Source organism: Tyto alba, unplaced genomic scaffold, assembly GCF_018691265.1.
Source record: "Tyto alba isolate M040663 unplaced genomic scaffold, T.alba_DEE_v4.0 Super-Scaffold_38, whole genome shotgun sequence".
Lineage (NCBI taxonomy): Eukaryota > Metazoa > Chordata > Aves > Strigiformes > Tytonidae > Tyto > Tyto alba.
In genome coordinates this window covers 24,637,193-24,766,053 of record NW_024881313.1, presented here as the reverse complement: position 1 = coordinate 24,766,053, position 128,861 = coordinate 24,637,193, and the positions used below count along the sequence as shown (strand labels likewise).

At 43.6% G+C, this 128,861-nt stretch overlaps 2 protein-coding genes across 3 annotated transcripts; one reads left to right on the top strand and one right to left on the bottom strand.

The window, feature by feature from the left end:
- Positions 1 to 7,194: 7,194 nt before the first annotated feature.
- On the bottom strand, positions 7,195 to 23,312 carry LOC104367976 (mitochondrial poly(A) polymerase). Its single transcript, XM_042801730.1, has 9 exons — positions 23,132 to 23,312; positions 20,615 to 20,787; positions 19,848 to 20,081; positions 19,292 to 19,516; positions 14,759 to 14,970; positions 12,539 to 12,765; positions 11,266 to 11,358; positions 11,084 to 11,157; positions 7,195 to 9,368 (listed from the first exon to the last, which is right to left on the bottom strand). The coding sequence occupies exons 1-9, from the start codon at positions 23,289 to 23,291 to the stop codon at positions 9,030 to 9,032; spliced, it is 1,737 nt and encodes a 578-aa protein (XP_042657664.1). The 5' UTR covers positions 23,292 to 23,312; the 3' UTR covers positions 7,195 to 9,029.
- A 53-nt stretch (positions 23,313 to 23,365) lies between these two features.
- On the top strand, positions 23,366 to 45,184 carry MAP3K8 (mitogen-activated protein kinase kinase kinase 8). 2 transcript variants are annotated; one of them, XM_032982589.2, is made up of 10 exons: positions 23,366 to 23,593; positions 24,304 to 24,504; positions 28,343 to 28,467; positions 29,382 to 29,742; positions 32,422 to 32,586; positions 34,089 to 34,350; positions 36,930 to 37,036; positions 41,236 to 41,388; positions 42,016 to 42,262; positions 43,786 to 45,184. In XM_032982589.2, exons 3-10 carry the CDS (start codon positions 28,433 to 28,435, stop codon positions 43,917 to 43,919), a joined length of 1,464 nt encoding a protein of 487 aa, XP_032838480.1. In that variant the 5' UTR covers positions 23,366 to 23,593; positions 24,304 to 24,504; positions 28,343 to 28,432; the 3' UTR covers positions 43,920 to 45,184. The 2 variants fall into 2 exon arrangements, with proteins under 2 accessions (XP_032838480.1, XP_042657665.1); XM_042801731.1 differs by lacking the exons at positions 23,366 to 23,593; positions 24,304 to 24,504 and adding an exon at positions 25,398 to 25,454.
- Positions 45,185 to 128,861: the final 83,677 nt, after the last annotated feature.

The following is a 128,861-nucleotide window of genomic DNA, read 5'->3' as shown; positions in this document are numbered from 1 at the left end:
CTCCAAAATAGGAAGGCACAGTATGTGCCTCAACTTCTTCTAGCTATAGAGCAGTATTAGCTGTAGTGCTGCTGCTCATGTAGATAATGGTAATGGAGGAGTGGAGGGACAAACCTGGAAACTAGAGCCTGAGGTGCTTGCATAGGCACATGCAGAGACATGCCATACTCTAAAGAGTGCATGACACCATCCAAACCTAACAAAAAATGCAGTCCCACATCCCTCCCTTGGAGCACTCACATAGGGAAAGGGTTAAAATCTTGGTTTTATTTCTTCAATAACCAGAGGTCTTGGAAGGAAGAGACATCAGAGGAGACCTGGTAGACTCCCACAAGAAGACATGTCATGATGTGCAATGGGGTGTCCAATAAAAAGTTGTAATGCATTACAGAAAATTATGTCCCCAACAACTTCATGTCCTGCCAATTTGCAAAGCCTGTGGTGACTGAGCAGGCAAAACACAAACTGACAGATGATCAAGTTTCTGGTGCACTATTACAGACATTAACAGGCACACAGCTGCAAGAAAAGTCCTGAGCTAACCAAGTTATCTGCAAACCTCCCCTGACTCTTCAGTACATTAAATATCTGCATGAACATAAACTGCTGTCAGGAATTCAGTCTGGAACAGCATGACTGAGTATTTCTAAGAGCTTTCTCCTTGACACAGACATAGACTTTAATCACAGACATTAGGTAAAGAGTAAATGAACTGTTTAATCTGAAAAATTAAACCTCCTCATACATAGAGAGTGTCCAGCTATGCCAGCTAGACAGTGAAGTGTTTATAGACCACCTCTGCCAGGGGAACAACTTAAGTAGTATCAGAATAGGGTTTTTCCTGCCATGCTTCCCATTCCCAGACTTCTCTGTAAAGTCTGAAAACAGAGATGCCAACATACCCCAGTCTGACCTACATAGCAAATAATTGGACTTGTATTCCTGCTGTGTTATCATTGAAATGAATCATTGTCGCATCTCCTCAACAGCCTGGCAACATGGAGTTTTCTGCTGGAAATTGTCAGTTGAATCCCGCACCTACTTCTCTCCTGACACCAACTGCATATTTTGTGTTTATCGCAGAAAAGAACAACACCCAGCAATAAAAGGCTCAGCTTTACATTTTGCTGTTTGCCAGGACAAACATAGGAGCAAGTGAGGGACAGCTCTGAAAGCTGTAGCTTATTAAACTCCAGGGAAGAAAAAAAAAAAAAAAAAAAAAAAGGTACATCAGTCTTTTTTAAAAAACAGAGTAAAGATGCTAGATAAAAAATGTGTCCCGTCCCGCCAAACAACATAAATTGCACAAATCTGAGAAATAGAAATGGCCATGCTATAACATCATTGTCCACTTTTTCTGTATCTGAGAAGAATTTGTAGTGCTGTGTCCTGCTGTTATTGTGGTCAGGAAGAAAAATACTTGCTGAGAATGGGGCATGGGGGATGACAAACTGTTCTTTGCCTTCTCAGGCTTCACAAGTCCCTGAATCAGCTTGGCAATGAAAGGTCCCCAGTGAATCTGAAACATTAACTCCAGGGGAAGGCAGCCCTACTGGGAGTGAGCAACTGGCAGTAGTTAATATTTATAGTCTTCTGCTGCAATGGTGGGTGGGGTCTAAAAAAGCGTAGGAGATTCAGACTAAGTGTCTTTGAATGAAGTGTACATTAACCTATGTGATCTGAAGCTTCTCTCTTACTAGCATTTGGAGCATAAAATCCTATCACTTATGCCTAACTGCCACACACTTGTAACCCTATACATGTGGGATAAAATTAAATCAAGATGAACTGAGATGCCCATGTTCTCCCTTTATAATTTGTAAGGATAAAAGGCAAGTTTGTGCCAGGGCAGGGTTCAGGAACTTTAGATATTCTGCTAGAAAAAAATTCTTCTCTCTCCTTTAAGAGATATCTTCCAGAGTTTGTCAGACATCCAAAATATTATTTCTGCTCTCTTCATTATAAACCATGATTTGTAAGCGACAGAGATGTACTTTTCACAGACCACTATTTACTTAAACAAATTGTTAATCATAAAGTGATGTTGGAATGCAAGAAATGCTACATCTCCAACCATGACTCAACAGCACTTCGTTTGACCTTTGTTTTGTTTGGAAAATCCCCAAAGTGTAAAACCTCTGTTGGGTGAATTGAATCTGGCTGACAATCAGGTTGGCTTTCTCATGTTTTTTTTTCCTTGCTTTTTTTGTTGAGCTCTTTAGACATAGTTCCCTGGACACCGAGGGGTTCAGAGATCAACAGTTCAAAACCATTGCTCTACAAAATGCATCCTTGTTTCAGTATGCAACAAACCTCTGCCCACACCTGAGGAAGGAAAGCACCAGATATTTTATTCTTTATCTCATCAATTACTTGAATGACACAATGGAACAGTGATGTACTGAACAAATACAGAGGAGATCTTTTACTTTATTACTTATCTTCTAGAATAAATATAAAATTAATTGCTGCAAAACATTTCAAAGATGGAAAATATGGTCTACGGTAAAAAGCAGAACTAAAATCATACAGTCTAAGTGGGAGAAGTGTGAAAGTCTGTTGCTATCTGTAAGCATTTGCATTTTTTGGAAAACTGAAAATGATAATATTCCATATTCCTAAGCCAACTGCAATGCAAACCCTCTTAAACATGGATTTTAGTGCAGAACTGTAACAGTTAAGGTCTTTAGTGTTTCAGCAAAACAGATCATGGTCATTTCAAAATGAGACCTTACTTTGCAAGCTCAGATATCAAGCAATTATAGCAATCCCTCTTGTGATATGTGTCCAAAGATACCTTTCAAAAGGAAGGAGTATGAATCACCTAAAGATCCACAGAACAATTCTCTATATTGTATTTTTGGAGTCACAAAATTGCTGAATCTCATTTCATGATGGAGTCAGTAATGCTTCTTTTTTATTTACTGCAGTAGCTAAATACTCACTCTCCCATGTATTGGATATTATAATTTCTATTCAGTATGCTCTCCCAAATCCCATCCTTTTATAAAAGGAGTGCACCACTTGGGAGGACCACAGAACATTAAGAGAGGAAATTTGGTTCAAAGAGACAAGGCAGTGCTCCTTGCTATGACTGGGTTGTTACATGTGTTACTTTCCACTGTATAATTATTTCTGATAATTAATCTAATAGTAATTACCATTTATCTAATTACTTGAAATATGAAGCCTTTATGTATTCTCGCAGTTTTTTCCCTCATCCTGAAAATCTCTAGCAACAGCTCCTAGAGAAGGACTTTAAAAAATCAAACTTAGCATATAAATATTCAGAAAGAATTTAAATAATACTGCTTTTGAACCTTACAATCCAACTTCTAACATATGTACCTTTTCTCTTCAGGAAAGCAGAGTTTTGCCTGTGTCCAACGTGAGAAAAAGCAATACAGAATTACGGGAATTGTTCCACCCCGTGGAGTCAGCAACACAAATGGGAGGCTATGCTTTAGTAATTCATGGGGCTTTTACCTCCCCCATCGGTCTGTGAGGATAATACCTAGAAGACATATTCTGGGAGTTGTTCCATGCAAGATTCCTGTACAGGGCTGCACTGTTTACATTGACTACAAATCTGTATGCATAAGAGAGCTCAGCATGGGAACAAAAACCTATCTCTGAAGTCTTTCTGTGAAACAAATTGAACATAGTTTTCCCCATAACAACAGGGAAAAACAGAAATCATTTTGAAGGGTAAATCATCTCAAAAAATTTGTAGGGAAGTACTACTTTCTAATACTACACACTGTGTTAAACAAGCCTCTTAAATGAACAAACTTCCTAAAAACACTTGCTCAGTGTAAGAGGGGCCCATCAAGTCCAGCTAAGTGATCCCTCTATGGGCCACAGAAAAGGCAGCATGGAGACTCAATCTACACAAGAAATTAAGATGTTGAAAAAGCTTACATTGCAGTGCAAGAGTCATGTTTCAAACCCTATCTGTTTCTTGAATGCAGCTGTATTCACTATTACTCCACAAAATACTCTGGGTCAGATGAAATACTATTTTTTACAGATCAGGTGGGGAGAGGGAAAAGAAGCAGGAAGATCCTACAGAAGAAAGCAAAACAACCCTCTACTTAAAGAAAGTATGAGAAACAGGTCTGCAAAAGCAGACTTTCAACTAAGAGGATTTATGGAGGAAGAGGTTTTATCTCCAGGCCCAGGTTAGCCTTGTATAAATCCTAACCCTTCTTTTAAACAAACTGTCCCCAAATTACCTATGACATTTAGAAGAATTTTGTACTAAAAAGAGAACCTTGGTGGTAATTTTGCCATAAGCAAAACAAAGCATTTGGAAGAGAGAGCTTTCCGGTGAACAGGATGATCTAGCTTTGAAAACCTTCCTAATTGTTGATTCATCATATCCCCAAAGCAGTTGAGGCTGGAAATCCTAAACTTGCTTTGGTTGAACTTGGCATGGGCCTTTAACTAGTTTGTTGGCAAAATTATTTAAATAAACGTTCTTTGTCTATCTCTCCTTTTTCCAAAGGCACAAAATTGCATCAAGTAAAAAGATAGCCCGTACCTCCTGGAGAGTATAAACTAAATTGAACTCAGAAATACATTTGCAAGAACGAAGACGTGCTGTTGTAAGAACATGTTTCCTCAATGACCACAGACCCAGCACGAGCACGGAGTACAGCTACGCTGCAGCTGAGAGCCCGACAGCTCTGGGCCCAGATGTAACTGAGCATCAGCAACACGCCAAATCCAAGCTGATGAGCTCTGCTGGGCGGCAGAGTCCAAGGGGCACAGTGCTGCATCTCCAGGCTTTTGTTGCTTCGATACCTGCACAAGTGTCTCTACGGGGTGTTACATGCTCCTTTGCAGATGCAGCAGCACAGCTGAGGTTGGCCCAGATGTTTCCACCACACTCCCCTGCAGTGGCACAAAGGTGTTTTCTGTTGCTTTTCTGCAATTCCAATCTGGTATTCGCAACCTCTTATTTTCCTGCAGATCCTTTTAGAAACTATTTTTTAGGCAGAATTTGAATGTCACGGGGACTTGGCAAGCTGGGCAAAAGCAGTGGCCATATCATGGCTTTCAGCTAGGAACAGTAAGGGAGGACAATTATAACGCACAGTTACATGAGGCAGCAGTGGAAACAGGTTGAGAGCAAAGGATACAAGGTGATGGGAACAAGAGGGACCTCAAGAACAGTAAAAAAGGATGAACAGGCACCCACCCCAAACATACAGATGCAAATCTGTGGCAGCCTGAGGAACAAGCAGGAGGAACTAGAGCTTCTTGTGCTGTTACTACAGCACTGTTGGAATAACAGATATAACAGCTTGCATGTGGTGGGTGCACTGTAGTGGATGGATACAAGTTCCTCGGGACAGAGGAGGAAGACTGGGGGGACTCTACATGAAAGAGCAGCTTGAACATTTGTGATGGATGGCAGTCTGATTGTGAGTATGAGTCAGGATCAGAAAAGAAGCCAGCAAGAGTGACAAGGATGTGGCAGTGTACTACAGACCAGCCCATCGGGGTGACGAGGACAGTCATGCACTGAAACAGGTTGTCTGGAGAGACTGTGTAGTCTCCATCCTTGGAGATTTTCAAGGCCTGACTAGATAAAGCCTTGAGGAACCTGCTCTAATCTCACAGCTGATCCTGCTTCAGGAGGAAGCAGGACTAGGTCCAGAGGTCTCTCCCAACCTGAATTATACTGTGAACCAAAGTCTAAAGAACAGAATCCCAGGCAGAAACTGTAGTTTTGAAATTGAGGCAGAATAGAGCATCTTATTACCAGCCAAGAAGTCTGTTTTGTGACTGTCTTAGCCATAAGCATCACACACAGATGCTCAACAGGCAGCCAACTGTAGACCAAGGCTGCAGATTCCCAGGAAGCTACAGAGGAGTGATGGAGCAGCGGCAGCTGCAGCAGAGCCCATTCCTGAAACTCTTGTGAGCATCAAACACCTAGGGGGGAAAAAAAAAAAATCCTTGGCAACAAAAGTTAACTTGAAGTTAGTGTCCCAGAGAACATTTTCTCAGGGCAAGGAACTTTTAAATGTTTCCAGTGTCCCTAATCAGTTAAGAGGGAATGTGAGACTGCACTAAAAGTATTACCACTGAGGGGAAGGGGCAGAGGAGCAAAAATGTGTCTAATTCACTGATGTTCCTTACACGTCTTCCCCTACAATTCTACCCTACAACATAGCATATTGGTGCCAAGTTTGAGAAGTAACTAAAACTTACTGCCTCACTCTTGCCGAGACATTGTTTACATGTTTTTGGATGATAAGAACAAGCTCTCAAGTCCAGACCATCACCACAGTCCTTTCTTGACAAATAGCCAATGTTTGTTTTTACTGGCAGAACCATATTGATTGTGCCTAACCATCTTCAATGTGATAAGGCTGCTGCCCTCAGGAAACTATAATCACACCATTTCTCTTCATTTGCTAAATACACCCCCTCAAATCTTGGTCCTCCTCTTCTCTCTCTGGTTCTCTTCCCACAGGTGGCTTCAGTTCCACCAGCGTCACGCAGCTCTTCCCCCAGACACAGCTCATGCTCCAGGGAAGCTTACGGCCAGGTCTCCAGCTAGCAGCATCTATGAAAGCTTCCAGTAGGGCTTATTTATACCATCAATGATAGCTGCTCCTCAAAGTCTCTAGGCTTCACTCAGCAGCTGGCCTCCAGCTCTCTGAACTTGCAGACATCTGAAGCAATCACCTGCGCATTTCCATTGCTACAACATTGCTTTTGGCTTCTCTCTTTTCAGAAACTGGCCTGCAGCCATGACAAGGGTTCAGAACTATCCCCGAAAAGGACAGGCAGTCTAAACAGAAAAGTGATGCTGAAAGGCTCAGTATGGACAGTAACCATGTTCTGCCCTGCCTTTTAAGGAATACTAAGCAGCTTGAACGCCTATACACATGTATAAATGAAGTGTCTGCTTCAGCGTGGCTCAACTAACCGTACAACCAAATTAAAAAGTTTACTGATATTTGACCACAAGTGTTCTGTGTGTATGTGTCAAAATTCTCATAAAATCTTTCTCATCTATGTCAGGGTGAACCACTGTGAATATAACACAAGTAGGTGTATACTGCCACAGTTCTGCTGTATGCTTCTGTCTCTGATAAGACATTTTCTTATTGTTGCTCTACAGTATTACCCATGTTGTATAGCCAGAAAAAAGAAAACTCACAAGTACTCGAATACTGCCCGAATCTCCAAAAACCTTCAGTCTTATTGGTGGTGAAACAGCAGAAAATGTATCTCCAGGTTCTGTAAAGATTAAGGTAGCAACAGACTCCTTACCACATCAGTGCCAACCTTGTTTTCAAAGGCTTTGGGTTAGCACCAGTAACAAGTTACAACAAACTTCATACCAGCCTCCAAAAAAAAGTTCATAGACTAGCACCAGGATTTAGGTATAAAATTAAATTTGAAATTCAAGGTTCAATCTCAAATAAGTTAATATGAGAATTAATTCTTGTGACCAAGATAATGACTATGTGAGTCACTATTTGAGAAAACATTTATGAATTGGAAATGGACACATATGAATATTATTTAAAATTCCAAATACACTAATATGGAATTGATCTGTAAGAGGGTCTTCCTGCCACTCAAGGTCCAACCCTTTAGTCTGCCAACTGCTGGAAAGTACTTTGGAAGTATGCATTACTGCCCACAGTATTTCCTCACGGAAAGGAGAAAACACATTTTAAATGTTCAGGCTACCCCATTAAAAACCAAGCCTACACAAAATCATACACCACTGCAACACTGAAGAATCTAAAAATACTGAAAATGAAACAGTAATCATCATCAATGTTGCACCTGTATGATAAAGAGTTACTGTAATTTCCTGTATGGCATTTCTGTTAAGAATAAACAGTCTGTAGAGTTGTTATCACCGTTGCCATTTAGTTTTAATGCACAGGTGGATCTCCCTTTCTGACTTCTTCCTTCCCTCTCTTCTCCCCCTTCCTCTGAAACCACTCTCTTTTGTGGCAGATAGACACAGAACTCAATGATTTAAGTCAAGGAGAAGCATTGACTCCCGCTGGCCCACCTGATCTGGAAGGGGGACAGTCAACTGTTCTGCTGAATACCTGAAAAACAAAGTAAGACTGGGAACAGGCCTCCAGCACAATACATGATTCCCTATGGATCTCTGGAAGGGATGGATCTTTCTGCCAGAGGAAGGCTTTGGTGTTGCCTAGTAGGCAGCAACTCTGAGGAGACTGATGAGGCAAGAAGGGCATGCAAAAGTCCCTGCCTGAACCTGAAATACAGGTTTAAAGTGAAGGAGAAGGCAAAATGAGAAACGAGTGTATACACAAGTGTGGGTGGGAACCAGTCCTATGGGTACAGAAAACAAAAGAGCGTTGACTGAAAAAATTTGAGATCAGGTGGTAAACACAAGAGCAAAACCACCAGTTGTACTACCCTTGAAGAGCAGTGCTTTATGAAATGGCAAACCTTACTATCTAATTCCATTCTCTTTATTTTGTCTTGGCACCATCTATGTGAATAGAAATCAATTGCAAAAGTAGATACATGCACTTTGGTTTTACTGGCTTCCAGAACATGGCTGGAATGGAAGCAATGGTTCTAACATTCATCTTCTTTCAAACTGTGGTTTCACTGAAAGGAGGTTGTTTCTTGAACTTTTACTTAGCATATCATTTGTATGTTAGCCAACAGAATTCCCAAGGGCTTTTTCCCATGCTGCTCCTGTCAGTCTTTTTCATTTTTTTTATTCTTTTTTTTTTTTTTTTTAGCATGCCCAGCTGAAAGCTACTTCCAAAATGTATCTGTAAAACTTGCATTTGAATGCTCTTCATTCACAAACCAGATGGAAACGTGAAGAGTAAGGAGAAAAATGTACAGAAAGAAAACAGACCTGTACAAAAAGCATCACAACGGAAAACAGAGGTCATTTAACTCTCTCTTTCACCATAACAGAAATATTAAAAGTACTGTTTTTTGGACTGTGTGTCACATTCAATTCCTAAAACAGAATATCAGCTACTGTATGCTGAAAGTCACTTTTCCACTGCTTTTTGTAGACTGCTTGCATTATTTAACTTTAAAGAGTCCAAGAGGCTTCTGATTGTTTCACTTCCTATGCCTTTTATCCTGTTCTTCATCTTGCTGTGATCACTTTTTCCAAATGGTATCAGTAGGGCTGCCAGTCCCCAAGGCTCTTTATTGATCATTCGCTGATTATTATCTTCCTTCTGTAAAATCCAGGCGCTTTCCCTGGCCATAGCTACAAATTTCTCCAGCTGTGGCTGATTAACATTCTTGCTGATATTAAGGTCTTGTTCAAAGGGATTCCAGATATAAAGAGGAGACGACTCAGGTTTATTTACTTCCTTTCCCTGCAGACAGTGTAAAGAAAAAGCCAACATTGCATATGTGCATCATAGGCTGAGCAAATAACAAATCACTTCAGATATTACATGAGAAGTATTTTGACCTAGTAGAGAACTTTTTCCAAAACCCCCAGTCATTATTAATCAAGTTAATTTTCCTGTCAACCTGACTGTATGACTCCTATTCTCTGTATCCTCTTAGTGGTGTTTTTTCTTGCCACAGTCAGCTTAGATTTCCTTCAAGGCAAAGAGCACATAACTATAGTTTAGCCTGTCTTTTGGCCATTCTCCCATTGACTTTTCCACAACCCTCAGACCTCACTCATTGCAATCTCCTACTCCTATCTCCATTTGTGTATGGGCAACATAAGTGTGTCGTATTAACCTGCACAGCCCAGTTTGTTAAAGTACTACAAGCATTACAACTGTTCAAACCATTTGTCTCACAGTGCTCATTAAGAGTCAGTATAACAAAACAAGATTACTGTCTTGGCTTAAATTCCTCCCAGTTCAATCCGTCTTTTAAGTACAGAGCTATTCAGGTCATGGTCCACTTTGGGGCACATGGTATAGTACAATGCAATTTGTGGACAACTATGTAGTTTGTTATTTAATAAATGCACTTCCATCTGAGTGCTTATCAGTGATACTTACCTGACCTGCTCTGTATTGCAGAACCTCTGCAAGCCTTCTGTGCAAGCTCTAGCAGGAACCTACCAGCTACTGTTAGTCCAGGAAGTGTCCACGTACATGCTACATACTCTTGTGCCAGGGCCAAGAGGACTGACCAGTTAAACAGAAAAACATCAGCAGCACAGGCATTTCCCCTGACTAGCTCAGGCCCCAACACGTGTATGTTTTTGCTTGCCTTTTTTAAGGCTTAATGGCAAACAAAAGTCCTCCAGCTTAATCAATCAGTTTCTATGATCAAACTGCAGCAACAAAAAGAGGGAAACAGGACACAAACAAGAGTGTCCACACAGCAATATGGCACTGAACCCCCCCATCCTGTAAGCAGCCTAGAATGAGCATGTGTGAGTTAAGGTAGTTACATTTATATATATTTCTATAATACTTGCAAGCACACGCACATGTATCAATAAATAGCATGACTTAAACATATGAAGTAAACCCAAGTGATAGTGCAGACCTCTTGGCAAGCACAAATAATCACGTTATCCATCACGCTTACTGACTTGTAAGTACACTTACTGTAGGCTGATGCAAACTGCAGTAGGAAACTCAAGTGCCAAAAGCAAATTTCAGAACTCAGTTGTAAGTTTTAATGCAGGCACTGTTTGGATCTGGACTCTCACTTTAAATGCAAAGCCTGTTGGTCTACAGGTTTTATCACAGACTTCTGCTGTGACGTACATCATGACATTTTAAAAGTTTCCCTCTTACAGAAAATAGTTTCTACTTCTTAAACCACCACTTTTATCAGAGGGTTGCCATGAAAAATTATAGAGGCTTAGCATCAGTTTCTGGTTTTTAGTATCTCCAAGTAATGACACTGTAATGTTCTTAATGGTGCTGTAAATGATTAGGCTCTGAGAGGAAAAATCCCTTCACAGAAAGGACTCAGCTTCTGGATACAACCAATTTAAAAGTATTTTGTATATACAATTAAAAATTACAGAAATTGTTATTTAGTGTATGTAGTTTGTCAAAGAGCAGACAAAGAAATTCAGCTGATAATGATGAGATTAAAATTCACTTACCTTTCGAAGATTTATGGAATTCCTTCTGAAATCAAAGTTTCCAAAATATTCAAAAAACTCACTCAATAATACATCTAAGGGAAATAAAATCAATAGCCATCAGTAACATTAACAAAAAGTTTATTTTTAACATGCTCATAAAAATTTAAAAAAAAAAAAAAAGTTGATAAAGATTTACCTACCTGGTGTTTCTGTATTTTTTGTAGGTTTAATCTTGCTTAAATCACTAACAAATGAGCAATCGTATCCTCCAATCACATGCTTGTCTTTGTCATCTGAAACAAAAATCGCAGTCATATTTTGAAGTGATAAACAATAAAATGCCATAGTATTTAATAAAATTCAGATAACAGACATGACTGAATTCAATGAATGCTATCACATTAGGTAAATCAAATCAGGAGTTCACAAGTGAACTTTCAGGTTAAGATCCAATTTAAGTGGTTAAAGATTTAAAAGAAAAAAAAAAAAATCTATGGACAGGCAAAGGAAGAGTGAGTAAATGGCATATTTTCAAAAGCCTACAGGAATAAGGTATATGGCATCTTTGTGTCCCTGAAGTTACTTAAGTAACAAACCTGATATCTCTGCATACAGAGCTTTATCATATACTATGCAGCACAAATCTCTGAAGTCAATACCTACATGAGGATTTCAAAAAAGTCAGAACCAAAGTGTCCACCATATTTTTTTGAAAAATTTAAGAGAATTAGGAATATTCTTGTAAAATTTCAGGACAGGTGTTTTGGTTTATGTTTAAAAATTCTATAGAATTCTGATGGAAATGCTTAAACTGATTTTAAAGCACCTGAACACAGACCTTTTTCTCCACTGAACGCTTCCAAGGAAAAATGTTAATAAGCAGAAGGCATGAGTGAAGAATTGAGAATTTGGGGTGTCATCCTCTATGCTTTCATTAGATTTACTGAAGATAATATACCCTAAAAGCTATGCATGGAACAGCCAGAACAGCTTGTTTGCAAAGATATAAGAATTATTTGCAGATGGCCTGAACAGACTCAAGGATATTACAAATTGTGAGGGAAAAATATAGCCTTTCTTTTAAACATTTGGTTTCTATAAAACAATACACATCACATCAATCTGCACAAAATCCTTAACAACTGCAGAGACATTGGAGACCTTATGAGTCTTCTAAAAACCAAAACACAAAATAAACAAAACCAGACAGCATGGAGGCATTGAGCAAATGAATGACTCTTAATTATCTCTACGTAGAACTTAGTATTGTATTGAAAAATCGATTTGCCTTTAAAAATGCATTATTTTCACAAAAAAACCCCAAAGCAAAACTTTCATATTCTCTCAAACTTAAGGCATACATAATATACATTAGTATTTGAGAGCATAAAGAAATTGCTTGGGTTTATTCATCACTTTAGACAAAACAAATGTGAAAGTCACTTCAATAAACACAGGAACAACTGTCCTTACCTGCCAGTTCTTTAAGTTGGTCTAGTGTTGGAATGATAGGTGGTGACCTCTTTTGCAGAAAAAACATGACCATCATGGTCAGAGAAAAGTTTGTAATCCAGGTACCAGGGACACTATTTGTAAGTCCATGAATACGGGCCCAACATCGTACACTGAATACTAGTGCTCTTACACGGGAGTCAAGACAGCCATAGATATACAAGAGTTCTGAACTTTTTATAGCAATGCTGAAGAAGAAATGAAAAGTAAAAGACATGTAAATAATGAGAAAATTGTCAAGTACCAGATGCAGCGCTCGTTGTTCAGCCTTAGAGCACCAGTTATAAGGGAAGAGGGTATCCTTAAAAAAAAAAAAAAAAACAACAAAACACTTAGCTTCTATCTATGCATTTAAAAAAACAGAAGAGAATGCCTAAAATTGTCCAGGATGAAATACCTGGTAGTTCTCCATAGTAAGAAGGATACAGTTATGGGTAAATAATAATGCTGCATTTGCACTGTCTCCTGTTTCCTTGTCGTACATCACAGTGGGAGAAAAAAAAAAAAAAAAAAAACAAACCAAACCAAAAAACCACCATCAAGTACTCACAAGTAAAAATATGCAGAATCAAGGCTTTAGCTACAATTGCCTTTGAGGTACATTAGATAATCCCTCTATCCTAATATATAACAAAATACAACTAGAACTTCTTTTACAACTTAAATCTAAAAAGTAATAAAATGATGCACTGAAAAATACAGGAAGTGCAGAGACACAATAAAATCTGCAAAACAAGTCAATTTGTTAATTTTTAAATTGCTAATGTTTGGTTCTGCTGAAAAAACAACTAATCTGGAAGGATAAAGGTTTTTAGTTGGATCACATTTTTATATGCTTCATCATATGGTCATACAAATATTCATGTAGTGTACAAATGGGAGGGCAAGAAAAAGCAGAAAAAAAAAAATGGAAGAGCAGTTTGGCAGTGAAACTTACTTTGGCATCAGTTTTAGTCTAACTGTTTGCTGAACTACAGTTGCAGGAGTTTTTACTCCCAGTCTTGCACTGAATTCTTCTAAAAATCCACCATGGCATTTTGGGGAATTTTACCATGTCAAAGTTTGGTAACACCCGGGCTTCTAAAATTTCAACTGTGAAGTGCTTCCTTGTGCCCACAGAGGTTTGTTATTACTCCAAATGATAACAAGACAACACACAGAGTTCCAACCAGCTGAACTGTTAGCAGAGAACTACAAGGAAGTTTGCACAGAACTGCATACTGACTTTCACTGTGGCTACTTATACAAAAGTAATTTTATTGTAAGACATTTGCTCAGTACTACCTTAACCACTCCTCCATATTCTGAAACAGAACTTTGGGTAATTCAGAAAATTCAATCTAGGATTTGACTGTATCTAATGTAGACAAGTCACAAAATCTGCACCGAAAGTCACATCAAAAGTATTCTGAAAGATAATCACTCATATTTTACTATTCCCTAACAATGAAAAGGGTTAGTAATTCATTTTGGATTATGTACCTTTATGCAAGGCCTACAGATGTATAGATTAAGGTGGATATTTCTTAATAAAATAAGTGACAGCAAAACAAATTATATGCTTTACTATCAACCAAATGAGAGCAAGCTAGAAGAGGAAAAATAGATGCCAAGAGAGGTATTTTTAAGAAGCCTGCTCCCTCTATTGGACACTTCTGTGAAAGGTCCTAAATGACAGTAAACTCTTTAGGACTCAGTTTTCTGATGCAGTGAGTTAATTTAGCATTCAGGATACCTTGACAGCAAACAGGTGGATGCAGGCCCTTAAATTAATAAAAAAAAAAGGACATAAAAATAAATAGAAGCCCAATCACTGAAAATTAACACAATGTAGCTGCTTAATCTGAAAAGCAATCAAAAGAAGGCTGTTTATATACCCACATGGGAAGTAATGTCTAATGAACACTGCCTTCTTTCAATTCCGTATAAGCCAACCTTATTGTATAGCATGGTTTTCAAGTCTTCAGTTTCAGCTAGCAAGTACTTCCTATGCTGGAGAGAGATATCTTAAGCACATTAAAACCTAGGCTCTAGAAGTCAAAAATATCCTTTATGCTTTTAGAGCCAACATTCACATTTGTTAAGAACACAGAAAGGAGCAGACTAAACAGTTTTCATTACAGGTTTTCAGAACATAAGTACATTAGTATTCTTCATAAACTTTCTAAGACCAGGTCTCACCTGTTGCTCACTGACAGATCACACTGGAATCCTGTTGGTTGATGGGAGAATTTCACCAGTGGGCAGCGAGCATTGAGTATCTTCTGTATGCTCACACATCCAGGACCAAAATTATCAAGGCAATCACCAATCACAGAAAGAATTTTCTGATTTGCTAATCTCTCAGATGGTAATCTTTTCATCTGATACTCCATTTCGAAAGGACCTTTTTTCTAACACAAAATTTTAAAAGTAAAATGTTAGTTCTGGAACGAAAGTGACATTTAAGAATACTTCTGAAAGACTACACCAGTTTGCATAGGAGTCTGTACAACAAGAAATCGAAAACCAAGAATTATTCAAAGCAGCCTACAGTACTTTAAAAAGGTAAAAGCATACTGCTTCCTCTTTTACATTATTTTCCCAGGTTAACAGTGATCAATTTACTGTAAAGTTACTTGTTCAGGTGACAGTATAATACTACTACAGCTCACTATTGCCTAAAACAAGTAATTCTGGAATTCCCAACAGAATATATCCTCTGACTGAAAAATACAATTAAATTAAAAAGATGAGCAAAACACAATCAAACCACTGTTAATCTCAAACCACCAGTAATTCCATTTCAAACCCTCAAAGACCCATGTGCTATAAGTGAATCAAGCAGCACTGTAAAGGAAAATGTCGTTTTCATTTTTAAGAAATTTAAAATTTTAGCATGCAAATTATTTCATCAAGAGTATGTGATTCAAATCAAAAAGTAACTTCATTTCTAAATTAAGGCAAATTTCTATAAGACTTAAAATAATCACATCAGACAGTTTTTTCTCACAAATAAAAAAAAACACCACATGGAGATGTATTTTGATATTAGACATGAATTTTCCAGTAGATCTTTTCATTCTGTATTATCATATTTGTAGTTTATACCTCAATAAAATAACTTCATATGTATGAAATCTCTGTTCTATTTATGGTCTATGTTTTTAAACCTCAGCTAATTTTGCTTCTTAATCCAATACCTGACACTGACTTGTCCAACCCCTTGGAACATGTCATGAGTGAATGCATACTATACAAACAGCATTATGCAGTGACCTAACTAGTCCTCTGAGAAACCGAGGAGGTTACTTTTGTTGTCATCAGGTTAGTGCGAAGAAAACATCCACTCACAGACAGGTGAAACAATTCAGAAGTCCTGGACCTTGCAACCTTTCCCTCAAACTTCACTTCAGGTGCTGAATTTCTGAGTCGCTCTGGCAATCCCTGGGGCTCTCCTTGCCAACAGCTGTCCAGCCAGCATGCGTGTTTCAACACACTAGGACAGAGGTCCCTAATCCCGTTTGGCTGTGTAACTGCTTGCTACAGCAGGGCTGGCTCAAAGGAAAAGGAGTCTGTAACTCTCAGCACTGAGGTAGGTAGCAGGAAAGAAAAAGACGGGGATTCAGCGGACACGTGGGGGTAGTGGTGTTCAGACCCCTGTGTTTGTGACAAAAATCACAATGTACCTTCCCAGACAGCAGCTCAGTATCTGTCAAAAGCTGAATGAAAACTTTTTTGTAATGATAAAACAGACACTCTTAATAACGGATATGACCTTCACATATAGCTTTGGTGCCAGCTGCGTGGGATGAAGTACTGATACACTTGCCTCAACACTGTGGTTCTCCCCCTATTCTTGCCACATTGCTCAGAACAGCAAATGTAGATAAACCATTACTTTGGGGTAAATTGATATAATACCCTCAGCAAGAAGCATAACTGTTTTAACGCAAAAACTGTTACTCTCAAAATATCACAGAACTCAAAACAGAGTCACTCTCTGATCTCCCAAACTCCTCACGTGTTAAAAATGCCGTATCTGTGGTCAAACACTGTACTGATAATGCACTCTTCATAAAGAATGCCCCCACTTTTGCTGTTTTTTAAATTCACAATTAGCAATCACTTTGCCAGTAGGCTTAAAAAATACTACTTCATGTAAATAGGTGCTGAAATGCCTGGTCCTTCTCCACTGCTGGTACCTCCTGAAAGACTGCAATAATGCAGAAATCAGAAGACATCCTTTCCACTGCTGCTGTATCATCTTATGACTATACCTACTTCCCCTTGTCTTCACTTGTTCTAAGACAGTCAGCTTATGTACCACAGTTTGCCAGGGAGAATATCATTATCCCTATAAATCACACTGCCAACTATATAAGACTTTTGCCTTCCTCCAAAGTATTGTCTATTGCCTACCACAGGAGATACAGCCAACACCTTGTTTTCCTACTGTATTGGGTTTCCATGGCAAGGTTTTGGTAGTGGGGTGGCTGCAGGGGTGGCTTCTGTTAGAAGATACCAGAAGCTGCTCCTCATGATGGACAGAGACAGTTCCAGCCTGCTCTAAGACGGACCAGCCACTGGCCAAAGCTGAGCCCATCAGCAATGCTGGTGGCACCTCTGTGACAACATATTTAAGAAAGTGTAAAAAATGCTGCACAGTAGCTGGGAGAGTGATACAAATGTGAGAGAAACAACCCTGCAGACATCCAGGTCAGTGAAGGAGGAGTATGAGGAGGTGTTCCAGGCACCAGCGCAGAGATTCCCTAGAAAGACATGGTGATGCAGGTTGTCCACCTGTAGCTGGTTTTTGCTGCAGCATCCCCAGAGTAATAGTCTGTCAACTGTCCACAAGTAATCACAATGGCTAGTAACCCCGTCCATCACTGAGTAACTCTGAAGTTCATAACAGAACTTTTATTTCTACAGAGGATGAATACTAAACAGCTAGTTACAAAACATGCTTTGAAAATAGATATGTTATACTTGAAAGCTTTTTCCTTCAAAATTTAAGAGGCAACTTTACTGTTTAAATGTAAAGGGTTCCTAGATTTTAACACTTCCCACACATGCAAGATGTTCCTGAAGTTCAGCCAACATACTTGCTTTCATTGTGTTTGATCACTGCAATAATACTAAAAACTACATAAATTTGAAGGGATATTTCTTTAAAAGTAACTTACATGGCAATATACAAACTGTATAGAAAAGCTGAGTGAATTTTCAATCTCCAAAAGCTTAAGCCATTGTCTTTTTTTTTTATTTTTTCTTAAGGAAACAAAGCTAGTTTTTCCCAAACTATCTGTCACCATACAAATAAAAAGAAAAGTTTTCAAAATGCCAGAATCACTTAATTACTCATTCAGAATCCCAGTTTCTCCACAGGATATTTCTGATGCAACTCTTCCTTCTTCCTATCCTGATTCTCATCTCTCTCTTTCATATTTTATTCTCCAATACAAAAGGATATTTACACTGTCCAGTCAAAATATAGCAGCAAGGGGTAAGATCCTTCCAAAAATGCCTTATCTAGTCCTGTCCTATTTTTCATGTCTACATGCATGAGGACTGAGACAGAACCTACTCTAAACAACCATTAGGATTTGAAGCTGCCCAAATACCAACACCAAACACGTGAACTTAGTTACATGATGCAGATTTCTGAATCGTAGTATGGTTAAAAGACATGATTAAGATGAAATTTAGTAATGTGCATTGAAAAAGGCAATACTGTTGACTGAGTATTGTTTACTGGCAGTCTTGTAACCCTCCAGCTTCTTGAGGAAGCGATGCAAACTCTGTACTTCAGTCAGCAAATTCAAGTGTTATTTCAGTTTCAATTGTCTTGGTGCTTACCACTGTTTTACCAATGAGGCATCTGAATAATTATGAAGTATCTTATGGAAAGTCTGGCAACTGAAAGTAGCTCCATTATGGAGCTGGCTCAGTTCCTGTTTTGCTCCTGGGTCCTGGTCCCCAAAACACCTACAGTTCACATATACCAGTTTAATCTGAGGTTCCTTTTAGGAGTAAGCTAATTCCCTTCACAATGAAAATCAGGTGCTGTTAACACTGTAATTTTCTCTGGACAGACAACACAAATATGAACACGTGTGCCGCCTGCAACTATTCACCAATACTATCCTGGGTCTTAAATTTTCACACCTCCACCCACTCTTATGTGTATATATGTGTGTATATATATGCACCCCATTATTCAATTCAATAACTTTTCTGTAGCATGAACAGCATCAACTCTTTAAACTAAGAACCTGACAACCCTCCCAAAATCCACATGCACACACAGGCATAAAATTGTTATGCTTTAGAACATGGAGGACCCTAAAAATAAAAGCCAAGCTTTAAAACAACATGGATGAAGCCCAGCAGCTCCAGAGAAGAAAACACAACAGTAAGATGGGAAGATCTGACATTGCTGACATCAATTTTTGAGGATGAATGGCTTTTTCACAGTGAAATTCACCCTAACAGTACAAAGTCTACATAAACACCAAATCATTTTCTTCCTATTGCAAGGAAGATCTCTTTCAGGACACATCGTTTTTGAAAGTCTTCAAATCCAAACATTCAAATAAACTTGTTCACAGTCTATAGTGTGAAGTCATGTAAAACCTAAGTACGAATAAACTGATTGCTATGTGTGAAACAGCAGATGAGCTGCACTGTTGAAGAAATCCAACAGACTGAAGATGCACAGAATAATCTTACCATTTTTGTAGCATGCTTTTGTGTGTCATGGAAGTCCAGAAACATGTCCACATCACATCCCAGTTTGCCAAAGGTGTTGACTGAAGAGCCAAATGGCTTTACCACGCTGTCTGGAAAATACGCACGTGTGAAATCCCGAACCAGAGAACAGGCCAGAAATCGGAGCTTGGTATTTTCTTCTGTAAGCTGATACTCATTCAGTAGAATGTACATCTGACTGCTTATCTAGTTAAGAAAATAAACACTGTAAAAATACAATGACCCGTATTCTATCTATTAACATATATTTTCATCTACTTAATATCATTGCAATTAGAAGATTTTTTTCTTAATCTCAAACTTGTTTATTTCATACAGAAAAAACTATTTTGTCAATTACAATGACTAATTTAATCTGTTAGTTTCAATGTAGGAAAACCATTCACATAGAATTCTAACTGATTATTTTTTTTTTTAATAGAAATAAACTGCTTTACAATTTGCACACAACCACTTGCAAATCTGAAACGGACACGGTTCGTTTTTAATTGAGAGTGATGTAGAAACCTCTACTTACACTGTCTGCACAGCAAAGCTTTTGAATAAGATCTTTCACTGGAATATGAGACTGAGGAGAGAGGTGAATTGATGTCTCTTCAGCAGCTTGACTCAGTGGGTTTTTCAGTGTGAAAGTAAAAAGTCTAGATTTAAATGGAACAACATGATGCTCTACAGCACTTGGGATTCCAACAGCATCCTGCAATGATGCTACACTGTTCTTTTCCGAAAATTCTATTAAAGCGTGGATACCCTAAAACATTAAGAATGGAAATAGACAGGGTTAGATAAATACATACAAGCCTTGAACTGGTTGTACTGATATTATTCAGATGTTCCTGGGAGTACTGAGACAGTTTAATACAACAGTCCTGAAGCTGAATGTTAGGTTCTGTACCTCAATGCTTTTTAGATACTTTTTCACAAGAGATCAAAAATATTTAAGACATGCTATTCTTGGCAGTAAGCACTAAACATAAAAGTCATAAAATCTATTCATCTTCACAACTGCAATGCTCAAGAAACACATAAAAAAGTTAGCTCTAAAAGTTTACAAGATCTAGTGCAAAACAGGTTGCTAGCTATCCCTTTGAAGAGTTACTGCTTAGTTGACTGATGAATAAAAATCTGCTGCTCAGCAACCTGCACACATTAACAAAGATAAAAAGCAATTTAATATACTAATTATTTATATATCATTCGCTTAACTTGCATGTATGAGACCTTGACCAAATGCTGGTATTTCTTTCTAAGTCTAGATTTTAGTCTACACTGTTAGTTACTTACACGATTTTCAAACAAGAAATGACTCTTAATGTTTCCATGACTAGATAAATACTGCAATAATTTTTTTTCATTAAGTTTTGGTGGGCACTTAATTAAAACAGTCCGTTCTGCTTGCTCCAGTCGTTCTGTTTGGACCTCAATGAATGTCTTCTTTCTGCTATTGACTTCAGCATCTGTGAGAAGAAATGAGCATCAAGGCTTTTCTATACAAACAGAAAGATTTAAAACTGATTTTAGTATACTTAATCTCTTACTCTGGATTGAGCAAATGAACAAAGGTTTGTCCTGGCTCTCTAAGATGGTTACAGCAGCAGAGAAAACAATCAAGGATGAATGAAAGACACAAACATAAGCGTAATTTTCTTACAAATGCACATATTTCTAATAACAAGGAATAGGAAATGTAGGAAGAAAACAATACTGACTTCCCTTGATGCCACAGGAAACTTGATGATACAAGGAATCTTTGTTCCTTGATTTCCTGTTCACCATCAAAAAACTCAGTACACACAGTCAGACTCTACAGATGAGTCTGGAAATACCAGCTAGGGTATGAGGCAGAGCTAGACCTCTGGCAAACTGCACTGAAAAGATAATCTCTTTCAACTACCACAAAACTAGCACTTTCACCGTCGGAAGAATTCAACACTTGCTTATTTTCACAACTCATCACCTTCTTTTACAGTAAACTCCTACTCAGAATTTTTGTTTAATACTATACTTTCATCTACTTTACTACAATAAACCGACAGATCAGTCATATCTCGCCACACTACCGGCAATCTATACTGTTGCTGACAGCCTACAGAATTAACATGGAAATGAGCCATGCTGGAACATCCAGAAACACAGAAACTTTTTTTTTTTTTTCATTGTATACGGGCAAAGGGGCCACATCCCAAATCTGAGTTCATAATTACCTCCCTGCATAACTCTCAAACTAATCCACTGACCACTTCACATTACCAAAGCCTGTGAAGTTGCTACCTGTTAATGCTGCCATTTGTTACTCAGAGTGGGAAGCTGGAGGACATGCAGTTTTTTCCCTGCAGCTACTATCTGCTACAGAAAGATTCAAGAGAGCTCTTTGTTCTCTGGTTTTGATTTTGAGGAGCCCATGGGATATTGTGACCTCAAGAAAATCTTGACTATCATCTAATGACACCTGTCAGCATTATTTAAAGAAAAAAATATTTTATTTTACAAGTTTACTGAACTCTCACACAGGCTTGTAAATAATGGCCAAAGTAGGTTTTACAATAGCTTAGTTTTATATAGCGTTTTTAATTGGAAGACCAAATAAGCACTTTATGAAGATGATAAATATCCTATTTTCTGTAGGGGCAAAGTAGTGTGAAGTGACTGAGATGCAGAAAGGACAAGTCCCATGGATGAGTGACACAATCAGTAAATACACCCAGATCGTCTCTCTCCTGTAGCTCTCTGCATTAGGCCTGAGTGGCTATGTGCTTCTTGCCTGACTTACTACCTGTAGATGCTTAGTTACTAATTGCAGAAGACATGCTCTGACACGTCTTCCTGGCTCTGCTGTCATTTGCACAGTCTAAGCATAGCACAGATGCAGATAATCACATCCAAATGGTGGCTATAAGCATTTTAAATCTGTGAGAGGCAATCCACTTTGCTTTCTTTCCCTGTTCCATAGAACATTTCCAGTCAGTGACAGAGTTTCACAATTATTTTAGGCAGGTATACACCAGCACTGTTTTTGGAAGAAACAGCCCCCTCCTCCACATGATGCTCTTACATACTCCAATGCTGTCATAGCTGCATGCGGTTGCTAATGCAAGTATTCACACAGTCATGCAGCAAACCAGGTGAAACTAATGATCAAATTTATATACCAAAACAAGAATGATTAACTGAAATCTGCAACACTTCCTTAATCCAAATTGCTGCATATTTGTTGGTACTGGGATACGAACAGCAAAAGACCCTTGGTTTCGTGAAAGTGGTAGGACAGCCCGATCGTCTCTCTTCAAAAAAACGTTGCCACCGAATGCTTTTCGAGCTCTGAAACATGAACGTAAGTGCACTCGCAGGCCTCCGGCTCACAAATGCCAGTGTACCAGCTACAGAGCACACCGCCGTTACAGCACATCAGCAACGAACAGTCCTCGCTGGTTTTTGGCGTGCCCTAAAGACACGGCAACAATCAAACGTTCCCTGTGTCTTTTTAGGGGGGTTTCTCGGGAGTTTATCGCTGTCACTTTACATCTACCTGATTACCTACGCTTAATACACCAAGTCTAGACAAGGATGGCGGATTCTGGCGCGGCGGCCGGCGAAGCACGGGACGGCCCCGGCCGCGGCTGCCCGGGCCCCGAGGGGCACACGTAATGTCCGGGCGCCTCTGCCGGAGCCGAACCGCCCGGCGCAAACACGCCGGGAGGCGAAGCCGCTCCGCTCCCCGGCCCGACCTCGGCGCTCGCCGGGGCAAAAACAGCCGCGCCCGGCGGCCAGGCCCCGAGAGGAACGCGGCGCGGCGGCCCCTACCTTCACCCGCCTCCTCGGCGCCAGTTGCCTGCGGCGCTCTCCGCGCCGCGACGCCGGAGGAGCCGAGGCGGGCCAGCCGGCCGCCAGCCGCCGCCGGGCCGGGCAGGTGCAGGCGGCCCCGCAGCAGCGACAGCGCCCGCCTGCCCGCGCGGTGCGCCATTACCAGGCCGCGCCGCGCCGGCCACGGCCTCTGCGCAGGCGCCGACCGCCGTGCTGCGACGACGACGGCGGCCGGCAAGGCTGAAACTTCCTCCGCCCGGCGCGGAGGGTAGGTCTTGGCAGGCTGGCTGTTTAAGAAGCGGGAAATAAAACGTTTGTCTGGTCCCACGCCAGGGATGCGAAAGCGGAGCCGATGTGGGGGAGGCGGGATGCGCGTCCTGCGGGATCAGAAGTGCGGTGGTTGGGGCAGGGAGCTGCAGGACACCTGGGAAGTAGTCACTGGCCTACAGCACGGTTCCCCAGGTGTGGACTGAAGAGAACATCGTTTTCTTTAGTATTTAAAAAAAGTCGTTTATGTAGAACTTGCAGGTGCATCTGTAGTGTATGTTGGGGGCCATGTGGCTGCAACTCATCTATGAGCAGGTCTTCACTGCAGAGCTCTTGGTAGCTTCCTAGTATGTCAGGGTCTGTAATTGTTGTGCCCTGATTATCTTGGGTTTGTATCCCAGAATGATCCTGAAGATAGAGAGTAGATTGCTTTTAAAATACTATATTTCAATCTATATCCTACATATGCATGTCACAGAGCAGAAACTTGCGTTTCCTCCATCTCTCCATGGTGAGTTTCCTCTGGAATCCTATGACTTGTCCTCCCTAAATTCATTGATGTGGAGAGAGAAAAGCTCCTCCTCTTTCCCCCTTTGAAGCTAGTCTAAAAAACGAAAATGGTTTCATTAAAATTAATTGTGGGTTTAGGAAAATTAATAACCCAAGCAAATTCCTGAAAGAGAATACCTGAGGTATCCTAGGGTGAGAGCTGCTACAGGTTAAGGATGTGTTACTCAGCCGTAACCTCACACTTTCAAGGTGCTGCCAATTCTACCCTCTCCTAAGCCTGGCTTCTCTCCCTCTTACCTGTCCTGTGGCTTACCAACTTCCTCAATCCCATTAATTTCCTTCTTCTGTTTTTCCTTCCTTTAATCATCTTCAACTTTCTTGCATTTTTTTTGCAGATGTTTCTTAGCAAATGCACTGAGCAGTGCTATTGAACAAGGTCAAACTCAACAAAGAAGACACGTACTTCTTTATGGAGGTTTGCCAGTATATTTATCATCTGTGTATTTTGGAGAAGAAACCATGTGTGAACAGAGGTTCATCCTGTGAGCAGTGTACCACGTACTAAGTTATGATGCTAAGGAAAACAAAATTGAGTGGTGAGTCAGTCTGAATCCCTGCATATTTCAGAATGTCATCTGTGCCATACTTTGAACAGTTTTGAACAATGTAAAAGAGGTAGCACACTTATAACCTTTAAACAGGGGAGTCAGTGTGTCTGGATAATATAAACAGAAAATGAGTTGTATGTAATAATAATAAACACTGAAGCCTAAGGTGATTGTCCTGAAACTTTATCATGAAAGTTTTGCCACTGACTTCAGTAAGCAAATCGTCATTATAGTGCAGATAACAGAAAACACAGGTCGTGTCTCATGAGACCTTGAGACAAGTTCAGCTCATCAGCTCCTAGTGCTGTGGCAACGGGTTTTGGTGAGCGAGAGGTGCCACTTCTCTCCTTAAAAACTAATTCGCTGAAGAGGAGCTACTGGGCAGCACAGTCCTGCGGGAGTTACTGCCTTTTGGATGAGAAATGAAACGTAGTCCTACCCTATTTTAGTAATTAATAAACTCATGCTACAGTTTCCCCAAGTATTTTAATCCTACTGCCACTAACAAATCCCTCACATCGCTGTCCTAAGTTCCCCCCTGAGTTTCAGCTGAAGTTTTATCCAGATAACGCTTAAACTGAGCGTGTGCAGGAAGCTGGTAGGAACACGAGGGGCCGTGGGAAGGGGTTCGCCGACGCCTCCAGCCCGTGACACGCAGTTGTCGCCAGGAAAGGCCACCGCCAACGACATGTCGGGACATCGACGAGAGCGTTCGGCAGAGCCGGGGGGGGGGAGGGCGGCGGCGCTCGCTCCCGCCTTCCAGGAAACCGAAATAGAAACCTTGGCCGGAGCCGCCCCGAGCCCCCGCCCCCGGCCAGGGGCGGGCGGTGCTACCTGCGCCCTTCCCCGCCCCCGGGAGTCTCCCGCGGGGCCCGGGCGAGCGGCCGCGGTGGTGGCTGAGGCGGGCGGGCGGCGCGGCGGCTCTCGGCGCTCCGCGGGTAAGCGACGACCGGGGGAGCGGGGCTGGGGGCGGCGCTGGGCTGAGCCTCTCGGGCAGCCCCGATGGGACGGGACGGGACGGGACGGGACGGGACGGCGGGGGCTCGGGGGCGCCGGGGCTCGGGGGCTCCGGCTGGGCCGCAGCCCGCCTGCCCGCCGCCTCCGGACCGGCCTCGGCTTTGCCGCCGGAGTCGCTTCATCTCCGGCACCTGCGCTGCGCCCCGGGAGGCGGCGGGGCGGGGAGGGGAGGGGGCACCGAGCCGCCTCCCGGCTGGAGGTGAACTTCTGGCCTTTCTCAGATCTTAGGAGATTTTTTGTTTTTTTTTTTTTTTTTTTTTTCGTGTGTCTTTTTCCCAAGTGGAAATCTGAAATGATGCAGAAAATGGAATTGTTGATATTTCGTGTCCCTTAACAGCAGAACTTTTTTTTTCAAAGGGATTGTGTTTTTCAAGGTCTGTCAACAACTTTTCTTAAAAGCAAATAAGGACTTTTTTTCATCAGAGGTGGACAATTACTTGCCACTTAGACCAAAAACTTACTCCGTAGAACCAACACAAGATATCTTTATTAAGGATGTATGATTGTGTTGAGCCAGTCTGTGCGGGTTTTGGTTAGGTTTGGGCTTTGGATTTGGTTTTCTTAAATTTTTTCTTGTAAGTTTTGTTCATTTTCTGTTTTGTTGATCCTTGACACAAAAAAATCCCTCAGAAGCTCAGAAGTCTGGTATCCAGTTACTCTTATTTTAATATGGTAGATACAAGGATGCTTTCAAGCCACACGCTTCTCAGAAAAAGGGGTTTGAGGAAAAGCTACTCGTGATAAATAGAGAAATAGACTCTTGGCAAGCTAGTTACTCATGTGACTATGTTGAAATTATGGTAGAACTGGAGGAGTCTTGTGCTTTAGCAACTGACATAAGTGCTCACATTTAGTTTTATTTTTCCACTGTAGATAAAAAACAGTTGTTTTAATTGAGAATTTAAATAGTGATATAATTTTTTCACATACCTGGATTGTATAGAATGATTTAAAACATTACTTGAGTGCCCACCACAGATTCTAGTATAGGATTTTAGGGATAAAAAGGAAGAATGAATTCCCTGTTGGCAAATACACACCTTTTTTTACCAGTGGTGGAAATGTAATGCATAAATTGCTGCTTAATTTAAAAAATCAGCTTTACACAGTCTAGACACTGTTCTTATTATATAAAAATTTAGTGTTTAGAATTTGGTAGATACAGGGAAGAATGAAGGGTCTGCACCTTTTCTCAAGCACTAAAGGCACAGAACTGAGAATATGCAGGTTGTAGTTACTTTTTCTTGTTATTCACAGCTTTTTGGGTAGTAGTGAAACTGCTGAGGGTATTACTCGTATTGTGCTGTAGTTTGGGAACATTCTGAAGAACAGAGCAGAGCTGGGGCTTATGGAAAGCTGCATTTCATCTAAACTGTACAGATGCCTTATGCATGAAAACGTTATCAGTGAGTGAATTAGTTTAATCCTGGTACATACTTGTCTTTAACCACAGAAGACTAGAGCATCTAGAGGCTCATGTTTTTCTTCAGAAAGTCCCTCAGGACTAGTTTCTAATTTTACCTGACTTTACACATGCAGTCTCTCAGTTCCTTTTATGACTGGACTGTTTCTCTTCTCTCCACCCCCAATAATTCAGCACCAAAAAAAAAAAAAAAAAAAAAAAGTAATGAATAAAAGTCCTGCTGTGGGAAAAATAGAAATCTCATTTATAATAAAAAGTAAACACCTTCAGGTGTTGTTAACCGCCTCTAGCTTGAGCATAGAGCGGGAAGATGGGATGCTAGGGGTTAGAAAACGTGCCTTAGCATCTTTTACTACTTGTGTAGGTTGGAAAAACCTAACCTCTCTCAGCACCCTGGATACAAAGCCTGGGTGCCCCCACTTGAGTGGTGCTAGCGACCACAAGGTTTCCTGCCTGGCTGCCCTAATGCTAGGGATGCTGTCAGGTTGACTTGAGGCTGGGTGAACTGGTATAGAATGCTGGTGAAAGTCGCTGTGTCCATCTTGGAGGCGGTGGGGGGGGGGGGGGGGGGGGGGGCACGATGCTGCTACACCACGGTCGCCTCAGGGGTTTGCACAGGAGTGCGTTGCATCGCAGGCATTCCCCCGCCTTTTCCTATGCTGCATCTGCTGAGCTGTCCTCTCCTGCCTTTCAAACAGGCAACATGTGGCCTGAGTTTCTCTGCCAAGTCAGCCGCGTCATTTTAGTTGGTTTTCTTCAACGTTAGAGCTGACGTAAATACTCTAACCTATGAGAAATATGTGCCACAGAGCTTCCACGTCCTTGCGGGGAGGGTAAGAAAGATAATGATCATAACCAGAAACTGTACCTGGGTAAATGGCATTGCTTTGTGGCCTCAGGGGACCGACTGTGCTGCTTGACCATGAGATAAATAGGTTGTGCTTGCTGCTTTTCTTTTCTTTTTTTTTTTTTTGTTAAGTATCTTTTTGTCTGGTTGTTATCTTTTGCCCGAAATAGATGATTGCAGTGGATTATGAAAAAGGGAAATGTGAGGTCTCTAAGTAGGGCGTGCTTTACTTAGCTCTGCTAGAGGAAAAGGAAATCCTTCTCTTCTTTGCTATTAGCAAGCATGAGGCAGGGAGTATAAAACTCAGGACCTAACTATGGAAAAACTGTTTTTCATTACTACTTGGAAATCTGGATGATCATACAGTAGCTTGATTCTTTTTTGAGATGTCATCTTTTTCTGCAGAAAAATCCCCTGTTATCTCAGCCTTGTGATTACTAGTTTTTCTTTCCGTGAAGCAAATGATCATACGAGTATAAACCAGTCCTTCTGCTTGAGCTGGGATGCCATGGCTTTATTTGTTTTTCTTTTTTTAATAGACTGCTACAGAACGCTGTGAAATTATCATTGGTGGTAAATACGGGTTCAAGAAACATGACGACTTTAGGGATTATATTGAGACGTTTTTGATGGTTTTGTGTGATGTAACCAGGATAAATACAAGGTAAGTGCTCTAGACATTTACACGTTGAAAGCTATTTGTGTATTTTAATGACTGACCATGCATGTTTATAACTTGAATATTCAACTTTAACTCTCTCTGGCTTAAAGCAGGAACCAGGGATGGGAAGGGACTTTTGGGGATGTTGAACCCAATTTCTTGTAGTGAAAGTCCACTTCAGCAAAATGGTCAAGATTCATCTTAAAAAGTTATTGTTAGGACTAATGAGGTCAGAACAAACTGCTGGAAACTGCTTCAAAAGCCTATTGTTTTATGATAACTCAATTTCTGACTGTCTTCTGAAACTGGTGAAAAATTCAGTTCAACTTTAGCTCTGATCAGTTATTTGCCAAAAAAAAAGATGGGTTGTGTATCTCAGGTGGTGACTTGTGCTTTATGCAGTGATGCTAACAGATGCTTATTACTAGTGGAATGATCTTGTTCCATGACCTTCTCCTCTTTCTGGACACATCACATAAATTTCTCATAAAAACTTGGGGATAAACTAATTGAGTATGTTTATATCTCCCTTTGTCATTCATTTCCAAATAATTAATTCCTTCATTTCTATTGAGGGTGCTTCTTCATTTTTGCGTATCCAGCAAACTGTAACTAGTTCATGCTTCCTCACTGTACTAGTTCCTCTGATAAAAAGCTTTATCAAAGTAAACTCCAAGAATGAGTGACAGGGGAGGTTCAATAACTTCTAAATAAAATTTCACTAGCAAAGACTTTTTCTCCATTTCTTCTTCGCCCAGTCTACTAATTATGATTTTCTTCATAATACAAATTAATAATTTTAAATCTAACTGTATAATGATGAGCTGTCTGTAACCCTGGTCACTTTTCATTCTTACTCTGCTAAAACAAATTTAGGTGAGAAGTGTTTTCAGGTTTGTTTGTTTCTTTTTTTTCAGGAGTGGTTTTGCAAAGTGGACAGTAATGGAGTATATGAGCACGGGTAGCGATAGCAAAGAGGAGATTGACTTGTTGCTAACTAATTTAAATATGTCTGAGGTGATAGACATCATGGAAAACCTTTATCCAGGTGGAGACCTTGCAGTCTATGAAGACAGCTTAATTACAATGTGTGAAGAGGCAAATCAAAATGAAGAACGTGCGGAATCCTTACTGTTTTGTGAAAGGGAGGTTTCTTTGATGTCATCTGTCAAATATGGGACTGTGGAAGACCTGCTTGCTTTTGCAAATCAGGTGTCTAACACGGCAAAACAATTTAAAGGATGCAGACAGCAAGAATCTGGAATCCTCTTGAATATGGTATGTCTTGTCTCTTTTTACTTGAAAATTAGTAGACCTTAGGAGTTAGGAGCTTTTAATGAATCTAAATAAAGATCACCCCCAGTCTCAGGGGTAACAGTCAGGCTGTAGTTCCATGTTCAAACCTGGGACTGGAGGGGATCTCTGAGGTCATCAAGTCTAGTCCCTGTGGTCTCAGGCAGCTATGGAGAAACTCTTATGTTACCTCTTGGTATCCCTGGAGATTAGAAAAAATTTCGCACATTGAATACAAACTTGAGACATGCAGTAAAAAAGCAAAAGCTACAACTGTGATGGTTTACAGGTTACCCTTGCAGGTAAGTTTTTACTGCATGAACACAAGGCACTAGAAAACAGAGTTCATTATGCAAAAGTCCCAAATAAAGGTCTAGGATCTGTTTTGGTATACTGAATTCACTCTGTCTGCCCAAAATGTAAAAAGTAGTAGTGTAAGGAGAAAAAGCATATAGTATCAACTGTGACTTTCAGAATTACAATATTTTGTAATATCACACACTGCTAAATTTCAAGTATAGATGTGTTGTTTTGAGTTATGTTAATTTTTTTCTTAAAATTATTTGTGTTCTACATAAATTAGTGTCACTGGACTTCTATTTAAATTCAGTTGCTCTGGAAATAATCAATTATGAAATGGAAGTTTATTCATGTATGTTTGTGTTCTATGTCTATCATCTTAACTATCTTGCATGTAATATGCTTATGTGTGAAATAGCACAGGGTATTGCTTTATTCTGATTTGGAGGGAGCATTGCAGTATTGCAAAACAGTCACTTTTAAACTGTAACATTGAAGTGACACTTACTAATATTAAATGTTTCCTATACTTAGGATAGACAGCGTTCTACATACTCGTGGCTGTTTTGCTTTCATATTGTTTCTACAGATGCATGCAATTGGTATGAACCAAGTGCTATTAGGTGCACGTGGTTGGAAGGCAGGGCGTTACCTGCACATGCATTTCAGCAGGTACATCTATGTTGTAAATAACTACAGCATTTTAGTTAGGATCAGGAACGTTTGTGATTGCCTGGTGACCCCTATGGACTGCACTGTGGGTCACGTCACGAAGGGTCTAGGAGCGACAAGCTGGATTTCTTTCAGTGGAAACTAAACTGGAGAATGCGTTACAGCCACAAGTAAGCATTCACTCCACAGGACCAGGCTAGGATCTAGTCCCGAAAGCCTCCTGAGAATGTGAATAGTGTGGTGGTCGTTGCTCTCTTGCTCTGCAAATCCATTCCACCTGGTCTGTCTTACTTCCCAGGACAGGAGTAACCCATGTGGATTAGCAAATCTCAAACCCCTGAAATGCAGAAGTGAGCAGGCAAGATGAATGGATTGCTAGAGTCTTTACCTTGGTTCTATTAAGTAGAGGGCAGGCTCATTCTGCATAACCTACGCAAAATACTTTTTAGTAAAAGACACACACCCCTCAACAGTTAAGAATTTATCCTCCCCAAAATTAAGGACTTTGAAGAATTAACTTATTTCTTGTGGATATGAGTCACAAATGACAGTTTGAGCAGTCAAGAAGTTACTTTTCTAATCGAAAACCATGAAGGTAGTTAAAGCACAGAAGGATTACGTGCATAACATCTTAAAAAGAAATCTACACCCATTAATCTTCCTAATATGCTGTTACCTTAAAAAGGGTAGCTGAATTGCTCAGTGCATGAGGCCACGTGACAGACATAAAGTGATAACTGTCCTTGGTCTGCTTTTACTTATCTTCAAGAAGCTCGATAAAGGAGCAGTAAACAGGTTAATGATATTCTAGATGCTGACAATACTGTACATCCCTAAATTAATTAGGAGCATATTCACAGAAAACATTACTAATTCTTTAGCTGAGAGAATATTAAGAGACTGAAGAAATAACATCAAACCTCAGGCAGTACTCACATGGCTGTAGTTAAGAGTTCGGTCTCTCTCTATCACGTGTAGAGGGAGGGACCTGTTTCGGAGGAAGATTTAGAGCAAGATACTGACTTAGACACTCTGAATTGCTTCCTGGAGGAGCCCTCCTCAATTTGTTGATAGTATATAGAACCAAAGCTCCCAGCATTACCCACCTAAAGCAGACAGTGTGACTCCTGCTCTTTTTTTTTAACTACGGTATAAAACTAGAAGAGGGTGGCCGGCAAAATCGTGGCAGACTTTGACCTTTTACTAGGCAGCAGAAACTCTGATACAAGATGGAAAATTAAAATGTGTTCCCCTAGCAGTACATGTGATATTAGGAAATGCTGAAACTCTTGCTCACATCATGTAAGATAGTCTGTGAGTAACAGGTATGTGGCATAACCAGTTAGCAGATTACAGGAAGGACAAACATGTGCAGGTGAATCTAATAACAAGAGGTGGATAATTTCATTAACCCAGCTGCTGTTGTTGTTGTTTCAAGACAATTAATCACAACTTACACTTTGTAAGTTAGTCACTGGAGAGAAATGTGGATGCCTGAGCTGTGAATGAATGCCACACCTCACATGCTGTTCCCATTTGGTGTTTCTAAATAAAGACTGCTGAACAGATTGCATACATCATGTACATATATGTTCTGTATTTTTTTTTCCCACTACATGTATAAAATCAATTAGGCTTGAAGTAGTTTTAACTTAATTGTGGTGTTTTGGTTTTTTTTTTTTGACTCCACAGATCACACCCAAGAATGGGCGCTATCAAATCGACTCGGATGTGCTTCTGTTTCCATGGAAGCTGACCTACAGGAACATTGGCTCTGATTTTATTCCTCGGGGGGCTTTTGGGAAGGTGTACTTAGCCCAAGATAGAGAAACCAAGAAACGAATGGCATGCAAACTGGTATGTTAGTTTAGTAGTTTTATCTCTAAGCAAATATTGTATGACATAGTACATACAATATATATTCAGGTATGTCTGCATCAAATTCCACTGTTAGGCTGATGATCATCTTGGTTTTGTTGGTCTACACAAGGTAAGAAAAATGCATGTTTGTAACTTTTAACTTGTTTTATTTTTTTAGCTCTGAGACTGCAAAAATTTCAGTATTTTGAAAGTATCTGAAAGTATGTGTAACTGTCACACGGGCAGGCCTGCTGCAGTGTGGGAGTGGAAGAATTTCTACTTGTATTGCTGTACTCACAGTGGTAAAATACCAGCATGAGATCATGTCCCCGCTGAAGGTGATAGCAAAACCCTGTTGCTGCAGATGGTTTTAGGATCTTGTCCTTTAGCTGAGGTCTTCAGACATAAGTTTTCTTTACTCCAGTGCTATTAATGTCCCTGAGCACTCACCTTACGTGCAACTCTCATTGTCTTGTGGGCATTGAGCATACAGTTGTGAGATGCGTCAAGAAAACTGCTGAGCACACTCCTGTTTTGATCCAAGTCAGCATTTTCTTTCAACATACTGTTCTGAATTGAACAGTAAATATTTAGGGCCAGTAAAAGATCAGCTGGGCCACTGCTCTATATCCCCCCACTTGTGACTAAGAACCTGTATTACTTCTGTGTGTGAAAGAGTTGGGAAGGCTGTTGTATATCCTTCTTTTGCAGCCAGTGTATCCACATTGGGTCAGGTTTAGTTTGCCATTCCTGCATAACCCACTGCAGAATTAAAGCTTCCTAATGTTTCTGAAAATACAAACAGTATTTCTTACTGCAGTAAAAATATTAGCCTCTTGTTTGGTTCACTGCTGCAAGTTTGAGGGAAGGAGAATAAAAGAGCGGTAGTAGCCTTTCCATGTGTAAGCAAACACTGCTTTTTATTGTCTTGGCAACCTGCCGTCAGTACTTTTTAAAGAAATACAGTGCTGCCGGGTGCTCACTTTAAAGCAGGTTTCATTTCTTGTAAGCCATAAAACAGTGCTGATAAGGGTTGAATCAAGGTCAGTAATGGTCCTGATCATGGTTAGTCTGTAGACTGTGCTGAGTGCTATGAGCACTGATCCACATGTCAGATGGGTGTGTAGTTCTGGTAGAACAGATGAGACTGCACAAAGCTGATGGAAAAAGCAGTGGGATTTTATCTCCTTCACCAGGAAGTTTGCATAGAGCTTTTGCGTAACCACAGGATTTTGACGGGAATAACTCTTGCTACATTGCTTTTTCTGGAAGATTGCACTTTTTATTTGGGCATGATTCCAAAAACTTTCTCAACTTTAAACAGGATGTATCTCAACTGGAAAGGAAGGACAAGTCACAGGACCAAAATAAAGCTCCGTGTCTTAGCAAGTGGATAGGAGTGCTTTACTTCCTTCTTCGATTTTAATCTATAGGATAACTATTGTTAGTATGTATAACTTTTTTGAGCTGTTTTCTGTGGTTTTGTTTCAATGTCCTAGGTGCCAGTGGAACAGTTCAAACCGTCAGATGTTGAAATACAGGCATGTTTCCGTCACGAAAACATTGCTGAATTATATGGTGCTATTTTGTGGGATGAGACGATCCATCTTTTTATGGAAGCCGGAGAGGGAGGATCTGTCATGGAAAAGCTGGAGAGTTGTGGTCCCATGAGAGAATTTGAAATCATTTGGGTGACAAAGCATATTCTGAAAGGACTTGACTTTCTCCACTCCAAGAGGATTATCCACCACGATATCAAACGTATGTGTGTCTGATTCTTTGGGGTGCTTTCTGTTCCAGGCTGGGCTGGGGCTCTGGTGGAGAGCCTGGGACTGAGCTGGGGTGCGTAGCCTCACGTCTCTGGGAGGGAGGGACGGATAATGCTCAACAAATGGCAAGGTCAGGTTCTGGAGATAATCGTTATTTACACTGTTCATTAATTCAGTGCAGAGAATGATTCAAAAGTCATATTTCCTTTGCCTTTCTTGAGAAATTCAATTTGAAATAAAACCCTAAAGAAAATGAGCGAAATTATCTGTCTGTGTTAAGCCAGAAGTTTCCCTCTTTCACTGTAAATACATCCTGAGTGCTCCCATGCCCACATTCCACTTGCACCTTTTTTTAGGTTTTACGTTTCTGCATGGCTGTTCCTCAGTTTGAGATACTTTGGGACTAAATACATAATTTGTACTGCTTTTTTTTCTTTCAACAATTACTGCAAATTTTAGCATAGATTTGATTTTAAAAAGCTCTGGGTATTAACATGTATAAATAACCAAAATGTATTCATATTAACTGAAATTAAATATATTAATATTAAATTACTTTAAAATTTAATTTTAATGTGTTACATGTAATTTAATATTAAATACTGTTTCTCCCAGCACCACCCCTCCCCGCAGACAAATAAATTCTGCTTTCTAGTAACAGTGCTTCTAATGAAGACGTATCTCTTCTGCGAATTGATTTTTGCTGAACCTGAGGGTTCAAAATAGAAATATTCAAACTGAAGTGCTTCAATAAATAGTTGACAGAAGACGATTATCAGGAATTGCTAAATTTTTATCTTGGCTTTGAATTTTTTTTTGGTTGATGTGGGTCGGTACTTTAGATGTAAGCCTTTGAGATTCTGACAACTATAAAACTGCTTAATTTTTCTTTTAGTTACACTTTCTTGCTTGTAGTAAGAGTCTTTCCTGTGGGTTTATTGTAATTGGCAACAACAATGACATTAATTAAAAAGTTTAAAAAACAAACCAGCCAAAACTCAACCTATTACATCCAGATAGTGGGAAGGAGACGAGCCTGTTGTGGATGTGAGCGCGTTTTGCTTTTTGCAGCCTTTTTCTGCGTTACTGGGTGCAGGGCAGGAGCTGAGGTGGAGGCTGCCCGGGGCTGATGGCCACCGGGCCTGGAGACGCCTGGGTGCAAACCCGGTCCAAGGGGGTGAGCTGGGTAACCCGGCCCTTAGTGGCAGCCGTGCCCTCTGCCTGGCAAGGTGGCCTCTGCTCAAGTGAGCCGAAGTGTGTGTTTTCCCTCGCCGGGCAGAATCAATAGAAAAGGCTGTTTCCCAAGCACCTCTGATGGGGATTTTACTGAAAGAAAAACTGCCATGAGCCAGGAAGGGGAGGAGGACCTTCTGTTGGCTCTTGGGAGCAGCTCAGTGCTGGCACTCATTTTAACCCTTGGTTGGAAAGCAGTTAAATATGAGGTTATTTGGTGGGGGGAATTTAGTCCAAAACTAGCTGAAGCTGGGGGCTGGGTACAGTCCCAAAAAAGCATCAGAGCCTGCTGTGCTGTGGTAGTGTGGCACTCTGCACCATCCTTTGTTTGGTGTTTAAAATCCATATCTTCACATGTATCCTTAAAATTACAAATTTATTTACAAAATTTCATAGCACTGGTAAGGAGTCAAATGTGTGAAGGATTGCTCCAGGAACCAGTACTGCTGAAATCAAACCTGTGTCTTTTCACTGGATGGTCATGGTGGTCACTGTCAAGATAGAAAATGACCCACGGTTTGCTCTGGGAGAAAATGTGTTTCTGTTGTGTAACTTGGAGATTTCATTTGTCCACATCTTTTGAAACAACAAACAAGAATTTTTCAAGGATTACACAGAGCGCTGCCTTCATAAATTTTTGATCAGAAATACAACTGCAGAGAAAGCCACTGAGAACAAAGTTGTGCCTTAGGCAGAGTTCTATGAATGAAAGTGAATTAAGCTCCTAGATATTGCTGCAATTTGGTGGGAGTATTGGAACTCACTGTCCTTTTTTACTTTAGCAGCCACGGTCTGTCCTCTGTTACGCTGAGCCACTCTCACTGATGGGTGCGTGAGACTGGTGTGGCCGCTGTGGAGGCGCCTCAGTTCCTCTCTACGTTTGACTTCATTGAAATGATTAGTGTAGAGAAACCTTTCAGTGACCAACGGTTAATGTTGTTTCTAGCCAGACCTGCACAGCAGGCTCTCCACCTTGGAGACTATTAAACATCTTCAGAGCAAGCCTCACTGTGCTGAACTGCCTACCAGTCTTCCACATTTCTCCCTCACCCTTAGCTTTTTTTTTTTTTTTTTTTTTTTTTTTTAAGCTAGGAAAATGCCCAAATGTTGATTCTTCTCTTACGTAAACTAGTCCAGTTTGATTTTTAAGACATGATTTAAAATTAGACCAAATCACTGCCAGACCCATTTTGTCTAGGAGGAGGACTGTGTTGGCTATAGAGACTGCTTGTGCAGATCTCCCTTTTCAGGCTAACATCCAAATGAAACAGGCATGTTGTAGAATAAATGCCCAGTGTGCTAGGAACTTAAATGTTATCCTTTTTGTTTTTCTTTTAGCAAGCAACATTGTCTTTATGTCAACTAAGGCTGTTTTGGTGGACTTTGGCCTAAGTGTTCAAATGACTGAAGACATTTACTATCCCAAAGACCTTAGAGGAACAGAGGTAAGAAGCTCGAGAGACAAAAGCCCGTATGTTGTAATACTCCCATGGTTGTGATACTTAAGCTCAAATTTAGAGCTTGAGGGTAGAAGCTTGGGCAAAAGTTTCATCATAACATGAAAAAGTTACAAACAAACATTAATAAAATCTCAATTATATTTTTATTTTCAACTTGCTGAATGGAGAATCAGATATCACACTTTGAAAGCCATGTCACTTTCTCTGCAGTCCCATTTGTTAGTGATTATTAAATCTGAAGTCAAAGATAAATTGGAAACTGAAGTCAAACAAAAGAACAGTACTCTGAGGAGGGTTGTTTGCAGTGGATCAGCTGCTAGTCAGAGACACTTCAAACAGGAATTTGTTCTTTGCTCTGGTAAAGATTTCTTCCGAGATACCAGCTATGGACTGGGGTGACCTGCTCCACATGGTAGTTTGACTCCTCCTTTGAAACCGCAGAAATTACAGACCTTTGGGTTTCATCCCTTAACATTTCTAACCTCTGTTCCCCAACTACATGTAACCCTTTTTCCCTTTGGGGGTTTATGTATAGCATGATTTATGATTATCTGGTAAACTTACCTGGGCATTACAGTGATGGAGGTGGGGCCCTTTTAAATGGTGTCAGTGACTTTGACTTTGAATATGCACAGAGGTCCCGCATGCCATTTGAGCTACACTGATGCTGAGGTGTTTCCAGGACTGGAGCTTTAGCGAATAACCAAGCAGCAACAATTAGCTTGGATAGCTGCTGCAGAGGTGGCTTTGCATGCTCTCTGTTACCGGAGGAGGTTGTTTACAGGAAACGCTTCAGCTGAAATGTTGGCACTTACCATTTTGATAGTCTTCCACAGCATAGGCCTGTGTTTATAGGAGATACTTGTGTAACTGACAAAGAGCATCTCACTCATTGGAAGTATAGGATAAACCAAGATTTCACAGAATGTCAGGCTTGTTTGTTTACTTTTTTTTCAAGATATTTAGGAAAATAATTGAACATTTGTTTTAACTGTCTTTCTAGTCAGGGGAGTTAAGAGTTTAAAATGTTTACTGTATTGGAAGCAACATGCTTTCTGGCATTTAATGTATGTGCTTTGTGGGTTTTTTTTTTTGTTTTTTTTTTTTTTGCTTTGGTTTGGGGTTTTTTTGTTTGTTTTTTTAAGGGGGTTTTGTGTGCTCTTCATGAGAATAAGAAAAATGGTGGAAATTAGTTGGAAGCCCGGGTAGGGTATTTTCCAAGGATGGACATGTGTGTAAACAGGAAATTTCCAGGTTTGTGGAGTGGACTGGTGGTGATCCACTCCTGGCTGTTGGAGGACAGGCCACGTTCATGTTGGTAAGAACAACTGTGAAAAACAGTTCTTCATTTAGTAGGAAGAAAATTATTCCTCACTGTTCAGCACCTGCAGTCGTGTTCTCAGCAGATAATCCTCACAACCCTGAAACATGGTGGTGCTTGGTGTTTGCTGTCTCAGGGGAGAGGTAGCCAGTCCTCAGGACCAGCAATCCTGCTGTTTGCCACAGTATTGCAGGCCAGAAGCAAGATTGCAGAGAGCACTGTGAAGGGAGATTTTCAGATACCAGTCAAAGACTTATAGTAACATCATGAATGCTAGTTTATAGGTTTTTCTGCTCAGCCTTCCTCCTAGGCATCTTCCTTTCCACAGTGCCTGTGTTCAGCCTTGTGGGGTGTGTAGTCCAGTCACCCACAAACGCCCTCTGTAGTCTTTGATAGCACTGGCTTTCTTGTTTTTTTTTTTTTCAAAGTAAGATCTTGACTTTCCAAAGTCCTCCTGAGTTTTGCACCCTCTATTATTCAGCCTTAAGAAGTAGTGTAGTTGTCCAGGAGTGCTGTTTCTGCACGTAGTTGTGCAACCCTTTGTTCAGGGCTCTATCACTGCCATGCAGCATTGTGCCTGTGAACCAGGAGGTTTCTCTTATGTCTGGTGTTGGCAGGGGTTCATGTCCATGAAGTAACTGACAGTTGAAGTTATCTTTCTCTTGTGCACGTTCTCCTCTGGGGGTTTAGAATTTTTACTTACTTCTATAGCACAGAAACTGTGAATTATGTGAATCTTCTTTGTGTTTATGAAAATCAATAGTTGCAATTCTGGGCAGAATGATTGAAAGATGGTTAAGTTTTGTTTAGTTGGTGTAGCATGAAAAATCTGGGTTTTCTGAACAGTGTGTGTACAAGGCATGCAGCACCAATATACCATGGTTGTGATGAAACTGCTCTGCAGGAAATACTTTTTCTAGCCATTTGCTACGCTTTCTGTTATGCTTGTGTCACTTTATCAAAATATGTAAGCTTCAGTTACAACCATTTGAGGGGAGGAAAAAGTTGTTTGCTAAGGTTTGTTGTATGTGGAAGGTGTGATTAATTTTCAGGAATGCTAAAGTAAAACTAGCACAGTGTGCTAAGAAAAGGACTGTTTTTTAGCTGGCTCGTGTCTCTGGTCTGACTGGCAGACAAGTGCCAGCCCAGCAGTAGAAAGGAGTGGGAATGTATCCGGGGCTTGGCTGCCTTCTTTGGTGACAACAGAGTCAGGCCAATCTAAATCAGTCTGAAATCACAGCTTTGGTGCACATCTCATTTTTGCTGTTTGTCCCTGGAGAATCAAGGTGCATCTTGACCATTTTTACACTTTGAGTATAACTACAGACAGGTTCTTGTGCCAGTATCCTTTTTCCCTCAAGGTGACAGCTGCTTTTTGTTTATATGGGTTTCACTCAAGTTGCACTGTATTTGCTAATGACTGTTTCTTACAAAAGTAGAACTTCTGTTCTTTGCTTCTTATGAGACTTAAAGGTGGTGGGTGCAGATGCACTTATTCTGTCTTAGCCCTGAGGAAAGCAATGGATAGAAGTAGCAGCTGCAGACACTGGCTGAACCGCAACAGATCTGAAGCTCTGTTTGCTGATACAGTGTATGATTTACTGAGAAATATTCCTTGGAATTTGCATGAGCCCTACAGCAGTTCTCAATCTGTGGTAATAAGTAGTCAAACCATGCTGTGATGACTTAACTTCCTGTTCTTGTGTCAGTTAATGGCTTTTAATGTGATTCTTTGTGGCAGGATGACTTGAACTAGTTAAAGTTCTGTTTGGCTTCTTTAGAGGGAAATTGGGTGAAGGAAAAGTAGAAACCAGAAGCAAATAGAGCGGCTTGCTAACTTAGCGTGTTTTGGGGCTGCACCCACGTTGTGTTGAAACCAGCTCCTTTGGCCAGTGGCAGTGGCCGAGCTGTGGAGGCAGCTCCTGCCACCCGTGGGGTGTGCCTCCTGCATCTTACCTGTCAGGTTCTCCACCAGCTGCTCTCCCAGCTGCCTTGAGCTTCCCACTGAATCCTTCTGCAGGGTCTTGGCAAATCCAAACGTTTCAGTGAAATGTTTGGACGGAAACTGTATTTTGGTTTAGACAAGATTAGAATTTTTGGTTTAAAAAAAGGATGGAAGAGGGATGCTTGCCTTAATAGCTGCTCTGGGGTAATCTGATGGAAGAGGCACACAGCAGGATTTGAGAACCTGGCTTTTAATTTATGCCTTGCCTTAGACCTGGCTTGTTTTTCACCATCCCATTTATTAGGATAATGCCCCATCATGCAGGTTATTGGATAAAGTGGGGGAGGAGAAGAGTAAGGAAGACAGTAGGGTGTGTATCTGTCAGTTCTGTCCAGAAGAGCTGTATACTATCCCATGTAACAGTGATTTGAGGAGTGGACTCCTACCCCAAGCTGGGTGGCTAACAGTGTGGTTACCCTCTCTTTTGCCTAGTACATGCCCAAGTTGTTCAAGCAGAATGGAGCAGTCCCAGCAGTGCCCCACAAAACAGGCTGGCAATTCAGGCACTTCCTTTTGCTGTGGAGGAATGAGGTTCCTACTATCCAGCTAAATGAAGCGGAGCTGTGGCTCGAATCTCAGCCTTTCACAGCTCAGCTAAGTCCCATAGCGACTGAGTTGTGGCCTGTCTGGGGAGGGCAAACCTGGAATATGAGTTTGTCTAGGTGCCAGAGCAGAAAATCTCTGTGATTGTGGTAATGTGCAGAGCAGAAAAATCTTATTCCCCAGATGGTGCTTGGTGTCTAGGGTGAAGGTATGCATCCCTTCAGAGGGGGGTTTCCCGGGTGACGAAATGTCACGATTCATCTTTGCTTGTTGTTTTCCCCTATTGATTAATCTTTTTTTGGCTATTCTTCACAGATTTACATGAGCCCTGAAGTTATTCTCTGCAGAGGCCACACAACAAAAGCAGACATCTACAGCATGGGAGCTACTATTATTCATATGCAAACTGGCATCCCACCCTGGGTGAACAGATATCCTCGTTCTGCATATCCATCCTACCTCTATATTGTAAGTGTCCTTAGCAAAACCGTAGCTCAGTTTCAGTTGAAGAGTTTCTTGTACTCTTGTTGGGAAAGCTCCAGTCATATAAAAACTATGAAAATAATTGTCAGAGAGATGACATCATCCCTTTTGCTTCAGGGGAGGGAAGAAAGAAATAGGTTTTGGTCATTTAGGGGAAGACACAGGCTGAGCTGGAGTCATCTCTGGTTTGTGTTACAGTGTACAGGCCTTGGGTTTACTGCAAGGACAGGGTTAGAACAGTGTGAAACTTGATTGAAACAAGCCCATCCGTGTTCTACTTGTCTGTTTTGCTTAGAGGTTGCAGATAAATGCTGGAGACTGGCAAATTTGATTCTCTGGTTCTTCCAGTGTGGTACAGAGACCTGGTGAATTTGCATTACGCTGGATCTTGGGCTTGCTTGGAATTGCTTTGAGTTTTTAAGTTTATGATAAAATCTGATTTTAAAAAGGTAGATTTTGTGCAGTTGCATGTTCTGTTCTAATTGGCCAGCCCAGCTTAGGGAGGTGATGAATTTTAAGTGGGGAATTCCCAGACCACTCGTGGTCATCTGTGACTTCCTCTTCCATTGGTTTTGGAATAACTGTTTCAATGGTCTTTTGTTATTTCAACAGATACACAAGCAAGCTCCCCCCTTAGAGGACATTGCTGAAGACTGCAGCACTTCCATGAGAGAGTTGCTAGAAGCAGCTCTAGAAAGAAATCCTAATCACAGACTGTCTGCAGCAGACTTACTGAAACACGAAGCCTTACACCCACCCCCAGAAGAGCAGCCACGGTGCCAGAGTTTGGACTCAGCATTGTTTGAAAGGAAAAGACTACTTGCAAGGAAGGAGCTGCAGTTGCCAGAAAACATAACAGGTAATGATATCAGGCTTACTTACCTTGCACTTTGTAGATTTTAGTTTGTGTTAAAACTTGATTTGAGTGTTTAGAAACAAATGAAACTCAAAAAGCTTTTGGAAAGAAACCAGTAAAAATCCCAATCAGATGAGATCAGACCCAGAGCTCATCAAGTGTTACGTAAAATGCCCATTGACTTCAACAGGGGAAGAACTCAGCCTGCATTCTGCAATTCCAGAAGGGCTGGCTCATGAAAAAGCTCTGGCAGTCATTCAGAGCACTTGAACCACGGGTTGCTGTCCCAGATTGCCTTAATTTGCCACAGTACTAGAGATGTTTTATTGATACTAAGGGTTTGGTTAACAGCAACAACAGAAGTCCAACAACAACCACCACCAAATCTAATACTTTCTGACTTCTTAAACAAGAAGACGCACACAAAACCATAACTGCAATGTTTCTGAGTGTCAGCAGTACAAGCCCTGTGTTGAAAACCAAAAATGACTGTAGGATAGAACACAGTTCCTCTTGTGCATTAATAAGTGCTTTATGAAGGATAATACATGAACCAGTTAGGAAACTCAGTGCATCCCCAGATAATACCAAGCCCAAGGGAGATGTAGTGCCAGCAATCTGCTAACAGGCTTCAAAATTACTTTCTTCTAAAATATGTTAGAAGGGTCATGACAAAATGCATTTAAAAACTGACTCCAGACAAGTGGTTCATTTGATTGTGGTAAGCATTTGAAAAGATATCTATGCAAAGTTTTGGGTGCTGTAATGCATAATGGTTGCAACAAATCCGCTTAACATTTAAATGAATCACAGCCTTTGCACCTAGAATGGCATTGCTCCTTCTGGATTTTGCCTTGTGGGTGCATAATCCTTTGACTGGCTCAGGCCATCTGAATCAATTCTTTTGAAGATTCAAAAATATTTGACCATTAAACTGCAACTTCAGTTTAGGTGCTTGAGATTCCAGGATGCTCATTGTACAAGTATTCAGAGGAGTTCTGCCATTGCAAACCAGGTCTGGTTTATTCAGACCTGATTTAAAAGAAAAAAAAAGTATCTGAGACTGATGGTCCCGTATTTGTTTGGTATTGTCACACCCAGCAACACTAAGAGGATGTCATCTGTTTAGATAAAAATTTCCCTGTAATGAAGGGAAATTCTCAGCTGACAGAAAGCAGGTTTTGTTTCTTGCACCAATCTCCTTTAGCACTATGGCTCAGAGGATGAGGAAGCTCTGCATAGCTGTCCCAACTGATGGAGATTTTTTTCTTAAGTAGTTGAACACACTTGCTCTTTTCAGTAGCGAACTGCTTATGTTTCTTTGTTCTAGAGTTGTGGGTTGATTTGTTACCTTTTATTATATTTTGAGGTTTAAGTTATATTGTCCTTAAAAATTAAATTTTCTAAAACACAGGCTAATAAAGGCAAATATCACACCAATTATTCCAGTAATGTCTACAACCATGAAACTGAACTAACGCAGCTATTTGTGCAATAATGACATGCTTCATCTCTTTCCTTTTTAGATTCCTCATTGTGTACTGGGAGCATGGAAGAGTCAGACCTGCTAAAGAGGCAAAGATCACTCTACATAGATCTTGGAGCTCTAGCTGGTTACTTCAATATTGTTAGAGGGCCACCAGCCTTAGAATATGACTGACTTAGTAACATTTTGCGTTGGCAAGTCAGAAATGGACCTCTACCTCTTAAAACTCGATTTTAAGACTTGATTTTCAAATTTGTACATAAAAATATTGCCACTGTAGGCTGTCAAATGTGAATCATGTTTAATTGCACAGATGACTAAGCTAAACCCTTAGGGGCTCTGATAAGCTGATCCCAAGCAATGATATTTGCGCATCTGCTGATTGACCAACAAGATGATGGCAAAAGATCACTGCTGGGAATGTCTTAATCCAGGATATCTTCCTGTGCTGGGCCTTGCACTTTTATAAAACTTATAATATATGCTTGCAAATACTGCCATGGGGTTAAAAAAAAAAAAAATAAAAAGGAGAATGTGGGCTTTAAGATTCAGTCTCTCTGAGCTGTCCTTAGAGAAAAACTTCTAAAAAAAAAAAAAAAAAAAAAAAAAAGTCCTTGATTTAACCAAAGAATGGTTCAGTCTTCTTCTGTCTTTGAGACTTAGCCAGTCTCTGCTCATTCTTAATGGAAATCAGGGCCTCCCTTAAGATGAGCTAATTTCTGTCAGCCCTTTCTGGAGTCAAAGCATCACTTGGTTACAGATGCATTTTAACTTTGCATCTTCCCTGTGCTGTCAGAACTAAGCAGGGCGCTGTCCCCCTTCTCTGTGGGTGGAGGGAGTTCTTCAGGGGCTATATTGGTTTGGGAATACCACAGCAAGCTGGCCCTGACAGTTACTCTACCTGCTTCCTATGTTACAGCTACTACAAGGATATCTTGGGTAGTTTTCAAGGGTAGATCAAATGTTATTGCCTACTGGTAACAGTGAGCAGGCTCCAGACTCCTGCTTTTTAATACTTTAAGATTGTACACGTGTATAATTGTTGTGAGTGCTATGGTTTGGAAAGCGTGTCATTAGTGACAAGCTGTGTTTATGTTCCTATGGAAATGGAATTATATTGGTCTTGCTGTGCCTCATACATTTGAAACATGATGTTTTGGATGATAGTAAAACTATGTAAACTGCATAGTTCTGTACATCCCATGGGATGAGAACGTAAACTTTTATAAAACTCTTTGATGCTTAGGTCGACTCTTTATAAGCATTTGTGTTAAAATGGCATACTGTGTATGTTGTACACTCAATCTTTTCTGAAGCACAGTCTCTTTTTCATATGTCTGTTATTTAATGCTGCTCCTGTGTAACACATGATCTTAAACAGATGATTTCTAGTTTGATACTGATACGGTCAAATGAATAAATCCAGCTCAGTGCCTTGAGACGTGGTTGCTCTGCTCTTTCATCTTGAAAACAGCGTGGGAATGTGACCGTATTTGGGCCAACCTCCTCTACCACGGCCCAGGTACACTGCATGCGTCGTTCCACTTATTGGGGAGTTGGGTGAGGGTCATTGATGGATTTTGGACTCTGGTAACAGACAGTGCGCATTTCTGACAAAATCTCATTCTCAGACCCCAATACTCCTTCTGGACTGCCTGGATATTGCACAGCAGTTGTGTACAACATGCAGCGCTTCAGTCCTGATGTTGATTGCTACAAAAAACCCTGCTGGGAATAACCCACCTGCTCTTGTACTCTGTGCAAAATCTCCAGATAACCAGCTGCTTTGAGGAGAGCTGTGTAGGGGAGCCCTCTTCATATTAATCCTGTCTGTAGTGATCAGGGTATTTGGGAATCAGACTTCCAGTGTAGCTGACTTGAAGAAAGCACAACCTAATGGTTTGGATGCTCACCTTCACCTTGAGAGACCTGGGTTCAATTTTCTGATCTTTTGCTGACGGCTTTTGATCTTTAATGAGATTCATAGAATTAGTAGGGAGCAGCTTTTCAGGTAACTGGAGATGGGTTTAAAATCTCTTCCCCAGTTTTCCTTCTATAAAATCAAGGTGTTTATCCCCACCAAATAGGGGCTAGTTGTTATGCAAATGCTTATCAAGTGCCTAGATACTTCAACAATGAGGTCCATGTCAGAATTATATGAATTATGTTGCATTAGGGGGCTTTTACCGTTGCCTGAAAAATGCTACACTGATGTTTTTCTTTAATACCATCCTCCTCTCCCCCACCCAGTTAAATGATTTGTCATGGAAATCTGCATATGGGGACAGGCTCACTATTTAATATTCGTTCTTAGTATACAGCTCTTACATATCTTCACATTATGCAAGTAGTAAGTGACCAGGTTATTCAAAGTAATTACAGTTTATGTACTGCCAGATATAGGTGATAAGGTTTGGCTGAGTGAACCAGTAGATCTTTATAGGCACATCTACAGCTCTAAACAATATGAGGCTTCATGATAAATATCACTTCAGAGGACTGGTACACAATCAACAAGTAGCTGTTCAGGTACACTGAACACCACGCATTGATACCGGCTCTGTGAGCTTTCTAATAGCTGAGGACTATTTTTCAGGTGAGGCTCAGGATGCAGCTAAGCAGGGATTTCTCTCTGGAGGAAAACATCATATGCTAAGCATGTCACATCACTTGAGTGTATCCCACAGTGGTTGATCCCTGCGTTGTGTAGGTTCACCTGTTTGTGCCACCACCTGGGGAACAAGGTCAGGGAAATGAACTGAGTTAGAAATAACCTGGGAGGGGGAAGGTTGTTTCTCTAATCTGGTTGTCTGAGCACCTGTGTACTTGGAGCAATCAAGACTGGAGGTGAGGGGGAGGAAATTAAAAGGGATGGTGGGAAAACCCCGCCAACACAAGCCCCAGGGGAATGGCTGGTCTGCACTGAGCTGTGGGATTTTGCAAATTGTTTGCCTCTGTGTTGATTTCTGGTGTGTAGTTTCATTTTCTCTTGGGGGAATACCGTGACTCGTGCTTACAACAAAAAATACAAGTGTGTGGAGAAACCTACAGTAACTGCTGAAACTAGGGAGCCAGAGGTGCCTTTTCTCCTGGGTTTAGCAGGTTTCTTGTCCTTGGATCAGCCTGTGACCCTGAGACTGAGCCCACCACTGTGCTCCTTCACCAGGTTTCCTAGTGTGAGCAGCATACAGCGGGTTTGGAGATCCTTTGAAGACATTCTGAGCTCCCCACTCTGTAAAGGAATATTGGGTTTAGGTCATGGCTTTGAAAAAACATGGGGGGAGAGAGAGAAGTCAAAGTACCTTTTTTTCCTGTTTTCATGTAACTGCTGCTTCTTTGCATCCCCCGCCACCCCTCCTATCTCCCACGCCTCCTGCAAGGGAGAGGGTTTCACTCACTCCCTGTTTTCTGGAGGTTTCTGAACTCCCAAATTCAGGCCCTTGTTTTCCTAACCCTGCAAAAATGTCAGTGGACAGAAGACACTGAGAGGAGCAATTGGAAGAAGTAGAAATCAGGGTTTTCTTGGCAGGAGTTTAAATGAGCTTCCCCATTAACCCAAATAGAGGTTTGAGAGAAGCTCCAGTAGAAGTGCAGAGCAGTTTGCCAGGCCCTCCCCGTGTGCGGTGCTGGTGGGGGATGGCGGGGGAGGCCCTCAGCCAAGTGCTAGTCCCTTTGTTGGGACCTTGGGGAAAATGGTGTGTTGCTCTTCTGACTAAATGGCAGAAGCAAAGAAGCAGCTGGGGAAGGGACACCGGAGGTGTTAGCCCTGCAGCAGCTGGGAAGACCAAACAGGTTGGTTGGAAAGAGCTGGGGCATAGGGAGCTGCATGCTGCTGTGCGTGGGTGGCTGGAAACAGCTTCCCGTGGGGCTGTACAAGCTGCTTCCAAGGCAGGCTCACTGTGGGTGAGAACTCTGCTTCCTGCACGTGGCCTTGCATCCTCTGCCCAGGGAGGAAGGACTTTGCAAATTCCCAGTAAACGAGCACCAAAGCACTCTTTGGAGCCCAAGCATCCTTATCTTTTCCTTACAGGAAAGGCCCAGCAAGGACCATTTCTAAAACTGTCACCATTTGAAGCTAATCATTTGGGCAGAGGGAAAACAAATCCTTTATAAATGCTGTGTGCTGGCCAGACTCGGCAACACCCAAAAAAATACAGCCGGCCCTTGGGAGTGGCTCATAGTCCCATGGGCACACTCGTGCTGCTTCAGGCTGGCCACCAGAAATAGCCCTGCCGACTGATACTGGGACACAGTGACTCACCGGGGAGGAGGCGAGCTGCTGCAACAGCCGGGAGCCTTTGCTCACCTGCACCCACACCTCCCGTGCGAGGCAGCACCACGTGCCACCGGAGCAGCAGGGTGGCACAGCCGTGGGGTCGGTCTGAGCGTGACCAGGAGAAGGTGGGTTTGTCCGAGGCTGCCGGAGGGAGGAGAGCCAGGGATGCTCCAGGTGTGCAAGAGGAAACCGCTGTGCATAGCTGATCCTCAAAGCTACATGCGGTAATAGCAGCACACTTACCCATAAATCTAGTCTCAAGTGTGAACCCTGTTCCAGCAGAAACCAGTTTTAGAGAAAGGATGTTACCATAGTGTTCATGAATAGAGGGACAGTGCCCCACTTGCAGGCTATGACACCAAGCGTAGCTTCGCCAATATGAAAAAGTCAAATAAATGGTGATGCTTGAAAAGTTTAAAATTCCTTCTAGTGCTGATAGCAAGCCATACGCTGAAGCACCATGCAGCCACAGAAGGGCGAGAGATGAAATTGAGAGGCAGGCGGGGAGGGACTTGGTGAGGTGTCTGCAGAGCCCTAGAGGCGGGGGCAGCAGGAAGGCGTCCATCAAACCTCCGGAGTGGAAGTGCCACAGGGCCAGTGAGCAGCCTGGGGGCTTTTTGAGGCTGCTGGCAGTGTGAAGGGTTGTTTTCTTCTGTAACTCTCACAGTAAGCCAAGGTCAACTTTTCTTCTTGCCCTGCCCCCTCCAAAAAAGAAAAGAAAAGAAAAACATGGTTTGCCCAAAGAGGAAGTCTTCAAAACCAGTGTGTGAATTCCCAGTGTAGGTCTTTTCCCTTTGTCAGCTCATCTCTCACCTGTCTAAACTGCAAGATGAGCGGGAGCTGCTGCATATGGTCCTGATACACATAAGCTCATGGTAGAGCCTGTGCCTGTATCATACTGTCACTGCAGATGCTGCTTCAGAAGCCTTTATCCACCACTGGTATAAAGAACCCCTCCAACCACTGAGCTGTTATGCCTTATTTCTGTACATAATAGTAATTTCCAAGCCAAACTTGGTGTCCCCATCACCTGTGACAGTTTCTCTCCCATCCCACAGCATTTGTTCTTCCTCTGCAACTCCGTCTGGTCCCTGTGAGTCACCATCTGCACAGCACATCCTGCAGTGCCACCCAGCTTGGTGACCCTCTGGCACAGGCACAGAGGGATGCTGGGCAAGGCTGACACCATGGCTCTTCCTCTACGCTGGGTCACCAACCTCTTGGAGGTGGCTTGACTGTCACTAGTGGCACAGGTGGAGCTGTTTGGGGACCCCTGGCTGCTTCACCCACTGAGCTCCTGCTGCAGTGCCTGGAAGTGGTAAGTTTTGACTGCGGCCCTGGGCAGGGCAAGGAGTATGGCCATACCCCTGGGGTGACAGCAGCCCAGTGGCACTGTGCTCCTACCACCCAGGTGCCAGTGGTCCAGGGACAACTTGAACCCCTGGGAGTATCCAGCAGGTGATCCCCTGCCAGGGCACTGGGGCCGGGCACTGCGAGGACCATGGCTGTGCTTTCTGGCATACAGAGCTGGCAACACCAGGGCACCAGGGATGCCAGCAAAGATTCCCACTAAAGTATGTGCTTGAAAAGTGGATAGAAAACCCCGTGTAATAATGCCTGGTCTAACTGGCTCTCTACTTATCCTGCAGACCTGCTGCAGCGGGACATGTATGCTGCATCCATGTGGGTTTGAGTGTAGGTGGTTTTTAAAGAATAGAAACTCAGGTTTCACTGTCTCAGACAGTTAGTGAAATGCTGTTTTCATCTATGCACTGGGATATTTTCAGGGGAAGCAACAATTTTCTGTGTAAGAAAAAGTATTTTCAAGCAAGCAAGGAGTACCCTTTGAAGTTGGCTCTCTCCCAGAAATATGAAAACGTCTTTGGCTGCAACACATTAATAACTCATCTTGCCAAAAGAGCAACATTTCAGGGAAAGGAAATTACCCAAATAATATTAAAAATATTCAGGAACATTTTTACGTCTGGCTCCCTTTCTGCACTGTTTTATGCAACTACTACCCCAGTTAGGTTGCATTTTCCAGCCTTGCAGCAAGACTCCAGTATTAACTGCAGCATCTTCTCTTAGCCTTCCCTGTAGTGTGCGTGAATAAGTGTAGATTTGATAAGAAGTCAGAAATGACCTGGAATGAGGAGGCCTTGAGGTATCTTAAAGAGAGGCGTGGTATTTCCTCCTGCATCCCATGAAACTTGTAAACGGGGCCAGAAGCATTCCTTCTTCCATGATGAAGGCAGGAGGTGGCTTCCAGCACTGATTTATCAGGCAGATGCTTAAGCAGTGCTGCACATTCAGGCACCTGAAGCCAGAATCAGCACACATGCCTGTCAGCCCCTGTCAGCCTGCATGTCTCGTGTCCTGGCATGCCAAAGGACATCAGGGACCACCCAGGAAACCCCCCCATAAGCAGGTCTTGGGAAAGATCCACTTTTTGTGCACACCTCCAGACTACTTGTTAGGACACATGGGAGATGAAACCAGTGCAGTAAGAAGGCCAGCTGGAGATTTTCAGCAATAGAGACCTTTCATCTCTCAGATGCCTGGGGAAAGGAGGAAAATTCTGCATTTAGGTAAGGACATGTGGTGCTCCTTGCAAACTTCAGTCAGATCCAGCTGTTGGAAGCTGGAATTTGCCTTCTCTTAGACTTTAATGTCTTTCATGCCCAGCCTTTGTATTAGATACTATTCTTCTAGATTTTGCAATAGTGATGATTACAGTACTTCATTGTGCCTGTTTAATCAGAAAAGGTCTTAAATATATTTAGGAAGTGGCTTTAGTGAACTGGATAGAGCTGCTATGTGAAAATTCATCACAACAGTGTTAAGCTTCTCACAGAAGCAATTAATACCAGAAGTCATGAAGACAGATCTTTTCCAAAATTATGTTGTTGGTGTTGTATTTTCAGATGTTGTCTCAGGCAACATCACCTCTGCCCCTGAAAGATTATGAAATGAGGCAGAGGCTAGACACCAAGGAAACATGTCCAGCCATTAAATATCGTCCTGTTGAGGATGACTCATCTTTGTAACACTCCCTGCTGGGTGCCCCTCTCCCAAGTCCTGTGAGACTGTGATTATTCAGCTGAAGTCACGCTCTTGCAGCGACATAACAGTTTCAGACCAGAGTTCTGAAAATACGAACAACCAACTGAGTGCATAATATTGTTTGCACAATTTCAATTCTAATTTATAAGGTCAGTTGCCTTAACTTTGCAAATTGGTATTTTTACAGATACAGGGACATGTTTTCAAAGCTTGAATGGGACAACCTAAATAACCAAGAGTGGAGCAGGGGTTGGACTAGAGATATCTCCTGCTCCATGTGGACCTGAACCTTGAGGGGTGGCAGGCAGCAGGAGAAAGATGAGCCACCCTGCATGGAAAGCAGAGGCTGATGCACAAAAAGGCAGTCACGAAAAGAAAAACTTTGTCTCCCTTCAGTGTCTGCCTGCACCCTCACCTCCATCTGGTGTCCCAGAGCAATTGGAACCTTCCTCTTTCTCTGCTTGCTTACCTAACCTCCATTCCTGGTCTTGCAAGGTCTCGGGAATGGTTTTTGTAATTTCCACCTCCTCATGACACAGTGTCTTTTACTCCCTGTCCCTGAAGCTATCCCAGGTTATTCCTCATGCCTGGGAGAAACTACAGAAGGAAGCCTTGTTTCCCCCATTCAGGCAACCTTTGACGTGCTGCAGGGCACTGCCCCCCTCATGCTCCCCCCCGTCTGACTCGGTCATCTTCTGTCCCCTCTCCTCTAATGTCACGAGGAGAGGGACTACCAGTACCTCAGTGTCCTTCTGAGCAGAAAAGTCCACCTAAGCACTAGCACTGTGATAGGAGGGTACTCTCCTCTCTCCTGCCAGACCCTGTGAGGGAAGGTTTTACTGGGAGAGGAACTAGGCAGAAAGCCTGGAAGCGTACAAGCCTTTAGAAGAGGACAATACTTGGCATAGCTGCACTGTCACTGAAACGTGCTGAAGAGCAGAGGTGGCATGTACACTGTGCTTGTCCTGACCCAGGGCACTGGCAGTGCAGGGCTGGCTCAGGTGTCAGGTACTTTGGGAAGCTGCTTGCTGTGGGAATGGGTCCTGCGCTACCCATCAGCTGGTGCTGAGCACGGCACCCAGCGTATCTCCAGCCGGAGCACTGGTATATTGCTGTAATACAGACTGGAAAGATTAAAGATTATTTCCACTTTCCCAGCAATGTTAGTGCCTCCACCTCCTCTCCTCTCAGGACACGAGACAGTAAATCCAAAGCTGTTCCAGTGCCAACTCATGAGTCAAAGCCACAGGGCGATGCATGCACCAAAAGGGCACCGGGGATGCAGAAAGTGACCAGAGACATGGGATGTACCCTGACCCTATTAATTTGCCTAGTGCATTTATCCATAACATGCACACAGGTTTCTCTTTTATTTGAAATAAGTTTCTTTTAGGCTTTTATCTAGCAGATGCCTGCCTATTTTGTGGGACACGAGGTAGCAGCTCTCTCTGCACCTTGCTGAGCAAGCTGGTGTTTCTGAGTTTAAATTCCTCCTCTCCTCTAAGTAAAGGAACAGTCTGATTTGTGCCACCCTGCCCTCAGATACCCTAAGATACTTACAGCTTTGCTAGGCTGATGCTTTCACGCACCTTGCCTTTTATCTGCCCAGGTCCCATGCAGTCTATATGGAGCTATCTAGCCAGCAAAACAAGAAAGCTGCCTCCATTCTCCTGCCCCAGCCCCAGCAATGGCAGCTGAGCTGACTCCTGTCACTCAGACACTTGAGCTCTGAGTTGCTTGTTTACAGCAGGGTCCTTATAATTATCTCCACCTCCTCCTCAGCAGCCGGTAGAGTAGTCCCAGGCATGCACTTCAGAAACCCCATATGGAGCACGTCTGTCTTGCATCTGCTGGAACAACAGGCAGTCACATATATTTAAGGAGCTATGTTGCTGCTAGCGATGAGCTTCACATAGCTTTCCATCTCAGGGTGGAGCACGTGGGATTATTCACAATGTCCACAACTCCCACAGACTCACTCCTGGTGCGTAGCTGACTCCCAGTGTCACGCCACTGACTGTACGGGCGTGCTGCCAGGGACAGAATATCTTCCTGCATTTGTCCTGGTTGGTAAATGGTTTCTCAGCCATGTGAGCTGAAGCCCTCAGCTTACTTCCTTGCTGTTGAGAGCCAAGCATGGCATAATGTTTATTTACTTGTGCCTGAAGCTTGTCTCACCTTTCGCAGGGTGTGAGAAGGAAAGGTTCATGTCCGGAGAGCAGAGTGTCCACACGCCCCACGCGAGGCAGAGCTCGCAGCCTGCCTCACTCCCAGAGGGAAAAGCTGTGGCCCGCAGGACTGCAGGATGGAATGTGACTCCCCCTGGTTCAGGCTGGGTATTTTGTCAACGACATGCTCTCTGTCTTGTGCCTTCCTCCTCTGTGATTCTCTGGCTTTTGGGGTGCTTTCCACGGCGAGGTTTTGTGGAATCCCTGGTGGAGATCAGATCTTGCTGCAGACCAGTTTGGGCAGAGGGGAAAGCTCGAGTGTGGGGCAAAATGAACAGAGCAGACGTGAGATAGAGAGAGGAAATGGCTCAGAAGCCTTAAAACTGAAAGGGATAATTATAATCTAACTTTTTGCATAACAGAATCTAAAGGACTCCTTGCAGAAACTCCCTCAGCTCCTCTGCCCTGTCCTGTTCCCTGGAGCAGGAGGGATGGAGACCGGTGGATGAAGTACTTCAGAAATATGAGAAGACCTAAATGCCACAGCTGAGTGATACCAGCTGCAAAAACCGGCCTCACGGACCTGAGCTACGTGGATTTGTGCTGCAAGAGGAGGAGTGCAGCAGGACTGCTGAGCAGGGCGGGACAGTGTGGGCACCCTGAGCACCTTGGACACCTCCAGAAGAGGGTCCCCTCCCTTCTCTGCTGGTGGCAGTGGGAAGTGCTACGTAGGAAGGACACAGGACCAGGCTACTGCCTCTGGTCCAGCCCATGCCCCTAGCATGGTGATAACCACCCTAGGAGCCACATCCTTGCGTATACCTTCATCTGCCTCATCCAGTGTCTTCACATCTTTGCAATCCCTGACCCGCTCGGCTCTCATCCTTCTCCTGTGCAGATCAATGAGCCCCAGGCTTTATTCCCTTCCCTCCCCAGCTGCCACTTGGTGCCCCAATGCTGGCAGCCGGAGGGTGCTGTGTGTGCATGGTGATGGGTGAGTCATCCTGGGATCACTGGTGGGCACCAAGGAGTTGGTTTTCCCCTGCCCACCTTCCCCATGACTCACCCGCCCTGTCCTCCAACCATCCTCGGGCACCACAAGCCTGCATGAAGGCAGAGCAAGGGAGGTGCTTCCATTTTGCTCGCCCTTGACAACTTTATTGGAAAAGTCTGTCTCAGGCTGCTGTTTCCTTATGCATTAAATTAGTTCAGAAATGAGCTTGCAGGGGTGAAAGTTTACTTTAAAAAACACTTTCAGATTTTACCTGAATGCAGAGAAAAGCTCCTTCTCTGTTACATTTTCAGGTGTCTTTCTGTACTCTGGTAAGTTTAAGCTAGTTTTATTTTCAGCCCTTCTAGCTTGGGGATTTCCTGAGAGCTTAAAGGAGGAAGGTGTCTGGAGGCAGATCCTAAAAAGGACATAGGAACTGAAGTCTAACACCTGATCAGCTGATGCCAGCCCTTGATCATGTCTAAAGGCTCTCTATTTATATTTAATTTATGCCCAGACTTCCCTAGAAACTAGAGGAAAACTAGAACTAAGGAGAAACTAAGAGGATGTAGTAAAAATACTGTCAGGGAAAATGTCTGTACAATTGTGCTGGTTTTTGCAACACCCCCAGGCACTGCTGCATCATGCAGCAGACCTTGCACAAAAGCGGAAGGTTCCTGTGGTGAGTTATTTCTCCACTTCATTTAACCCGTACTTTGCTTTTTGTTTTGCTGCCCTTTGACTGATTCGGCTTGCCTCATTACATCTCTCACTTTCCCCTTGTGCTCTCAGATGTCCAAGGCATGACCTTGGCTGCTCAGTCCCTTTTCCCCGGCTCTGTAGGCTCCTTCTTACACCTGAAACCCTTACTCAGCTACTAACTCATCCCATTAGGGATGGAGCCTTTCCACACCTTCTTTCTCTTGGGCGATGTTTCTCCAAACAGCTTCTGCATCTTCTGCTTGGTGGAGATTTCGATAATATATAGCCCATAAGCTTGTCAACACTTATACCTGGACAGGGAATTGCCCTGCCAGCCCACAGCCCATTCCCTGCCACTCTGGCTACCAAGAGCTCTGGGTTTTTTCTCTCTTATGTGACCTCTGTGCATCTATCTTGCAACCAAATAGAGACCTCTCAGGCGTATGGCAGCTGCCCATCCATACACCCAGAAGATGAGGGTAAGTGTGCCACAGTGGCATGGCAGGCACATGTCTGGTTCTGCAGCGGGGAGGGACATCACACGCTGACCCTGCACCTTGGCACATCAAGTCCATGAGGAAAAAAACCTGCTGGCCTCCAAAACTGTCATTGTTACCCGCTATCTGGAGAGTGTTATCAAAATACAAATTTGACCTTAAGGAATTTATAACAGATTCCTAACACTGCCCTCCTAGCACTTCTTTATCACCAGTTCAACAAGTTGACTTTTACACAGATCAAAATTGTTTCCTTTCCCATTACCAAAGTGAGGAAAGCTTTCCATCCCCTACCCTGGTACTATTCTCTTTCCTGCTTGCTATTGACTCTACAGCCCTGGGTGATCTTCCTGCTGCTGTTATCTGTACTAGCTGATTTCATGTCTTTCACTGGAAGATCAAGATAGTGCTCCATTTTATTATCGTGGCTGCCTGCATTTATGTATGATCCTCTTGATATCCTGTTTTTTTTTGTTCTTTCTTTCTGCTTGACATCACCATATTTCTTAGAGGAAACAGGCACAGTTCTCTCATTTACTGTAATGTTTCCTTAATAATTGTCCTTATCAGCATGACTACTTCCTTTCTCCTTGATGCGCATTCCCCTGCCTGCTAGATTTCTTGTATCTCCTACTCTATCTCACTTTTCTCTTCCTGTCTAGTAAGACTAGGCATAGCAAACAAAGTTTTTTCAACAGTTGAAATTTGGAGCTGAATGGGAAGTTGCTCCGATGATAGGTTGTGGGTTGCAAGAACAATTCCCTGCACAGATCTAAGTTGCAAAAGTATCTTTTTTTTTTTTTTTTCTTCACTTGAAGTATCAGCTAGGATCAGCTGGTTCAGATGCAACACCTGAAGATTAGTCTTTCAGCAACACAGATTTCATTCTGTGAATGTCTCTCTAAGGTCTCATATCCTCAAATTGTCCTTCTAGCATATCTTGAAACATCTCTTTGTTTTCACTGTGCAGTCAGGATTTCACACTCCTTTCCTGTGGTCAGAAAACTCCACTGGACATCACCTAGAACTTCTTCACTTTAAGCATTTTCCAATGCCTGCTGTAGCTGTTCTGACCTATTCCAGTATGAATTTGGCACAGTCATTTGATCTAACAAAAAAAAAACCCATAGGCTCTCACTGCTCCCAGATGAGCTTTGCAGTTTCAAATCTTCACTCGGTGTCATTGCTCTTGGCAAACATATTTGTTCTCCAGAGAAACCTGTCATCCTCCCATGTAAGAATTGTACAGGTAGATAAACAGATCTGGATTTCATCTCTCCATCCTGAGCAGTCAGCTGTGTTGCTGACTCCCTGAGTAGCTAACACAAATCTGTACAAAAGAGTGACTACCAAAAAGAGACAGTCACTACCTATATCAAAATATGTCCACCCGCTGAAGGAAAATGTGAACAAATATTACATAATCAAAGAAACAAGATAGTTGGGCTTCATCGCAGAAACAGAGCATAAGCTTGGGCAAGTAAGGTAAAGCCCCTTGTTCAGAAAATCTGTTGTTTATCAGCTCTTACTTTGGCAAAATTAAAATTTTGCAGTTATTTTGAGAGCTTCAGACAGGAATTCTGACTGAACAGCAAAACATGATTACTCATAAACATTTTCTGCTAGGCAAAAATGGAACTGAGCTGTGGATGATGAGACCAAGTAGATATTTCAAAGAGAGGAGAAAGTATGTGTCTGGTTCACAAGGATAGGTAAAAGTCAAAATTTGGTGTTCCTTTAGCTAAGCACAAACCAAATTATCTCATAATGTGTCTGTTTTGTTTCCAAAACCTCCTGACTTTGTTTGAACTTAAAATACCCTGAGAACAGCTTTTTTTTGCTACTTTTCATTTCTGCTTTTGGTGGTAACTGGAAACCAGAAGCTCCAGCACACACGAAAACAGTGGTGACGAGAAAGAATTACATGTACTCCTTTGAACTACCAGCAACAACAACAACAAAAAGCTAAAACTTCCAAGATTGGTCTGACTTTTTGGTGGAGCCTAAAGGGAAGAGGCTGGTGGCACTGCAGTTACTTCTGCCAGGGCATGAGGTGAGAACCAGGTTATTTGCCTCCAGCCTGGCTGGGTGTTGCCCATCCAGATGCAGGGATTAAATATGAATTGCTGACATTGACTACAAATGCCCAAAACATAGCTTTGGAGCTTGTGGGAATTTCCTTTTCCCTTTTTTCCAGGTACACACATCCTTCAGGGAGCAATTCCCAGGAAAATCCCCAAACCAGGACCTTGCCTTAGTGCAGAGAGAGGGACACTAGATCCCAAGATGCTTGTTTTGGCAGAAAACTGCTTGCTGGCTCAGCCTGAGTCCTGTCAGGGTAAGCAGGGGTTTGTGAGGAGTTTCCACTGGTGTGAAAAGCAAGTGGTACAATCTCGAACTTCCCTCAGACAACTCTCTAGAACCATGGGGAGTTCCCAGCAGCATTCCTGGCCCTGACAGGCACCCATCCCTGTCAGTGAGTGAATTTTTGGTGCACCATCCCCTGCCTTTCAAGGTAGTTCTCTGCCCTTGCAGCCACACCAGATGTGCCCCAAGGGCTTTGTCCTCTGTCTCCTCGATGCTCCCCCCCTTCCCAATGGCTCCTCTCCCCGACCCAGCCCTCACGCCACCAGGCTGAGCCTCTTCCCGCTCCTCTCTCAGGTTGGTCCTGCCTTTCGGCTCCCATTCCCAGTTTAAGCAGCATGTTGGGAAGGACGCAATGTGGTTTCACCCTCTTTCCATAACACCACTTTAGAAGCACAGAAATGTACTTTAAACGGCTTCTGTGATATTCTAGGATTTCCAACACTTAACCACGTCATGGTTAGATGCTTGGTGGGTGCTAACACACTTGAATTGCCAAGAGAAATGAGAAATGGTACCAGAAAAAAAAACATAAAATTCTCTCAAACAGTCCAAGAGCATGGTTTCTGAAAGACACCTGACTTATGAACAGCAGCAGAGGGTAGAGGGGGTATGTGGTTGGGTTTTTCTAGGAAAAAACCAAGCAACTACTGGTGCTGTCACCTGTGAGTACCAGCCTTGCCCAAAGCCGTGCTGATAGCAACTCAGTAATAACGGCAGATGCCGGGTTGTCTGCCCCAGCACAGCAGATGCTCACCAGTGCATTTCCCCTGGGTGCTGCAGGGCAGTGTCCCACCCACTGAGCCTTGCAGTGGTTGAGCAGTGCTTGCAGGAGGCAATGAACCTTCTCTGCTCTCAGCTCTACTGAGAGACTCTTTTTCCTGAAAATGACCCAACCATGACTGAAAGGGTGGTTCAGCGACTGGGTTGGGGGTGCAGCCCTGGTGTAACTCCCTCCTCTGTTGCAGGCTCCCAGAACACTGGTAGGTCACTCCTCCTCTTGATGCCTCGGTGCCCATCTGCGCTTTCCTGCTCACAAAGCCATTGAGAAGATGAAAACTTGGAAGGTTGTGCAGATAGACCCTCTGGCTGAGAGTAGTCAGAAACCAAAAGACTGTTATCTAGACCATGACCTCTCTGTCTATCTCACAGGGTCAAATATCATCCAGACCTTCACTGTGTGATGTGGGGCTGCATGGTATATAAACAAGACATGGCATTTAGAGGGTAGTATGAGAATGTGAAGTCCATGGCAAAGTGCTTTTGCCCTTAGTTTCACCCTGGCACTGGGAGGACTCATTTTCATGCTTAAGAGAGTCCACCAGACCTTGCCCATGCCTACATTTATCCTTGATTCCCAGGAGGACACAACCTGTTCTTAGCGAGATGTGTTGTTTCCTGAGTAACTGAGGAAATCTGGGGCATGGGCACATGTAAAAGCTGCCAAAATACGTCCCTGCAATCCCATGAAGATGATATTGAAGATGATGTGCTAAGGGGACTGGAGGAGCAGGGAACAAGTTTCATGTCCCAGCAGGTCCTGCTGTCGCTGCTGTGAGGCAGAGGGATGCCATCACTTTTGGGATGCCATCTCTGCTCCCCTAACAGAGCACAGCAAGCAGCAGGAGAGCAGAGAGTAAAAAGAAACACATGAGAAACAGACATTCATGGCCTTGGAAACTCCAAAGTAGTTTCAATAATTAACCCTTTTGTGACTTTACCATTTTGTATCATGGGCTAGAAAACACCTACAATTTGCTCAACCCCTTTTTGATATTCACCTGGAACTGAAATTGTGCAGGTTGTCTGGCAACAGTGAATCATCGGGGTTATTTATACAGAAAGACAAGTTAATCATGTTTGCAGCATATAATAAGGAGATATGCCTCCCACAGCTTGCCCAGGGAGTAGCTTAACACCCAGAATGGCAAGCAACTTCCTTGCAGAAGACTTTTATTTTAAATAAAGTTAAATCTAATTTTTTGTGGCCGCACCTTTTTTGACCTCATTTTTTTTTTTTTTTCTTTCTTTTGTGCCCCCTTTTTGCATAGAATCAAATTAAACCTAAGCCTGAGCACAGGATTGAGATGTGCCAGGGCAGTGCCATGGGCATGACTGACTGGTGAGAAGGCAGCGTGCTGCAGCCTGGGAGTGAGCCCAAACACTTTTATTCCTGAATGACGTGGCAAATGCCACTCTGAGCACCTCAGTGTTATTATTCTGGGCCATCGACCGAACTCAGGTTACTCAGCCACGCTCAGGAGCTGCAGCAGGTGCAGTGGGACGTGATTATTTGCACTGGCCCGTTGGCAGACAGAGGTCCTCCAGCTGTGTGACTGCCTCTGTATCTCCAGCCCAGCATGCTGGGTTCTTGCCTTGAAGCAAAGGTAAGTCTAGAATAATGTGGCTTATTTCCTCTCTAGGAGGGAAAGGGGGTGATGGTTGGAGCTTAAGAGGCCCATCAGGAGCCCACGCTATAGTTTCTGACCCATAGGGTCACGTATAGGCGGGGGAAGTTACACCGTCATCCTGGCACTGTGCAGGGCAGTACTAACACAATATTTAAGCTCTTTCCTGCTCTCTCTGACTGACGTTTTTGCAGATCAGGTGGACTCCAGGAGCAGTGCTACCAAAGCCAGCCTCATTCCTCCTGGTGCCAAAAGCGGTTTTGGGGAGATAAAGCCTGAACCGCATCCCTCAGCCTTGTGCAAACCCGAGGTAGACTCCAGCTCGGTTTGAAAACTTCTATCGCCATCTAGTGATCTCCCTGCGAGAGCCACATATTCCGGAGCTCCACGGCTGGGACCTGCGAGTCTCGTCCCCTGGAGCCCAGAAGGGGATAGGGGAAAAAAAGAAAGACCAGCTGAAAGCAAGGCGATTGCAACCGCTTTCCTCTCGGTGGTCTGGCAGTTTGGTTTTTCATTGCACCAGCTCCCTGCTTTCCTCCGGGGATGCAGTGTGTCCAAAATGTGGCTGAACCAGCACAGGGGGCTGGAAGGTCACAGGGCTCACATGCTACCAGTGGGTACAGTGCCTGGGCCCCACAGACAGCGCCTGCCACCGTGTCCCTCTTTGCTCTGCTGGCAGCCACCAGCTGCCCTCCCCACTCAGCAGCCACGGAACCTTAGCCAGCGTCCACCTACAAAGGGACAGGGTTTCAGCAATGCTCAGTTTAAATCCCCAAGCGCAGTGTGATGTCCCTTGTGTTTCACAGGTTAAATAAGGAATATAGATGTCCTGGCAATTTGGTGTTACAAGCCTTTTATTTCACTGCCACAAAATATAGGACAAACTTTTAAAGTCATCAGATGCAAGAATTAATGTGACACACAGAGAAGAAACATGAACCATAGAGCACCTAAATGTCCTCTACGCAAAAATAAACTCATTAAGCTGTTCATTAGAAAATGGCAAGCAGTTGTCAATTCACCAGTGACGTAAATACAACCCACTGTAGCTGAATTTTCTTAATCAGAAAACTTTTAAGAGATGACCTGAGATATTTGTGCAGTAGGAGCAGGAGGAACCAAATTCACAAGATGAAAAATAAAATACATACACAAAAAAAGTTAAATAACAGCATTGCTAGCTCATTGGGTCTGTCCTTCCACACAGCCATGCAGCTGGCCCAGGCTGCCACCTCCCCCGCTGCAAAGCTGAAACAAAAATGCTCCCTGCGCAGAGCTAGTCTCCCTCTCACTCCTGCCTGGGACTAGATCTGACTTAAAAACGAGCTCACAGTAAAATTGAATAAATTTGGTAGTGAGCAGGCAGGGATGAGGAATTGGAGAGCTTTCTGCTGCACTGCTGCTGGGCCTCTGATCCCAACCCTGCAGTCTCAGAGTGCTGTGGAAAGACAACCCGACAGCTGTGTCTTACTTTCTCTTCCATTTTAAAGCCCACTTCCATTTTCTTTCAATCCCACTCTTCTTGCATTCCAGTCTCTTCCTTCTTCTACCTCCCCATAGGGTACCCAAGTGCAGCTGTGGGCACTCGCTCGTGCTGGTGGCCAAGTGGCACCAAGAGGTCTCCAGGCACGCTGGGCACATCCATGTCGCTAATTCACCACGCTGCTGTGCAAATGCCACCGGCACTTTCTTCTCTCTGCGCCTCTGTTGATACGCAGCATTTCTACTTCTCCTTTCGGTTCTTGGTCTTACTCTCATTCAAACGGCTTTTCCCCTTCAATAGCACCACCCAGAATTTCACCAGGCGTGACTCAGCCCCGGTTGGGCTTGGTTCCCACTCTGCACAGCACAGGGGGAAGCAGGTATTTGCTCTTGCAGGCTGAGACCAGACCGGCCACTCCTGGGGTCCCTCAGGACTGAACACGCTTCACATCGACGGCCTCAGTGATCTGGATGGAGAGGTCCAGGCTAGCCGTTCTGCTCTGCCTTGGACTTGACCTGCTTTTGCCCGCTTTCCAGCTCTCCAGACTACGTCCAGCCTGTTTGCCTGTGTGTCTGCCCTCTCCCCAGCCCACCTCACCTCGGGGGGTTCCCACCTCCTCTGACCTTACACCACATCCATACTTGGGCGGTTTCTCCTCCACAGCAGGGGCCTGGATTTCTCCTCCACAGTCACAGCGCCGGATGCAGTTCACGCAATACTTTTTGCTCTGAGAAGCCTTCTCGTATTACCTAAGGATTTTGTGATTTTACCGAGGTTATTTCCCAGACACCTGACTGCCTCACAGTTTCTGGTGCACAGAGACAGACCTAATCAGCATGCATCCATAAAACCACCCAAGGAAGAGAGGATTTACATTTGCTAGGTTTGTTTAATGACTTTTTTAAAGAAAAGTGCATGTGTTTTTCTAAGAGGGGACAAAGTTGGTAAAGCAGGGCAATGAATGAAGCACATAAAACTCTGGGAGGGAGGAAATATAAAATACAATCAACATTTTGTTTAATAGCTGAGGCTCGGAGGATTTTTACTGGCACTTTACCCCAGAGCTGGAGCTGCTCTTTCCTAATAGTATCAGCACTGGAAAGAACATTTATGGAACCACATTTTATAACCAAATGGGAAGTAATGGGGTTTTTTCCTTGCCTTGGGAGAATTTGCTACTTTATGTTGAGTTTTTCTTGGACTTTCCAGTGAGGTCATTTGTGGTGGAAGGCAAGGGTCAAAGACATAAAAGCTGGGATAAAAATCGATAAACTGAGGGAAGCAACATTTGAAAACAATAGAGATACAAAAAGATATAAAATTGGAAAAACAAAAAACAAAAAACAAACGTTTATTTAGCATTACCAGTGCTGAATTGGTTTTATTTATTTATGTTTTAATCTTGGTCAGAATTTTAAAACAAAATCTTTTGGATTGTTCTTAGCTTGTGCATCACTTTTAAGTAGTATTTCAGAAAATTAGTTCATGGCCCAAAAATGTCCAATAGATGCAGAGGATTCTCAGTGCACTTCAAGCCAGCAGTGCAGAAGGGTTGTAAGAAGCCCACAACATATTTACCACCAAAATCTCTTTCTGAGACCTCTCAAAACACAAATGTTGACCATCACTGTTCTGCACAAAGAGATCAAAGGCTTGGATATGGTGTATTCATTCTGAAATACACTGGAAAAAAACCTACAGATGAAAAATTATTCAGGATCCCTCCTGCAACATCTGCAAATAACTTCAAGATATGCAAAAATTCCCTTCCCCCACCAATTAGCTGCTTCTGAAGAATTTGTGATCAGAAAAAAATAAATTTCTGAGTACTTCTTGAGTATTGATTCAGTTCTTGTTGGCAAGGAGACAAGCGGGCTGTCCCTTGCTCTTCCTCTCCTGGCACTGAGACATAGTCTCATTATTCCTTGTGCTTGCAGAAGGCCTGAGCTCTGTGCAGGCATCTCACAGGGTTGCAGTACTTTCTTGTGCTGTGATATAACCGGTTTTTAGAGCTCATGCCTCAGGAGAGGATGGAAAGGCCAAAAAATAGCATAGGAAATAAGTCTGGTCTCTTTCTCTAATGGCCCGCACCGCAGCTGCCGTTCTGCACCCATCCTGCAGTTGGGCCATGATGTGCCGCGTGGACCACCCGCTCCGCACGTGGGGGCCGGGAGGGTGAGCAGCACCCGGGGACCCTTCCTGGAGGCCCCCCACCAAAACCCTGCTGCAGCCAAGAAGCTCTTTGCAGGCAGAGAACAAGAGGGAATATGTTGCATCGTTTGGGACTTCAGAGTTTTCAAAGACTTCTCCAGCATTTAGTAAGGAGATGATTTTAAACAGAGTGCTTGTTCTCAAAGTCAAAATACGTTATGAAGGAAAAGTAGTGTACTGTGGGTTTTGAGCAAACATAAAGATGTACAAACTCCTATAAGTGGAATTTGCTGAATGGGTGTTCCGTAAGGAATTTGTTGAATGAATTGGTGTCAGTAAGGATAAATTAAGTCAATACCTGTGCTTATGGATCAGATGGAAAGATAATGTGCCCAGAAGGAATCAGAACTTATCCCATCCGGTCATTATTATCACTACCCAGCCATATAAACATCACCTTGCTTGCACAGCCAGATACCGTCCATACAACACCGTTAACCTGTTGACATATTAAAGAGGAACTATGGATTTCCCAGAAGCTCATATCACTTCCTTGACAACGATGCAAGGACTTAAATATATATGCAACATATCCTGCTATCTCCCCCCTTCATCTCCAGACAGGATCATGAAGGCTGTGCAAAGTCGTTTTCTGCCGCCAGCTTTGCTTTTGTTGGCAAAGGATTCCTGTTCCAGGTGAAAAGAAATCATGCAGTAAGGAGATTAGCCTCATTCTCTCAAAAACTTTATTAGTTTATAAAAAAATGGCCAGGAAGTTCCTCCCTGCCTGGCTATAATACAGTTTCCTTCAGCCTGCAAATTAAAAACTGCCTTTGGCTGCTCTGCTCTGTATACACTACAGTCCTTATTAAATAACATTTGACTGAAAAGGATCTGGAAAATCAAACAGAGTTTACAACTAGTTGATAGAGATAGAAGAAACTACATAAAGATAAGCGCTTTCATGTTTCATAGCAACAACAAGATGTATAAAAATAATCATCAGTATACAATGTCATTTCCTTGAAGTATAAACCGCCGGTTCTGTCTTCTACAGGCCTGGAACTTGTATCTCAATAAAAGTCATACACAAACCATTTACTTACCACTAGCACCTTAACGAAACCTTTAGCTCACAGTGGTTTCTGATGAAAAGAGCCCTCAGTCACTTGCAGTTTTCTGAATTTTTTTCACTAGTTTTTGTAACTATGTTTGGTTGAAGGCCTCTAAGTCTGTCATTAGTAGCTGATTTTAGAAGCAGCTCTTAAATTCATATAAGTTTTTACAAACTTTACCTTGCTGATTCTTTCAGACTGACATTTCCTGGCGTTTGGGGGAAAGTGGTCAGTTTTCTTCTTAATTTGAGCAAAAGTGGTTTACTTCTATATATGACCAAGTGAAAATCATACGTTTCCCATTAAGATTTTTGTTTGCAATTGAGGTGGGGATGAGCTCAAGTTGGGAGGACGGAAGGCTGTCTGGTGGTTTTCATGCTGGATCTTGTTGGAACAGCATATTGACTTTTTCTGCATAGGTGACCTCACTATCTGGGCAATCTAGCTTTGAGAATTGGTTTTGAAAGGATGCGCATGTGTCACTTCTATATACAACCATTTACAAAACCAAACACTGCTAATGTTTTCAATAAAAACCCTTACAAATCTCTAACTCAAATTAATTTGCTTTGGAGCTAAAATAAAACAGTGTCTGCTGATATAATACCTACCAGCAAAAAACCTTCTGTCTTGTGTGACTACAGAGTGAAAGTCCTCAGACAGGGAAATTAGTTATTATATTTAAAAACATTTAAAACCTCCCCTAAACCACTTTATATAACTTTCCTTCCTCTTTAAATAACAGTACTTCTCTATTTATGTTGTAGCAATGCTAAAGTTGCAAATTACCCCAAGTTCTGCAATAGTTTGGGTTTTTTACACTCCTGAACTCTTGGAGTCAGCAAATATTTATGAAAATTTTGCTTTTCATTAAAAATAGCCTAGTCCCGATGGCTAGAAGATGTGTCCACTGCTGTGAAGTCTGCGTGCTTTAAGCTGTCAGAGGCTGGGAAATAACCCCCTAATCCCCACACCTGCAGTAGGAAACTTTGTGGTCTCCAAGCTGGTGCCAGGCTCCGGCAGGCCTGACTCCTGGGTTTGCAGCACCTCAGCCCAGGCCAGGCCGATTTGCCCATGCCCAGATCCCTGCTTCCACCTGCAATTTGTGAATGCCACCACATTTTCCATATATTAGGGGTTGGCCTCCTCTTCTCATTCTGCTTGGGGATTTCTGACCAATGCTTTGCTCTCGCCTGGGCACCATCTCCCTCCCCTTCCCTGTTGCTTTTCCAAGTGATGGTTTTGGAGGGCAGGAGAGCCTTTCCCTTCTGACTCTCAGGTTTGGCTGGGGGGTCTCGTGCTGGGGTGAGCTTGGGCCAGGCATACGGTCCCAGCAATGGTGCCAGGCTGTGGCGGTCACAGCAGCCCCGGAGGCCGTTCATGTCGTGGGAGGCACAGCAGTAAAGGAGAAATAGGTTTTACAGAGACACTGGGGGGCTTTGTTCCCTTATGCTGGGGGTGTTTTACATCATCTGGACTGAGCTGGGCATCGAGCCACAGCAGTGGCTAACCAGCTGCCGAGGCAAGCTGCCCGCCCGCCCTGCACAGCCGGCCTCGGCACACCGTAAGGGGCTGCAAGCGCTGCAGCAGCCCGGCCAGCCGTGCCCCCCCCCGGCCCCCAGCTCCGAGCCCCCCGCCCCGGCCGGCCGTGCCCCCCAGCCCCAGCCCCCCGCCCCGGCCGGCCGTGCCCCCCCCCGGCCCCCAGCCCCAGCCCCCCGCCCCGGCCGGCCGTGCCCCCCCCGCCCCGGCGCTGCCCCCCCGGCCGGCGCTGCCCGCAGCGGCGGTCGGCAGGTGGCAGCGCACCCTCTGCCTCTGCCTCTCCGAGAAAGTAGCCATGGGGGGCAGTGTGAAAGTATTTCCGTGCCAAATATTTGGTTCTTTATTGGAAATACAAAAAGTCCTGTAATACACAGCTATGGAATAATTTGATTGATTCATGAGAGTTTATAATTTTTTAAAAGTTGGATTTTTTTTTTTTCCTTTTCCCATTCTAACAATATATGGCTTCATATGGATCTTGCTTATCCATATCTAAGCTCTCTTAGAAACTTGGTATGTGCTTGGCTTCAGTAAAATCAGGAGGCAGTAAGTACCAGAGATAACGTGATATAAAAACTTCTTTCTTTTGTTCATTTTAACATTATCCTTAAATATGTAACTTTTACATTTCCAGTTCCAGTGTTTCCCATTGCTGTTTTTACCTCTGTCGTAATTTTAATTTCCTGTCTTTCAGCTCCCACTATCTCTGCATCAGTTCTTCTGAAAGATTGACCAGAGCTGAACAAATTATTCTTGTCAGGGTAGACTTGGGACTTATCAAATGTTTTCGAACACTTTTTCATTGACTTTAAATGAGCTGTGACTATATGTAGTATATGAGGTTTCAACCTGTGAATATCACAGCATTTTCATCAGCCTTGGGGCAAAATCCCAAACCCCGTGAAGTCAAGTGACATTCTGCCACTAACACAGGCTTTATGGGTGCAGTTCAGCTCACAGCTGAAAGTAGGTGTCTTAGTTTGAGATCCAAAGCTCTGCCATGTCCCTGCTGCAGAGTGAGAGGCAGGTTTGAGAAGGACCATAAGCACCATAACCATATCATGACACTGCAGTCACTATCATGCTGTGAGGTGAGTATAGCCAGAGCTGTGGCAAGGGCAGGTTGACAGGCATCAAGTGAAGCAAATATGTGACTTCATCCCTTTTTGTCACATATGGTGGAAGTTCACGTTCTGCTGTCGTCGTGCCCTGTGAAGAGTATCGGCACCTGCCTTTAAAGCGCTGGCACGACTCGTAGACACACGGTGACTGCTGCAGGTGGTGGCTTGAAGGCTCAGCTCTGCGTAGCATGGACGGACAGCATCAATCAGCACTGGAAAATTGGCACAGAAGATTTTTGTGACCTGGAAGGATCCAGCTCAGCAGTGGACTTGGTCTGGACAACTGCAGGTGTCTAGACTTTGCCCTGTGCCTTTAGGAGTTCTGCTGGATATAAGAATAATCTGGCATGTTTTTAAGGGGAGAAAATGACCAAGGCAAAGTTGTTCCTTCGACTGAAGGATATGAGAGGAGACACTTTTATAACCATCAGAGTAATCCTAAACAAATCCTGAAACTTTAATGGGAGTCATTTTAGCATATTTCCTGTAATTTGTAATATTTATTTTGATATACATTCAGAAAGTTTATGTAATATTTTTCATGCATGAGCTACTTTTGGCAATATATGGAGATCTTCACATGCGTACAAATTTGCTATTATGATTGGCCAAGCTTTAATAAATGATTTGTAATAGCAAATATTGCCCATGTGTTTGGAACGGCGATGTGCCAGGACCACATTAGCTGTGCTCCAGCATGGAAATATCTGCTTATTGTGGATGACCTGACCTCAGCTGGCCTTTGTGTGACCGCTGCAGAAATCGGTCTGACCTGTGGCCCCGCTTTCTACCCAGAAAGCTTTTCCAGACTATACAAGATTGCAGCTTTAGGCGCCAGATTCCTCACTTACGGCTTGTTTTATACACCGTGTCTGTCATTTTTCTGTGGCTATGTGAGAGCGTTGTATTCTGGCTTTGAATATCCTTCTTACAATGTGAAAAACACTGGCAAGCAGGGACAAAAATTGATCTTACTGTCAATCATGCCAATCAGGGAAATTCTCTTTCATCAGAAAGAAAAATTCTGGATTATGGTCTAGATCTTAATCCAGTTTGTTATGTCCACTAGCAAGTGTGATTAATTTCTGCAATCATTTGAAAATAGTGCAGGAAAATAATGAAAGCTGGAATTAGGTAAGAAACATTTAGAAATGGGAGTTCTTGTGGTACCTCCATGTGTACCCATGAGAAAGCAGCGCCCTGTGTTAACCACACACGAGCAAGAATTGTTTTGTATTAAGAGCATGCTTTCACAAGGATCAAACGTTTCAAGTACAAATGAAACTGAAATGGTTTTGTTAAAATATGAGAGAAACCATTACAGTGCTTGATGTCCTCAGCCCATTGGATGGCCTTCCCCATGGGTCCCGCTCACCCCCTTGGTTGTGGTGCCTGGGAGGAAGGTGTCCCCTCCTCCCCACCCAGGGTCTGGGGATCACGGGCTTCCGTACATCACTGGCTGCTCTTCACTCAAGCGATGCTCTGCTGGCCACCGCCTGTCTCTGTGCTGGTTACCCAGCGCCCAGGCAGCCGCAGACATCACTCATGTTACCCACATTCTTCATACGCCAGAGCCTCCTGACCGATCTTCTTGGACCACAAAATGGCAAGGAACCAGTGCAAAGACCGTATGTGAGAAGTGGGGCACACTCAGCCGCAGAGCCCGTGGGGGGGTCCTGCTGGTGAGCTCACACCTCCGTGCCAGCCACGGCCCTGGCAGGGCTTTGCCCTTCAGGAGGTGTTTGAAAACTTGGCTGGCTTGAATGAAGGGATTTTCTGTTTTGCTGGCTGCTGATCTGTGGAAGGTGTCCATGGCCATTGCTGCTGAGCCCAGCCAGGGCGCTGCTGCGTTACCCTGTGCACCCACAGCACCAGGCCGGGGGCCGGGGGCCAGTGTGTGGCACAGCTGAGGAGCCTGGAGCCTGCACCCACGCCACGCACCATGCTGCCCAGCACGGCTGCTCCCAAGGACACTCGGTTTGCAGCAAACCGGCAGCACCGAACTACACCTGAACTAACCCCACTCTTTTAGGGCACAGCCGTACACCAAGTAGACCAAACCGAGCTCAAGCCAGAGTAGAAAGGGGATCGGTTTCCAACTGATTTTAAACCACACACTTAGCACGCTGCATGACCCAACCGTGCCTCCTGGGCAGGCGTGGCCCACTGGGGACAGTGGGGCTGGCCCACAGAGCTGAGCTCCAGGCAGTTATATTATTTTCTAGCACCATCTAGTGGGTAGACAGCCCCCCCCCCCCCCCCCCCCCCCCCGCACAGGCCACCTCACTGCAGGTTTGAACAAATACAAAAGCTTGCACTTGACCTCAACTCTTTTTTCCATTCATTGCTTACCAGCATTATTTCATGAAACGATGCACTGATACGCGAACGAGCAATCTGTCCCATCCCCGCGGGCACAGGGTTGCTGAAGAACACCAGAATATCTCAGTTTATCATCAGCCCTTCACAGGAACTTGACTGAACAGGTTCTGAAAGAAACTGAACATTTTGTAAGAAAAAAATATGTTTGACAAATCTGCTACTAATCTAATTTTGCTGCCTGAAGTACATGGGACAAGCCAGCTTTAAGCAGATATATAAAAAAAAAAAAGGCACATTAATTTTCTATTATTTATAGTGTGGCTGTCACACACAGAAAATGTGCCAGGATTTTCTTGGCGTTTGTTTCCCCCCTTGTTTTAAAGCATGCAAATAGTAAACAGAGAACAGATAAGGCTCAGCCACAGCTGACAGGAATATATGAAAAGAGGCAGCTAACAGCAAGATTGCATAAAGCCCCTGAACACTCTAAATAAAACTGAGTATTTTTTGCTGTCAGTATATGTAGGAGAACCAGGCCAACTGGTACTTTTCATCAAAAGCTCAGTCCTAATCCTGATCTGCCTACTCCAAATGTGGATGAAGAACAAACCTGCTTGTTTACATCCAAGGGAGGGATGCAAATTTAGATGCTGTCTGAAGACATACATGGGAAGATATATGTAAAAGAGAACTGTGACCTTCCTTGCTTAGCAGCACTCCTCATGGCACAGGGCTCTAACAAAAGGTGCTCCAACACCTTAGTAGGCTTGTACCTCATTCACTCAGACTTGGAGCAGAATTTGGCCTCTGGATTTCAAAGCAGCTTGTAAGAAGCTTGTCTTTTGTGTTTGTGCATGTTTTTTTTCTGCAAAACATGTGCACTTCTGTTTTAGCTGCATATTACCATTACACAGCAACTAACTGCTTTCTTTTTCACGTGTATTCCTACAGACCTCCTGGCATGCAACTTTTATGTTGAGTCCTGGGAAATTATTTCCACTTCTTACCAACTGAGAGAACTCACCCACTGTATGTAAATATATATTGTAAATCACTTGTGGAAGAACCATAGAATTGTAGAATCTCAGAATGGTTTGAATTGTAAGGGACCTTAAAGATCATCTAGTTCCAAACCCCTGCCATGGGCAGGGACACCTTCCACCAGACCAGGTTTCTCAAAGCCCCATCCAACCTGGCCTTGAACCCTCCCAGGGATGGGGCATCCACAACCTCCCTGGGCAACCTATTCCTGTGTCTTGCCACCCTCACAATAAAGAATTTCTTCCTTATCTCTAATCTAAATCTTCCCTCTTTCAGTTTAAAGCCATTACTCCTTGTCCTATTACTACAGGCCCTTGTGAAAAGTGTCTCTCCACCTTTCCTGTAGCCCCCTTTAAGTACTGGAAGGCCTCTATAAGGTCTCCCTGGAGCCTTCTCTTCTCCAGGCTGAACAACCCCAACCCCCTCAGCCTGTCTTCATGGGAGAGGTGCTCCAGCCCCCTGACCAGCTTCATGGACTCCTCTAGACTCACTCCAACGGGTCTATGTCCTTCTTATGTTGGGGTTCCCAGAGCTGAACACAGTACCCCAGGTGGGGTCTCACGAGAGTGGAGTAGAGAGGGAGAATCCCCTCCCTCGACCTGCTGGTCACACTTCTCTTGGTGCAGCCCAGGACACAGTTGGCTTTCTGGGATGTTTCCTCAACTAATTGCAGAACAATAGAGAACATGGTCAGAAAAGGGCATTTGACTGGATTTAGCATCATGCTCATCTACCGCCACTATACAAATGTTCCTCCAAATGTAAAGACATCTGTAGGTAGGGTGCAGTCCCCATGCTTTTCCATCTGAGTCCCAAAGTGCAAGGTTGTTAGAAATATTTCCAGTGGGACAGAAATGGTGGGAGTCCTTGTGCAAGTGACTCCAGCCCTGGGGAAGCCTTCTGGGGGCTATTGCAGCCAGCACAGAAAGGGATTTCCCTGGCCAGGCTGTTGGCTTCTTTGGTTCTGCCCAAACCCCTGTTTGGAAATCCCAGAGGCTCATTTTTCTATACCTTATTTCAAGCAGAACAGCACCCAGTTTGCACAGTGATGATGTAAACTTCAACCTCAAATAATTATTGCATGTGGACAGTTAATCACCTCACTGGCTCCAGGTGGAAACACGCCAAGGCATTTCTGTAGTAGTGAGGCTATTACATTTGTACTTTATTTGCATTGGATGCTTAAATATTTCTGTATCCCAGTCACAGTTTCCCCCATCAGTTCTTAAGTATTATACATGTTTTGGATGGAGCTGAGCAAAAAATATTTTTAGTTAATACATAAATTCACAGCAGTTTTAGAGCAATTGAATTAATTTGGGTCAAGTTTGATAAATCATTTTGACAAAAAGTGGGGAGAAGGCCTGGAAAGCATCTTGACATTTTGTTTAAAAATTATATTTTCACTTTGAAATCAGGCTATATTTAAAAAATAAAAACATCATATCAGTCTCAAATGCTTCTTTCCAGTTGGCAGTTTAAAAAAACCAAGTCCGTTTCTCATGCAGTTCTAGTGGAGAATTGGACAGGGCTTGGTGACCTAGTAAGCATGTCTTAATGGGAAAATACTTTTGGATTATTTGTGGTTGAGCTTATAATGGCTTCCCACTCAGGAGTGTCACAATGATTTTTGCAAGCAGGAGTCTTGTAAAACACATGGTACCTCTGAAGAAATTGTTATGCAGGTCTCTTCCAGATTACTTTTGAGGACTGATAAATCACTGAAGCAAGAGGAGAACATCTGTAAGACAAGAGACAGGGTTCCTTGTAGGTAACGTCTCTGACAGTCTCTTGGCCAGGAAATTTCAGTGGCAGTGCTCATAAAATGACTCTGTCTCAGCGCTCACCTTGGACTTAATATCATCCCTATATCATCAGTATCATACGGAACACTGTAACAAAGTTTGTCAGGTCTTGCCCTTTTTTCATACCCAGCTGCCTTGCTGATGCATAGTCATCAAGTTTTTAACATGAGTACTGATCATGCTCATAACATGCTTGTAGCATATAGGACAGACAAAATGAGAAGGTAAAAGGTAGTTGACGTAGGGATGTTGCACTACGGTACCTACAGACAGTCATTTCCTGCACTCCCATTAGCATTGCTCATTACCATCTGATAGATGATATGCTGCTGTCAGTGCTCTGGCTTATTTATGCTTGCACAAGAGTGTGAGGTATATAAATATCCTCCCCTCCGTGTACATATATATATATATATTTAGTGTATGATAAATATTTAATTGTGAATAAACTCTCTGATGAGATTAATCCGTCCTCTGGTCATGTTCTGGCTTCTGTTTGCTGGTTCATTATTCATAAGCATTTGTTGAATAACACAGACAAACCATTTTCAGACTATGAGTTTTCTGGGAATCATTCACTTCAGCTATTCACTATTCATCTTTTGTGGTAGAAGACCGGCTACTTAAACCACATAGTGGTTTCCCCCTAATTCCTAACTGGGTATTTATAAACAGTAAAAGAAAGACCAACGAATTGTGAATGCTTTTCTTTGATTGTGAAGATCCTTGCTTGCTCGCCTATGTGGGCATATGTCCCAAGAGCAGCCTTGCCCGGAACTGTGTGCATCCGTACAAACACAGAGAAAGTTGGACTTTGGGGAAAGGTCGATGAACATAAAGGAGCACAGCATGCAGGAGCTGTGTTGCAGTGCACAGAACCTAACACATATGAGATTTGGATGGGATCTAGAAGTTCTCATGTTTTCTTTACAGTGAAAAATCATGCTGCTTGTTCTCATTTTCAAGGCTTCAGTCTACCTGCTACCTTTTTTGTGCATGTATATCCCTCTTACTTACAGGGCTGTCTCTTTGGGTGGCTCCCTCCTAGCACCCGCATCCCTGGGCAGGGCTGTGATGCCAACATTGTAAATCATAAACAAAAATGAGAGACAGAGAGATTTTAATTGTTGAATTTCATCTAAACAAGGATAATGGTCTTGCTCCCCACTGAGTTGGAAGAGGGGGGAGGCTGCCCTTCGGCATGCTTGTGTTTTGTCAGACAGGTCGGGATCTGTGCTTGGCTGGCTGCTGTGCCTCTACCAGGGGATGAGAAACAGGGAAAGAGGAGAACTGGGGTGGGAGATCTTGCCACTCATGAACTGGAGCTCCAGTGCTGTCGCCTAGGGACCATCCCTTGAAGAATGATGTACATGTAATTGCTGTTCATGGAGCAGAAACTGCCTAGAATAACATTGCTTTTACAACATCTCTGTGATCTGATTCTGGGGACTATTTAGGTCGCAAAGCTTGTTGCTTTAGGGTGGAATCCATCTCTCCTATCACTGGATTCTCTCCGTACTTAGAAGGGAATCTCAGAAGGGTGACAGATCACCTCTGACAGTGCCAATTTCCCTCTGGGGACTACAGAGATCACGGCTGATATTCAGACACTGACATTCACCTATACTTGCTGTTGTTGCTCTTCCAACACACAGAAGTCTTTAATGATCTGTCAGTGTCTCTTTCAGGAGATAACTATTCACTTTGCTCATTCACAGAAGAGTGTGGGCACCTTTGAGAGATTTGTACCATGTTGGCTGTGAGAAGTTTAGTTTCCTGTGATAATGAGGTGTTTACACAATCAGCTGAGAGTGATTCATGGAGCGAAGGAGAGGTTAAGTGAATGACTGCAATGAGCTGAGATGATTTAGCTTTTATTAGTATCTTCCAAGTATAGATTCTTCTGCAGGGTGTTTGTGTATTATCACCACTAGTACTGTGCTGCCCAATCAGACCATACTGGAAGCCACTGGAGTGTGTGAAAACTCTGGGTGTCCAGAGAATTTGAAAGTAAAAATATTCTGAAGTATCTATGGATTTTATGGTAACAGTGTAAGTGGCTGGGGATTTTGTGGATTGCAATTATGCATGTGCTTAAATTCTGTTTAAGTGGTAGTTCTGGTGGCCACACCTTTTTTGTCTTAGGTCTAGACAACAGTGAAATCCTGGGGCAGAGGATGATAGACTTACTTCCTGCCAGTTAAGATATTAATTTTCTGTAATTTGTTTTGACTTGGTTCTATCTATGTATCTATTTCAGATTTTATTGCAGAGGCCATCATCATCATAAATAAACAGATGGAGAAAGGGGAGTTGCCATGGTGATGTGCTAAGCAAGTAGTGTTTGATCTAATAAGTTTTTATTTCAAGCATTTCTAGGTCTGTAACTTAATTACAAAATAGTGAGTTGGATTGTGGATCCTGCTGAATAGGCATTGTTACTGCCATAGGGGGAAACCAACCCCAACCTTGGAGAATGCAGGAACTTAAACTGACCTCAGATAGCACCTTGCTCCTCCCAGAACTGCAGGTAAGTCAACAGTGATTCTTCCTCCCTTACCTACAATCATTTTCACTGGCAGACATCAATGTTCTTTATACAGGTGGTCATTTGAAGGCAGTGATATGGAGACAGAGGCAAACTATTCAAAATGCACTCATCGTGCTTCCTTGTGCAATGTCCTGCACTACGTTGCATGGGAGACTGAGAGGACTTCTCCTGTGCTTTGGGAGAAGCCACCACCTGAGTGTTGCAATGAGTCAGAGCCACAATTACAAGGTTATGGCAGAACAAGGCCAGGTAGCTGTGCTTGCAATTCCTTCCTCAAAACCGTATCAGTGCCTTGGGGGCAGCAGAGGAGAAGGGGAAGGGCTGCTGTAGACACAAGGAAAGAGATACAAGTTGAAATGCAGTAGGTTTTACAAAACATAAGAAAGAGTACAGAAACCATAAGGAAGCATCCCTAAATTGTGGGAAGGAAGATGAATCTTTACTTTCCAGGCCAAGGACTAAATGTAACACCTTTGATAAAGAGTCTCAAAGCTTGGGGATGGAGCAGCACTGGGGGTGTCAAGCAAGTTGTCCTACTCCTTTATTGGTTGTGACTGACTAGTTGTTCTCCTGCCAAATGGAGAAGGGCCAGATTGTTCCAGTGAAGTGTGAATTTTGTACATACAAAAATCTTTTTCTGCGTGTACCAAGTAAAGAGGAGCTGGGACACGCAAAAACCCCAAACATTTTTTTAGCCTACCTAGGTGAATGTCAGAAGTTTTGAACAAGGTAGGCTGATGGGCTGGGCTGCCCAAGGCAAGGAGAGGTAAGACTGGGGTGGGCTGTGTCTCCTTTGCAGGCTCGCATTAAGGTGGGTCCAACAATGCTGTAACACTGTGTCCAAAGTCTTCAGATGAGAACACTTTCTCCTCTGAAGACGCATTGGTGAAAACTGTGACTGAGCTGGCCAGTGAGCGTGCCAGAGAGCTATGCTGGATTCCACTTGCTAGTGTGATGAGGTACAAGTTTCCATCTTCTCTGTGAAATGTCTGTAAACCCGTGACCTTGCTAAAGAAATAAAATAAAAAATAAATAAAACAGGGCCTCATTTTCTGTCCATGTGAGATTACTTCAACAGTCAGTTTTCAACCACAGTCAGCAAAATACCTTATGTTTATCAAGGCACGTTTTCCATTATATATACAGACTTTTTTTTTTTTTTTTTAATACGAAAGGTCATTTTGAGAGCCTACAATATCACCCTGTTACATGGGCCCAACAGAATTTCTGGAAATGTTTAATTTGTGTACTGTGTTGAAAGCTCTCTCAAAGAAAGCGTGCACCATTTAATCTAATTATAGAACCCCTTGTTTCTCCTAAATATATTCTCTCTCTTTCTCTCAGCTAAGAAAGTCTTACTTTCTTTTATCATCAGTAGTTTGTATTTTATTGTGAGCATTAAGGGATAGTCAAACTTGTTCAAATAAAAGAAGAATGCCTGAGATTTTTTGTCTTTAATTTCATTTTTTTTGTGTTAGTCTGAAAAGGCTTTCTTGAGGACTTGGAAAAACAGAAGGTTCAAAAAAAAAAAAAAAAAGGAAAAGATGAGACACACTAAACTTAAAGACTCAATATACATAATTTTCAGTCTACTCTGGTAGACTACAAAGAATGAAGTCTGACAACACCTCCAGTAGTACCCGAGCAGACTCCTTGAGAAGGTAGTCTTGCTTAAGCGTATCTGAGGGCAGAACTGGGCCCTGTGGTTTGTTCTCAGCTATGGGCTCGACTCTGCTGTGGTGAGGTCAGGCCATAAAGAGAGGTAAGGAAAGGTTGCAGAACTGGGCTCTCAGCTATGCTGGGTGTACTTCAAGAATTTAATTTGGCCATGGAAATATTCCCAGCACAGCAGTATTCCCCCTCATTAAAAGAGGGAATATCGCTAGAGCCCATAACCTCTGCAGGGGTGGAATTAACTTTTAAACTGAACACTACATTTGGATAGGAAATGAGCTTAGTGGGGTCTGCAGGCTAAGGAACGTGTGTGCTTTGATATAAATATTCTTTCAAGATTCAGCTTATGCACAGAGTAACAATGGTCAAACACAGACCAGGAATTAATTACTATGAAGTGGTTTCCCATTAAAAAATATCATTATTAGTTTATCATTCCTTCTCTGGATGCTTTCTAGTGTCATATAATTGTGTTGATTACTAAAATAATTACTGAAATGAATTGTGGAGGTTATTTTTCTAGATGGAGAGTGTGAGAGAGGAACTTTCAAGCTGCTTTGCATTGTTTGGGAGAGGGTTCATCCATGAAAAGATGCATTTTGACCTGCAGCTCTTCTGGCCTGCATAAACCTCCCAGTGTGGGCAATAGTAAGCACAGCTGCAGCAAAGGTTCTATGGTCTTGCTGTACAGGACTGCAGGATTTGGGGAGCCTGGGGGCAGGGGGTTACATCCAAAAGTCAAACAAGGTTTATTTCATTCTACCTTGCCTTTGGTTTCTTTTTCTTGCTTTGCTTCATGGTATGAAAAATAAAATAAAAACTTAGGATTTGGTTATACCTTCAGGTTGGTTTTAATCCTAGTAGAAGTATAAATAAAGTCGAAGTTTAAATTTTAATCTATTTTTTGATCTCTCATTCTTGCATGGTAATATTTGTGGAATATACTCTAATGCTCTAATGTTGTCAAACAAACTTGCTTCTCCTGAATAATTTATTTGAGAAAACTGAAGTAACATTTTCTGATATTTGCTCTGTAATATTGGACCCCTGTGGTAAAGGGATAAATTAGAGTCCTGAAAATATTCTTTCAGCACTCACATAGTTTACTGGAACTGCAAGTAAAATATCTGCCAGTTAATACAGCTGAAGCATAACATTTTTATGACATTCCCAGTCGTTTAATATGTTTTCTTTCTAACTGAAATGTGGCTCATCTGCTAAATGAACCAAGACTTAGCTTAATCTTTTCTGGAGTGTTTCTAAGTCCAAATCACTCTTCTTTTCCTGGGAGATTTCATGAGCCTTAAGAAGTTCCAAATTCTCATCAGATCCTTCACAGCAAAACGTGTCCAACTTTGATTTTACGTATGTATAAAACATGATTAGTTTCAATTTCTGACTGAAGCATTTCCAATTGCATGCTTGGTTTGATTAGGTGAAATTTTGCCTTTTTGCTGAAGAATGTAGTGTGGATATATGTGTAAGACAGAGTGTGTGTCACCCTGTATTTTCCTCAGCCTTTTTTCCTGGTTTTTCATCATTGCTAGAGAGGAAAAAGAAAGAAGGTGTTTGATGATTCAAGGTGACATTTTTAATCAAGCACTATACGTGCTTAGTTTGTTTATACTGAGGAATTTTTATTGCCATTTTAGCAGCTTCGGTGTAAATCCAATGCCTTTAAAGACATCCTTTTTCCAGTTGAAACACCAGGATTTCTGGTCCATGTTCTGGCAGAAATCACTGCACTCCAAGAGTCACTGCAACATCCCAACTGCACACAGTCTAGTAGGATGAGTGTATTTCTTTAAATTTCATTATAATTTTATAGCTAAAACCAGTCTCAATTTGTTTGGGTTATTTCCATCCTTTACAGAAATAAGGTGCTTTACCTATTGTGCCAGAGGTTTTACTTCTGGCAGTGTCTCTGCTGCAAGCTGCAGTTTATTGGCAGAGTGATTTTAAACTCCCAGCGTCAGCAGACACTGTCAGCTCTGTGCATTGATGTTGCCCATGTCACCTTCTTGGACATCTTTCCCAAAGACTGAATTTTCAGTTTTCTCTCTCATTTTACTTCTTTGTTTTCCTTGACTCCTGCAGTCATTAATTTTGCTATTTTCATCATATTTCGTCCATTTTCTGTTGGGCTATTCCAAGCATGACAGCAACTTAAAGAATCATTGATTTTAGAAAGAAATAGTTAATCCTTTCCTTTCATTCCTCCTACATGACAGTCCAAGAGAAGCTTGTCTTGAAAGAATGTGGTGAGTGTTCATTATGGAAAAATATTGTGTTCTACATTACATTACAATGAAACTAGACTTTTCTTCATCTCTATTCTGATATTCTGAATGACAGTTGCTGAAGTGGCAACTTTGTCTTTTGTGCTTTCTACATTAGTGTAACTTTGACCTGTCTTTCCAGAATGGAGTCAAGAATTTTGCAGCATTTTGAACCCTACAGTAGTTTAAATAATCTTCTGCTTTCAGAGATGAAATCTGGGCAAGCATCCCATAAGGTAGCGTCATCAAGTATTACAATAATTGACTTATTTTTGAACATGAGTGCTGAATGGCTTGTTCTATTAAAATTTGGCACTGGGGCTTCAGTGATACTGTGCATTTGTTACCATACTTCATTGTCCTTATCCTGCATTTCCTTCATATAGAAAAAAAGAAAATGCAGCATACCTACGAAGGCAATGTCTTTGTCTTTAACTCAGAGTTTGACTGATGCTCGCTTTGTTCCTTCTGGTTAACAAAGAGGTTTAATTTTTACGTTGTTTTTCGAAAAACTCTTGCATGAGATTCTCCTGGTTTTTGCCCACCGCCAAGACATAGTTGCCTAAATGTACTGCAGAGGAAATGTCATTTCAGAAAGCGACCTGAACTGGTCATATAACCCTGGCAAGTATTCCCAGAAATTAATTAAGCATGGGGATAGTTTTATAAGGTGTGGACGGCAAAATAGAGGAGCAGGTTAGGAAGGGATGATCATGCATCTTTACTAGCTTGTGGGAGCTGTTGAGGTGTGGGGAGAGAGCCCTTTCTCAGCTGCCCTGTCCCTGCATGGCTGAGGAGGAGGGCAATGCTGCTGTGTTGAGGTCTGTCACTCTGCAGAGCAAGTCCAGGCACTGATCAATCAGTTACCTAAAGTGCTGCACACAGGTCCTGCTTCTCCATCCCCATCCTACTACTCTTTCTTAGAAGCTGATAATAAAAAAGTTGTTTTGTTTTATTTTACCTGGGTGTCTATCTCTGTACTGGTCAGGTCAGTAAATAGGACACAGTTACAACCAGATTGCACTCCAGTGATGGTAAAAGCAACAGAAACAATTCTCCAATTCCTGTTTGGTTCCTCTTTAATCCTATTCAATTAGTTCTAGTTGCCACAGGGCCCAGGAGGAGTATCTTTCATCCCCTGCCTAGTGTTGCTCCAACTTCAGGCCGGTTGCTGGAAGGTGCCCTGAGTGACTGGATCAGTCTGATGTGCTTCCCCAGAGGACCAGCTAAGTGCAACAATGAACAGCTGTGGTCACTGCATGGGTCACAGACGTGTGAAAGTCCTTGTCCTCATGTTGTCCTTGCAGAAGCTGGTCATCCAAGCCAATATGTTTAGGAAAAGAACATGTGAGTAATGAATTTAGCTGCACAGATGCCCTAGGCCACAGGGAGCACTGAAGAGCATAGCCACCAAATGCACCCAGGAAGCATCTCCATCACAGTGTTTGTGCAGGGCATGTCATATTGCCCTATTTCTTTTTTTAAAAACATTTTTACAAATTAATTTCTTATAGTTAAAAAGTGATCATTCCTCACCTCACCGAAGAGCTACTGCATTTTCACACTGTCTGGTTGGAAAAGACCAAGTGGTTGAGGACATTGCAGACACACGTTTGTCTACATGAAGATTTGTTTGTGCTCCTGTCCACATGATTCATGCTTGCTGCAGGGGGGAAGATGTAGGTGAGAAGGCATGCTAAGCCACTATGATTTTCCATGCCTTTATATAACAGAAAATATCTCTTCTATCTTTCTATTTATTTATTTGTCTCATTCAGTGGCAATGTAGACTGTTGCTAGAACAATAGTCAGTCTTATCCAGACAGTCATTTCATTGTAAATCACCAGGGTGCAGATTTTACAGTTCAGGTGTTATTTGTTTTGTTCTGGTTCTTCAATTTTCAGGCTTACAATCAGCCAGCACAATCTTTCAGAAAATGAATAAAAAATTAAATGGCTCAGGACTGGGACATGGTTTGCCAAGTATCAGCCTGGGAAGGTGTTCTGTAACTCTGTGGTAAACCCTAGTGTATATAATCACAGAGGAAAAGTTGACAGACCTTTAGCAGTAGGTCTGCAGTAATAAAGTATTATTATTAATAGATCCTTTCATACAGGGATCTCAAAGCACTTTAGGAATATTTCTTTACAAGGAAGTGTTCAGGGCTAAGGCATACAGTTTAACCTTTACACCATGATATATCACCAGCCAGGTCTGGGCACCCTCTTTTCAGAATGTGCTGTGTGAAGGACTTAGACTTAGGGACATTGCCATGGCATAAGGGTTGGGAAAACATGATCTAGCGTGAGGATAAAGAACCGGATGGGACATGCATGTGATGGCAAGTTTCTCTGGAGGAGAAGCTCAATGATGAAATTCTCACAGAACCTGACAATGTCCTAAACAACATCAGGGACTCAAAACATTCAAGAGTATTTTTCCCAACTTTCCACAACATACTCTATGCATTCTTGTCTCTTCTGTGGGGATAGGCTGCAGTGGTGCTCTCTGTGACTTGTGAGGGACACTGTTTGCTATGGATGCATTCAAAACCATGAACCTGTGGCTGGTAGAGCTGCTCATTCACTGCCTCCCTCTCTACAGAGACCCAGCTAGAGAACCTGGCTACAGCAGGCATTTGAAGGAAGTCAGCTAATCCTTGCACCCAAAATGCTAGACCATGAAGCTTTGTTTTCCTCTTCTTGTCCGAGACTTAAAAAAATTCAATGTTTTTATTTACTGACTTAATCCCTGGCCAGCCTCCAGGGAACTTGGGCTTCAAAGTCAGAGAGGCTGCCTGTGCTCACACTGTTTGGGTGAGTTTAAGGGACTGGGCTCTCGGAGCAAGACCTGGGCTAGTGCAGGCCATGTTCGAGTGGCACGAGCCTTTCTCCCGCACATCCTTCCCTTCTCTGATGCACAAATACACCTCTCACACCTGTGTGTGCTGCTCAAACAGCAGATGGCAGACATCCTGGGGTGGTCTCAGGCAAAGTTTCCCTTCCTTCTCTTTGCTTACCCCTTCATTCAACAGGTGTATTTATTAGATGACATACCCACTATGCAGCATTTCACCATTTAGTCTAGGAAAAGTTTTATTAATTTCTGTCTCCCTTCTGTCTTGCTGAGCCGCTGCTTGTTTAACATGGACTCAAAAGGCTGCTTGCTGGACAAATTAAGTTAGTCTTTTAAAGGATTCATTTATAAAATACGGTACATCTGCTAATGAATTTAAGGACATTTTCATGGCACTAAAATAAGCCTTGCAGTGAAGATGCAGGACTGGTCATTCACTATGAGAAAAGGCGCAGCAGGGGGTACCCCTTGCACAGCTATCTGGGCACAGAGCTCCTGACCACGGTGCACATCTCAGTGCTTCCTCTGGCCAAGGCAGGGGTGGCTGTGCATGTGCTGTTGAAGCTTTCATTCATATGTCTTAGCTCCCTGAACCCTTCTGTGCTGCCAAAATTATCACCCTGTGGTGTGAACATACCTTAACCAAGCCCAGTGCTGGCCAGCTCCCATGGACTACTTGCCAAGGTGGCTGCGAGCCACTAGACATATTGCACGTGCCTCGGTGAGCTGCTCACAGCCACACCGTGCAATTCTAGCACGAGAAGCACTCGGTCTGTTGGAGGACTACAAAGTGACCAAGGCTGCCTTAATCTAAGAAAATAAAACTGCCGGCAGGGTCAGGAATTCGTATCACACTCCTGAGAACACCACTTCCTCCATACGGCACGAATGAGCTAAGAGATCAGGTCATTCCCAGAGAACCAGCTCAGCTCTGCGAAACCATTCATACGTGGGTTTGGACCAGATTTAGTCCAAACTGAACATCTGTCTGAACAGCAAAGTTCACCAGTCCTGAAGTCTCTGTGTTCCCCACCCCCTCCCCACAAATGAATCTTATTGTGGGGAAAATATATGAGCAAATAATTCATTTTGGAGTCTGTGGGTGGCCCCCAAGGTGAACTGGAGCGCTGAGTTTTACATACGCACACCCCCATGCAAACTCTGTCTTTGCTTCAAATCAGCATCAGCAAGCCTACGCACACCTCTCCCGAGGCCTTTGTACAAGACCTTTATCCTTCTACCAACAGGGAAGCCAAATCCCTGGGGTGAAACACAAGTTGAAAGCTAAGATCCAAATGATTTGGCAGAAATTGGAGCTATTGCAAGATTTTCCAAGATGAACCCACTGGGGGACCAGAGAGTTTGTGACGGTTTAATGGCATTAAAAAGAGAATGGGGCTTAATCTAGACCATGTGCTGAGATGAGCTGCTGGGCATGGAGGTAGAGTATGTCAAACCCGTCCTGACTACAGCAACTGCCCTCTCCACATCTGGATCACTTGGAAATGGTGACTGTCTTACTCCATTCCTTGTTCTTAAAATACCAAAGCTCTGAGCCAAGCTTCCTTTTTGTGGTTGGACACTCCTACACACAGTGGGTTTAGTACCGCGGGGGTGCCATGGGTGTGCTTGGAGACCTCTCCAGGGCTGTGGCATTTGCAGAGTGTGGTGAGGGAAGACAAACCCTGCACTGACCCTGAGCTAGGCTAGACATGCAGGCTCCTCCACCTCTTGCAGAGAATGTTCAGGAAAAGCGTATTGAGGTATTGCTGAAATTAGTCCTGCAAGACAGGGCTGCATGTGGGACTTTGGACCCTGCAGCTGCAGCAGAAGGAGCCTCTATGGTGGGCTTGTTGAAGGCACATAGCAGTACTGTGGCTCTGGAGATGAAGAGAAATATCTGGCTGTTAACTGCAAAGGCTGTCAGACACCAGGAAGCAAAAAAGAGAAGGAAGAAAGGAAAAAGCAGTCACGGGTAGAAAAGTAGTAATGGACTAGTAGAAGAGGACTAACTAGGGATGTGGGGCCTGGGCTTCCTCTCCCCACTGCTTGTGTCCCTATAGCTCCCTGCTTTCCCCATCCTCACTGCTGTTGTGCCCAACCACAAAGGAAGAGGAAAGAAATCACTGCATGGCTTTGACCCAGAAATACTTTTCAACTGTCTGAGATGGGACAAGGCTCTTCTGCTTTCTCAGCATAAACAGTGTGAATGATATCTTTAATGCCTGCTCTGAGAGCTGCTTGCTCATTCTTGCTGGGATTCAAAGTCCTGTTCTGAACTAGAGCAGGTGCAAGATGTTAGAGAGAAAACAGACCCCAGCAAGGGCCCAAGCCCAGCCCAGAGGGTTTGCCTGCAGGGAAGAACACAGCCTTGGAAAACCACAGTTCCTTTGTTCATACTACTAAGAAATAAGACATTTATTCATTTAAGGTAGTTTGCTCAGCTCTGACTGGCCAGCACTAGCCTCAGTACTGCTGAGGAATGGATTTGGATGGAGGCTTACTGTGGAAGCTGGAAGATCTCACAACTCATAAACCATCTTCAGAATCCTCCTTAAGACATGACATTCACTTTTAGATAACAACATGCTCTGGTTTGGTTTAATTTTTTGCTTGGTTTAGGTTTTTCAGGCCTCTTTAACTAGAAGCAGATCCATCTCACTGGCCTTGGGTTGCCAAAGGCAGTTTAAGAGGACTGAGGTAGTCCTTTCAGTCCCGTTGACTATCAGTACATGAGGCAAACAGTTGCAAACACAACCCCTTCCAACAGAGGTGTCTAAACGAGGTGGGTGGACGATCCCTGGGGCCATCTACTCATCTTCTCTGTCACAGGAGCCATGGCAGCTACATCTCTGACTCTGCAGGGCTGGGTGGGATGACCCCCCAGCCTGCTCGCATGGCACAGCCTGATCCCTCTTCATCCACAAACACGTGCTGCAGCTGGACCATGGTCACTGCGTACAGATGGCACCAGCCACACTACACAGCTGTGCATGGAAAATGTCAAAACTCCATCCCAGGGGCCAAGATGAACCTTGCAGTGGGGAGGAACAAGGCGTTACATGCCCTGTAGCACACTCATGGGGCCAGAGAATCATGGAGAGTGGTGGGGACAAAACTGTGAAGGATAGGATTTGCAAGAATCACAACTAGGAGAATCAGCACCAGAAGGTGCTGAAAAAGCCTGACACCACAGTCCCCCTCACTGCTGTGTGGGGTGCCTGGAGCTGCCGTGTCAGTGTGGCTCCTTGGGATGGAGACCATGAGAATGGTGTTTTTTCCTGCCTGGACACATTTAACTTCTGACCTGTATCAGCTGTCAGATTAGAAGGGGTTCAGTCACATCAGTCTGAGCAGGAATTAAAGCCAAGCTCCAGGGGTGAAAGGGCAGAGCCTTAAGGGGATCACCTTAATTGACAGGGCCTCTTAATCCCCCTGTTGTTGTACATTAATCCAAATACCTCCAGTTCTTCTTCTTAACCTGTTTTCATAAAGTAAAGACAATTATACTTAATATAACAAGGCTGAGTCTAGAAGGAAAGCATGACCTTAGCCCTCCTGAAGAAGGGGTTTGAGGCTGTTGTGAATGCTGCTCTTTATCCTGGTCACTCCCCAGCCTTTCCCCAGCAGTCTGAGAGCTGGAAATGATCAGGCAGCTCCTCCTTGGCCCGGCCGTGGCAGTGAGGCTGTGCAGGACGGGGCTGTTGTTTGACGTTCCATTTGCAGTTTACATTTATAATGGCAGCACTCTGATAACCTGGGTACTTGAAACAGGCCCAAGCAGAGAGGAGCTTGGAGCACACCACATCCATCACCTGATGAGCATGGTCAGTGAGACTCTGCTGCTTGGAGCATCCCTCTCTACGGTAGCAGCTGGCGTGCACGACCTGGAGGCTCTGTTGCCATCCCCAGGAGGACATGAAGGGCTGAACAGAGCTAGAGGTGTCTTTTGAATTGGGGAAGTGCTGGGATTATTTTCTTAATGACAGATGCACAGAGGATTTCAGGGTCATTGACTATCAGCTCAGCAATTTTACAGGCTACCAGCTAAAAAGCAGTTGCATTTCCAAAGTTTTAATACATGCAATGAATTATGGGCGGCAGCTGTTTACATAAAATCACTTTTTGAAAGCAAAGTGTTGGTGTGCAAAATCAGTCCTTTCTGAAATGTCTTTTTACCGTAAGCTCCTTTGAAGGCTGATCTCCAGCACCGGGGGTGCGACCAAGATCCCAAACACTAAATGCACTCTATAGGCAGTGGGAAACCTAAATGGTAACCTGGCAAAGTTAAATTACAAGTTTTTAAACTAAGCTGTCAACAGCTAAGATAAGTTGTTAAACTCTCAAGGGCATGGATTGTGCCTTCATGTGTTTTGGTAGTACAGCTATGCACCATGACTAAGGGCTCTCAGCTATACTGAGAGATAAACAGGGGGATAAAGAAGAGGTTCAGCTCTTGAACCATGGGAAGGAGGGAGAAATCCCACACTTGGTTATGTGAGTGTCCCAACTCTGACATTATCAGAATTTCAGGTGTTGGGGACAGTGTCCATGGTGCCAACCTTGGGGACCATGCTGGCCCTGGGTGGTTTCAGTGGTCATTGCTTCTCACCGCCATACAGAGCCAGCCTAATCGGGAAAACCCCATGCCTAACACTGCCCTCCTTCCATGCATGTGCACTGTGCTTTGTAGCTACTGGCTTGTTCTGGTGGTGAGAAACTTATCCTGCAAACTAAGTTCCTTTCAAAATACATGTAAGGCATCTATTTTTCTGCTGGCGTGATGGTGAAAGCCACAGAAAATTGTGGAAAGAATGAAGTTTCCAGGGGCAAATTTACTTTGTCTCATTTTCAGCCTGCTTCAAGTTCAACTCAGATGTTTCAGGAGCCAGATTTGTACTGAAAGGAAGCAGTCTAAGAAACAGTTATGGATAAAAGAAATCTGAAGGCTACTCAAAAATAATGAGAGAAAAAAAGTTTTTGAGTGGGCTGGAGGAAAACAAACACAGATCCCATGAGGAGGAGGAGAGAAGAAAAACTCTAATGAAAAAAGAAATATGTGGATGGCAAAAACCTGATCTCACAGAGGTCAATAATATTTTGCTGCTAACTTCACTGGGCCAGGATTTTATCCACCGTTTCTAATCATGGTGATGGGATCTTCCTTCCAAAGTTGTTCTTCCATCTCATGATTCATCACATCTCCTTTCTGGACACGCAGTAGCACAGAGCTCCCATTTAGTAAGGAAAATACTCTTTTAATGGAACGAATCAGTATTGGAAAAAACCCTAGTTTCAAATGACAGGAGGAGGAGGGGAAAGGTTCATGACCTTGATCTAATTTTTGAACTCTGTGAACACACAAAAATAATTTTAAAGGTTCATAAAACCTCAATTTCCAGCAGACTTGCCCATTGTAAAGTTTGGGCTTATCAGGCCAGAAGCCCAGATTCCTCCTCAGATCCAGTCCTGTGCAGACAATGACACTGATGCACTTTGTAAAAAGCCTGGCCAAAACCAGAGCCCTGGAAAAGAAGCTGTTTGGGCAGCAGAAGCAAGAGAAGGGAGAGCCAGTCTCTTTGAAGTAATCAGCTAGGCGAGGTGTTGGATAAGCCAGGGCCGTTTGTAATCAGATGTCTGAGAGAACTGTCAAAGAAATCTCCTGACACTTGCCTTGTTGTTGATGGTATCTCAGTGCAGATAAAATAAAAGCAGCAGTAAAAGGGAAGTCCGAGCCATTATCTGCCCACACCTGGGCTGCAAAGGGCACCAAGCAGAGACAGTGCCCAGCCATGTCTGAGGCTACAAGATTTTGGGGCAAGGAGGCTGCCTCCCCCAAGTGTCGCCCCGTGGCCCTGGGGGGCACAGCCTGCTGCACTGACTCCTGACTGTGCACTGGGGCTTTGTATTTATGGTAGAGAATTTGTATTTGCAGCCGTAAGTATGAGCTCCCTATGAATGCTGGGCTGAAAAGGTGTTTTTCTCCAAGGATAATAGGGAATTGTCATTACAGCTTTTTGAGAAGGATTTGTAGGCTTTCACAAAGGTGTTGATGGGAAGTAGCTTCACAAGCCACAGAACCAAAGAAAGTCTCAGTTTTGGTGTTCCCTTTCCTTTTGCATTTCTTGGAGTCAAATAGGTTTGAGGTTATGTGGCAGCTTTTACTTTGAGGAGGTATTTCTAAGCTCTCTGTACCCAATGCACTTTAAAACAGCTCGTAAGAATGTGATCCCTTGAAGTGTCTTCTACTGCCAAAACTTAATTGGAATTGATCAGCAGGCTTAGAGGGACAGATGGATAGACAAACACATAAATAAACAGTGCTATCATATTTACTCTACTTTTCTTGGAAAGCTGAGCTCAAACTCCAGTAACCTAATCAGAGATCTGGGGTAATACCACATAACATCAGCAACCCATTTTAAGCCCTACTCTGTAAGGCATGAATCGTTCATGGGCACTGTACAAGCACCAAGAACCCATCCGCACATGTGGTAACCTCAACTCTGCCCAGAGTCACCACAATAGATTCACGTTTTGAAGTGACCTGTGGAAATTTTGACCATATGTCCACAGCTACTGTGTGCCAATAGCATAAAATGCCCAGTGGGTCTCAGAACAAGGAGCTTCTGTATTACAATTTGGTAAATTCTAGTCTGTGAATGTTTTGGTGTATGTTTGTTTGTTTCTCTCTCAGCAGTGGAGAGGCCTTAATTCTGCTGTCTTGGAAGTCCCCTGCAGACAGGGTAAGGTCTGCTTCATGCTGGGATTTAGGATTGAGCCAGTGCTGTCAAGTATACCTCTTGGGGATTTTTCTATTCAGTCTTTGGGCTTAGTGATGCTTTGTGCTGATGTCCTACTGGCACAGATATGCCTTGAGCAGATCCGTCTATGGGAACTTTGCTGAGATTTTATTACATCCTAAACTTATTTACTCCAAGAAACCAACTATCGTCCAAATTCTAGTGACCATGCAGAGACCAAGGGGCCCATAGGATTACAGTGGTGTGAAAAGAGACCTTGACCCCTTCACTATATTTAGCATAAATCAAATGTCACAGAGAGGTTGAAACTCCGTGTATATTAACCATCTTCCCATACTTATTAAACTACAGTAACTATCTCTCTGCCCTTCCTCCTCTTTCTAATAGTGGTATAAATAGTCCAGAGGTCTCTTGTCAGCACAGCTCCCAGACTTCTAGCTCTTTGAGGGGCAAATGTACTTTGTTTTATTACTTGTATGGAATTCCTCAAAGAAGGGGACTTTGACCTCCTTAAATTCCTCCTGGAGATTAAATACCAAAACCAGCAGTCCACAAGGGAATTAATAGACAGCTTCAATACACACAGCAGGACCTTTAGAGCGGGTCAAGTTATTAACACACTGGGAAATGTAGATTGTATCTTCCAGTGCAGGATATATCTTGCATTCTAGATCAGATAAAGACAATGGAGCCTAGAGAGCTGCACTTCTGAGATGAGTTCTGCAACTCTCAGCAGATCTTCCAATTCTGAATATTTTACTAAGGACACAAACTTTGCTGTCTTTAGAAGTCTTTACATAAAAAGAAAAAGCTTTTTGAGGGAGAAATTGTGCCTTCTATGTTAACAGTGGGCCCACGAGGCTTTATTTTTCATTGGACAAGGAATCTTACCTAGAGGCTTAATACTTATTCAACCTTCTACTACCTCAAACCAGACAAACCTACAAAAAATATTTTGTTAATATTTAAGGCATTGAAAACCCTTTAAAGTTCTTTTTTGTGCACTTTTGGATAATCAAAGTTCACAGAAACTATTTAAGCCTGATGATACCTAAATGGTCATGGAAAACTCATTTCAGATTTCTAGCAGTGCATATTTGTACTGCAAGCATGACTAAAAATGTTCACTTAAGGTAGTTGGGTGATATGCGTTAAGGATATGTGATGGAATCAACCAAAGGTTTTAGATTGTTTCACCATTTCTGTAAGACTTTGATACTTGAAAAAAGTAAGGAAATATGACAGTTTAACAGTCCTCCCTTGTTTTTGAACTGCTGTGCATTGGTCTGAGATTTTGCTTTTGAAATTCTCAAGAAGAGGATAACATCTTACAAAATGTCTTTTTTTCTCCCCTCCATTTGCTTTATGTGGTTGGCTACTGCTAAACAACACAAGTTGTTGAGATGAAAGACCTACAGTAAATGAAAAATTTTGAAAAAAATGAATACGTTGGAATATATTACTTGTTATGAAATATTCCTTTGGCATGAATTGCAATAAACAAACCAGCATCCATTCCAAAACCACTGTAAACAAATCTTTACTACTCCCTGATTGCCAAAAATCTCACACCACTCAAATTGACATGGAAAAAAGCATTAATGTTAGTGAGGAATGAATTTCAGGAAGGCTGGGTTTGGTCTGGATAAGCATATCTGACATATGCAAGCCTTCTGGGAGCCTGTAAAAACAAGCTTTCTTGGGAGATTTCCTGCACTTCTGGTTGGGTTGGAAATGTCATGACAGCTGGCTTCGCCGCAGCACTTGGACACTCCAGGTTATGTTCCTGGCCAGAAATAAGGGAAACAAAGATGCCTGGAACGGGAAGAAACCACATAACAATACTTCGAGCTTCTAGAGCATTTCCCAGCCAATGTGCTCAGTGTGCTCTTACATGCACTCAGAGCCACATGATGGCTGTGTGGAAGATCTGCTCTTCTCACTCTGTACAGAAACAAAATGAGGAATGAATAGTTGAAAAATGCTTTCCATCTCTTTTCTAGCTGCATGCAGGATGTACAAATATGCAGGCCAACCCTTATGGTTCTATCCTTGAGGCACAGGTAAAGTGCAAAGGTAAAAGTTGTCACAAATCCGTTGTACATGCCCACATTGCTTCATAATCTCTTCCACCTTCTGTCCTCTCACCATGAATTAACTTGATTTATCATGGGGATCCCATCAACAACTAAAAAATACAGTCCTGCCATATAAAAGCCGAGTTTGAAATGCAGAGGACCTGTTAGAGGTTTGAATCCTAACCTTAGTGATGATTCTAGCAAAAGCAAAATAGTCTTTGACTTTGTCCTAATGATAACATTAGGACATGTTATCATTTGTGTACCAGTCTCATCTCATACAAACAAAGAAGCATAGTGAAACTGTGAAACACTTGCCAAAAGAAGTTCTGTGTGCTAAAAGATTGCCTGGGTTCAAAAAGGCAAATTAAGAGAAAAAAAATCTAACAATGGCAATGAAAAATCCCCTATCTGCTCAGAAGTCCTTTCGCTATGAGTTGCTGGATGTCAGGGGAGTGTTCAGAGGCTGTGTCAGTGCTTGACGGTTCTGTGCTCACCCCATTCTCTGGGCATCTGCACTGCAGGAGCACCAGGTACTACAGGAGCACAGGGAGATCTCACCGCAGGAGATGGGCTGTTGCCCTGAACCAGTGCAGAAGAAGTGCCCCTTTGCTGCCTATCCCACATGAGGATCAGAATTGCCCTTATCTTTCTGTTGGTTTTTACTGATTTGAACAGAAAAAACAATGCTGTTGGACAAAAATCTTCCTCTAATAAGACTTCTAGTTATGCTCCAGATATCTTATTGCTCTTTACTGAGTGTCTTCTGTTGGAGACATGCTCTTTCCAAAGATACCCCAAGTGAGGCCCCGAGCTGATGCCTCCCTGGCCTGTAAGCCTCACTAGGCAGCGTGCCAGCTATGAACTATTGGCTGGGCTGTCACAAACATCTCCTGGAGATACCTTGCTCCTTCTTGGTAGTCTTGAAGTACACTTCACATCCCTTCATGTGACTGGAAACTGAGACAGATTTACTGCCTTCTACTTGTTTCACAGACAATTCAGAGGCAAAAGATTACTTTTCCAAGGCAGACATTAGGGAAATACAGGTCCCCTGAATATAAAAGGGATGATGATAGACAGTGGAAAGGAAGGTCTCTTGCTCTGGTCTTGCTGGGATACTTTTGTGTTTCCTCATGATTCCTCAGACCACCGCTTGAGTGCTGCCTTTCCCATTGGCAGTCTTCTCTGTCATATTATCAATCCTTGGTTTCATTTGGCTGAAGGACTGAGGAATTAATGCCATGCCTTTTTTGCAAGGTTATGCTACCTTTGTGCAGGGCTTTTGGTGTCAGGCTTCCTTGTGACTTGTGTGCTGGAAGCACCTGGGTATGTTTAGCCCCTTTCAAGTGACAGGAGGGTTTAACCTGTCACCTGTCTCTGTGGGGACAAGGCATAGATTTTCCTGCCTCTGTGGCTTGTAGCTGTATCTATAAAACACAATGAAGTGTAAAATACATGTCTGGCTTTCGATCCTTGGGCCAAATGCAACCCCGGTATAATGCCACTGGCTTTCCTGTCGAAAGAAACTTTTACTTCCTCCAGGAGACCGTTGCAGGTTTTGCATGAAAGGTGGGCAGAGCTTTTGGCTTCCAGCCTAATTCATCATCATCCCCTGCTCCTCCATACGTACCTTGGGAAAGAAAGGTGTCACCAACCTGGGAACACAGGGGCAGGAAGAAGGTGGCAAAGCAAGTCTGTCTGCACAAGGCTCAAATGCTAGATCTGTTGTTCTTCTAATAAAGAACCAGTTTAGGTTTATGAACACAAAAGCCTTTGATGTTGTTACTCAGCAAATGGTGCCTTAAAGATAATAGATGGTTTCATGGGCTGAGCCCTTGGCTGGGGGTTGGCAGCTAACGCCAGGCAAGTCGTGCTCTGGCAGAGACTCCTTTGGCATATGTACTCTCTCCCAAGGGAAGCCACAGGAGTGCCTCCAACTCTTCCAGCCATCTGGAGAGGAGATAGCTGCCTCCCTCACAGGGTCTTGCAGAGCTGCGCTGATGTTTGCACAGTTCTTTGAAGACAACTTATTTACCAGCTGACGTTTGCCAGCTTGCTCCATCTCTTCGTGTGGAGCTTTGTGTGGGCAGGGCAGGCAAATCCAGTCTGATGTTAAACCCGTGCCAGGAGGAACTACCTTCTCCTCAGCTCCTTGGCTCTGCCACTTGGAGGCACATCTCTGACAAGCGGGGTTTCAGTGAGACCTGGCTATTACTTGGCTTCAGTGAGGATCTGTGACACTGCTTCTTCCTAGCAGCTAGCACCTGGCCCTGAGCACACTGATGTATGCTTCGGGGCTGCCATGCTACTGCCTGGCATCTCCCTGTCCTTCTCCTGCAGCTCACATCCTTCTGACACAGTTGGGATCTCTTCCACCCCCCCGATGCATCTCCTAGGGCTCTGCCCCAAGAGGAGTTTGTGTCCCCCCTTGTTCTCTTCTGGACTTTGGGAGCCACTGGCTGAGGAAGAAGGCAGTCATTTTGAAGGTGTACTTGGCACTGCCAGAAAAGAAGCTGCCGATCACATGAGGGAGACCAAAGCATTGTAATGAGGAGAAGACATAAATCCCTAGCAGGAGCTTTAATCCTCTTACTGAGCTGTCAGTTATGATTTATCATCCAGTTAAATTTAATGCTGTTGCGTCTTCAGAGCTCCTACCTTGTGCAATGAGTGGGTCCTTTCCCTTGGGAGGGAGTGCATGAGTGTGTGAGTGTGTGTTTGAGTGTATGTGTGTGTGTGACGGGTGAGTGTGTGTGTTAGTGGAGTGGGGAGTGAGTGTATGTGCCTCAGTGTAACAGGAGATGAATTCAAAGTGCCTCCTCAGGACGTTGTCGCCATAGACAGGCACTTTGTTTGTCTCTGTGGTGGAGCCGTCAGGCCCTCCAAGTCCCAATCAGCATCCTAACCCGAAGTGAGTCCCGTTTCAGCAGCGCTCCCCCTCCCCAAGCCGGCACATAATGTTTCTATTGTGCTGATGCTGTTTTTCTGAGGAAGCGGCAGGGATTTAAATATCATAAAGGCAGAAGTTGGGCTTTGATATACTGTCAGCAAAAGCTGAATACTGTAATTTCAAGCAATTTTCTCCAAACTCCCCTTCCTACCCTCCCCCTCCAGCCCCCAGCCCCCTCCTCTGCCTGGGCCTCCTCCCTGGTGCTTTTTTCCTGACAAGCCGCTCTGTCGCTTCCCTCGCACGATCCTCACCCGGTAAATTAATGTGCTGCTGCTGATGAGAGACAGTGGGTTACTGTGAGCGTAGGCTCTCCCGTCTCCTCTTGCTATTACACCCTGGCAACTTCAAAGGTCCAGTCATCCTGTTTCCATCTTCCCGTGGGTCTGCAGGGCCTGACTCAACGGTACAGTTCAAAAGTGCAGGCTGGCCAGGACGGCGACAGCCCTGGCCCCACAGCAGTCCATCGATGCAGCCGTGGTCAGCCCTGCAGATCTTCTTCCTCTCCTCCTCCTGGGATTAATTGCCATACTAGGAGCGTAATCCTCCTTCTTCCATTTCGCTCCCTTTCATTTCCAGCTGAGGCAGTCTTTTGTAGAAAGAGCCCTTTTCCTTCTTTTTTTTTTTTCTGGATAACTATTTAATCTTTTATGATCTGCCCTTCTGGGCTGCCTGGCAGTTCCCCTGGCGGTAACCATGCTGTTTGTTTTAGCTGGTAACAAGATACTGTTTTGAAAAGTAATTCTGATTACTCTGTGAATTTAGTCTTTATTTCATATGTGCTCTTTCCATGGCAGAGAGAGATCTTTGTGATTTCTCCCTCAGTAACAATGATTTTTGCATATGAGTGAAGGAAAGGTGCATGGGGAAAGGGCTGAAGGTCTTCCTGCCTGCCTGCCTGTCTCGTCCTCAAAAATGTTGAGTACTGGTGAGAAATGTTGCTGCATTTTAACCATTTCTGGTATTTTGCATCCCTGTGGATGGATGTGTGGTGGGACGAGTAAAGCAGCCGTTGGGAAGCGGGGCTGTGCGGGTGCCATTCTGGCTGCAGAGCTCTCTCAGGGCAAGGCTTGGTGCACTGGGTCACACGCCTCTAGCTCCTTTTCTAGGCTTTGGCTTATGGGTAAGCAAAGTGCCCAGAAACCCTTGTCCTGACAGGCTGCAAGAGAAAGGCAGCTCCTTCCAAAATCAGAGTGCTTTGTGTCTGTAAACCACTTCATAAACAGCACTCCTACTCCATCCATAGGCTCTTTGCCCAAACAGCAGTCAAGGAGAAGCATAAAAGGTCCATTTATTCTCCATGTCATCCCCTGTCTAAGTCCTTCATGATGAGGAGCAGTAAGTATTTCTTTTCTGCTTGGCTTCAAAGGTCCCAGGAGAACTGCTGGCTGTGGTGGCAGTCCTTGCTGAGCAGACAGGGGACAGCCAGCCTTCAGGACCAGCAACACGTACTCAGAGAGGCTTCCCTGAGAAAAAGTAGATGTCCCTCCCTGCAGCTACGAACACTCCTGCTACAACACGCCACAGGGGCAGCATCCCAAGCTGTACCCACCCAAGAAGTGCTATACTGCAGCAAGCCTATGGCTCTTGTTCCCTTGGTGCTGTGTTTTATTTTGCTTAGGCAGTGGCTTAGTTTTTCTCTGTCTGACTGCTGGAACAACTTGAGAATGCTGGCCTCAATCCGAGGACTACAGTAGCTCTTCCTCCCCGGAGAAAGCAAGACAGTATAAGAATAAGGAGTAGCTTAGAGCAGGAGAGGCTCGTGTTTCGCCCAGTGGGATTTTAACTGGCTTGTGGACTGTATTCACCTGAGCTGCCCCTCAGCAGCCCCCTAGGGTGACTTGCACATCCACATCTTCTGCTTCACATAAAGCCTATGGAGATCACAGGTAAAATAAAAGGAGGAAGAAAGATGTTCCAGCAACTAGAGTGTTTTGCTGTGTAAAGCTGGTCTCACATCCCTGTGTTGTCACACAACTTATAGCCTCAGTGCATCTAACACTGCTGGTCTTCAGTTCTTCACCTCCAACGGAGCAGGGGGAAACACATACTATCTGAGGTTATACAATGCCTAAGTGTGCTCAGGTTTCTTCCTAGTTGTCCAGGCTTTGTAGAATTTGCAGTCTCATAGGCTTATCAGGGATGAACTTCAGTATGTGCCAAACTCTGGGTGATTCCATAAAAGAACAAGCCCTTCCATTAACTACCTGTCTGAGTATATTTTCATCTAAGGCGGGTCCTACAAAGTTTAGCAGTCTTGTATGAGGTTTTAGAGCATGTTACTGAAGGATCTGTTAAAATGTAAAAGTTTGCCAAGGTTACAGTTGAATTAAAACAGATCTGAAGTTCCCAACCATGCCACTCCCATTACCTCAACACGATTTAAGTACATTAAAGAAACAAGGAGAGCAACAAGCCCATGCAGTGTAGTAGTGTCTGAGTTGCTGGTATTAAGGCACTGAATTTCATCCTGACTGTTTCAATCTGAGTCAGTATTTTATGACCAAGTTCTCAGATCTCAGTGGCTAAAAATCTTGCTTCAGGCATCCCTGTTGTGTTATTTTCCACATAATGACATCGTTGCGTGTAATGAGATGTTAGCAGCTCATTCACTGCTTACATCTGTCTTGGAGGAGAAAATTGCAATTTCTTGACTTATACACTGATTAGTGTAAATGTAAGTTAGTCATGGCAAATTTTGAGAAGTCCAAACTTTGGAAATTATGGCAAGAATGATGAAGACTCAAAGGTATGTTTCAAGGGAACCACCTACTTTTGGAGAGCTTGGCCTCTGCATTTGTTTAATTTTGTGCCAGAGGTATGCCTCTCACAAACCTGCATGCTCATTTTGAAGGGCATGATGTGTTGAAGAGGGAACCGATTAAGCCAGACAGAGTACCATGAGGTTCAAACCCTTACTGAAACCCTCCTCTGTATAATTTGTAGGAAAAAAACATGGTAGAATCAAAGAGGTCCTTTTGCGGACAAAAACTAAGCAAAGTCAAGGAGGATCTCTTTGCTTTGGGGGGAATTACAGTGTTTTATTTGAGCTACGATTGAGTTTGTGAGTGCTCTTTTTGCAGTGGTTTGGGTTACTGACAGTATTTTTCCTAATACAGTCACCCTAGAGTTCAGTATAAGATTTAGCCACCCACATGCAGGCAGCTAAATGTATATGCCTGAACACTAGATATCTAAACTCTCATTATAGTCAGTGGAGATCCAGTCAATGTGGTCAAGGGAGTCTGAGTCAATTGCCTAAATATGTCCAGTTGGTGCCACCAGAGATGATCTAGGATATTGGGGTATCTGTACCAGCTGGGAGGTATCATGCAGGACCTATGGATGCTCATATGCTCACAGACCTGCAGCTGGAGACCACACAGGAAACCTTCTGATATCTCCAGTGTCTCTTGGTGTCTATGTCTAAGCACTGAATTGAGTCCAAGGAGTTCTGCATATTAAGTTGAACAGGCAAGAGGTATCTACTTTAAGGCAAGCTGAATCTCACTCAAAATACTTAAGTCTGTCTAAAGGTACACTGTAGTCCACATGAAGAAGTCTAAGGCTGACACCAACAACCCCACTGCTTATCTCCTACTCCCTGAGCTCCTTCCTCTTGAAACCCAGGCATTTGGGGCTGTGCCCCTTTACAGTAGCCTAATCCTAGGGCCAAAAAAGTGGTTATGGTAAGCAATTTTCTATTGAATTTGGGTAGGAAATAAAATAAAACATTTCATTTCAATCTTCTTCAGAACAAGACTTTTCAACTTATTGAACCTGTAGTGGAACCTGTGTCTTGAGTCTGCTTGATGATGATGTAGATGAGCATCCTGGGTTGAGTGAGTGGTGGGGTGGTTTTGGTGGCAGGGGAGGGGGCTATAGGGGTGGCCCCCTGTGAGAAACTTCTTGAAGCTCCCCCAGCTCCAAGTCAGCTCCACCTCTGCACTGAAACTGAGCCAATCAGCTGCGCCTCTGGGATAACGTATTTAAGAAGGGATGTGGTGAGTAAGAGTCGCGGCAGCTGCGTGAACACCAAGGTCAGTGGAGGAACGGAGGAAGAAAGGAGGGGGGAGGTGTGCCGGAGCAGAGACCCCCCTGTATTCTGTGGTGAGACGGCAGGGCGGCCCCCCCCTGCCACCCATGAAGATCTACAGTGGAGCAGACATTGATTTATGGCCTGTGGTTTCTGCCTGGATCATCAAGGTGCTGTGCCCGAAGAAGGCTGGGGTCTCATGGGAAAAGGTATCCCCGCTGCTGTAATTCAGTGCTGGGAGGATTGCAGCATGCAGGGGTGTCCCACGCTGGAGCAGCTCGGGAAGGGCTGCAGCCGTGGGAGGGAATCCAGTCGGAGAAAGTTAGTGACTCACAATGGAGCAATGTAGGGAACGCTGTGGCCCATGGGAGGAACTCATGTCAGAGGAATTTTGTGGAGGACTGTCTCCTGTGAGAGGGGGACCACGATGGAGCAGGGGGAACAAGTTCCAGAAGATCCCCCCACTGAAGATGGAGCATGCGGCAGCACTGACTGCACCCCCCCCCGCCCCTGCGCCACTGGGGGAGGAGGTAGAGATATCGGGAGCAGAACTGAGCCCGGGAAGAAGGGAGGGGTGGGGGGAAGGTGTTCTCAAGATGTGGCAATGTTTCTCACTGTCCTACTCTGTTACGTGCTGTTAGTGTCTGTAATAAATATGTGTTCTTTTTTATTTCCCCTAACGAGTCTGCCTTTTGCTCATGACTGTAAAGGGGGATTTTTTTTCCCCCATCTCAGTCCTATCTCAAACCCCAAGCTTGGGTCTTTGTCCCTTCTTATTGCCAGAAGAGAAGAGAGAAAGAGTGGCTGTGTGGTGGTTGGCTGCTGACAAGGCTCAAACCACGACAGTGAGGCTCCTTCCTGAAAGATCTCTTCCAATGATCATGCAGCCCTTCTAAGGAAGGAAGCTTTCTGGGAGCTGTCTGGTCAAGGTTCACATGGTGACAGGTACCCCTGTGAGGAACCTGGCCCTAAGATGAGAGCTAGGGACATGAGTAACCTGAATGGCAGGTGCCAGCAGCAGCAGCAACAGCTCAAGGGGACACAGCCAAACACATCCTTTTGGCTTGAGAATGTCAAAATACTTTGCGTTGGCAGTGTCAGAAAAATGTATTTTACACAGACATTTACCAGAACATTCTATTTCTTGAGAAACTTTGGCTGTTCAAGATTTTTGTTCCTGATGAAGGCAAATGAGCAATGACCACTTTTTCTCAGGGTCAGTAAGTCTGGTCTCCTGCTGCCTGCTGAGCAGCAGCCTGAGCAGTATCTACAAACAATGGAACAGAGAAATGTTTTTGCTCTCATGTTTTTCTCTCTCTTATGTTACACCATTCCTTGTAGCCCTGAATTGGTGAGTACAAAGTACCTCCTGGCCATGACATCATGCCACAGAAAACAGACTAATGAGGCAAAGGAAGCGAGGCTCACTTTTCTGCAGGGAGGCTGGCTCCGATCACCTGGTTGTAGTTAAGACAGATCATACTGAGCTGTTCTGCTTTGTAAGAGCTGAATTTCATTCTGTGTTACTGCATGTTTATCTGATATCTTGTAAAAACTGTTGTCCATTTCTCCTGCCTTTAGATCTTTTGCTTTTCTGAAATGCTAAGTCTCCAACTGTGACCCTTCAGCAAAACCAGTTCACTTCATCAAATGAATCCTGTGACTTTGATTATGTAGGAGCTTTCATTAAAGGGGTCCAAAGTAAAGCAGACAAGGAAATGTCTTTGTGATTTGCAGCAGTGCATTGAGAAACAAAAGGAAATGGATGGCAGAGATAAGGAAAATAAAATAGCCACAATTTTTTAATGAGGGGAATGGAATTTCCCCCAAGGGTCTGTGTTATAATGCTCTTTAGTAAAACACAAGCAAAACTCATAGTAGAGGAACTTAAATACAAAATATTGCCAACATTGTGCAGCACAATGAAATCACTAGTAGTCAGAAAATGCTGACATGAAGGCATCACCAGCACATTTTAAGCTCTAGATAATAGTGCTTCCAACAAACAATTGGCTATTATGGATTTAACCATAAAACTGGAACTGCCATGCTCACTGCCACTATGACATATATTGCAACAGCATCACATTTTGCATTTTGCTTTCTTTGTTATTTTAATTGTGGAGTTCAATTATAGCACAAATATTCTGATTCTTTTCTGATTTGTATTCCGCAGTTTTAAAGAACAAAATCATCTATGGATGATGTGAATGGGGCTAGTTTTATCTTCCATGGGACCATTATTCATCTAGTACCATTATGCAATACAAGGGCAGTATATTTACAGAAGTGTCTGGTTAGCACACAATAACAGCATAGACTGTACAGATCAGTGCATAAAATCTGCCAGGCTTGCTGACAATCTCACCTGTAAATCCTATTTACTTTTTTCCACATGTCTTTTCTTGTAGCATAAAACATGAAACAATTAATGGAATGAGGTTGATGCTTGGGGTTTTGAATATTTTTGTCATTTGGATTTTTTTATAGGAGAAATGTTTTGACTGTTATTCCATTTGCAAACTTCTTCACAAAAATTATCCAAACAGCCATCACAGATTTCTGTATTATGTAAAACCCAGTAAAATTATGCAGCAATGTTGCTTATGAGTTGAGTTGCTTTGTATTAATTAAAAGTTAGAGCTGATCCCAGGCCATGGTAGATGTCGTGTGATTATGTTTTTAATTTCTTCAACCAAGCACAGTACAACCCCCCCAAAAGGATTGTCTTACTGCTAACCTTCCAACATCATCTATTTTCTTGTAACTTTGCCAAAAAAACTGATTATCCTTTTAACAATTATAAAAGTCTATTTTACTACTCTCCCACAATTCAGAAGATGCTGAAGGGATTTTGTTCAAAGTTTCCACAAAGACTACTGCTCTAGCTAAGACCAGCATGGATGACATCAGCCCAGAACAGTTAAAAAAAAGATTGGCATGCGGAAAGAAGGAGTTCAGGACACAAAGTGTCCTGTGACCTTGAGGGAGAAATTAATCTGGCACAAACCTGAAGTAATTTCCCTGAGATGGTTTGTAGCAGCCACAGTTGCACTTGCCTAGGGGGGTCTAGTCTGGAGGGAGCCAAGACATGGTCCAGCCAAGTGGGAATCAGAACCTGTGACAGGAGAGTGGGATGGGCTACAGGTGGATGGGGATGATGATCCTCACAGGAACAGCAGCCCCTGCCACCGCTGCTGCAGAGGGATTGGGAACAAACACACTGAGTGCCCTGGGAAACTGTGAAAGGATTCATAGACATCAGGCCAGAAGAGTCCATTAGATCATCTTTTCCTCACTGAGGGCCAAATGTGATTTTCAAATACCTCTTGAGAGCCACATCGTGGTACATGATTGTATTAGAAAGTCTACATTTTCAGCAAGCCACTGATACACAGAAAAAATGACCAGGTTCAATTTCAAGGCTCCTGTAGTAAAACCACACTCATCCATTATCTAATAACCTTGGAAATTCAATTGCAAAGTCTGAGATCTAAAGCATGAATGATACTTCCCACTGCCATGCAAGTTAGACAATACTGAACCCAGGGGCCCCTAAGACTACCCCCCTTACAGCTGTTAGATGCCCAAGATGTTTTTTTCCCCCCTCCTCCCCTTAGGAGTCCAAGGGACCCTGTCAGCATCAGCAGGACTGCCCATCTCTCCCTTACCCTGTGGATAGCAGGTAGAGGTGTCACAGAGAGCAGCAAGAGGCAAAGTGACAGGCTGGTCCCCATGGGATGGCACTGATCCCCATGGGATTGCACTGGCCCCTGCTCCATGGAGGAAGGACATGCAGCAGGCACTGGGGATGGGGCAACAAGTTGTAGACCAGAGCTGGCGATGGGAAGCTGTCCCATCCAGAGAAGGACGGCAAACATTGCAAAGCCAATCTGGAGCAGGGTAAAATCTGAGCCTGATCCAGCCAGAGAGTGAGCGAGTTGCCATTGCTGACACCCAACTGCAGGATTTCATCTGTGTCCCCTTCAGTAGAGCCCCGGGAGCTTCCTTCCACCATCACAGACCTAGAAAAGCATCTGGTCTCTGTTGAGGGATATCAAGAGTTGGAGAAGCCCTCATTTCTTCTGCTTGCTTATTCTGGTTGTTAATCTCCTTTCACTGATTAAAAGTTTATACGTTGTTTCTCAGTTTAATTTTCCTGGAGTTAAATCCCAGCCATCAGTTCTTGTTTTGCTTATTTCCCCTGGATTAAAGAACTCTGCTCTGCCCAGAATTTCCGCCCATGATGGTACTTACGCTTTGGAATCACATCATCCCTTGATCTTTTTGTTCTGGCCACCAGGTTGAACTCCTCAGTCCCAGAGAGATCTCTTGGAGATAGCAGTGGTGAACAGGAGCACTTGATTTTGTGCTAGACTGGCTCCACACACAGCCGAGTGCATGAGACCAGTTTCCCCTGTTTAACATCACTGAAACAGGAGCACAGGCCATTAATATGGGTGAGGGTTTGGAAATGAAACCATTTTAAAGTATTAAACAAATTTCCCAGTCTCTGTAACAATATATAATTTTTCAGTGGAGATGACCAAACTACAAAACTTTGTACCTTTCCAATATTTCCCCTCCTTATGAATTATATACGTTTCTTTCCTCATCATCTTCTGCTTTACTCACCCTACTTCATCCTTACACAAACACGACAATATTTACTGTCTTATCCTGGTTTAGATTAAATTACACTGAAGTTGCCAGCCTCTCCCTCAGAATCTGTGTAAAAACAGCTGTGTTTCTTTCTGTAAGCTCTGGGATCAGTAGCTATAACAGCAGGACACCAGTGGGCAGGGAGTAAAGCCTGAAGAGGAGCTGCCCTGTGGCTGATGGCAAGTACCTGCCCCCAGCCTGCACACACAGGGGCCCAGTGATGGTGGGTGTGTGTCTGGGGGTGTGTGTGCATGTGTAAAAAGAGGATGCAGGGAGTCCAGAAGCAGATGCAGAGGAGAGGCAGGCTGGCAGCTGGCATGCCAGACCACACAGAGCAGCTTTGACAGAAGGAGAAATTTGGGAGGGCACCAGAAGAAATTTCATTTTTAATTGGGAGCAAATAATTGTTCCTGGTTGCATGAGTCATCCTGTGCCTGGTACACTCTTTGTAAGTCTGTAAAGAAAGGGGATTGCATTGAGGAAATAGCTAAATTCACCTTCAGTTTCTTCTCCTAATAAATATAATCTGCAGGATCCCAGAATCTGGCTATATACTGAGGTTGGAAGAAGGAAGAATGCGATGTTGCTTGTATTCACAGTGCAGCTGGATCTGGCATCCCTGGCTTTGTCCACTGGAGTTGAGGGTGTGGGGCTGGAGATCATGGAGCAGAGGACCAGCTCTCCTCTCTGACCTTGTAAACCTCATACCAACATTTTCAAGTCCCTGTAGCAGCTACACAGATACTTTGGTGTCAAAGAGCTTCCCAGAAGATGACAGCAAAGCCCCCAGCTTCAGTGTAGGGATGGTTGGCAGGACACAGCTGGGTTTTGGGGTTGTACATAACACTGACTCTAACAGCCCCAGCTGCCTTGCTCCATCCCCATGCACATGCATGGATCGCCTGACAGCACTGGTCACACACAGCCCTGCTCTCAGTGCTGTGAGCCATGGCCTGATGGCATGCAAACCCTCTTGGCCCCCAAGCCACACATCAACCAGGTGACCATCCCTGTTCTAGCAGTGGCTTCCTGACTGCTGGCTGATCCTATGGTATCACTTACCCACCTTGTAGATGAAAATAGTGATTACAACATCAATTAATTAATTTATTTTGCATTTTTTTTCTTTAAGAATAAGGGAATTCAGTTTTTAATGGAGGGTATTGCAAAGATGATAAATGTTATTGCATAGAATCAGTAACTTAAAAGCATTCGAGATCTCTTTCTCTATCTCTGTTTTTTCTTTGTGAGTGGAAAAAATTTTAAAATCAAATGTCCTAATTTGCTTGTAGGCTGAGATTTCTGCCAAGTGTATATTTATGTCCAGATTTGAAAGATGGAGCATATAATGGAAGTGTTGAAATACTCTCAGGCAATCCGGATCTGTTTGATGACATATCCTACAAGGTCAGTCCTGTTTGCTGCTAAAATCAGTGGTAAAACTACATTTAAATTAATGGAGAAACAGGATCAGTCCCTTTATTTAATTTGTTTCTATCTTGGTAGGAGGTTTCTTGTTCCTCTAAAATGTGCCTATAGATGATCTCATGATCCCTGTTGTCCATGTGTGCTGGCAAGGTCCTCAAATAGTTACAGTGCTCAGACATGTCATCGTGCCAGATTACCTGCAGCCCTTGTGTCACCAGGGAGGCTGCAGGTTGCGGGATACTCTTTTTTCAGAAGGATTACCAAATTTCCCCTGCAAATACTACCTCCTAGAAATAAACAGAAAATTTGCTTTCATCAAGAAAATGAGGAAAACATACTTTCTGCCTTCCTTGGGATTTCAGATGGATATGGTTGAAAGCAAGTTCCTTACTCAGTTTCCAAGTAAAAGTGAAACTGGACATGTAGATTTTTGCCTTAAGTGAAAGGGAAGAGACAGGCTCTCTGTCACACACAAGGCAGGTGCCCTGTGCTCTCAGAGCTCTGTCATGAGTCAATGACGTATTTTGCTGAGGAAGATACCAAAGCTTCCGTGGGACGCGGTTTGGCAGAATTGTGGACAATCACACACAGAAGTGAACACAGTTCCCCTGTTTCCATATCTGCTTCAGGACTCCAGCACTAACATTCAAGCATCTGAGATATCCACCATCTCCAGAAAATACAGAAAATGTGCAGATAAGACACAGATCAAAATTTTGGCCTTAATTTCTAGTACTGTATAGAAATTGCCCCAGATTTTCCTTAGAAAAGGAATGAATAGGATCTTCCAAAGATTAAACTATATTTTTTTTTAGGATCTGGCGTTTTGATTTTAATTATTTTTTTTTTGGTGAAGTGATAATCACCACACGATTAAAGTGTCCACTCTTGGCTTATATCTCTAGAGCTAGGCTTGGATTTCAGATCTTGGCAGTGTTAAAAAGTAAGATTTTTATTCAGACCCTACCTAATGACAACAAATAGATTGCTCTGATTTTTTTCTCTTTTCTCCTTTTAAACACAAAAACAGCCACCACTACATAATAAAAAATTACTCCTGTGTATTTGTACTTTCCTAAGCATTCAAACAAAACAACAGAGCTAATGTTCATCAGTGGTGACAGCCACCACCACCACCATTTCTCTATAACCCTCTCTGTCCCTGTGTCAAATCCTCCCAGGTGTGAGTTGCAGCCATTCCCACACCAGACATCTCCTTCCACTGCACTGTGGCCTTTCCACAGTGGAGAAACACTGCCAGCACAGTGATAGCTTCTATGCACAGCTAAGGACTGCTGTGGAAATCTAGCTGCAGAACCAGACAGTTATGGCACAAGCTGCACCATGGGCAGGAGAGCTCACTCACCTCCTTTGCTCTGGCAGTCATGAAAGGGTTGTGCTGCACTTTGACTTTCCACTGAGACAACTTACATTCCTAAGCAGATACAAATTTTACCCAGTAAGATTCTGGGCTGTGTTTTCCCGCATTTTTATTACAAATATATAAATAAGAGGTGTTGGAAAGCTTGCAGATTTGCATCCTTTTTTGAGGTCTTCTCTTTTCAGTTTCTTTGAAAACCTCAGAGAAATCAGCTGTGTCCAAGGGTATTGCTACCTACCCAGCTCCTGACCCTCACCCTCCTTGCCCCATTCAAATATGCACAAAAAAGCTCCCAGGAAAAATCCTTTGGGGCTGGACACTAAATCACATGTGAAAATGGAAAGTTGAATCTGTTTTTTTATAAAAAAAAAAAAAAAAAACTGCTATATTTTTAAAGTTATTTTATACCTTGTGGAATGCATTGGGTTTGCAAATATGAACTGAGAAGTGTTGTGCATCAAGGGGGAAGCTCTCCCATTGCAGGAGAAAAGAGGCAGCCCCTGTCAGCCGCAGTGGAGCTGAGCTGGAGACTTTCTCACAGGTCACATCCTTTCACACCCTCAGACAGGTCTTGTCCCTTGCAGTGCACTACCCAGCCCTCCCTGAGGACAGAAGAAGTAAAGAGACACTATTGAGGTACTAGACTAATATAATTCATATCCAATATAGGCAGGCTCTGCTTTTTGTAGGGCCCTTCCCAGTGAGGCACCTCGCATCACTAGCCCTGGAGAAGGACTTGCAGAACCTCCAACTCTGGCTGAACATCTCGCATTGAGGAGTACAGCCATCGCTGTCCCTTGGTGCCACCTAAGCTCTCTCTAAGTCCTGGCCAGTAACAATGAATTGCAATGGCAGGTCCTGCCACCTCCTGCCACTGCAAAGGTTCCTCCTTCACTGGGACATTGCAGCCGAGTTGTCCAACACACAGCGTGTTGAGCACATAGTAGACCATGAGCAATGCTCACCATAGGGGCCCTGAGCCCATTCACTGCATATGCCGCACAAATTATTTACCTCACCTCTACTCGGAAATGCTGCTGCTTTTGTGGTGAGCCAGGCTTTGCAGCAGCCCACCACAGGAAGCAAAAACAGCTAACGAGTCTAATTGCAATGGTGGGGAGGGGGTGGGGGGAATCCAGAGGCAGAATCTTGTCCCTCAACTTGGAACGTATTCAGGTTTCAGTGGTTAATGTCACTATTTTTGCCCAAAATGCCTTGGGACTTCAGACAACCACATATTTATATGATCATTGGAATTGTCTTCTATCCCCACTTCTGTTTTCTCAGTCTGTTGGTTACTATGCCTTTACAGGCTTCCTATGTTATAGCAGCCTGGAGTCCCACGGATGGTTCAGGGCTGCACGAAGCAAGGGCCATCATCTAGATTCATCAGGATATTTCAGTGATTAATGCTCTCAGATATTCTGGGAAGAATACCTTCCATGCTAGCTGCCTCTGGCTAAGATAAGAGACAGCAAAAAGTGGGGGAAGGAGTTCTCTGAAGGTTTTTAAAAGCTTAAGATAGAGAGAAATCTTCAAGGGCTAACCTAGTAGCTGATAGGCTTACTACTGACCATTTATTTTTCACCTGAGATTTTTTTCTGAAACAGTTTTTCTCTGCTTGTTCCTCCCTAGTCTCTCCTGTGAGATGCTTTGCAGAGACTGAAGTGGTGCAAGTTTGTCTCTCTATTCCTACCCATCTGAAAAGCCTTGAAGTTGTGGTTTCTTCTCTTTGGTGTGACTGTGCTGCCTCTGTGTGACAGGCGGGCAAAGGGCAGCCATGCCCCTTCAGAAACACACGTGAGCCCTGCCAAAGAAACCATCCCCAGAGCCCCTTACCAGGAATTCATTCCTTGTGGGTTTCTCATAATTCTTTTGGCACAGATGATGCCATCAGTTATGTTACTCAACAGCAGATCTGCAAGGAGAAATGCACAGCCCCGTGAGCCCACTCGAGCGCAGGACACCAGCCTGGAGCAGATTTCCCCATCAGGTGCAGTGAGGGCCGGGCACTCAAGCAGCTCCGGGCATTGGTGTGTGACTGGATGCTGTTCTTTCTCCCCACTGCTGGGCTGCCATCAGCCTCGTGCTTGAATGCTGCCAGGCAGGCACCCTCATCTGCTTCTGCATGGCCAGCTACAACCATAAATGTATGTCTTCCCCTGCAAATGCTGGTATGCCTGCCTCTGTAGTCACATATGAGAGAGAGGTGGAAGGAGGGGGAAAAACGGGAGTCAGGCCCATCTATGCGTATGATATTTCAATCCATTCCTGCTTGCTCTGCTGGGAAAAAAAGGCTATTAGGGAGATTTTCTGCCTATCTGGAAAATGAGGTTTTGGTCAGAACAGGAACAGGAGGTCCAGCCCCAGTTTCTCAGACCTTGGGTCTTCTCATATAGCAGGATGTGTGCTGGTCAGACAGAGAAAACCCTTCCCATGTCTGCCTGGAGCCAAGACCTGAATCTGCCTGACAGTAACAAACATCCATGGGGACAGCAGCAGCCATGAAGGCAAGGCTGCGGGCAGAAAGGGGACTGAAACCCACAGCTGGCGAGGCTGTAGCCCCCGTAGCCATCCAGCCCTTCTTCCTGGAGCACATGAGACAGCTCACACCAGCTGAACAGCTCGGCTTTGGTGGCTGCAGTCAGAAAAGCCAGCCACAGGGGAGGCTCCATTCTTGCAGGGCTGCTGGTCCTTGCGAACCCGGATCCCCAGGGCAAAAGGGAAAAACAAGGTGTAAGCAGGCAGTAAAGCACAGTTAGTCATCCAAGGCCAGCTCCCCAGCAGGTAGTGACACGGCTGGATCTGGTGACCCTGGGCTGCTCCCACCTGCCACTGGGATGTGCGCACCCATGCGTGTAGGCATGCACGTACACAGTGGCTGTGCCAGACAGCCCGGGACACAAACAGTTTTTATTGGTGCAGACGTGTAAAACACAGAGCTTCAGGCACTGCCATTTTGCAGTTTTCTTGTATTAGTGCTGAAAGGTCAGGTGTTTCGTGGGAACTGGAAAGCTGACAAGTGGGACCCACTAAGGGAAGGGTTACATGCTTTAGCTGCTCAGACATCTCGTCTTCTTATCCTGGTGCTGGTCAGCTTCTGAACAGAAGCCGCGATGTACAGTGACCTCATTGCTGTTGGGAAGCCATACCCAAATTGACTAACCCTTAGCCCTGGTTTGCATGTCAACGTTTTACAAAATTAGCAGCATGCACAGTGAGTCACATCAAACAAGACCAGGGAGTTTGTCCAAGGAAAGACTTCAAATTTTAACAGAATCTAACAGACAGAATTAAAATCCTTTCCATGGGGTTACTTCTCTGTCACCCCTCATTTCTTCCTTTCCTCTTCCCTGTGCAGTCTCTTTTACCAAACCCGTCAGGCGATTTGCTTTCTGGCCATGCAGTGCAGTCCCGCAGCCCCGGCAGGTTATGCCCAGGGGTCCACGCAACCAGAGCCGTTTGCAGCCCTGCAGAGTGGTTTGCAGTAAAGCAAGGGGTACCTCTGGTGCTGCCTCTGGTGATCATCCTCTGAGTGCAAGGGCAGTAGGGGCTGCTTAATAAAAATACCATGTACACCTACCACGTATACTATCGGTACCTCCAGCAACGGGGCTTTGCACCAGACCTGGGGTGAGCATCCCAGAGGGGTGCCCCCTGGTAATTGCTCATCCTTCCAGAACTTTCCCCCAACCCAATACCCGGGAATGAAGCCTCGTGAGCCCTGTCCCATGCCACAGTGACAGGGATCCAGCACAGCTGGGGAGCATTGTAGCTGTGGCTGTGATTTTCAGGGACAGCACTTTGGGGTTCATTTTCTGTTTCATCTGAAAATTAATCCTGCAAGTCAGTCTACCGGCAGGGGTACATTTTTTATTTTAAGCTCATATTGCAGGATATTTGCACAGACAGAAGAATATCACCTTCTCACTGAGAATAATAGCAGAACTGTTTCCAATGCCTCCAGCTGGGCAGAGGTGTGATCCCATGAACAAAATTAAAGTAAATTTGCATCCAAAATGTTTTAAATTTCTACAGGGAGTTGCTCATGTGTAAGTGTCAAACCAAGAATTATCACAGGGATCAATCAATGAACCAAGGCAAGCTATGAGTTACACACTTGTACTGGGTTAGATGCTGTAAAGACAATTAGCTAGAGGGTCTTCCAGTCAAGGCAGTAAAAAGAAATATGAACATGCTCGTTTTGCTCAGGTTTGTGGCAAGGACTCAAAGTGGTTTTCTGTACCCCCTAGAGTGGTCAGTGCTTGCTTCTGGTGTGTTGGCATCTCCAGCTGAATTGATCAAAGCCACTTCTGCCCCACGGGCTGGTAGTACCGCACAGCTGAACCAGGGCCTGGCCACACAGCAAGGTGGAGGCATTTATTCACTCTTGTCTTACCATTCTGGTATCTCTTTGTTTTCAGCCATGAACACTAATAAACCCAATGAAAATTAGAAAATCACTTAGAAGAGGAGCAGCGGAAGGAATCTCCCCCTTATGGGAACATTTGCTTTAATTTAAACTATTTAAAGATAATAAATAACAGGGCTCCATAATGACATAATTTGCTCATCTTCTTGGTTTCAAAGAATTTTTTAACAAGCAAAATGAGGTTTAAAACATGTCTGTGATATCTCCTCTGGATTAAATATTAATCGGATGCAAAAGTAATAAATACAGAAATCCTGCCTGGTTGTTCTGACATGCAAGTCCCTAATTGTGTGGGAAGCTGCTCAGATGGGTTTCAGTTTCAGCAGGAGATAAAATGCCACAGCCAGTACAGTATCTGTGTCACTACAAGATTTACAGCTCGAATCCCTGCCTGAAAACAAAGGAACAAATAGCTGCATGTCACGCACTGAACAGAAACATTATAGATTATATTATTACTTGAGTTTCTACAGGGCTTCTCAGTGGGGGAAAAAAAATTCTATTAAATCTCTTTTACGACTACCAGCAGGGCAACGTGAAGAGAATAATCTCCTCCATTTATAAGGTCTGGGGGCCTTAAAACCTGAATAGCAGCCCAGGAGCTTTGTCACAAGGTCTGGCTGTTTCCTTTTCTTCATAAAATTCCTATCTCCATTAATCTGTGTTTATTTTCCTTCTGCTTTTTAATTTGCTTAATGGACTTCAGCCGAAGTCTCTCCTAGAAGTCAGAAGAAAGTAAATGCTGATAAATCCTTTGGGACTTAATAGTCACAGTTAGGCACTTCTTTGGATTATTTTGTCTGACTTTCATCTTTGCTGCTGCAGAAATGTCAGCTGCCTAGTACTGCAGCCCTAACCCCATGACTTAAGAGCCTGGGAATGAACTGACAAAAGATATCCCTCTTTCTTTCTTCTTCTGCAGGCATGGAAATACAATGAGACTAGATTTAAACTCATAAAAGGCAACTGGGGTGTTCTCCATGTGTTGCCCCATGCAGAAAGCATGCTGGCGGCTCAGTGCTCCTCAATGCCAGTCTCTGTCGCTCTCTCCCATCCCTAGGCTTCAGCTTCCAGGAACAAAAGGAGGAAGCCCCAGCTGGGCAGGAGCTGCTGTGTTCTTAATGGACCTGGGCTGAGTGCTGAGGAGCACAGCCCGGTCTGGGCTCAGCTCCTCAGCTTCCTGAAGCCAGGTACAGGAGATACCAGCTTCTCCTCCATCGCACAGCCCGGCACCTTCTCACCTCAGCTCCCAGCAGAGATGGGGTAAGAAGGGGGCTGCAGATCCCAAGCCTTATGGGGAATCTGCCCTTTGGCAGCCCATAATGGGCAACTGAGCCCTCCTGCAAGGAGAGGAGACCTGTGACATTTCCTTGTTCCCAGTCCTACTGGCATCATCTGCTCAATAATGCTTCGTGTTATTAATCTATTATTTTGTTTTCTATGGGTAGGATTTGAATGACAGCCAACATTGGTATTAGTCTCTAAATACCTTTTTGTTAGGAGTCCAAATCCTTTGTGTTCTAACATATATTACTTTCTATGCAGCAGATTTATTTTTGCACAGCATTTATTCCTGCAGGATCTGCTTACTCAGAAATTGCATTGTATAATTAGGTCCCAACTGCCTATTTCTAATCCTGAACAAAAGTTCACTTTATTGTTCATTTCAGCAATTCGCATTTTCATTTTATATCTTCCATGTATGATAGACATAATTAATTAGGTCCCATTCCACCAACATTTCTATTTCCTTTGTCTAATGAGCAGACTTTTTAAAAAACCCTCCATGGTTTTACGTGTTGCCAGAGCAATTTACACATGTCCACCTGTAGTGAAACTAAGGCGTAAAGCAAAGGCAAGCACTAAGCTGAGCTCCTCTGACTGACAAACCCTGGTATAGACAAATGATAGGCCCATTGACTTGTAATTGAGATTTTACATATATTTTGGCCCAATCTGTATAGACTAGAGGTGATTTGTTCCTCAGGCATATTTCCAGCCTACTGATTTTGTTTGATCCACTGGGTAAAGATGTCACCTGTGAATGCACGGGCTTCTCTCTCAGAAGCAGTGAGTAGGTGGCCATGGAGAAGGTAATTCTGGCCATTTTTATGAAAACACAGTCATGCGCCAGAACAAAAGCTGAGTCATTGGGTGGGCCCCATATCACAGTAATATCCAGCCCTGAATACTTAGCCTTGGACCTGCTTTTCTTCCCTTGGTGTAAAAGGGCTCAGCCCCCCACATGCTAACCATAAATCTCAGCAATACCTTCATTAAACATATCTTACCTGAATGTCCTTTCTTCTGGTACCAGGCGGTCAGCCACAGCACAACTTCAACTTGCTGTTTTGTAGCATCGTCTGACATAGCAATAATGAGAGATTAGAAGCCATAAATTAATACGGTGAGGGCAGGTAATTATATAACTCTAGTGTGTGAAGGCCTTTTTTAAAAGAGTGATCCAGCACTTGGGGATACCAGCAAATAGAGTGTGGTAGCAGCACAAGGAAATGTGCTCTTTGGAACAGCTGAAGGCTTTGTCGAACTGCGGTGGCTTCCACCGTTGCTACACTGATCAGATTAAACCTCGATGTGCTTGAAACCAGGCAGCTCAGCGCATAGGAAAAGCGTGACTGGGAGAGCACAAAACCCTGCCAGATGCAAAACCCACCCAAGAAGCTGGGTAAGTACTCCAGTGGTTTGTTCTGCGGAGGCTGCTGCTGCCGGCGAGCTTGCTGCGGGTGTCCCGGCTGGCCGCGGGCCATCGCGGGGGTTCTGCACTGCTCTGGAGGCACAGCAGGGATTAGAGGGGCTGAGCAGCCAGTTGCACAAGCTGACGTGTCTCTTGGGATCGGCTGGAGACAAATGATCAGGAGTCCTATTCTGGAGCTCCCAGCAGTGGAACAAAGGCAGAGGGTCAGATGCTGTATCTGCTTCTGTGAAACTCATGCTAAGCAAGGACAAGCTGCACAGCTTGGCCTGGGATGACAAGGAGCAGACTGGGCCCTGCTCAGATGAGCCACTTTCTATGGGTGGACAGGAGCCCTTGTGGCTTATTAATCTCGCTCACTGATCCATGCTCTGATGTCTGGGATCCTGCTAACGAAATTATCACATCTAGTAAGAGTCAAAGCTGTTTTGTGGGAACCATGAGTTTCCTGTCTTCTTTGCATTTGTGAAGAAAGACTTTGTCATGTTCCCAGGGTAGAAGTCACAATTTGCATTAGGAAAATATAAACAAAATGAGAAGATCGGCCCCATGATACAACAGGCACAACAACAGATTCAGGAAAGTACTAACTAAATGCTGCACAGCAGGCAGATTCTGATTTATATTTGCAAGCCTTTTTGGTTTCAAAATACAGTATTCTCCCTCTTTCATCTCTAAACCCCAGCCAATACAGAACAGAAACAGCTTTTGGCATTCTTCATTTTTTAGCTAAACTTGCTTGTGTTCTCTCTTAGTGCTTGAAGCAGAGCAGTAGCAAATTACATTACTGGTTCTCAGTTTGTGACACACTTGACCATGTTTTTTCAATAAAAATGACACCACTTAACTTTGCTGGGTCAGTAATGAAGCAGCAAGAAAGATTTTGTTTGGCAAGAAAAACTAGCTAAGAATCCAGAGTTTCTTACAACTAAAGCAAAATAAAGGATTTAGGTTAATTAGACTATTTATGAACTCTAAACTCTTCCTTTAATTTATGTATTACGATGAAATGTATCTCCGTGGATGCTTTGAGCAGTCTTCCACACGCTATGGGAATATTTTTCCCACTCTGCACAGCAGTGGCAGTGCGCAGACACTGCGAAGCAGAGCTTGTCCCTGGGGTACCGATGGGAGCCTTTGTGTCTGTCTAACCAAGAAAGAGGTATATGTCCCTTTGACATGAACTGGTACCACAATCCAGCACAAAGGGTTCCCATAAGAGACAGTTGGCTGGCTGGAAGGGGGCAGGGAAAGGCTGTGATTTTCTCCAAGGGCCATGTCAGCTTAGTGGAAACATCTCAGCTACACAACTTCCCCGAGGACTCAGATTTCAGTGCACCTCCATCACCATCTTGTTTCCAGCTGAGGAATGGATCAGCTGAATTGGTTCTGAGGACACTGGTTATGTTCTGAGAAAAACTACACTCTACCACTCTACCACTTTTGAGAAGAGAAAGTTCATTTCTAAGTGTGTCAGATGTCAAGACCCAAATCTTCCCTCACATAATCCTGCTTCTCTCCCACATTTTTGTTACTTCAATCTCATGACATCACCATGCTTGAAAACACATGGTAGCAAGTCTTGCTTGCATTGAAGCTGGCTAGGTAGCATCACAGAACACCAGACAGAAATGGCGGCCTGAAAATAGGTATTGAGTAGTGACATTTCCAGTGGGTCTTTGAAGACAACCAGACTAATACCTGCATCTGATGAGACCTCCTGAAACAGCAGCTCTGGCTTTGAAGAAGCCGCTGATTCAGCCCGAGGCACAGGAGGGCTGGTGGGGACCTGTGCTCACAGAAAGCCCTGCCCAGGGTGGGGGTTTGCATCCCCAAGCATCCATGTGGGAGTACAGTGTCCCCAGGCAGACAGTCCCATGCAGCCTGTGCCAAGGTGCAGTTGCCATTTGCCCTTTTCCACGGGTGTTGTAGACCCCCGTCAGGCGGACGTGCATCAGCAGGTGATGAGTTTGCGTTTTAGGAATTGCTGGCATCAGCCACTGCACTCTTGCATTTTGCCCAGGGGATCCTGCTTGGCACCCCTCTGCACTAGGCCAGCACCAAACACTGAATACATTTGTAAGGCACCAATGCGTAGGCAGTGACTCCCTTGCAAAAGGCATAATTGCACCCCTTGCCTAACAGTGAATTCTTTCTGTCCAACAACAACTCTCCTTCATGCACTATAAATATTTGGGGGATGACATTGACTTCAATAGCATATAATGTCAGTGGCACTGAACCTTGTTACTGGGAAATGATCTACGTTGACAACCATACTTTGGCTTTGCCTTGAATTTTATTTTCCCTATAATGCCTTGGCATTTCTTTTGCAGCATCAGGCTTTTTTCCAGTCACAACGGTCTGTTTCATCCATGTCCTTATCTCTTAAGAACAACGCTTTAGTTGTGGAAAGATTGTCGGTGCTTGTCTGAGCTCACATAATTTTGATGTAGGGGGTCAAGAAGGCATTTTGGTTTATTTCTGAAGGTGATTTTCTCAAGTCCATATACAGCTGGTTTTAGGTGGTAAACTCGTATTCATTATTGTTATTGTTATTGTTGTTGTTATTAATATTATTGTTATTGTTATTGCTGTTATTATTATTGTTATTATTGTATAACTTCCTTCAATGGAAGTTATGCAGCTAAAAATCTTCGTGTAACAATCTGGGAATATTTGCATGTATATATATATACACACACATACACAGGCATGTCTGTACACACATACACCCACATACATAATCTTTCTTTATTTTCAAATCAGACTGTTTCCTATTAGTGAAAATGCAGAGAAAAAAAGAGTTATAATATTAATTCTCTTAAATTATAACACCCTTATATTCTCATTTGGTTAATGGATCATGTTTTTCTTGAACAAAGACACAAATCCAGTTTTGTAGTTTCTTTAACAGCCTTCATGCCTGTCTAAATAAGACACTGAATGTGCTTTACTGTGACCGTTCCTGACGCCTAAATTTCACACTCGAGAATACTGGAAATGCTATTAGCTTAGAAGGGTATTTGAATTTATTTGTGGTTTGGCAACAGTGAAAATAAAATTTGATGTCATTTTTGTTCCTATTTGTAAGGGAATTTAGTAATTTTGGAGTCTGAACGTTTGTCTATGTTTATCCATGAATACCACATGAGTTAACTGCCTCAAATCTGTCAATACCACACGAGAGGTGGCAGAATGTTTTCATACAATTTTTTTCACCAGTAGAAAGATGAAGATAAATATTTCTGGATTTTGTCCAATTCTGATGATTGAAAATAACCCAGAAAGCTATTTTTTAAATAAGGAAATAGATTTTCAAATCATTGTTTGGATGTTTTTGTCTGTTTCATTTTCTTTTTCACCCCTATTTTGTCAGGTGTAATATGGACAAAGAAAGGCATTGAAACAAGCCATGGGTTTGGGTCAGCCACAGCATCCCACCCTCAGCTTACACCAGCTAAAAATTTGGCCCCTTGGCAAGCCTTTGCATACACGCTCCTATCAATATACATAAACATTAAAAGCTTTCTAGGCTACTCAGGGGTTAAGGTTGTTCTAGTAAGTGTCCTTAATAAGGAATTCAGATGGTTTCTGTTTGGTTTTAATTATGACAGCCTTTCATATAGGTTGGAGCAGCTCCTGGCTCTGTCCTGTTGAGACGTTAAAGGTCCCTTTGTTTAAAAGTTCAGAGCCAGATCTGAGATCGCCTGTAGTTCACCTTTAGGATATAGAAAAGCGCTGAGACATGGCAGAGTTTGATGCTGGCAGCCCCCGCGGTGGGAGCTGTGGCACAGGGTGTTGTCAGCATCGCTCTCCCTGCTGCAGCCTGCTTGCTTCGGCCGCGATGCTATCAGCATTCCTCGCTGGAGCCTGTCTGAGTGATGGCTGATTAATGAACTGGGGCTACAGCTATCTGTGAGAAAGAAGAATTGCTTATTTCACTCATGTCACATTCCTAATTGGGAAAGTCTGACAGCATCTGGTTCTCTCCATGTATAGACACCAGATACACAAAAGGACTTTTTCCAACATAGCTGTGATTTTCACTGATCTCTCCCCTGCAACACCCCTCTCCCCAGGAAATAAACCAACTGAGCCTGTCAGTTCTTTCTGAAGAGACAGAGAAGAGAGAAAGAGGAAGGAGAAGTGTGACCCTCCTCCATAATAACTTTCATGAAATTAAGCACAAAACACAAACTTGTTTCACAAGTACTTTGACAAGTCTCATGCACTGATTCATCTGAAAAAATAGCAGTCTTGCAAGTAAACACAACAGAGATCTCTGTTCTGATGACTGGAGAGGTCTTTTAATTTCTGCTCTTACATGAGATGTCTGTGAATTTATTTGGTTTCTATTTGCTTAGCTGGTAAAACAAAATCAAAATAAAAGGTTGCAGATGCACCCCACATCACTACCCAAGATGGACCCATCTGTGGCAGTAGCCCATGTTGTCCTGCTTCACGTGCATCAGTGCAGGAGGACACAGGACCTTCCACGTTTCCATTTCAGCCATTGTTCAGTATGCTACAGAGCTCATCAGTAAGAGAGCAGATCTCTCAAGAAGCTTGCTGGATTCACTGATGTTACTCCCCAATTTCTCCTGGCAACCAATTATTTTCTCATCCATGTTACACTTGGCAGGACATTTAGGGTTTTCCAGATAAATATCACTGAAGATAGAAGGCAGCAGAAGTTCAAGTCTGAAATCTGAACGTAGCGTTAAATCTGTACTGACATTAAATCTCTCTGCCATCTGTGACCTGATGCTAAGATGAAGCATTTGGTGTATTTCAGCTATGTAGAAGATAAAATTGTTCACAGTCACCTGCAAATAAAGATCGTAGGCATCTTCCTGGGCATTTGGTTCTCTAGAAGGTCTTCTAACTAATAATTCTCATACCAGTGATTTATGAGCTGTAGAAGCTGCAAATTGTGCCTGTCTGAAGGGCAGTATTACACCAGTGTCAAAAAGACACTGAAAGCTGTCAAGGAGTCTCCTCAGTGGCTGAAACATCAACCTGCCTTTTCTGTGTTGACCATGATAGTAAGCCTCATAAGAAATGCAAGATTTCTGCCACCGCGGTGAGTCAGGACGTAGGTTTGCTGCCTCATCTTCTAATCCTCTGCCAAATCAATAAGTTCTTCTCAAGGATAGGATTTTCAACTGCAGTATATGGAGATACCATGGGAGGCATAATGTAAGTTGAGCAGAGTTTTGGCTTTGCAAAACCTCCTTGTTACCCCAGAGCCACCTGCAGAGTGTGGCAGGAGCCCTGCCATTTGTGCAGGCGTTGGGCCAGCCTGACTCCTAGGTCCCAAATTTTCTTCTTCAAAGGAAAATCTGAGTAATCCATGTACTTTATGAAAAATATCTGCTTTACTAGGAAATTTTGGCGAGATGAGCATGTCTGATGAGCTCACTTTGGTGCTCTGTGCCACAGTATCTGAGACTGAATGAAAATCCATGTCTCTGGCTGTGTTTTATCCTGTCGTCCTTTAATGTAATGGCTGGCAGTTCAAAGTGAAACTTTGAAGCTCAAGCCTGTACACTCCCAAACACATGCAACAGGCCAGCTTCTGGGGGTTCTTCATGGATCCCAGAAGCAAGTGAGGAACCTGATGTTAACCTCCTTTGAGGTCCTGGCACTGTGATGAACTTTGAAAAGTTAACAGCATCAGTAATATTTCCAGGTGCACTGAGACACCTCAGCACCCAGGGATCAGGGACCTCTGGGCTCAGGGACAAGGATTTTTCTTTTGCTGTAGACACACACCTGCAGCTATTCCTTCTCCTTAGGGGATGCTCCAAGTGGCTCGGTGGCACTGGCTTTCTGGTTGCCCTGCACACAAACTTTTACAGAATCTGCTTTCAGAGGCCTAGTTTATCTCCCCTGGAGCTGTGTCAGACACTCCAGGGCTGAAAAACGTCAGTGCATTAAGAGAACCAGAGGAGCACTGTCACAAAAACACCAAACAAATGAGAAAAAAGATTTAAGTTACAGCAGTCCCTGTGCCCATGCCAGATCACTTGGTTGTAACATGCTTCCATCTTCCGAGGAGCACACAACTTTCTTCTATTAATCAGCACACTGCTGTGCAGAAGACATAAATAATCTTAAAAGAAGGTAAAGGTATCTCTGTGGCCGCAGGAGAGGTAGTTGGACCCCAGAGATGAATACTTGCACCACCTCAGGACCCAGGAGGTGCAAAGCCATTATGGTGTGGGACCAGCAGCACCCTCGCTGCCTTCAGAGCCATGAAGTAAAAGCTGCTGCTTTTTCAGCTAGCAGTATCGGGGTATCTTGGGTCCTGATGTTACCTGCAGCAGTCTCACTTCCAGTCATGGTTGTTTCTGATTTGAATAGAGCCTGGATGGAGAAAAGAGGGTTAAACTCAGTATATTCATGGGGAAAGGGAGAAACGGATGAATTCATCCCTGATTTATACCTTGTGTAGGTTTGCACATTTCATACTGGTGTTAGAACTCAACAGGGCTGAGCTTTCCCACAGGTGCAAATTACAGAATAAAGTTAAACATCTGGATATGTGTAGGAACAGCAAGTTTGTTACATACAAGTTAAAGTCAGAACAACTTGGAAATACTATGTTCTGAGCCCAATGCTTGCCTTGATTAGCTTGTGTTTGAAGTCTGTGCCTGGCCCATGCTCCAGCCCATTCCAGCAATCTTCCCACTCCTTCCCAGTTGTGCTCATAAAACCTATTTGGGTAGCAGGATTGATTCATCCAAAGTGCACATGTATCATCTGGGGTGGGCAGCCTGGTTTAGAGATTTTAGTTGTTGGGCCTTCTCAGGGGGACTTTTAAGGAATTGTATTAACAAAGCACATGGAGTCAGATTAGGAAAATTCAGCTCTCCTTTGAATCCATCTGCTAGATCTTCACAGGCATTTCGGAAGTGCTCATCCTAATGGTGCCAGGGGACAGCTGGAAGAGGCTTCACAGTGTCCACTTTTCAGTCTGATCTCAATGAACCTTTGTGGGTCCATCAATGCCAACGTGAGAACATTTCCTCTGAAGTCATTCGTGTAAACAGTCCAGGGACCAACTCAGAGCATTCAGCTTTGTTCCACAGGATGGGGACAGTAGCCTGACTGTTGATTTATTTAAAAGGAGAAAAACAACAACAAAAAATGTCGCCAGGAAGTTGCATGACTGTCAGGAAATGTTCACCAAAGCGACTGTGTTAAGCAGAGTATGCAAAGCCAGCAAACAAATCCACTATTTTATAAGGTAACATTTTTTATTTATACTTCTGACAACACATTAAACTATTCTGTCAGGGATGTCAACTCTGCCTCAAATCCTTTTTTGCCTTTTAAAAACATTTTTAAACATGGAGTATTTCTTTAGGACACATTGCAGAAAATGGCTGTAATAGGGAACTTATTTTCATGCTTATGTGTTCTCATTTTGTCATTAACATTCTTTCCACTGTACCATGGCCAGGAATGGGTGCCAGGTCCAGGAATTTAGAAATTATTTCTGCATTATGTGGAAGCTCTGCTAATTGGCTGGTGTTCTGTGATACAGTGGGAAAGTCCAGGGATTTTTAGCTGAAGCACTTTCATACAAGCCTGCTGTGTCTTCCCATATTTGTGTTGCCCTCAAAACTCTGGCTCCAGAGATTTCCTACCCTAAAGTCTCTTTATGCCCTCAAAGAGGAGAGGTGGGAAAAATGTCTGGTAATGCCAGGAACATGGGCATTATTCAGAGCAGGATGGAAAATGGAAAACAAAATTCATCAACACTTTCTTCAGCAAAGAATATGTCTATTCAGGGCCAAGGCTTTTATTCTATGGGTTATATGTGTTGGGGTTTTTTTTGGGGGGGAGGAGGGGGCGGGGAGGATGTCCCTCAAAGTAAGGTACTTTCTGGGAAGGGAAAGGAAGAAGCAGCCCACGCATGACAACCACTGACTCCCATGGCAGAACGGGACCAGCCACAGGGCCGCAGTACCAGGTGCCCTCCTCACTCTCACTGGCCTCATCCGCTGTGCAACTGGGGGTGCCCAGTGCCCCAACTCCAACAGTGGGTGAGGATCTGGGCTTCTTCCTCATGCAGCCCAGCCCAGGGCAGCCTGCTGGTGACACCAGCCCTCCATGCCAGCTCCAATCGCCTTACTCCCAGTTGGGAAACTTTTAGATCATGTTTAAACTGTGCCCCTGTAAACCCTATAGAAGAGAAGGGTAGAATTCCCTTTTGCCCACCCTTATTTGTCTGTGCTTTACCTCTTCCCCTAAAGAGTTTATTTGGGGTCCAATGAGGTGAAACACTTTACTACACATTTTCTGCATTCTGAAAAGCCATCATAAGCTTAACTAGGTCCTAAAGCTTTCTTATATCAGGGTCTTTTTGGTGTGTGTTACAGTCTGGTGCCTACCCACCACTAATTGACTTGAAGGTGGGATACTGAAACCAACAACTGGAGGAAGATCCTATTTCAATGTCTGAAACAAGCTAGCATGTCACTAAGCTTCTATAAACACAGGATTCAGCCTAGATTACATCAGCACAAACCAGTTTAAACTATTCATTTGAGAGAAGAATATTCCATTTCATTAAAAACTGGAACCACAATTTCTCAGCTCTAATTCCTGTAAAATAATAAAAGAAGTGAGCTAAGAATGGACCTTTTTGTTTAAAATGAGATGTATAAATAGAAGAAAAATCTTGGTGGCACAAGTGATAAGAAGGTGTGCACAGTAGTTTAGTACTCAAGATATTCACCAAATAGGCATACTTCAGTAATGTAAGGGGGAATGTTCCTAGTACTTTTGCTATTAATCAGGACACTGTTTATTTACTGTTGGTGCACATTTACCCAAAGTCACATTGCTTTAATATCTTGCTGAAATGTTCTCATTAAACATAATTTCTAAATGTGTTCTATTATTCATTTATTGATTTGGAAATATCCTTCTTTACACACAGTTAGGGGTTTTTCTGTGCGAGCATCACGGTCTCAGGAATGGGGAATGCCATATGAAGATAGACCAGCACAGCATATCTCATTTACTCCTTCCCCAACAGACCACAAAAAAGCCTTGTTTCTTGCCCTCAGAAAGATTTAGCCATTGTCTTTCCCAGCTCATATCATCCCAGGGTGGCGAGACAGGCTGAGGGTAGCTCCCCCTTAGCCTGAACCAGTGGGAAGGGGTTCTTCATTCCTTTTGCTGGGGATATGTCAGGGGTGGTGGCAAAGCACTGTCATCAGGCTGCAGAGCTTTGGTCAGGTCTCTGTGCCTAGCTACCAACAGCTTAAAGAAGACTCAGCAATGGGGAGATGCATACCGTGTCACCGGCAGTAATTTATTTGAGGGTTGGGCTAGATGATCTTTGAAGGTCTCCTCCAGCCCAAACCATTCTATGATTCTGTGATAACTCTTCCTGTGATCATTCCCAATTTGTCAAGACAAATGCTTTTTTTTTGCCTTTTTTTTTTTTCTTCTTCTTCTTTTTTTTTTTTTTTTTTTTTTTTTTCCCCAGAAAATCTCTCCAAGCACATGAGCAGCTAGCAGTGTGAGACCTGGACTTGTTGTCAAAGAGCTGCAGACAATAAAGTCCCAGTCTGTCAGTGCAGTAAGCCACAGAATTTGGGACCAAATGGACCAACATGATCACATTTCTCAGTAAAAGAACTTCTGTTAGCTGTTAAATCATACAGTCAAGGTAGGCCTGCCAAATCAAGTACTGCAGATTGGTCTAGCTTTCATCACTGTTTAATACTTCCTCAATGTCTGACACCTGCAAGTTTAGTAGTATTGACTCTGCATCCTGGTAACACTACTTGCCATTCTTATGCAGCTTCCCTCCTCTCGTAGCCAGTTGGTCATTCTTCACTTTTGGGTGGAGTGTCCAGAGGGGAGATTATCACCAAAGGAAATTATGAAAATCTCCCCCTAAATTCCATTTACAACCTGCTTAAATCTCCTTAGAGGGATGACTCGCTCTGTGAAGCACTCTAGGAGCCTGCTCTTAAGAAATGCTGTAGGAAAATATGGGTTTGTGTTCCTGTGATATTGTCTTTTGTTGCCAGAGCAAGTGATTTCCAAAGCTTCATTGGGCCACTGTTGTCTTGCAGAGCAGTAGAAACGCTGCCTAGGACCTCAGTGCATGAATGCACATTCGTATGGCTGCATAGAATGGCATAGGAACCTCTTCAGACCTTTCATGCTCTGTCTCTAAAGTCTTGCATACCCTGGCATTTTAAAATATTGTAGAGCACAGCAGGATCCAGGTTCTCCTGAAAGTACTCTGCTCTCAGAAGATAGTAGTAGACAGGCCAAACAAAACGCTACAAGACAGAGGTAAAAAATCAGCTCTGGCCCACAAAGCATCAACTCAGCAAAGGAGAAAGCAGATTTCTCACTGAAGCTATGCCTTTACTCTTCAGGATCACAATCACTGCCCAAGAACTGCTGCCACCACACATCTTCAGCTTAGGGTGTAACCAGGATTGCGCTGCCCAGAAATAGAGCCACAAGACTTCTTCACCCACCTGGCCACATTTGTTGCTATGAAGATCAGAGGTTGCTAGCTGAACAGATTGCTCAGCACCGCTTTGTGTCAGGACTGAATTAAGATTACATGCAGCCTAGTAGCAAAATGGGTACCACCAGAATAAACCTAGAGATCCAATCACCAGAGCTGCAAGGTTGGATGGATGGGGTGTTTCCTGTATTATCTGAGAAGCAGTATCCATGAGGTTGTAACCCACCTGTCTCAGTGTCCTGGTTTCAGCTGGGATAGAGTTAATGGTGGAACCAGGAGGCCATGGTACAGCAGACTGCGATGTGGGCTATTGAGCACAATCTACCCCCTGTTCCAAAGATTTTGCCACCAGAGGCTTCCTTGCTTTTCTCTTGCTGCTCCCATGGCTGTTCATGATGTGTCTGCCTACAAGTGCAGGGCTGTGTGATGGGAGGAGATACAATGCACAGGATCAGAGGCTTGTCCTGAATACCACTCCTACATCCCAACTTACTTCTTAGATATTGTGATTTTAAAACCAGAAGGGGCTGCTTTACCAGTTCAGGCAGTGCACAAACTGGTCAAAACTGTGGATAGCTGATGGTTGCCAGAGACTTCACTTGTGAGCTTCCCCTGCCTCTGGGCAGTGACCTTGCAGAATTTCTTCCCTGTGCTGTGGCACTTGTGATTCAACCTTTCCCTACTGTGATCTGCCACTGACAGTGCCTGGCCTGAGGTTCAACGTTTAGGAGGAAAGATGGGGAATCTGGTACTCCCTAGAACGTCACATCAGAAAGGACCCTGTTACTAGGCCCTGTAAGGATCCTGCTGTAGAAATACAACAGCTCTGAAAATGTAACAGTTATTTAAACTGTTTATGAACCCAAAACCTGGATTTTAAATAGGATTTCATGGGATTAGCACTGTGGAGTGTTCCCACTCTATCATCCTCAGCTAGCACCTCTCAGCTGGGAGAAGCAGAGAGCTCCTGGGGTGGCTTTCAGAGTCCCATGGAGTAGCATGACAGAGAAATGATGAGGCTCAGATGGTAAAGACAAGCTCCCGTTTAAAAAGCATACTTTCCTCAGACTAATTCTCTTGCTGTTTCTCATTCCAGTGACAACCAGGTTGTGTAAAACCAGCCAGGTCTTTCTTGACACAGCCTTCCACATGGCCTTCAGCAAAGAGGCATGCCCACCTAGCCTGGGGAGAGAGGAGAAACCCCACCATGAACTAAAATGCCCCCTTGCCCCCTGATACCCGGGCAAGGGTAAGTACCGGCTCTGTTGGTGGCTGCCTGCCCTGGACCCAGCAGGTGGCACTCCTGGATGGTGTTTCTCCCAAATCACAGCCAGCATCTGCCTCCAGCTGCCTCAGCTGCCCCATCCCAGCTGCCCTCCTGGGGAGAGGCTGCAGGGCAAGGCAGGGCTGCGCCTGGAGAGGCAGGGTGAGCTCTGCTCTGCCCATTTCATCTTAAAAACTAGTGCTCAAACTGCCTCAAGTGCAAGGCTAGGAATCCTTGCCAGCATGCCGATGCAGCAGGCCAGTCTTCTGGGGGCTTGTGATCCTATTCTAAGAGGAGAAAGGCTGGATTTAGTCTCTTTGAAAGCCATTCCTGGCTTCTCCCAGGAGCCTCACTGTGTCAGACAGGCTTTACACAAGAAGGACAAACCTGTGGGCTGTTGGTTGGGCTGCACGGTAAATACAGCTTACCAACAGGTCTGGAGATGTCAGCATCTCGTACATCAGAAAATCAGAGACAGGTTGAGGTTGGTAGGTACATCTGGAGATCATCCAGTCCAGCCACCTGCTCACACCATGGTCAGATAGAGCATATTTTCTGGGACCGTGTCCAGGTGGGTTTTGCATATCTCCAGGGGTGGAGACTCTGTAACTTCCCTGGGCAACCTGATGCAGTGTGTTTGACCACTCTCACAGTAAAAAAGTTTTCTCTTATGTTTAAGTGGAATTTCCCATATTTTGATTTATGCCCATTGCCTCTTGTCTTGTCACTGGGCACCACTGAGAAGTCTGTCTCAGACTTCTTTACTATCCCCATCAGGTATTAACACACATAGATAGAATTCACCCCCCTGAGCCTTTGCTGCCACCCCTTTTATATTTCTTCTTTCTTTCTTATGAAACAACACCAAAATTTAACAGATCCTATAAAGATCCTGTTATTGAAACACAACAGCTCTGAAATGTCGAAGTTGTTAAATCGCTTATGAACCTAAAACCTGCTTTTTAAATAGGATTTCACAGGAGTATCACCATGGAGTGTTCCCAGATCTATCATCCTCAGCTCTATCATCCTATACATGTAGGCAGGGTGCTACCTACAGAGTATCTCACTGGAAGAAGCATTTTCATATTACATGCCTAACTGTAGGGCTGAGAACACAACAAAGTGCATATCTCAGCACATAGAAGGTGCTTCTTTGTTTTAGTTAGAAACAGACAACACCAGAATTTTGGAAACTATTCCCAACTTAGGGAAGAAACTTCAAGCCTGCATACTAGGCTCTTGAAGCTTTGCTGTTGACAGATCCAAAACACTGGAGGCTTTTCTGGAACTGGGGTCCAGGTGCAAATGCTGCTTAACAAGGTAAGCTTTTTTGCTTAAGCTTTTAGAAATGTTACTTGGCTTGTTCCATCCTTATAGGACCTTCCCACAGTGATAACTAGCTTCTAATAGCAGGCTTGGTAAGAAGTTTCTTCTTTCCCTCGTGTTTTCTCTTGACAAGCATTGGCTCCTCTAGACAGTGGTATCTGAGTGCCAAGCCACGATATTCCTCCCAGCGTGATTTCATAGTGATTTATTTATTTATTTCAGTGCTGCATCCTGCTTTCTTGCCAGTGGAAATCTGCCTGGGGGTTTTGTTTCGTGTCTCTTGCAATGGGACGTGGAAATCTGCCTTCCCAGATTTACCAAAGCACTCCCAGCCAATATTAGGTGAGGATGCCAGAATAGAACTCCTGTAGTGCATGGGAAATGCATCTCCCTTGCTGGCTAAAAATTGTCTTTTTTTTTTTGGTGGTTCCTCCCTCCTCCTCCACCTTCCCCTGTTCCTTATCCTCCTCCTCTTTCAGAACTGTTGTTAAGAATACATTTGTTTTCCAGCAGAGGCAAAGGAGTATCTTGCAGCCCTGCCAAGGAGTCTTACCTGCACAGTACATATGAAATTTAGAATCCTCTATAGTCATGGACCAACAGCTATTATGCCATTTCCCTGATCAGCTTTATTAGTTCCATCCCCTCAAACTCTTTGCCTAACAGAAGTCTTGAAGCCTATTTTATTCATGACTGCTTTAATCCCTGCTTTCTACAGAATGAAAATAAAAGGTTTCCCCTGATATAATATTTAAAGCTGAGCATTACACAAGAGACATCACAAGGTTCTTATTGCAGCTTTTGATGCATCTAGACATAAGACTGTGTTGTTGAGTATATGGATCCTTCAAAAGTCTTTCACATGTTGCATGTTGAGACATGAAGACAAGCTAAAAAGGGGCTCTGATGCAAACCTGACTGGAGTCCCTGGAAGGTTGTCAGATGACTGTAATGGGTCTTCAATCCTAAATTCATTTATTTTAGCCCATAGGATTTTGCAGTTGACTTTACGGGTTTCTAGATATTGGTTTTCAGCGTTTCATCCAAATCAACTGCTGACAAGGGAGCTCAAGACCTTCCTGAATGTGCTTTTGGCTTTAATTTGGTTCAGTTGCTTTATGGGAGCGTCAGCTATAAGTGACCATTTAGTTGAGTTTCAAAAATGCTGCTCCACAATAGACAAGAAAAAAGATGCACCAGTGGGTTTTGGAAGAGCAACAGTTCGGCTCCTCATTATGTCATCATGGGAAAACATTTTTCCCATAAAACATCATAACAGAAAACAAGCTTCTGCTATGACAAAAATGCAGAAGATACTAGATTCAAAATATCCTGAATGTTGCATTAGATTCATTGAAATAATCTTAATTTTTCAATAAAAGCTTACTGAGGAAAGCTAAAGAATAGTTCCATGCCCATCTCCCAGTCACATCAGGCTGATTAACAGTCAAAACTGTGAAATCCTAAGCAGATCAGTGAAATCCTAAACAGATTTGTACAGCAAAGAGCTGGCCACATTACAGGAAAGCCCAGCTTGTCAAGGGAAAACAGCCTGTTTTCCAGAGTTGCACCAGAGACATCCAGCAGCACATCTGAGCAGCAGAGATGGCAGAATGAAGAGGCCTTGTCCTGGCTGCATCTGGCCATAAAACCATGTAGATTTTGTTCCATGTCTCTTCCTCCCTTCTCCTGCTGGTGAATACCAGCTGAGGAGGGATGGTGAGCCAAGGGGTGTGAGGGAGAAGTTTCCTATGGTTGGCAGGAGAGGTTGGAAATGAGGATTGGAAATGGTAATTTGAATGTATATGTCGCTTGATAAAGTCAGCATTAAAGACCCCCCCTTCTTGTTTTTCACATGCTCAAGCCCAACCAGAGATGTAGATTCCCACCTAGAGATTTCATGACTCAGGCTGTTCAGGCCAACCAAATTCACACTTGCCAGTGCTAAAGTGTAGCCCTGAGCCTTGCAGATTAGTGTGGGAGGAGAGCAAAGTACCTTCATTTCTACAGTCTTTTCCCAGGCCTTGTAAATCCAGCTGTGGCCCTGGGTGTAGCTGTGCATCCAGGCTGCAAATTAAAGCTTCAAAGGAAGCTGGTGTGAGCTAGTACCTGTCCAGTCAGGTAACTTGGAAAGCCACGGCATAGAAACATGAGCTGGTATAACAAGTAATCAGAACACTTGGGTTTACCTGAGTCATCGTCATACCTTACTAATGAACATCTTGGGGGCTCGGCTAGCAGCAGGGAAACTCCTCTGAAAGTCAAGATCCCACAGTCTTAAATTGATTTGGATGTATTTACTACTTCTTCTCGGATCCTGAGATGAGCAAATGCATGGGCAAGATCACTAACATCTTGAGGCAGGAGTGTATGAATCAGCACACAGGACTGATTTAATGGAAAGTCAGTAAGAAGCTACAACTGGCAAGGAATGAAGGAGGAGGTCCTCAGAAATGGTGTTGAGGTGCCTCATACAAAAAACAAGCCAAATTTGAGTGGTTGAATCAAAGCTCATGCTCCAGTGAACTCACTAAACTCCTGAATCTTATCTCCAGGTCTCTTGGCTTTTCATCTCATCACACGTACAGCATCAGGAATAGAGAGACAAGAGCCTAGGCATCTTGATGCTCTGACAGGCTACAGAATCAGACCTCTTGACTGTCCTCCTCTGTCCAGTGACTTCTATTGTCCTTGGCTGTGTCATACCCATCTTCAGGAGCAGAAGGGTGGACAAGCCCTATAACAAGTTGCTCTAGAAAGTGGTTATTAGGGTTTTCTTGGGAGAGATGAGAAATCCTTCCACTCCAGATTGTGAGGGACCTTTCTGCCCCAACTGTAGTGGGTGATGGTTCTTCCTATGCAGCCCTGAGACAAGCACCAAGTTGCTACAAGACAATCTGGAATTTGTTTCATCCCTTTGTTCAGCGTTTTTATCATTTATCAACCTTGCTTGTGAATTTTTGTGGGTTAATCTGCAAGGGCACTAGGTTTTTCCTATAGATTGTGAATTATTGTTCAGGGTCTTGCACCTGAATCTGCTGGGCACAGATCCACAAAGGTTTATGGTGCATTTTCAGGCATCTGTCATCACATGACATTAGTGGACCTTTCTCTGCTTTCGTCAGCCTTTGCCAACAGTGCCTATCTCTGTTTCCC

Excerpts from the sequence above, each read along its gene's own strand:
- LOC104367976 (XM_042801730.1), bottom strand. The coding sequence starts at position 23,291 with ATGGCGCACCGCGCGGGCAGGCGGGCGCTGTCGCTGCTGCGGGGCCGC. Across the intron at positions 19,517-19,847 it reads AGCTTTGCTGTGCAGACAGT|ATAAGCAGTCAGATGTACAT; the intron begins GTAAGTAGAGGT and ends TTTCTTAACTAG. Across the intron at positions 9,369-11,083 it reads ATTCCATAAATCTTCGAAAG|GGAAAGGAAGTAAATAAACC; the intron begins GTAAGTGAATTT and ends CACTGTCTGCAG.
- MAP3K8 (XM_032982589.2), top strand. The coding sequence starts at position 28,433 with ATGGTTTTGTGTGATGTAACCAGGATAAATACAAG. Across the intron at positions 29,743-32,421 it reads CTGGAATCCTCTTGAATATG|ATCACACCCAAGAATGGGCG; the intron begins GTATGTCTTGTC and ends TTGACTCCACAG. Across the intron at positions 41,389-42,015 it reads ATCCATCCTACCTCTATATT|ATACACAAGCAAGCTCCCCC; the intron begins GTAAGTGTCCTT and ends TTATTTCAACAG.